We start from the raw sequence: 143130 nt of genomic DNA, 5'->3' as shown, positions 1-143130 counted from the left end.
GAAGCAGTTTTATACTTCTAGGCAGGATTAGCTCAACAGCTCTAGACATGTGAACAAGTTGGCATTATCCACAAATCTCTATATTGTCCGGACTATTCATGCCAGATATTACTGCATAATAAATAGGTCAGAGATAATGGCATATTTCAGTTTACAGTAGATTTTTAGAAATTTTGCAATTGTTTTTGTAGTTTTTTAATTATTTAACTTTCTTTTCAGTAGGTCCCAAGTTTGGAAATTCAGCAGCTCTCTGGTATCTAGGGTTTTCCGTATTCTTGTTCTTTTCCAGAGAATGATATATATGTTCCATGTACACAGAAACAGTTTCATTTAAATAGTATAACATTTATATTAATTACTTCATATTTGAGAATAAATTTTATTTACAATGCAATGAAATTGCATTTTAAGGGTACTGGGAAAGTCATCATAGTCCTCTATAATGCATTTCATATTCTTATAATTTGGAAGGGCATTTGACGGGTTGTACAATTAGAGTTAACTTTTAACATGATGTAGAGAGTAATATTTTGACACAATTTGCAATTGGTCTTCATTTTTTACCATTTGTAGTTTTCCAGTTTGGAGCTTCAGCAGCTATCTGGTTGCTAGGGTCCAAATTACCGTAGCAACCAGGGAGTGGTTTGAATGAAATATGGTGTGGTTTGAATGGTATATGAATAGGAGAGGACCTGAACAGAAAATTAAGTTATAAAAAGTGACAATAACCAGAAAATTGTAGCCTCACAGAGCAATAGTTTTTGGGGTCAGTGACCCCCATTTTAAATTTGGAAAGAGTCAGAAGAAGAAAAAAAATATTTTTCAATAAATAAATAATAAAGACCAATTGAAAAGGTAAACCACCCATTTAATTGAATTTCTTAACTTTATCAATTCCATTAACATTGGAATAATATTCACTTCTAATATTAGTCAAAATGAAATAGAATTTATATATCTAAAATTGAAAGGCACCAAAAAGGCAATACTCACTTGCACTTTTTTTCATTTGAAAAAGTTTTTTATTTTTTATTTTTTACAAAAGAAAATAAGCACATTCAATATACATTCTGTACAACCAGATCAGCAGGTTAACAATAGTCCTTGTTATGACGTCTGTACATATCAGGTGTTTGGTCGGTAGGTATCCATTCATTGCAGGGCAATTTGTGGTTTAGGGGGCAGAGCCAGGCCGTGACATGCATTCATTTCCTGGAAGGCCATCTCCCAAACCATCTTTGCTTGTGGGCATTTCACTTGCACTTTTTAAAGCCAGATCATGACTGCATGAAGTGCAAGTGAGTATTCCCTGAGAGACTTGAAGTTTTGTAAACAACTTTTTTCTTGCCATGTTTTTTTTTTTATCCTTTCTTGTTGAATCTTCAGTAACTTGAATTTTTCTTGATCACTTTTTTTTTGTATATCGTCAGCTGGTTTGTGCTCATTATTTTCATGTCGCAGGGGGGACATAAGACTTCAGCCCAACAAAGGACCGAATATCATTATCCTCCTCCTCTGAGCTTTCTTGAGAAGCATAAGGTTTGTTTAACACTTCTTCTTTATTTTGTTCAGTAATAGATTTATTTATAGCTGTAGGCTTTGCCATTTCATAAGCTTGTAGTTTTGAAAGTACAAGTTTGTTCATTTTTGGTATTGCTCTTGATCCCTTTTGTTTTTGTTTATTGGCAACTGCTTTGTGCTGATTATTTTCCTGTCTCAATTTGGAAACATCAGCCTTCGGGCCAACAAAGGACCGAATATCATCATCCTCTTCCTCTGAGCTTTCTTGAGAAGCATAAGGTTTTTTTAACACTTCTTCTTTATTTTGCTCTTTAACAGGTTTCTTCCCTGTTGTAGGCTGTGCCATTTCATAAGCTTGTGCTTTTGAAAGTACAAGTTCCTTCTTCTTTGGGATTGCTCTTGATCCCTTTTGTTTTTGTTTATTGGCAACTGGTTTGTGCTGATTATTATTTTCCGCTTTGGAAATATCAGCCTTCGGCCCAGCAAAGGACCGAATATCATCATCCTCCTCCTCTGAGCTTTCTTGTGAAGCATAAGGTATTTTCAGTACTTCCTCTTCATTTTGTTCTTTAACAGGTTTCTTTCTTGTTGTTGGGTGTGCCTCTAAGTAAGCTTGCAGTTTTGAAAGTAAAGGTTTCTCCTTTGGCTTTGCCAGGTGAGGAGCATTTACCTTTACAGATTCATCAGATTTGTACATAGCCTTCATAGGCTTTTGTTCTGCGCTATGTAATTTCCTTTCTTCTTTCTCTGAAGAACCATTCTCTGTGATTTTAGGTGTCTCGGTCGGAAGTGACGAGGTAACAGATATAACTTCTGCAGAGAGAGACACAACAATACATAATAGATTATAATGGTTTATTGCACCCCCTTGTCCTGGCAGGCTACACACAGACATCTACAAAGACTATTCAAATTCTTTTGCATACTGATGCAATAAGTTCTAATTTGTTTCTTATGACTAAGTATTGTTGTGAAACAGTTAGGGTGATTATATAAGACAGCCATATACAGCAGCCCCAAGCACTGAAACTTCCACCTCTCTATTTGCCTATTACGCTTCTCAGACTACCCTTTGTATTTGGGGACTTCACCTGTCAGTTATTGCCTCACCTAAGCAGTAGCAATGTGCATAGCAGAAGGATTAGTCTCTCTCTGCCTGTGCTAGGCTAACAACACAGAAAGAGAGCACAGAAGATAAAAGACTAGAAATTATTTTGTAGGGATGCGCCAAATTCATTATTCTTGGGTTCATCCGAATTACTAACTGAATCTGAATCCTAGTTTGCATATGGAAATTAGGCTACAGAAGGGATAAATAGAAGAGGGCGTGTTCATGTAACCAAAAGTCACGTGATTTAAAGGATTTGGTTCGGGCAGGCACTAGGATACGGCCCAATCTGAATCCTGCTGAAAAAGGCCAAATCTACTGCGAATACCAAACGGAATCCTGGATTCGGATCCTCCCTAGTATATTGCTTCATTTCTGAGGCAAGCCAGGTTTCCTAATTGAATTTTTCATTCAGTTCCTATTTTTTATATTTCCTTTGCCTGTTAAATATCAAGAAAATTATTTAAAAAAAGTATTTACCTTGCTTAGGCGTAGCATCTGATGCCTGGGTAGTTGTCACTTTATCATCTTCACATGGAATTCTCTGTAGGAGAAATTGAAAAAACAAATTGAAAAAAAAATCAAGGGGCAATGAATTGATTTAGAAAAGAACAATGGTGCACCTAGTGATCAAATGGGATTTATAACTTTGGGAAAGGCCTTTCCTTTGAACATTCAACATGCTTAAAGCGGATTTTTTATTTTATCTTAAAAAAGACTTGATTCTTCCAAAGTAGCAGGCTGGCACAGAACCAGACCAGACAGAAGTGAGGGAGTTAAAAAGTAGTTTATTTAGAAGAAAACATCTAAAAAAAAGACAGACCTTTGAGGAGCACTTAATTATAGGCCTCTGCTTATGTGTCTGTTACCTCCCCTGAACTGAAGGTCTGGGGCTGTATTGCCAATTTCTCTTAAAATAATCAAAGCAGTGATGGCAGTGCATGGCATACATGTGTTGAATGAGAAGTGTAGTTTAGTACTAATATGCCTTATTTCTCTAATTACCAGCATTCTTTGCTATTTTTTTCTATTGCTCCCAATATAATCGTCTCATACTTCACTCTCCTTCATTCTTTACCAAAGTATTTCCCATCATTCCCATACTGTACCATGTACTAGAATTCTTTGTGCCCTTCCATTCCCTAACTCATATAATTTGGATTGTAACCAGTTTTCTTACCTTTGCAAAGAAGAGTCTGTGAGCGCAGCGAAATTTAGCAAAGTCACAGAAAGAGTCAAAGTGACTGAAGCTTTCCAAATTAGTGCAAATAGGACCTGAAAATAAAAGATCAATAGTAAATAGTTTGTCTTCTCTCATATGTCTGTGTTAGTTTCCTTCCCTCTATTATCTGTCCCCACTCATTTTCTTACACTTTTCCTCATGCCCTATCTATTTTCTCTTTTCTAATATTCAAACAAATAAAATTATTATAATAAAATAGTAGAGTATTGTAGAGTATAGTGGAGTAGTAACAGGCTTACTGTATTGACAACTAGGCCACCCACTTTAAATCTAAAAAAAAAAAAAGCTTCAGCTTTTCTATTGTTAAATCTTCAGTAAAACTGTACTGTGTAAAATGTTTATTACACAGTGAAGTGTGGTAATATGTGCCGAATATTTGTTGCTGTATTTTAACACAGCATAATAAATAGGCCCCATAATGTACATAAAGGTACATATACTGTCCAGTAACTAACAGTGTGAATCCCCATAATAACCATCAGCTCTGTATATATTTCCACACTCACCAGCTGGTGTAACGCCGTGGTTTTCATAAGCATCGAATCGCCGGATTGTACGATCACCACATCCATGAAGATATCTCAGCGTACAAAGAGTTTCTGCGCTGGATTCTGATATCAGCAGGCTGAAGAATTTCTCATATTCCTGTTCATTTAGTGGAGAACCAGGCAGTGGTGTAGAAAATGCACATGTCGTGATTGATAATAATAAAATAATAAAAAGCATGAAGATAGCTGTAAAAGGCAAAAAGAAAATATGTTAGAGGAAGATCCAAATGTAGCAATACTGAATTAAACATGCTCAGGGTTACAGAAATCATCTTTATAGAGAAGGAAAATAGTTAAAAAGGCATACTTATTTTATTAGTTCAAAAGTATAGGGTAATTAAAGATAAAAAGGACCCCTAAAGGAGAACTAAAGCCTAACTGAAGAAGCTAGAAATGTTGTGCATTAAGGGGCAGATTTACTAAAACTAAAACATTTCTCATTAAAAAAAAAAAAAAAAAATTAATAAACTTATTACCACAAATGTCTGGTATTAACTAAAAAACTTTTTTCGCAGACAAGTCTCAAAAATTCAAAATTTTTTGACTTGTCTTATGAAAACTGTCACATTTTCGAATTGTCTCAAAATATATTGACCAGAAGTGAAAAAATAAAATCTAAGTGTTAAGCCAATAATACCAAAACACAGGTCAAATAATAATAGCGAAAATTGAATGGTTTTTGGAATGTAGTTTATAAAAGAAAGCTGCATTGCTAATGATGCGGCTCTTTTAAAATCTTTAAAAAAAAGAAATAAACAAATGTCATAAACACAGTTACATAGTCCATCAAGTTCAACCCATCCAAGTAAACCCAGCACACACAGCCTATACTTACCAATCTATGCACTCACATACATAAACTATATATACAACCACTAGTACTAACTGTAGATATTAGTATCACAAATACCTCAAAGGTATTTCCATTAGCCATCTTAATACACAAGTTTGACCAAGAGGGTTACATGCAAAGAAAAATTCTTATATCCGGCACCTTAAAATTATTAATAAAAGCAAAAATTCCATTACCTTGCAGAAAACACCGAAAGGTGTTTCCACGAGCCATTCCAACACTTGTCTGAGCTTTAAACACTCTGCATTTGACAGAGCAGTGAAAGCATTATGACATCACAATGCTGAGCTTCACTCTCTGCACTTAAATAGGATGACATCACTCAGCAGTGAAAGCATTATGACATCACAGTGCTGAGACTCAAACACTCTGTGCAAAAAGGCTGCTGTTACATAGACTTAATAAACTTAATACTGATGGTTAAAGTAGAACTGTAAATGGTACATCCTACCTCTATATTTCTTTCTGTCCCAGCATTGTATAACATCCACATAAAGCCCCACATATGAATGGTGACCACAAGTCAAAGAAGAAAAGATAAAATCGTACAAAAATTTACGATTGTTACGGTTGTGAAACAATAAAAATTTGTCAGCAGATAGGATGATTAGATAATCATCGTTAAATAGATGTTCGCTGTGTATGTCTTCATTTTGAAGGGTTGCATTAAATTTAAAAGTAAACAAAGGAACAGATAGCATTGGTTAATATATGTGTGATATTGCAGCCAGCATGACAGATACAACAAGTCTTACATGTGGTTAACCATTGATGGTTGAATAATCAGTTAGAAGATCAGTTAGCCAATAAGATCGTTTGCAGGGTGGTGACAAAATCTGTCTGTCTATTGCCAGCTTTACCTAGCACCACACAGCCATCTTTTTAGTATTTCCAAAGGCTTTCTAGACCGGTGCAGTATGGTAAAATTGGAGAATTTTACTATTGTCTGAATAAGCCACAAAGGAGCCCTGGGAAATACAGGGATGGGACTCAAAACCCATTATCCAGAAAGTTCCGAATTACAGGAAGAACATCTCCCATAGACTCCATTATAAGCAAATCACTCTGATTTTTAAAAATAATTTCCTTTATCTCTGTAATAATAAAACAGTACCTGTACTTGATCCCAACTAAGATATAATTACCCCTTATTGGGGGCAGAACAGCCCTATTGGGTTTATTTAATGGTTAAATGATTCCCTTTTCTCTGTAATAATAAAACAGTACCTGTACTTGATCCCAACTAAGATATAATTACCCCTTATTGGGGGCAAAACAGTCCTATTTGGTTATGTTTAAATGATTTTTTTGTAGGCTTACCAATTCCGTTATTAAAAAAAAGACCCCCTAATCCAGAAAACCCCAGGTCCCAAGCATTCTGGATAACAAGTTTCATACCTGCATAGGAAAGCACTATAAAATAAAGATAACATTAGCTATTTAATACACTGAGGGTTCCCCTCAATTGTGAAAAATACCATTTGTGACTATCTAGTAGAATTAAGTCTAAAACAACTGGACTTTTCTGAGTTTTTCTTGAAAACGTTTCACCAGTCTGTGCAACCCATTAAATCCCCCAGTGAGGTTGATAGCCTTTTTACGATCAAAATCCAGTGAAACTTCAATTATACATAAGTTTTCCCTAATTATGTTGGGCTGAAAACCCCACAGACTGTTCTTCCACTTTGGCTTATTCTTCCGCTTATTCTTAGCGCCCCCCATTTTCTAAACACTACTCCTCCTACAGTTTTAGGGGTACAACACCCAAACTCCCCACACTTCTTCGCCCTATAGCGGAGCAGGCTGCTTGTGCTTTTCTAAGCGATTGCGCTCCCCGTCTTTTTGTGGCGCCGCTCCGAAACCCCCAATTTTCCCATTGACTTTGACAGGGAAGATTTTCAAACTGCTGCCACACTTACAGCTTTGTGGCTACACCCCCCAAACTTGAATAACATTATAATGGGTTCACCCCGAATGAAACAGCGACATTTGTTGGATGACCCAAAGTGGGAGGGGCCAACAACAGCCAATCAAATTTCACCTGTTGACTTTAATGGGGAAATTGAAACTGCTGCCAAACTTACAGCTTTGAGGCTACACTCCCCAAACTTGAATCACACAGTCATGGGGTCAGCCTGAATGAAAATATGATGATTGTTGGATGCCCAAAAGTAGGCGGAGCTGTGAACAGCCAATCAGATTTTACCTATTGACTTGGTGGAAATCCAAGCTGCTGCCATTCTCACAGTAATAACATCAGGGTCCCCAAACTTTGCAGGGTTAGGCACCAGGTAACTGTGGTTCAAGGTAACAAAAAGTGGGCGGAGCTGTGAACAGCCAATCAGAGTTTACCTATTGACTTTCAATGGGGAAATTCAACCTGCTGCCATTCTCACAGAATTAACACCAGGGTCCCCAAACTTTTCACAGTTGGTCACTAGGGGACTGAAGTTTTAGTTTTGAAAAGTGGGTGGAGCCACCAACAACCAATCAGATTTCACCTATTGATTTTTATTGGTTTGTTGCCAGGGTTCCCAAACTTTGCATAGTCAGTCACTGGGTGACTACGCATTTAAGGTTTTTTGTATTTTTGTAAGTGGGTGGAGCCACCAACAGCCAATCAGATTTTACCTATTGACTTTTAATGGGGAAATTCAACCTGCTGCCATTCTGACAGTATTAACACCAGGGTCCCCAAACTTTTCACAGTTGGTCACTAGAGGACTGGAGTTTTAGTTTTGAAAAAGTGGGCGGGGCCACCAACAGCCAATCAGATTTCACCTATAGAATTTTATTGGTTTGATGCCAGTGTTCGCAAACTTTGCACAGTCAGTCACTGCGTGACTTTGTACTCAAGGTTAGAAAAAGTGGGTGGGGCCTCCAAAAGCCAATCACATTTCTTTCATTGTTTTCAGTAGGGAAATTTTAACTGCTGCCATTCTCACATGTTTAATGTCAGGGTCCCCAAACTTTGCACAGTTTGTCACTGGGTGACTATGTTCCAAGTTGAGAAAAGTGGGCGGGGCCAACAACAACCAGACAATCAGATTTCACCTATAGACTTCATATGTTTAAATTTAAACTGCTGCCATTCTTTAAATATTAATACTAAGGTCTCCAAACTTTGCAGAGCTAGTCACCTGGTAACTGCGGTTCAGAGGTAGAAAAAGTGGGTGGAGCCACCAACAGCCAATCAGATGTTAACTATTGATTTTCAATGGGGAAATTCAACCTGCTGCCATTCTCACAGTATTAACACCAGGGTCACTAGGGGACTGCATTTTTAGGTTTTAAAAAGTGGGTGGAGCCACCAACAGCCAAATTTTTTTTGTTTAAATTGAAAATTCTGCTTTTCTCACACTATTTATGTCAGGGTTCCCAAACAGCCAATAACATTTCACCTATTTACTATGGTAATGGTACAATGGGGAAGTGTAAAATGCTGTCAGTCTCACAATTTTTATGCCTGGCTTGATAAAGGGCTGGATTGAACCCGAAACATTGCCTTTGGCACTTGAGTAAAAATTCACATTTTTCAAAACAACCAGAGTGCTGCTGTTTTCTTCCTGCCCAGGCAGTGGGTACAGCATGCACCTGGGGCTGCAAGAAGCTATTTTCACTGTGTAAGCACATGTTAACTGATTCTAACAATTTTTATGCCTGAGTCCCCAAAATTTGCAAAGTTGGTCACTGGGGTACTGCAGTTCAAAAATAGGAAAAGTGGGTTGGGCCACTAACAGCCAATCAGATTTCATCCATTGAATTTTATTGGTTTAAATTTAAAATGCTGCCATTCTCACACTAATTATGCCAGAGTGCCCACTGTTTGTCACTGGGCGACTTCAACTCAAGGTTAGAAAAAGTGGGCTCACCCACCAATCACAATTCACCTATTGACTGTTATTGATTTAAGTTTAAACTGCTGCCGTTCTTTAACTATTAATCCTAGGGTCCCTAAACTTTGCAGAGTTAGTCACTGGGTAACTGCAGTTCCAGGTTAGAAAAAGGGGGTGGAGCCACCAACCGCCAATCACTGTTGTCACTTGTTGACTTTCGGTGGGGAAATTTAAGTTGCTGCCATTCAGACACTATTAAAACCAGGGTCCCTAAACTTTGCACAGAGGTTTTTACTATATAACTGTGGTCCAAGGTCAGAGAAAGTGGGCGGAGCCCATTCAGTGACTTCATGTTTTTCAACCCAACATGAAGTTTGTTCTCAAACTTCCCTTTCTAGTTTTACACTGTATTTTTGTGGTCCCACAAATATATAATGCATTTCCTTGATTTTTCATTATCCCAGATTTTACACCATTTTTTTTCTGGTCCCCTGAAAAATGAAAAATAGGGGTCTACTGTATAATCTTTGAATGGAGATCTGTTGTTTTTAAAAATATGTAACTTGTGGGGGTATCTGCCACTTTTTTTTTTTTTCAGTTTTAACTTTTTTATTGAAGGTAACACAGTACATGACATATTCAATGACATTTCCAGTTATGTATAATTGTGTCAATAAAGAGTACAATTGTTGATCGAAATTGGTTTTTATGTGACGTTCCTTAAGGGGGGGGAAAAAGGGGGTGGGAAGGGGGATTGGGTAGGTGGGGAGGGATGTAGTATCTGCCACTTTTAATAGTTAATTATTCCACTTTAATTATACAATTCTTTTTTTGGTGTGAAATCCTATAAAATGTTTTATTTTGTGGGTGTCTCCTCAGCAGCAGAATCATGTCTTTTATAAATGGTCACATTTTTGTTAGTAAACTTATTCTTGGAAAGTGAATCAGAACAGCCCCCTTTAAAGTTAAATGGACTTCCAATCCACAGAACTGGCATGGAAAATATAGAACATGTGTATTGCAGTGTGTGCATAATCTATGTGGTGGCCTTAGTATGACTGTGCCCAAAACCTTTAGGTAAATGATGTTATTCTCACACTTCTGGGTTTCCTGCCTCTACAAATTGTTGGCATTGGTTTCTTCCTGTGACCGTGAATTTTATCATCTAATGTGTGTACCTGGGCTGTGAGATTAATGTATTTACGCAGCTGAATAATTATGGGTTTTTTTTGTATGGATATATTTTGGCCAGAGGGGAATCATAAAAAGTACCAACAAAGCAAAACTCTCGAATGCATGACCCTCAGTACTGGCTCATTGTGTGCGCTGTGGGGATCAGTTGAAAATTTACAGTAAGCTAAGTGCCTTCCACCACCAAGTGCACTGGATGGGTTGCCTAACCAATTTGTGCCAGTAGGGATCTGGAAGCCATTTATTCTTTAGAATTCTCAACAAAATGCATAGTGCAAAGTTGTAAATCAGCTAAGAAATTCTGCACACAGTAGGGGAAAATACAGTTCAAGTTCACTGTACATTTATTGGGCAAAGCCAAAGCATTAATTTGAAGAGGATCTAAACCCCCAAGCCCAAATAAATTGATTTAAACTCAAGGTGGCCATACACGGTAAGATCTGCTCGCTTGGCGAGGTTACCAAGCCAGTGGATCTTCTCCCGTTCTCCCCACCTACGCGTGGGTAATATCAGGCTAATATGGCTGTTTATTTTGGCTGTTTATTGTCAAATTGGAATGGCTGGTATAGGCGCCGTCGGTTCATGGACTGCATCAACAAGCCGATGTGGGCCCCGATCCAACGGAAAAATCAAACCTGCCCAATTGAGATCTGCATGATTTCAGGCTGCTCTTTTCGAATGCCCAGAGGGTCAGTGACTGTCTGTGCACTTCCTGCATTCAAGTAATCCTTTAATTGTTGATCAGTTGAGCCCAAAGTCTAAACTGCAAATTACTACATAAAATGTAAAATTAATAAATTGCAAAAGTAATCAGAGACACACCCTAAATAAGCTACTATCAATTTATTTTTTGTGTTTAGATCTACTTTTTCCCCAGGCTGGCAGTTCTTCGTGTAATAAAAAATCCACTGGCTTCCACCTACGGGCCAAGTCAATATAATAAACTAAGCTATAATAGATGTTATACAAAGTTTTATAAATATTTGTTTTTCTTTCTGTTTACGTAGTTATCTGCAACCAAGACACATGCTGTCAGTCGCCGAGAGATATCTCCAGGTTTGACTTAGGGATTAGGGCATAAGGCAGCAAGTTGCAACTGGTAAATACATTAGGCTGAGTAAACACACTAATCAACCAGTTATAGCTCAGAAACCCTAAGGTAACAGCTATAAAATGTATTATTATGCCCTGTTAAAGGGGTTGTTTACCTTTGAGTTAACTTTCAGTACGATGTGGAGAGTTGGTCTTCATTTTTTTTATTTGTGTTTTTTTTAATTATTTAACTTTTTGTTCAACTCTCCAGCAGTTATCTGGTCGCTAGGGGTTGAAATACCTTAACAACCAGAGAGTGGTTTGAATATAAATAGGAGGGGGCCAAAACTGAAAAATAAGTAAATAAAAAGCAACAATAAAATTGGAGCCTCACAGAGCAATAGTTTTTGGGCTGCTGGGGTCAGTGACCCCCATTTAAAAGCTGGAAAGAGTCAGAACAAGAAGGCACATAATTCAAAAAGAAAACAAAATGATGAAGGCCAGTTGAAAAGTTGCTTAGAATTAGCTATTTTACAACATGCTAAAAGTTACCATAAAGCTGAACCACCCTTTTAACCTTATGAGACAAGACCATGGCAAAATTGTGATGCAACCAGAGGACTGTGTTTATATTCTGCAGCTCCCGGTTCAAATAATAATCTGGCACTTAAAGCAAATGTTGCCCCATTCCCGTTGATAAAAGAACAGGTGCTGAATTCCCTCCTACTAATTTACCTTTATTAATGTGTTTACAGTGAGAAATGTCATCTGGGAAGATCACAGAAGGATGGGGAAGGGCTACCAACACACACACATATATATATACTTTTCTTTACCAATCTTTAAGGCTTATACTTTTTCAATCATGCCTCCACTGGGGTGGCTGACCATCTTTTTTGTTCTTGTACCTTCCCTGGCACAAGAAAAGGTTTTACCAATTGAAGGTAGGCATTCAGTAGCTGTGTTTAAGGCAAGATATTTAGAAAAAAGGCATGGGATACATATGGGTTTATTGCTATATAATCAATTGACACTATTTTATTCTGTATACTATATCATATATCGATACAGCAACCAGACACTGTCATCCTGCACCCCTCCAATGCTGATAAACTTTAGGGATGCTTGTAGCTTAAGTTCAAGAGGATATGGGGGACTGCCCACCACAACCTTTTTAATTGTTATTTAAGTTGCTGTCTGGTTTTTTTTGTTATTGGCTCAGTCAACCATGCAAGGATTTCAGAGTGGAAAAGAAATAGGAGACAAAAATACTGGCAGATAGATACTGGCAGAATACACAGTAACATATAATTGGTTGAGACAAAGATCTATCAGGTTTAACCACTGCTTAAATTCTGTTTTATCCAGAGGAAGGCAGAAGTAGTAAAATAATCTCCATGTTGCCCCAGGAGGGTAAAATACTAAATGATGTGTTAATACTAATAACCATGTCTTTTTAATTAGTTGCTAGAGTGGCATCCACGATATTCCATCATTCTTTTGAATACATTTAAAAAGTCATAAAAGAATGATCACAACCATAGGATGTAATGTATCCATAGTAATAAGACTAACTAGGTTTTTCCAACACAGAACAATGCGGAGCTGTACTTACAGACCCCTTCAAACCTCTGCAGATAGGACTGGCAGCAGATAAAGATTGTACGTGGAACATTGAAAGGCCAGCCAATGAAACCACACGGCTAGTTTTCTCAGTCCTCAAGTAAGTGTGTGTTTGTGCAGTTTATCCTATTGATTACTGTTACTGGTAAAGCAGTCCACAAATGGAACAGTATTGGAGTGCATTTCTATTGTTTACGGTTGAAGTGCATTAGGTGGAACCAAAAATCTGGGTGCCCACTCACATCTCACATCTTGTCCATCTTGGCAATGCTGGCTGTAACAGGGCTCACCGTTTTCTCTGTGGCACACTACATCTACTAGATATAGTTCTGTTGTCTCTGCCTTGAAAAACAAATGAATTTGTAGTCAGCTCCAAGTAGTTCAACTTCAAAATATTAATGGGTGCATAGTTATTAAAGAAGTCAAGTATATACTTTGGGGGGCCCGGACTGGCAATCTTTAGGTTCTGGCAAGTGCCAGAGGGGCTGCTGTAAGATGCTATATACAGTCAGGGGTGTGTTTATTAACACTGGAGACAAATATCACCGGTGATGTTGCCCAAAGCAACCAATGAGCAACTAGATTTGAACGGTCACCTAAATGTTAAAAAACAAAAGCAAAAATCTGATTGGTTGCTATGGGCAACATCACCAGTGATGTTTGTCTCCAATGCTAATAAATATGCCCCTATTTATTGGGCTGGTGGGTGGCTATTTGGGCCCCTGTGTATACCATGGCTTATTTTGAACCTCGGTCCAAACCTGTACATAGCATAGCCCCACAACTTGCCTGCATAAAGCTGAAGGAGAATAAGACAAGTTCAGACAGGGCAGACAGGTTTTATCCACAGACTGGCTTAGGCTATGGCCCTGTGGTGTTGCTATATGTCTAGTGAACCATTTTCAGTAATTGCAGCATAACACTGTATAAAGAGTTCCAAGACTTGGGAGTCCAGACCAAATTCCCTATCCGTAGTCCCTCGAAGACTTCAGGGGCCATTTACTAATCCTGTAGCTGCAAGCACTGGAGCCCAATGGACCCATTTACAAAACTTGGAGATTTCAGGTGCAAGCTGCTCTCTGCATCAGAGCTGTTGGGTCCAAGTCTGCCCTGTACTTTATGCCTGCCAGAGGCCAATACTTACTTGTGTTGAGCAGATTGCATGGTAATGCCATTATTTATGTTCTACATTTGCCTGATCTGCAGCCAGGCCATTGATTCTGTTGATCAGGCCAACAGTGTATCAACCCTTCATATGTCTGATGAATTTTATAATTACTAATGGTCATGCATCTGTCAAAAGAAGAGAATAGTTAAAGCCCCCTTATGGGAGATGTCCCTAAAATAGTCTCAGTATGAAGAACCAAGTATTTATGTATAGCAGCTTGGGGACACATAGCAAGCGTCAGCTAAAAGTTGCTTTAATGTCACTGTGTCTCTTTTCCAGTTTGAACCCCAATGCAGATTGTTCCCAGGAGAATGTAACAGTCACTGATGAGAATTTGCAAGTACTTGGTGTACTCTGCCCAAATTCCCCCAATATCTCTGTCTTTGAGACAGTTGGTGGCCTATCCGTACGTGTTTTCACTGACTCCAGTACCAGTGACCGGTATCTCTATATGTTTTATAATTCGTTTCCTACAGGAAGTGGTAAGTCAAGAATGCACTATAAATACCTTTAAATCCTTGAGTAGTAAGGATGCCATCTTGGTGTCATTATGTTGGCCCATGTCAGACAGATGTGTAATTTATTTGTCATAAGGCTGCTCCATGTGGCAACAGATTTAAGGTCAAAACAAGTCTAATTTATTTGGGGGTGACAATGTGTAAGGCTCCCCTCAGTGATTATAATTGCTTGCTGTAGACTCAAGGCTTTTCCCAAAAAAGTACACTGGCCTAGGGTAGTATCCAGGCTTCCACCTCTGCCAGTGTTTCAGCGATCCTCTGTGCTGTCCTAAAGTTTAACCTATGTTTAACCTAGTGATAGAGATACTGTGTTGTTTTATTAATAACTCTGTGTCCATGAAATCTCTAAGAACCTGTGTCCTGTGGAGGAGATATGCGTGGTATATCTGGAACCATCTCCAGCCCCAATTATCCTGGGAGACACCCGGACTTTGCTTTTTGTGTCTGGCACCTGGATGCACCAAAGAATACCAAGATCCAGTTGTCATTTAGTGAAATCTTGTAAGTCATACCTATATTTTATCTGCATGCATTAATTATGTACTTAACTGCTATTGGCTGCTCAGAGAGTGACAAAAATAACAAATAGAATTTTGGATTATTTGATTAAAATGGAGTCTATGTGAGATGACCTTCTTGTAATGCAGAGCTTTCTAAATAATGGGTTTCCTGATAACGGATCTCATACCTGTACCAACACATTGTTTTTATGGTGGATTGGTTTCAATTATTGTCAGGAGCATCTAGCAGCTACTTCAAAAACCGTTTGTGAAGATTCTCATTTATCCAGGTCATCCATTTCTACAGATATACTTCAAAAACCCTCATTTTGACCACAGCGCTGTTATAGCTTCATGGTTTGTCTCTTTATCTTTGCAGTATAGAAATAGACCCGTTGTGCCGGTTTGACTTCATTGCAGTGTATGACGGCCCTTCCACTAGTGCTCCCCTACTGGATCTTCTATGTGGCCGCACCACAGCAGAGCTTGAAACATCTTCCAATTCTGTGACGTTGATGCTGAGCACAGATTACGCAAATTCCTACTTTGGATTCTCTGCTAATTATAAAGCTTTACCAAAATCCAACACAAGTACGTGGGATAGATATAACCAGGCACCCAGAGCCATTTTTGCTGTGTAAAAATCTTAATTGCCTTAATAACACTGTACAGCTGCGTTACAGTCTGCAGTATCATCCAATTGTTGGCCTGGGAACCAAAAGGTCAGACTATTTTGATCCAGTTCATGGGTGACCATATTGGGCAAAGATCTGCTCATTTGGCAACCTCACCAGACAAGCACCTTTTGGCCTCCTTTAGTGGTTAAATAAACTCAGAATCAGAAACAAAATAGCCAGAGTTTGATTACTGTACCAGCCATTTGTGACTTAACCAGACTATTTAATTTGCTTTTGCTTCAAGGACCTAAAAATAAAAATAAAGTAATAGTAAAAATAAGGCCCACTCTCCCTATGGGAGAAACAATACTTCTACTTGAAAGATGCATGCATGCACCCCAGCATAGCCACCAGCACTGGGACCAGGCACCTGGTGTGGACAACCTGGTGTGACAGATCTTTAAAGTGGAACCCTCTGGGATCACAGAATCCTCCACAAAAGATTCACCTGAACACAAATCCAAACCGTAGTTTTCAGGTTTTATCAAAATCCAAATAATTGCATGATCTAAAAAAAAGTTGCCTTGAACACTGAGGATGCACTGCATTTGGGAGTCCCATAATGAATCCTCACCACATTAGTACCTATACACTGATTTAGCTGTCATTTTTTTAAGGCGCAAACAGGTAGTGATTTGTTTATCTCTTTGTAGGCTCCTTGTCCTGCTCAGGAAATGAAATGACAGTGATCATTAATCCTTCATACCTTGAAAACCTGGGATATACGGCAGATGAACTAACCCTCACCGATGCATCTTGCGGACCTTCGTCCAGCAACCCCATTGCATTTGTTGTTCCATACCAGGCTTGTGGGACAGTCAGAAAGGTGAGAAACTGATATGCACAGCAGATATTCAGGGGCTTTCACTGGCCAAGCACAGCTCTTGATTTTATACACAGTGCTGTGTAAAGGTGGCCTTACACTGTAAGATTTGCTCATTGGTGACGTCACCAAACGATCAAATCTTTCCCCCGATATGCCCACCTGGGGTGGGTGAAATCATCGCATTGCAATGAAGGGGATAGGAAAAGTTGGAATGAGGGCCGCATCAGTGAGTTGATGTGGTCCCCAATCCGATAAAAAATCAAGCCTGTCCGATCAACATCTGCCCAATTTGTGCAGGGTGACCATAGGAATTTCATTCGCTTTTTACTTCCCCCTTTCTTTTATTTTTAACTAGTTTTTCCTCCTGTTTCGCAGGTGGAGGATCATACTATTTCATACACAAACACTATTTCGGCATCTTTAGCCAAAGGACTGATTACAAGACGGAAGCAGATTCAGATCATTGTGACCTGTGAATTGGATGGCAATACCACTCTGGAGATAATGTATACGACAGAGGATGATATCATTCAGGAGCAGCGTGACACTGACAGATTTGATGTTGGCCTGTCATTCTTTACTTCTGAGACCTTTGTCACACCAGTGGTGCAATCTCCCTACTATGTTGACCTGAACCAGACACTCTTCCTACAAGCCACACTGCATCTTCCAGACTCACAGCTTACTGTCTTCACTGACTCCTGCTTTGCCTCTTCTGACCCTAAATTTCAAGCTTCAACATATGATCTCATCAGACAAGGGTAGGCAGTAGTGATGTGCAGGATTGCCCTTAGGGCAAGTGGGTTAGGGTTGAAATTTGCGCCACTATTGTGGGTTGGCGACTGTTGGATGCTGCTTAAAAAACAATTTTTATTGAGTCCATTAAAAACATCACCTGACGCGTTTTGTGCACCACGCACAAATTGGACTAATTGCTCCGATATGCCTTTCCATAGCCAACAAAAGCAATTGCTGGTTAAAAGGCCTACATATTGCTTTGGTTTTACGAAGTCTCGCAAAGGAATAGAAGGAGTGAGCAACACATTTTAATAGATGTCTGTTTTCAAAATAACAAACATCTCCCCTGGTTGCATTTTCCTTCACACAACTTGCAACATCACAGGGTCAGGGAGGCTGTTTACAAACATGCATTGCTGAGTAGCCGTACACCAATCAGAATGTGATTAGACCATGTCAAATCACATGGTCTAACAGATGTGGTTTTACCTGTCTGCTATTTGATTTTATATAGGGTTTGAGGATACCATCTCCTGAGACAATGTGATTTTAGGTAAAGTGTAAACACGGGGACCATATAAATATGGGAGTCTGGAGTAATGTTAGCTTATCACTGCTATAGTCATTCTAACATACATTAGCCTAATTTAGGATGTGCCTTTATAATTAATCCCTTGCTTATTCCATCTTGCAGTTGTGCAAAGGACAATACCTATCACACCTTTCCGTCTGGGATTGGCTTTGCTCGTTTCAGTTTTAATGCATTTAAGTTCCTCCGTACGCACAATTCGGTTTATCTCAAGTGCCGTGTAGTCATCTGTGATTCCGATGATGAGGCGTCACGCTGCAACCAGGGCTGTATTAGCCGACATCGTAGGGACCTGGGCTCAAGCAAGTGGAAATCGAATGCTGTAGTGGGGCCAATCCGCCTGAGCCATCACACTCAGGGTGAAATTTCAGGTAAGATTTATAGTCTATATAAATTATATAGATGCACTTAAAGCTATTTTTAGGCTTCTGTGAGTGGAGGGGCCTCTTTTTATAGGAAGCAGACCTGGGGCCCCCCTCTATAGTTAAAGCACTGGCTTCTGTTATGTAGGGATGTTGACTTAGGGCTAAACTCCACAGGAAATTTTGTAGGATTGTGTCGGACAGACAAAACACATTCTACAAGTCAGATGTAGATAAAAGCTGATGGCGCCTGACTGACTTTTTTTCTTCTTCGGATGGAGATGCAGGGACAAAACCCACCATCAGACTTTATCTGATCCAACTTTACATTACAGCCTGTGGAGATGACATTTTGTAGGATCCTACAAAAACTTGTGCCATTTTGTGGTGTTGCGTGCTGTTACACGAAGGATCAGATTAAATCCGACCCACAGAATCTGATGAAAATCTCCATTGAGTTTAGCCCTTAGAGATGACAAGGTACTCACAGGCACATGGCTAATAGAGATACTCTATTAATGCTTCATCTAAAAAAACACACACACATGGCACATAAAGTGATTTTGTGGGTTTTCCCTACTGATAAGGCTAAAATGCACTATACATTGTAACTATAGCTTGTACTGCCTTGTCATGTGATTCCCATTGCAATTAATGGTGAGTGATTACATTTGTTCCACTGCACCATCCATCCATCCATGGAAATTTATACAGCAGCCTAAATACCCCATATCACTAAGGGGTATATTTATAATGCTGTGTAAAAAGTGGAGTGAAGCATTACCGGTGATGTTGCCCAGGGCAACCAATCAGCAATTACATTTCAACAGTTAGAAAACCAAATCAAAGCATCTGATTGGCTGCTATGAGCAACATCACCGGTAATGTTTTACTCCACTTCTTACACAGCGTGATAAATATACCCCTAAGTGTTCCAGGGGCCTAAAGCTGGCCATACACGCACCGATAATATTGTACGAAACCTCGTTTCGTACAATATTCGGTGCGTGTATGGCAAGTCGGTGAGTCGACCGGTATTGCAGGAGGCTGCTGATAACGGTCAACTCGCCGATCGGCCAGGTCAGAAAATTTTGATTGGGCGCCATAGAAGGCGCCTGAGCAAAATCTGCCGTCAGGGCTGAATCAGCAGAAGGAGGTAGAAATCCTATTGTTTCTACCTCCTTATCTGCTGTTTCAGCCCTGATGGTGTGTGGCGGATCTGACGATGTTTCGTGCGAAAACAACGCCAGATCGCCACGTGTGTGGCCACCTTAAGCATTCAATATGTACTTTGTGCAGTGTGCTGGTCAGCAGTGAATGGGTTAACTGCACTACTCTGCGCACTTAACTAATCACTGGATGAAAAATTCAGCACTAGTTGAAAAGCACAGCATCAGGGCATGCAGCTAGCCCTGGCCCCGATGTGGGTCTGGGCCAACCCACCAATCAATGTTTGCTTAACAGAAGTGGATAGAGGGCTCTGTAGGCAAAATGAGTGACTAGTAACTTATTCACAGGAAGGAAAGAGGATGCAGATCTGCTGAGCTCCCTTAATAAATAGGATTCCATTTAAAGGCACAATCTACACTTGACATTTTTAATTTATGATCAGCTTCCTTGTAAGGTATTTTTGCTGTATGTGTATACGGTTCCACTCGTGTTCAGCTGCACTGTACTCATTTTGTTCTCTCTGCAGAATCTATCAGCGAGAAGGATGGATCTATCGCAGGACACAGCAGTCTCTATTTATTTGGAGTCCTTGTTTTGGCGGCCAATGTGCTCCTACTGTCATTGGTAGCACTGCGCTATTCTAGGAAACAACCCGCGGCTTACAGATACCATCCTGTGCCTACTCAGTAAGAGCAACTCTGAGCCCTTGGAAACCCAAGTGAATATAAAATCCTCTCTAAAGACACACGGCCTTCATCTCAGGTGGAATATAATAAATGACATTTTACTACATAAATAATAAATATGCAAATAACTTAAGCTGGCAAAGTCAAAGGTTACTTTATTATTTCCTTTTTTAAATGTTATATTTGAAATTAAAATTTACTGAAATAACTTTCATGGATTTATTGTTCCATTTTCCACAAAAACACAGAAATGACTTGAAATGGTAACTTGGTACTTCAAAGAGCGTGAATTAAATAATCCAATTGATTGTAGCAATGTCAGGAGCTTAAAGGGGTTGTTCACCTTTAAAGGTAAGTAATAAAAATGAACAGTAACTATAAAATAGTAGCCTCACAGGGGAATAGTTCCATGACTGCTGGGGTCAGTGACCCCCATCTATATAGCAGGAAAGAGGCAGAAGGCAGCAAATAATGCAAAGTCTATCAAAAATAAAGAGCAATTACAAAGTAGTTTTGAATTGGTGCATCCCTGCTTTAAAGTCAGGATTCAGGCTTTTTCGTCTGGGTTTGGATTCAGTCGTATCCACGCTCCTGGCAGAACCGAATCCTAATTAGGATTTGGAAGGGTTCAATGTCTGTGTAAACACAGAAGTGAAAAAATGTCCCCTTTTGGTTTGGTATTCGACCAAATCCCTTGGGATGAATTCGGGGGTTTGACCAGCAGGTGGCGCTGTTGTGACAAAATGCATTCATATTAACAGTACTTTTAATCATTAATATAATGGAGTTAAAAAATATAAATAATTAATGTAAATTGCAAAAGTGCTTAGAACTCTCACTCTCATTGATTTTACATCAATTTGTTTTAAAGGTTTACTTATCCTTTAAATGCACAGTAAAACCAAATTTTTCTGCATGTAATTTAAAGGAACACTGTCAGGGGAAAACATGTTTTTCCAAAACCCATCAGTTAATAGAGCTTCTCCAGCAGAATCCTGCATTGTAATCCAAACAGGTTTTTCTATATTTAATTTTGAAATATCACATGAGGCTAGCCATATTCTTCATTTCCCAGGGTGCCACAGCCATGTGACCTGTGCTCTGATAAACTTCCGTCACACTTTACTGCTGCGCTGCAAGTTGATGGGATATCCCCCCCTCCCAGCAGCCGATCAGGAGAACAATGGGAAGGGAGAAAGATGGCAGCTAGAAATAAGAGTATACCATAAAAATCATTACAGAATCCCTTTAACTCCATTCAAATACTAAGGGCTAATGTTTTTTGGTATTTATCACTGAACAATAACAATGGCTACCTCTAAGTATAAACGAAAATGATAGATTCCTGTAACATGCTCTTTTCCACACTAAGACTGGTTCAAGCACATTAAACTTGTCCACATCATTAAACCACCTAGTAATTTGCAATGGAAATAAAAGTCTCAAATGGGTGTTGGACCTTAGCGCTGCTTCGGAGCAGCCCAGCCTGATGGTCAGTTAAGGTGACATTTAGGGCAAAAATCAATTTAGTTCACAGGTTTTGACTCCCTGCCCTAATGCAGCTTACAGTCTAAGGCCCTATCACATTCACACAACACACAAGTGGCAGTTACATTTGGAGTCAATACAGCTGCCTGTATATTTTTAGAATGTGGGTGGAAACCAGCGCTGGGAAGAAAAAATACACATAAACTTCTTGCAGAGCCTAGCGCAAAACTGAAACAATGAGCACAACCCTGCAGAACAGCATTTATTGCCCCTGGGCTATTGTGGCTTAAGCTGGGCTCACCACATGAGCAGATCTTTGCCTGATATGGCCACCATAACACCGGGTCAGTTTGGGATGATCCAGTTGTTTGACCATGGGAGGCCTGTTGGGACAACATCAGTCAGACAGGCCTTTAGAAGGACCCCCCCCCCCCACCTAGTGGTGGGCAAGTTTTCAGTTTTATCAGCCTGTGTAAACCACCTTCAATGGCATTAAGTGTCAGTCTACATTGCTTCAGCTCTTTGTACTAACAGATAATCTTGGTGACCTACTGTATAGGAGAATTAGCTGCTCTATACTATACACAGGCACTTCATTTCCTTTTATAGGTTTCTGAACCTGAATATCCTTTTATCCATTTGCTACACACAGCTTTCATGTTAGTGACTTTGCTGCCCTAGACCTCTAACAAATTAGGCCTTGGCTACAGTTTGGGAGTATTTTAACCATGGGGGGAAAAAATTATGTAGCAGCATTGCAGATATTTTTTGACAAGGAAACTATGTATTTGCACCAGTCATTTGTCAGGCATTATCTAATGGGCTCCCTTTACACCTAGTTGCTTACAAAGGGGTGTGTGATAGATCACTGATACCAAGCCCTGTGACACAGTTTGCAGGTCTAACTGACCCATGGGCTGTTGATGGATTTGTAATCTCAGCATATATGTCTTAAAAGGAGACATATATATATAACTGAACATCCTCCATTTTGTAGGCAATAAGGAATGATATATGGTGAGCTAAAAAAAATATCATTAACTTAAAAAATGGCTATGGTCCCTGTCCGTGTTTTACATGAGGGGTGTGTGTGTTCTAGCAGTCCCTGCCAGAGCACAGTAGGAGGAGGAGGATAGCCAATCACAGCCCTGCAGTCACAAGCAAATACAGGCTTCAGTTCCCTACCAGCTCAGCCTAGCTGCTTTCTGTTCTTATCCTACAGTCCTGTGTGTTGCACAGCCGAGGAAAAGAGGCAGCAGATAACACATGAGCCTGACTAGTAGTGTCTGAAAACAACTTCTTTAACATATTACTTTTATATTTAAAAGAATATAATGCACCGGTGCATTCTCATTTCTTACACAGTATATCCCCTTTAATGAACTGCTCATTGCAAATGAGTTTCAGTATGCATATTTTACACAGACATCAGAATAATGTCTTTGTGTTAATCCAGACAAAATTACAGTTTCGTATTACCATACAAGAAACCATCTTTCAGAAAACCAAGTACACAGTACATTAGAATTAGGTCTGTTCTTTTCACTCCCTGCATTTGTAGTAGCAGAGTCGTGTAGGCTACCTTGTATTTAATACTTTAAGCATGTCAGGCTCGTGCCCTACACACACACAGTGCCATGTTCATGGAGTGGCTAAATAAGATCATATTGTCACTGCATGTCTTTTCATAATTAACAGTGAAGACTTTTGTTAGAAACATGCCACTAACTATATAACGTGTATGATCCTTTCTGAACATTATACCCATCACTTGTGTTGCCTTCTAGGTGAAGCCCTCAGTTACATGGGCTACTTATGCACAGGTGGCCCCCTCACATTGAGCAAAGAGATGGCAAGAGAAAGCCCAGATTTATTCCTATGAAACACCAGAAATGTCAGATATGTGATCACAGATACCATTGCAGGTACAATTCCCTTTTCCATTGTATTCTGGTTGGCCATTGGGAAGCGTATCTCCCAAGCTTCCAAGGTATGAAACAGAGGGGATACATTTACTCTGTACAACGTTCATTAAAAGATCAAGTCTAGCATCCAAATGATCCTGCAGGCTTTTCATTTTTTTATCAATATGGTCCAAAAGAGTCCTCTCCATTTGCTCCATGCGTACAGAAACCATTTTCTCTATGTTGCTCTCGCTCTTCTCACCCCTGTAAGATAATAAAATATCAAACATAAGATGATCCATACAAAATTCATTTGCATTAGTAAAATGAAATCAGTGAAAGCAAAACATACCAACCAGTGCTTTAATGGGAACATATAGCCAGAATATAGATGAGTTAGATTTACTGTGTTACCAGAAAAATCTGGCAGGGGCTTAGGTGCACAGAACACACTTTTCTCTGCAATTATTATTGTGAAATGAAGAAGCCATGGGTGCAAACATCATCCACTGATTTCAATAAATTCCATCTGACGGGCAAATTAACTTGTGAAATTAAATGGGACATATACGCCCAATCATATTTGCAACAACTAATAATACAGCTAATGAGATATGTTATCTGGAAACCCGCTATCCAGAAAGCTACGAATTAAGGGAAAGCCGTAGACTCGATTTTAATAAAATAATGTACATTTTTAAAAAGGATTTCCTTTTCCTCTAATAATAAAGTAGTACCTTGTAATCCTTATTGGAGGCAAAACAATCTGATTGGATTTAATTATTGTTTAAATTATTTTAATAGCAGAATTCATGTATGGATCAAAATTATGAAAAGATCCCATATCCAGCAAACCCCAGATCCTGGGCATTCTGGAAAACAGGTTCCATACCTGTATATGGTGCCTAATTTACATTTGGGCTAAAATGTATTCCTTTTAAATATTACACATTTGTTGGAGCACCCATATTTCCTATCTGGTCTGTGTAAGGGATGGGTACATTTTAGCTGCTCTTTCACCAAAATCCCAATAGATGCAGTAGCCAAGTTCTGCCTCAACAAAGGTGACTGTAGTTCAATTTCAGAACAAACTTCTTGGCATTTACCGACTGCTATAAGTCTCATACTACCCAGTCCACTGTGTTAAAGTCCATGTGCCCTCAAATCTGATTTTAGGCCACAAATTTAGCCCTTTGGCAGGTAGCAGCCAATCTATGCACAGGATAGTTCCCGCCTAATTCCTTTTCAGTGTGCTTCCCTGACACCAGTTCCTCTAGGCTTGTGTGGCCACCCTGAGAAGAGCAGGTTGGGTGTGGGTATATAAATTAGTTTGGGGTGAAATAGGGTGGGTTTGGTTTGGTGCGGGTCAGTGAAATGTTGACCTACACAACAATGCAAGAAATAACAATATTTCTTTAAAACAAAAGGCAAAAAGTATCTTCAGCACATGCCCTATTCACTGAAAAGGGTATACTGTCCCACATTTTAAATTCTATACCCTGTGTCTAAGATATATTACATTACCCTCATTTAATTACCTCCACGTCATCTCATAGAAACTCCCTATTGTCTGTAAGTTTAATTGAGGTTTTGGGAATCTAATGAACTGTCAAATTGCCAGGTATTGTATCTGAGAAAAAGTCTACAACATTCTCTCCACCTACAATCCAAAACCAGAACTGACGAGTGCTTATTTATTTCAAACACATGGGGGGAATTCACAAAATTGTTGGTAAGTACACAGTTCTTAAAGTGTTAGTCGCCAAATTGTAAAAATGTAAGCACAACATATTCACAGAAGGTATCATCTAGTTTTATGGATGGCATAATGCCACCAAATTTGCCACACGTGTTGTATACATGGTAAACAATGGTCTTTATTGCACTGTGAAACTGTTGCGCTCCAAAAACTTTATACAGACTTAAGCCAAATTAACATGTTTGTTATGGGGCAGACATTTTGGTGTAAAAAAATGTCTGTAAAAATGTTGTCTGTACAACTGATTCTCAAAAAGGTCTCAATTGGAAAACTGATCTGTAAATAAATCGGCGCACAAACATTTTATACAACATTTTTCTTTACAGACATTTTTGTGAATAGTTTTAAGGGCTCTGGCACACGGGGAGATTAGTCGCCCGCGGCAAAACTGCCTGTTCACGGGCGACTAATCTCCCCGAGTTGCCTACCCCTGCCATCCCACCGGCGAACATGTAAGTCGCCGGCGGGATGGCAGACGCGGCGGGGCGATTTCAGGAAATCGCCGAAAAAGACTCCCATGTTCGCCGGTGGGATGGCAGGGGTAGGCAACTCGGGGAGATTAGTCGTCCGCGAACAGGGAGTTCTGCCGTGGGCGACTAATCTCCCCGTGTGCCAGAGCCCTAAATTGTGCACAGCAGACTGGTTTAATTCAGTTAAGGGCTCTGGCACATGAGGAGATTTGTCGCCTGCGTTTTTTCCCCTCGACAAGTCGCCACGACAATACACACGAAGAGATTTCATGCGAGTTGAGCTCCAGGCGATCTGCTACCCATGGTACACTCAACAGTTACCCCTCCCACATGTTTACTCAAGTCGCTCAGAAAAGGGTCTGTGTGCGATTTGAAACAGCAGGCGACTTGAAGTAGCCTCGTATGTTTTGACGCTGGCGATTTCCATTGGTTTAGCATTGGCGTCTTGTCGCCAAATCGCTCTTTTAAAAATCGCCGGCGACAAATCTCCTCGTGTGCCAGAGCCCTTACACAGTGCTGCAGTCTCAGTAGAACAGTAGGCTTTGTGAAGTGTTAAACAATCTTTTCACTGCCCTTAGACATCACCTGTGAGCCGACTTCTAACTTACATGTATCTGCTTGGCCCCTTCTCTACCCCAGCAAATGCCTGTTACTCACCTAGCTGGCACACAGGGCTCCTCTTTGTCTTCACGTTGCTTAGATGTATGAAGGTTTTTGTCTAAACACAAGCTGTGCAAAAGTGGCATCAAAGACTCATGGCTTGTCCCACCTAAGCCGCTCAATGGATTCTGCAGGAGTGAGGACACTGCTGATGTAACATCGCAGGCTGGGAGCCCCAACTTTTTTGGGGCTCTGTGTTCTTGAAGCACTGGAAGTTCTGGGATTTGAGTATGCGTGATTTCCGTACTAGTACTGGGCAACTGACTATGTACCAAGTTGGAAAGCTTGGGCTCGGCACCCTTTGTATTTCTCCCCGCACCTTGTTCATAGCCGCTCAACATCTGCAGAAAGTGTGCGCCAAATGGACTCTGGTGCTTAAAGAAAAAAAACATCAATTATTAAGGTTTATTAAGGTGATAAACTTAACAGTAAGGGATTTATTTGCTACTCCTCTCACAATACCTTGGCATTAACTGTTGGGGATTTGGCAAAATCACTCTGGCAAAAGGATCCAGCTCTGGGGTATAGAGAGCAATCCAATACATATACATGTGTGTTTATATATCTAGATATAGATATGTATTACATTTCTTTGCACAAAACATAAAAGACTGCACAATAAACAAAAATGAGATTCTGAGCAACTTTCCAAAGTTAATTAAACATTATCTAGGGTTTTGAAGTCATTTATAAATGTAATTGCTATTACAAGCATAATTTGTTGTAACTCTTAAACAACATAGCTAGTTAATTCTCCACTAGGAAAGAACCTTAATTGTGAGATCTAAAAATAAATGGCCCAACACATAGGGGCACATTTACAAAAGCACGAACGCTCGGAGCGTACATTCAAACGCTCCGAGTGTATTTTTGGCGAATTTTTTGGGCGTCCGCACGACTTTTTCGTACACAGCACAACTTTTTTGAACGCCGCACGACTTTTTCGTACACTTGCGCGAAAAAATTGGAAAGGTTTTACTGCTGTTTACAATGGTTCGGTACAAAAATTTTGTGACTTTCGTATCGCCAATACGATATTATCGTGACTAATACGATTTTTTCGTAAGCATTTTCGGGATATTTGCTATCTTCAGAAATTTTCGTTTCCAATCCGAATTTTTCCCATTCGAATTCGTGGATTAGTAAATCTGCCCCATACTGTGTTGAACCTGTGGGCCAGTAATGATAGAAGTACCATAAATATGTATGGTTCTGTTCACTAAGACTAGCTGCCAAATGATCAGAGCAAGTGAAGAAGTGCTGTCAGATAATCCTTGATCTATCAAGATCTTAAAAAAACAAACACTGTCTAAATGGCCCCCTGACTGGCTATCAATGTCCCAGTGGTTGGGAAATATGAGCATAACTGGCCAAAATGACCAAGCAAATCATTCATGGCCTGTTTACTCTCTGGTTATCAGATTATCTTTGCCAATTTCATCAAGTTACATTGCTTAAGAAATAAATCAAAAGATGCAAATTGCACACTCACCTTCTGCTGAGCACGCACCATACCCATCAGCTGCTCTGCGCCAGGGGAAAGCTTCCCACCCATGCTGTCCATCATACTCTGTACTCGGTCCAAGTCAATAGCAGGACCCAAAAAAGAAGCTGCCTGGGAGCAACTTTCAGGGACTGATGAAATCTGTACTGAAATCCTGCAGAGGAGCACACATTGCCTTCCAGACAGGGAGAGCAGCTGGGGAGAGCAGAGTAACATGCTGGTTGAAGATTTATATGTGAGAACATTGTAGCTTCAGAAACTGAATAAGGTATAAAATATGAATAGGTTATTTAGATTTTATAGAATGGCCCATTCTGAGCAACTTTTCAATTGGTCTTCATTATTTATTTTTGATCATTTTTGAAATGTTTGCCTTCTTTTTCCAACTCTCTGCAGCTTTCAAATGGGGGTCACTGACCCCAGCATCTGAAAAACTATTGCTCTATGAGGCTACAGTTTTATTGTTATTGTTAATTTTTATTACTAATTTTTCTATTTGTGTCCTCTCCTATCCCATATATCAGTCTCTCATTCAAATGACTCCCTGGTTGCTAAGATAATTTGTTCCCCAGCAACCAAATAGCTGCTGAACAAAAAGTAAAATAATTAAAAAACTATAAAAAACAAAGTTCAATTGAATGATGCAAAGCAAAGCACACTTGTACCATTGGCCTATGTGCAGATCCATTTGGATCGGACTGTTGATAGCGGTTTTCCCTTTATTTGCATTGAAAAATGCTGGTTATAAATATACAACAATGGCAGTGATAACCTAAATAAGCAATTTATAGAAATATTGATGTAAAGTATCTGGATGTTGATACCTTGACTTTGCAAGAAGGTACAGGGAAATCCAACTGTAGATGAGTCTCATATAAAGTTATAGCACCATCCTCTCCAGAACCTGCAACCGTGTATGTTTTACTTGCTCTGTGTGTCCCTAAATATTCCCCATCTTGCCCTTCCTGCGATACGCTGTAAACTTCTATGGTGCGCGCTTGGCTGCAGATGGTAAGACTCCGAATTCGCTCTGTCCCTTGAGCCGAGCAGCACAAAACCAGCTCACAGGGGCCGCCTGTTTCTGATGCCGGTGCTTCTAGAAGCACACACTCCTCCCTGAAAGCAGCAAGCAATTATCAGAATCATAACTTAAAGCAGATAAAGCACTATATTTATAGGACTAATTGATATTTCTTTTTTATCATAACATAAAACCCCACCCTCTGCTCAGTAAAAAGGAATAAACAGTAACCTCCCTTACAGACCCCTTAACAAGACTGAGATTGACTGCACCCTCTGTACTCACCTTGTGGGATTCTCATCTTCCCCAAAAGGAATGTCCGACAACGAAACACGCAAAATGGCGCCCAGTTCTTCATTACACAGCCAAGAGCTGGAACAGCTGACCGGGGTCTGCCGACCTCTGCCTAAATCTAAGGCCATGGGCCCAGACATTGGTATTCAGAGACACACTTTAGGGTGAGCTACAGAAACATTACCTATATCTGCCTGGGTGGGGAGGGAGGAGTAAATCATTTGTTTTCTGGCATTTTCTGATATTGTACAGTCAATGGGCTGAATATTTTCTAGCAGCAAATGCAAGATTGTGAAAGCCAGTTCTTTTGGGGAGTCATAAGGAACAAGGGGAGAGGGTACAGCAGGTAATGAGAGAATGTTTAATGATAAAGGGATGGCATGTACAACTAAGGATGAGAGATGGGAATCATGGGATACAGTAATCCCAAAGCTAAGGAAATTCTATATACAGGAAGGAATGAAGGTCAGGGTAGGAGGCAGTTAGTGATCATATAGAGTACAGTAAGTTATGGAGGAGAGACAAATGATGAATGGTGGGACTGGCTACAGAGAGAAGGAGTTACAGTCAATGATGAGAATGAGGGGGCAGCAGGGAAGGGTACAATCATGAGGGGTAAAAAAAAGGCAAATTCTAGGAATTGATTCAGAACAGGGGGAAGAGAGTGCAGCTAGGGATGAGGGGAAGGGATAGGCGTTTAGTGTAAGGGGGCAGTGATGGGGAGGGTACAGTCAGTAATGGGGGGGGGGAATGGGCAGTCAGGCGGGCAAGGAGGGGGTGGGCAGAGGTATGAGGAAGAAGAGAAGGAGGGTACAGTCAGAGATCGGAGAGAGAGTTTGGGTACAGGGAAGAGACTAGGGCAGGCACAGTAAAGAGAGCAGGTAGAATTACTGCCCAGGTATTAAACTGCTCTTGGCAAAGGCAGAGAGTTTAGGCAGAGAGTCTAGGCAGCGGTCCCGGCTGCCATTAAGAGAAACTATACAAGCGATCCAGCGCTGGTAGAACAAGCTGACGCAGTTGCGCTGCTAGCGCCAGTTAGTATAGTTACTCTCAATTCTCCGTACGCAGCGACTGCAATCAGCAGCCATTCAACACTTCCAAGCCGGCATCCATCCCGGAAAGGGAAGCGCTTCCCCTCACAGGGTACTTCCGGCGAGCCGGTCAAATGTCACGTGATCCTTGCTGCGCGTTACTTTGGTGACGGGCATGGAGGTCATGTGACCCCTTTAGGTTATTATGAATGGTACGGGCCGAGTGCAGTGTTGGTCATTCTCCTTTATGCAACGTGGGAATCAGGTGAACAAGTGCCACTAAGTGTTACACAGGTCCGGGGCTGGATATTCCGTGTGGAAGAGAAACCCATCATTAGGCCATTTTACTATTTGTCCCTTTAAGGACAAGCAAACAAATGTAACTGCAAAGTTTATTTAACTTACACACTATACACAGTGCTGCCATCTTACTGCCTTTCCCCGTAATTTATGGCAAAGACTTTGACTTGCTGTGAGAGAAATGTCCCCTGAGTGGTAAAAAAACCCAGCTTGGTTGGTTGGGCCCACAACTAGTAATGACTCTAGTCAGGTTCAGGGAAAGTTATAGATAAGGGATAGTTGTGCAACTAGGGGTGGGCAGAGGGGGCACTGAGGGGAGCAATTGGCGAGGAAATGGGCAAAGTGACTGCAGGTCTATATTTTGCCACATATATATAAGCTCAATGTTTTTAAAACCAGCAATTGTTATAAGAAAAAACATGGGTCCAATTTGGAAAAAGAAGACTGAATATTGTAAACACCAACTGATAGAGCTGTTCTATTATGGGGGTAACATGCATTTCATGCAGGGATCCCCAAGTTTTTTTTTTTTTTTACTGGTGAGCCATATTCATGCAACACAAGCAACACAAGCAAGGAAAAGTTCCTGGGGCTGGAACTAGCGGTGGGCAGAAGAGGCACTAGGGGGCAACAGTGAGGGGGTGCTAGGTGGGTACCTCTCTTGCCTACTCCTAGGGGCTGATTTACTAAGACACGAATTCGAATCAGAATTGGAAAACGAACATTTTGCAACTTTTTCGTATTTTTTGCGATTTTTTCGGTGCCTTTGCGACTTTTCGGAAATTGTCGCGACTTTTTTGTTACCGATACAATTTTCGCGAAAAAACGTGAGTTTTTCGTAGCCATTACAATTCGCTCATATCTTGTCGTGACTTTTTCGTATTGAGCGTTCGTAAGCGGCGGCCGAAACTTTCAGACTTAGCATGATTTTGGAAGCCTCCCATAGGACTCAATGGCACCCTGCAGCTCCAAGCTGGCCCAAGAAAAGTCACCATACTGAAGCTTGAATGAATCCGAACGCTACGAAAAAATCGCAACATTTTGCGCAACTTTCGGAATGGCTACGAAAAAGGCGCGACTTTTCGCGCAAGTTTTAACGCTACAAAAAAATCGCCAGATTTTGCGTAACATTCGGATGGCAACGAAAAAGTCGCGATAATTTTCCGAAAAAATCGCCAAATACCGATCATTACGAAAAACCGCAATCGGACGCATTCGCCTGGTTCGTGAGTAAGTAAATGGGCTCCCTAGTCTGGTATCTCCCCCATGCTCCTGCACGCTCAAGGGGGGAATGTTGGGGGTGAGGTGGCTGCCTGGGGGTGCCAAAAAGGCCTGTGATAGGCTATTTGGTAGTCCCTATGTGGACTGGCAGCCTATAGGAGGTTCTGTTTGGCAACATTTCAAAAATAAGGTCCTACTTTGAGGCCACTGGGAGCAACATCCACGGAGCTGGTGTGCAAAATGTTGCTAATAAGCCACTGGTTATGAATGACGTTCAGATTTTTCGCACCAAAAAAAAAGTTGAAAAAAAAAGTTTTGAGACTTTTTCGAGATTTACTACGCGTCAAAATAGCTAAAAATCAATTTGCCAGGTAAAACCTGATTGTGTAGAAGCCAATGGCAGATGTCCCTTCCTTGTAAGTTTTTTCTTTTTGCTTAAAACTTCTAGAGGTTTTCAAAATTTTTAAGTTAGTTTCTGTGCAGCAATCCGAAAAAGTTATGGTTATTGTGCAACAAGTCAAAAAAGTTGCGACTTTTTCCCACATGTGTAGGGCCTTACACGTGCGTTTTTCCTACATGTGACATTCGTAGAAATGAGTTTATTTATGGTTTCAAAAAAAATTGAAATGAGATTTCGAGTTTTAGTAAATCTGCCGCTTGGTGTGAGAAATTCTGTATTGTTGTTGCAGTTATTAAAATACAGAAGTATACAATTTGTGCTTTTCACCAGGTGCAGCAAACTTAGAATGGATCCTTTAGAAAACATTTCAGAAAATGGAAATTGGTTTGAAGATGGTAATGTATAATCAATTTATTCATACTCTCAAAATGGCAAACTTTGTACAAATCACTATTGTGAACAAAGAATATTCAACTATAGATTTTATAGACCAATCCTTCTTATGGTCTGTCACACATTATATAGCCAAAGCTATGTGTACCCCTGCCTGAACAACATCTCATTCCAAGACCAAGGCTGTTAGTATGTAGTTGCTCCCCCCCTTTCCTGCACTGTAAGGTGTGAACAGGGAGCTCCAAGATTGGTCTCCAGAGCTTAGTTACTGTCACAACCAGGCAGGAGTCAGAATAGAAAATAAATAGGAGAAGGCTTGCATAAAAGGTGGACAATATAAAATAACAACAACAATAAAACAGATCTCAAAAGTCAATTTGTCTTTATCTGAAGAGATAAGTTGTGTTCAACAACTCATCAGTAGGGGTCTGCCTACTCTACATTGGGGACACATATCTTCTCTCCTTCATGAGGAAGCCACAGCAAAAGATAAATACCGTCTGTGTCAAATGCTTTGCATGGGTCACATGATCCAGCTTGTCACATGGGATCCGTAAACACCCAGAGGTTTTTCATCCCCTCTAAGGCAGATGCCACACTTAGAGGCACATTCATCAAAGTACGATTGAGTCTGAATACAAAAAAATGAGTATTTTTTCCAAGTTTTAGAACTGTACATATTTTTTGTGATTTTTTTCGTTAATTTGCGCAACTTTTTTGTACTTTGCGACAACTTGTGCGACAAAATCATATTTGTTGCAACGAGTACAAAAGTTTTGGATTCATTCAAGCTTCGGTATGGTGACTTTCCTTGGGCCGGGTTGGAGCTGCAGAGTGCCATTGAGCCCTATGGGAGACTTTCCTTGGGCCGGGTTGGAGCTGCAGAGTGCCACTGAGCCCTATGGGAGACTTTCCTTGGGCCAGGTTGGAGCTGCAGAGTGCCATTGAGCCCTATGGGAGACTTTCCTTGGGCCGGGTTGGAGCTGCAGAGTGCCATTGAGCCCTATGGGAGACTTTCCTTGGGCCGGGTTGGAGCTGCAGAGTGCCATTGAGCCCTATGGGAGACTTTCCTTGGGCCGGGTTGGAGCTGCAGAGTGCCATTAAGCCCTATGGGAGACTTTCCTTGGGCCGGGTTGGAGCTGCAGAGTGCCATTGAGCCCTATGGGAGACTTTCCTTGGGCCGGGTTGGAGCTGCAGAGTGCCGTTGAGCCCTATGGGAGACTTTCCTTGGGCCGGGTTGGAGCTGCAGAGTGCCATTGAGCCCTATGGGAGACTTTCCTTGGGCCGGGTTGGAGCTGCAGAGTGCCATTGAGCCCTATGGGAGACTTTCCTTGGGCCGGGTTGGAGCTGCAGAGTGCCATTGAGCCCTATGGGAGACTTTCCTTGGGCCAGGTTGGAGCTGCAGAGTGCCATTGAGCCCTATGGGAGACTTTTCTTTTTCGGATCATATGTATGAAATTTTCGTATTCAAACAGAAATAATTTTTGTGACATTTGCAACTTATTGTACAGTGCTGCAGAATATGTTGGCACTTTATAAATAAATGTTAATAATAATAATAATAATCATCAGAAATGATCGGATTTTGGGATTCGGATTCATACCTTTAGGAATTTGGCCCATAGTGTATGGCGTATATTTTCGGCAAGCTGAAAACATCGCCATACGATCCAACCTGTGCCTGCACCCGAATAAATGGAATGCGCTAGGGTGCAGGCACATGTAGCCGATATCCGCCAAAAAAAAGCAAGACTTCATATCTTTGGCGGATATCGGCTACATGTGCCTGCACCCGAGCGTATTCCATTCATTCGGTTGCAGGCACAGCGTTTTTCTGCTTGCCGCAAATATACACCATACGCTATGTGTGGCATCAGCCTAAACTGTCCAAACTGAAGTCCTTGATCAGTATCTGGTCAGGGCTCATACTGATATTTATCCCGTTGGCTGGAAACTTCTGTCATGTGAGGGCTGCATAAATGTGTATCCATATTAATGTCTCAGCACAGTCCCTCCATGGTGGCTGATCTATTTTAATAAGCATTACATATAGTTTTCAAAAACATATGTCTATTTTTATGATAGTGTACCTTTAAGTAACAGCCAGAGAGCCCAAAGTCCCCATTTGATTTATGCTGTGCTGATTTCCTCACAAATGGGACTAGATTCACAAATCTGGTATAATAATATTTTGGATGTAGCATGTGTATTTTAGTATCATGCATATTACTTCTCCCTTCTCATTGTTTCTCATTCCGACTCTAGTGTTTATGTCTTCTCTCTGTTTTAGATGAAGAAGAAAAATATGAAATATATGTGGGGAATCTCCCCAACACCCTGAGAGAGGTAACCCTGTGTGCACCATGTTGCACACCATGTATTTGCATTATGTAGCTTGCCAGCAGTTATTACACTACAACTTCTAACAGTCTAACAGTTGGAGTGAGGGTTGTAGTTCAGAACCATCTGTAGTGCAAACGGGTATAGGCCACTTTTTGTAGACCTTTTATAATGCTTCTTTATATATGGTCAATAACACCAAGTAATCAAAATGCAATTAAATCATTATACTTAGGGGCATATTTATGAAACTGTTTAAGGGCGACTTCACGGGGCTTACTTCACTTAAATAGGATTTTCAGGGCATATTTATCAAATGGTATATCAAGTGTTTACTGATTGAACAATATTTCTTGCAATGTTCATTTAAAAGCAGCCCCAAGGAGCATTTCTCATGTTTTGCTGGGCACTTATTTTCCACATTTATTATTCCCTCGGTTCCTTGAATGTTTCAGTCTGTTTGACTGCAGAGATATGGGATCTCTTTCTAGAAACCCATTATCCAAAAGTATTTGATTTATGGGAAACCCATCTCCTATAGACTCCATATGAAGCAAATAATTTATAAAAATGCTTTTCTTTTTTTCCTGTAATAATAAGCCAGTACCTTGTACTTCATCCCAAGTAAGTGGCATTAATTTGTATTGGCTGTTTAAATTTCATTAAGATTCCTTATCCCTTTATTCCTTACACGAGGTCCCAAGCATTCTGGATGACAGATCCTGTACCTTTATTTGCACTTTTTAGGAGCAGCTCAGAAACCTGTTTGAAGAATACCAGCCAAAAGGATTTAGAGTGTTCCGACAAGAATACAAATGGTGAGAATATTGTGGGTATCGGTTGGTTCTTATATTGTTAATAATTGAATTGCGAAAATTGATTGTACAGGCTGGCATTAAGTCTGCAATTGGGAGCCGCACACACATTGCATGAAAAAGTTCTTACCCGTTTATTTATCATAGTACAGCACTAGATACATAAGTAGCGCTATATTAATAAAAATGTACATACATACATACAGAGTGTCAGAGCAAGATGACGTTTCGGGTAGATAAACCTCCCTTCATCAGGAGTTAGGTTTGCCCATTGTAACACAGGTCATATAAGGACATTCAGAACACAAGTTGACATTGACGTGATTCACAAAGATCCAAAGATAGCACCAATGAACTTCTGATAAGGTACCAGAAATGAATTAAAAGTGGATATTCTAATTTTGGCATTTAGATAATGAATTATTTTACTCCAAAATCCAGAGTCTGTTGTCTTCAATAGCCTGAAAAATGCATGAAGGGCATTCAGTGAAAATTTCCATGGTAAATTAATTTGTTTCTTAAATAAGGTCAGATTTAGTAGGAAATGTGAAATTGGTATAGACTAGGGATGCCCCTAAATCCAGAAATTGGTTTGCGATTCAGACAAATCCTAGCACGTTTTGCAGTAATCAGATTTGGATTTGGCCTTAAGGTCCCCATACACGGGCCGATAGTAGCTGCCGATATCGGTCCCTTGGACCAATTCGGCAGCTAATCGGCCCGTGTATGGGCAGAACCGAGGGGCCTGGCCGTCCGATATCTGGCCTGAAATTGGGCAGATCTCGATCGGCCAGGTTAGAAAATCCAGTCGGATCGGGGACCGCATTGGCTCGTTGATGCGGTCCCCGAACCGACTGCCCCATGGCCGCAAATGTAATTCGATCGTTTGGCCCCAGGGCCAAACGATCGGATTATTTTTTTTTTTAGCTACTTGCCACCCAATATCACCCACCCGTAGGTGTAGTGTATGGGGACCTTTAGTGTCTAGCCAAACTGAAGGAAAATGAACATGAATTTAAGGCTAAGGGCATACAGGGTGTACAGTCCACTTCTCTCCCCTTGTGTAGGAGAAATGGATTTACTCCTATACTCCTATGTGTTGCTCCACTGACAGGCGCAGTGTCGGGCTGAGTGCATTTACACAGATCAGTGTGCTTTTGTGTTTTTGGGCCGATATTCTCTCCGTATTAATGCATTCAGGCCAATGCTGTGCCTATCAGTGGAGGTACACATAGGAAATGATCAACATAGGAGCATACAAAATGCAAGCAGAGAGAAGCAGACTGCACACCCTGTGTGCCTTTAGCTCTGGACAACTGAATGCATTTGTATTGGTATATGTAAATTAGGGTTTAGATTTGGTTCAATATTTGGCCCAACCTCTTGTGGAGGATTTGGTATACAGCTAAATCCAGTTCTTCCCTTGTATAGAGATCAGTGCAGTAGAGACAAATCATTTTTATATATTATAAATAAACAAGACAATGCCATTTTTTTATAATTGTGTCCCTATATTTCAGTAAAAATATGTAGTCCTTTTTTATCCATAATGAAGTAAACTTAGCTTGTGAGTTAAACTCTACTGTATTTAGTGCCTTTATTGTATGGAGCACCAAACATTCTTATAATATACACTAATAATACAGGCATATAAGTACATATGTGAAACATGGAGATGCAAAGCCTGCCAGCTTTTGTTCTTGGTAAGTGTGCCAAAGCAGTTTGATGCCTGTCACACATGTACAGTAGGAAAGTTTGGGTGAGGCAGAATAAATAAAACCACTGAACTTTAAAAACATTGTAGGAAATCCAAACTCTGCAACACCGGGCAAATTTCAAGTGGAATTCTTATAAAAGGGGCTACAGAAGCTAGTCTCCCACCTTGTTGATTAATAAGCTGCATTGTAACTCTCTTGTAGCTTTGCCTTCATATCATTTGAGGACGCTGTTACAATGCATCATGCTCTGCGGCAGCTGAATAACTGCTCATTGGAGGGCCGCTGCTTAGTTGTCCAGAAAGCGCATAAAACATCCGGATCAAGCTGTTCTTCGCTGCAGGATTTTGAGGTGGGCTGGAATTTGTTAAAGGAGTCCTCCACCTAAAACACTTTTTTTAAAAAAACACAAGAAAAGAAAATGTAACTCTAAGCAACTTTCTGACATGCATTCATAAACGGCTTAAATGGTTTTATAGTTATTTGTAAATGTAATTGCAGTTGAAAGCAGTGTTTGTTTATCTAAAAGTCAGTTCTTCCCGCATGTCTGTGAATCAGCTGGCTTCAGTTATACTGTTTCAGGAGTCAGAGCCAGCAGTGCAGAGAGTATAAGCAACAAGGCAGATACTGCTTTCAGCAATTACAGTTACAATTAACTTTAAAGCCATATAAAATGTTTAATATGTATTGGAATGCTGCTTGGGATGACATTTTCTTTCATTAAGCAAAAAACAGCTTGTGGGTGGAGTTTTTCTTTACATGAAGGTTTGTTTAACATTTCATATATTTCATATATTTCATATATTTAAGATGCAATATTTTTTAAATAATTTAGCAATATCTTGAATTGACAGGAGGTTTTCTGTTAATTTTGTATTTCACAGATACTAAGGGGCTGATTTACTAACCCACGAATCCGACCCGAATTGGAAAAGTTCCGACTTGAAAACGAACATTTTGCGACTTTTTCGTATGTTTTGCGATTTTTTCGGATTCTGTACGAATTTTTCGTTACCAATACGATTTTTGCGTAAAAACGCGAGTTTTTCGTAGCCATTACGAAAGTTGCGTAAAATCTGGCGATTTTTCGTAGCGTTAAAACTTGCGCAAAAAGTTGCGCTTTTTTCGTAGCGTTAAAACTTACGCGAAACTTTGCACCTTTTAAGTTTTAACGCTACGAAAAATGCGCAACTTTTCGCGTAAGTTTTAACGCTACGAAAAATGCGCAACTTTTTACGCAACTTTCGTAATGGATACGAAAAACTCGCGTTTTTACGCAAAAATCGTATTGGTAACGAAAAATTCGTAAAGAATCCGAAAAAATCGCAAAACATACGAAAAAATCGCAAAATACCGATCATTACGAAAAAAACGCAATCGGACTCATTTCGACCCGTTCGTGGGTAAGTAAATCAGCCCCTAAGGGTCAGAGCATTCCTATAAAATAGAATCTACCCCCGGTGGGGGCTTTCAGTAGTGTTCTGTGATTGGGTTTGATCTTATTTCAAGACTTTGTGCAACTTACTCACCAAAAAATGTACACTCCCACTCGTCCACCCCCCTTTTTCTACCAACAAAACCCTCCCCCATAGTCATCCCACTCACTCACCCCAAAACCTTGTCCCCCCCTTACCCCCCTGCTACTTCTACATACTCTGCTTCTGCAAAACACAAAGGTATGTGCTTAAGGCTGTGATGTCCTGATTCCACTTGTGTGTGACATAGGTATATGCCTGCCCCAATTTCAGCCCTGGTGTCAGTGTCTTTTCATCTTATGGTCACAGAACTTTTCATTGGGGTGCTTTATGCCTCTTATAACAACTAAAGCAACATAATTGACTTTTGCAGCTGCCTATTGGCACTGGGGAAGTAGAAGATCACCAAGGCCAAAATTGCAGAGAAGGAAAAGAAATTGTTGACAACAATTTAAATGAAGAAGAGGGATATTCTTATGAAGGGAGTACTTGCAATAAGGCACAGGAGATGCCAAAAGCCCATACAGAAGAATTCAAGGGTGCAACAGGAGAAGACAATAAAACAGACTTTACAGCAGCTTCTAAGGAGAATGTTAATCACATAGTGAGTATTGTGATAAAAGTCTTATTATAACTGGACCCAGTATAGTGTTTAGGAAGGCTGAACCCATCACATGGCCTAACCATGGCCTTATCAGAAAGAATTACAGGTTCCAGCACTGATGAGCAGCCTTGGCTGGGATTAGGAGTTTGGAGGTTTGATGGTCCATAAATAGTTTAAAGGGTGTAATGGTGGCCATACATGAACAGTTTTAAGCTGCCGATCGAGTTCTTCAGACCAATTTGGCATCTTGTCCGCCCATGTATGGGGCCCCCCAACGGCCTCTCTAATTGATATCTGACTGAAAATTGGCCAGGTGCTGATCATGCAGGTTTGATTTTCCCGTCAGAGCCAGGACCACATCAGATCATTTATATGGTCCTCAGTCCTATACCCGTTGTTGTAAGTAGATTGTTTGGTCCAATTTTGCCTACCTTATGTGGGCATATCGGGAGAAGATCTGCTTGTTTGGCGACCTCACCATACGAGCAGATCTTAACATGTATGGCCACCTTAAATTGCTCCTAATCCTTTGGCCTCTCTCTATTTTGTTTCAACTTTGAGCATCCCTTAACAGTTAGAGGATATGTGTGGTGGTTTAAAGCTCAACAGCCAGTTAATGGCCAAGGGTTGTACGTTTGTGAAATTAAAAGTTTCCTATCATAAAGCCCTTCAGCTGCTTCTAAAATATGTAAACCACTCAGTTACAACCTTGGCTTGGTTTGGTGCATGGTATGAAAGATTGCTCTTTTTTTTACTATTACTGCCTTACTGCAGGGGTTCCACTATGTTTTACTGCTACCTAGGAAACAATGTCAAGTACTGCCCAACTGTTCTGGGGGGTGTTTTGCCAAACCAGGCAATTGTAACTGAATTTGACTTTTGCTGAACTAGACCTCCTATGGCCCAACAGAGAAACTGTTTTCTGGGCCCACTATCATGACAGCTTGACATAAAACACGTGTAGGTGTGTTATATGGTGCACATAAGAAATAGAGAGATGGGAATTTTCCTACAGTGCTTGGGCCAACAGGCAGGTTCTATGGTACTATAGCAGGCCAGTCTGACCCTGAATGTGAGAAATGATATATCGGAACCAGTGAGTGCCATACACATATGGTCATTACAGGCCCATTCCTCTTACCCATCATTCTGTTTGTATGTGACAATACAGCTAAATCAGTGACTAATGCATACCTACTAATTCTAGTAACCAATGTATAATAAAGTTCTTTCCTAGCAAACATGATGGTATTTAAAGCGGCTGCAGCTGGTGGGTGATCAAACTGTGATCACGTGTTATTGCTGTACCCACCATGGGGACCTCCATCATTTCCGAACTACCCATTTTATTCTGCAGCAAAGTCAGGGTATTCATAGAACTCAAAAAGGTTCCATAAATGTCTAAGTAACCCCTTTTAACTATGGATTATAGATAGCAGACACTGAGAAGTAAATTCTGCTCAAGATATTTTTTAAATACTTCTGCGCAGTTGGTCAGATTTAAAGGCATTATGTCATGATATTTATTGTATAGGTTTTATTACTATCTTACACTGTCTACATTGCAAGTAATTCATTCTACAATGTATTTTTGAACCAACAAATGTATTTTTAGCTGTAATATTGGTGTGTAGGCGCCATCTCAGTGCATTGTGCCTGAGTCTGAGCTTTCAGAAGGAGCCAGCGCTACACATTAGAGCTGCTTTCAGCTAACCTATTGTTTCTCCTACTCCCATGTAACTAAAGGAGTCCCAAGCCGGACTTGTACTGTATTTTTTACTATTGAGTGCTATTCTAATATCTACCACTAGGTGAGATGTGCCTATTTTACCAGTAGCCTGGGGGCAGTGCAGGTATTGGATCTGTTATCTGGAAACCTATTATCCAGAATGCTCCCGAGGGTAGGGTAATCTCGCATAGAATCCATTTTAATCAAATCATTTAAAATTTTAAAACATATTGCCTTTTTCTTTGTAATAATAAAAAAAGTACCTTGTATTTGATCCTAACTAAGATTATGGAAAGCATTCTCAAGCATTCTGGATAACAGGTCCCAAATCTGTGCATTAAAAGAGATTTGTTGATTTATGTATTTTTTCATTGGCAGAATAAAGAGACGAGTGATAGGCAAGTTTTCCCAAGAAACTGCAACTGTGAGTATTTACCAAATCATTTTCATATGACCTCCTTATCTGTTTGCTTATTAAGCATGCATACAAGCTCCACCAATCAGAGTTCTGTATACCTGCTCCATAAAAACATTTCAGTACTTGAAAGGCCATCACGCTGAGGGACAAGGGAGCAGAATGCAGAATGAAGAAAGAAAATGAAGGAGAAGGGACTGTGGGTGTTTTATTAAATAATTTGCTAATTTATACAACATACATGACTTTTGGAAGCATTTCTGCTTGTGTGTGATGAATAGAATGCACATAGGGGTCATGCATATGGATGCCAATGGGCTACCAACATGCGCACCTGTTTGTGCAACTTTTTTACTGTATATGGGAGGCAGGGAGCATCCCTGTCTAGTCCAGTGTTTTTCAACCTTTTTTGGGCAAAGGCACACTTGTTTCATGAAAAAAATCACGAGGCACACCACCATTAGAAAATTTTAAAAAATTTAACTCTGTGCCCAGCAGCAGTGCCCCCCTAGTACATTGGTGCCAAGAGCAGTGCCCCCCTAGTACATTGGTGCCCAGCAGCAGTGCCCCCCTAGTACATTGGTGCCAAGAGCAGTGCCCCCCTAGTACACTGGTGCCCAGCAGCAGTGCCCCCCTAGTACATTGGTGCCAAGAGCAGTGCCCCCCTAGTACATTGGTGCCCAGCAGCAGTGCCCCCCTAGTACATTGGTGCCAAGAGCAGTGCCCCCCTAGTACATTGGTGCCCAGCAGCAGTGCCCCCATAAGTCAGTGTGCCCCGTGGCCCCCCCTAATACATTGGTGCCCCGCAGCATTTTACTCTTCGGCGGCTTCAGCAGCATCTTCCCCTCGCGCGCCGCCTCTGCACTTCTGCCTACACGCGACCGCACACAGGCCCTTTTATAACGTTGCGCCCCGTGCGTACTGACGTCACCCGTACACACGGGGCGCAACCAATGACAGGGCCCGGATTTTTTTTTTTTAAAGTAAAAATTGCGGCCCTGCCTACGGCACACCAGGCAACATCTCGCGGCACACTAGTGTGCCGCGGAACAGTGGTTGAAAAACGCTGGTCTAGTCCCATTGGATAATGGAGGGGTTCTGAGAGTAAGCACCCTCTTCTTACACAAAGTTTTAATACTGTCTATCTGTCTGTCATGAAATTAAGGATAACTGATCCACTTTTGTTATGTGGGACACTTGCAGTGATCATGATATATATAATACCTGCCATTAAGCAAGATAGAGCTTCTGTTGTTTGCCAGAAACAGGGATCCCCAACCAGTGGCTTGTGAGTAACACATTGTTCCCCACCCCCTTTGATGTTGCTCCCAGTGGCCACAAAGTTGCTGCCCATTTTTACATTTCTTGCTTGGAGCACAGAGACACAGTCTTATTTGGCATCCCCAAATGCATAGGCGGAGCGTGACTTTTTTGTTTGGGGAGGCTAAATGTGGGCCGTACACAGACTGACCTAAAGCTAATGTGAGACTTAGTGGATTTGCTGCTGGTCTAAAAAATTAACCTCCCAACTACCTCTTACGGTTCCCACTGACTCCCAGGGATACTGCGCAAAAGTGCGGGTGGGAGGGCTTTTTTAACCCTAAAATGCTTAGGATGTAAAAGTATTCATACAGGCACTTCTGTGAGGGGTTCTCCATACATTTGTGTTTGTGATCAGTTAGCTTAAAGGGCTAGTTCACCTTTAATTCACTTTTAATATGATGTAGACATTGATATTCTGAGACAATTTGCAATTGGTCTTCATTTTGTATTTTTTGCAGTGGCCCCCAGCAGCACATCTGAGTGGCACAGCTCTAGCGGGTTGTACTTTGCATGATTGGGTGAGAAGAATTGTGAAAAAGAAAGAATTTTATTGGTTGGGGGATAAAAACTTGTGCACAACTCCTGTTGGTGCCCTGCTGTGACTGCTACGCCAGCGGTGCGTGCCACGGTCAAACACGCAGGCTGACCTCAGTAGCTTGGTTCCCAGGCCGTCCCTGCCTCATCCAGCGCGTGGGATGACACTATCCATCACCCAGACTGGTTGTATTTGTTTGGCCATCGAGCTTGGCAGCACGACGACCCCTAACATGGGACACTGGGATTGTGTCCCATCTACCACATGACATTCCCATGTGACAGCATGGCACCAACTGCCTCCCAGGCCTGTCGGCACAAACCACCTGACCGATCCGAGCGGTATTTATACCCCTGAATTGCTGACTGTTTCACCTTGTAGAGACATTTCTATAAAGTTGCCAATTTCAGTGCACATTGTTGTGCTTGTCATCAATATTATCCCTGCGCGTTCCTCGGGTTTCTTAATCAAAGCACAAATGAGCCTATTTCTCTCTTTGTAACAGGAACTGGCACCCTAACTGATATGCAAATGAGCTGCCAGGGCCCCCAACGGCTGCTGGGTATCTCCTTGCCCAGTAGGAACAGCTCTACTGCTGCTGGGGGAGAGGGAATTGTTATGTGTGGGGGGGGCGCAGCATCGCTACTGGCTGCAGTTTAACTTTAATATTGATTGTTTTACATAGGATTCAGATACTATTCAGCTGATGAGCCCCAGTGCAGGTGCATTGCTCTATCTTTGACCATCAGGGACTCCCCATGACACAACCTGATTACACCCTACACGCCACTGAGTGTCCCAGTCATTTAGCCACTTGTCATCCTATTTATTGATGTGTTTTTAGCAAGCCTCTTTATTTCATTTTTGGCATAGAACGTCTTTGGCTTTGTGGCAGCTCCTGCAATCTGTTCTTTAGCAAAAGCTAGATGTCAGTGGTGTAACTATAGAGGGAACAGACCCTGGGGGTAAGGGGGGGGCTCTGGGATATATGTTTCTTTTTCTATACTACTTTTTCCCCAACTATCTCTTGCGGTTCCCACTGACTTCCAGGGATACTGCTCAAAAGTGCGGGTGGGAGTGTTTTTTATAACCCTAAAATGCTTAGGATGTAAAAGTATTCATACAGGCACTTCTGTTAGGGATTCTCCATCCATTTGTGTTTGTGATCAGTTAGCTTAAAGGGGTAGTTCACCTTTAATATTATGTAGACATTGAGACAATTTGCAATTGGTCCTCTTTTATTTTTAATGGTTTTTCAGTTATTTATCTTTTTTTCAGCTCTCCATTTTAGCTTTTTTTGTTCAGCTCTCTGATCAGCTCTCCATTTGGTATTTCAGCAGCTATCTGGTTGCTAGGGTCTTATTTACCCTAGCAACCAGGTAGTGGTTTAAACAAATATGAATAGTTAAGGGGCCTGCATGGAAAAATAAAACTGTAGCCTCGCAGAGCAATGCTTTTTGGCTGCAGTGACCCCCATTTGAAAGCTGGAAAGGGAAATTATTCAAAACTATAAAAAAAATTAATTAGGAAGACCAATTGCAAAGTTGCTAGGAATAGGCCATTCTATAAAGTAATTAAATTTAACTTAGAAGTGAACCTCCCCTTTAGATGTGTTTAAGTTTTATAGAGAGGCAGTGGGTACTGACATCCCAGGCACATTATATACAGTGAGACGCAGTTTGTATTTTTGAAACCAGCACATTATATACAGTGAGACGCAGTCTGTATTTACAAAACCAGCACATTAAATACAGTGAGACGCAGTCTGTATTTACAAAACCAGCACATTATATACAGTGAGACGCAGTCTGTATTTACAAAACCAGCACATTATATACAGTAAGATACAGTCTGTAGTTACAAAACTAGCACATTATATACAGTGAGACGCAGTGGGTACGGATGGCAGATATTCAGGCCCTGGAACTATAACATTGGCCCCACTGTAACTAGAAATAAACAAAACAATGACAAAAGTAAAAAAAAATAGTAAGTGCAAAAAACAACAAATATATAAAAGCACAATGAGCTTTTTTCAGGGGGAAAGAGTTAACTTACCATCCATCTGTTAGGGTAGGGGATAGGGATATTATAGATGTCAGGTGACAAAAAAGGAGTCAGCCTTTAGAACATATTATAGTACATGTGTATAGTACCTGTGGCATGAAGTCTGCAGCAAAAGTTCTTAGGTAAAGTTACAGCTGCAGATCCTTCTTTTCAGGCTTCATTTCTGCACTGCCTTCAGTTTGTAATATCTCCCCAGCCCTGTCTGCATCTGTGCCTTGATTGGTCAATTTTACTGTCTGTCAAGAAAGCTGTCAGAGCACAGCTGATTACAGCAGAACCGGAGCTTGCAGGAACAGGAGAAGATTTCCTGGACAGTGCAGAAACAGAGTGAGGTGTTTTGTTTTGTTTTTTTAAGGTGCCAAAGCAGGTTTGGGGAGGCTTAGCCTCCCCTAGCCTTATTGAAAATCCGCCTATGCCCAAATGCTTGTGTGACTCGCCAACCCTTTTTACATTTCAGTGTGGCTCCCTTGTAAAAAAAAAAAAAAAGAATGTTGGGGATCCCTATCAGTAGGGGTAATTTATAAAATCTCTAGACGCAAGTGCTTATGAGCAAGAGGTAAACACTATAGGGAGCTATAGCTTCCTCATTAGTAGATGTACTATGCTATTGGCCACAGGGCCCAGTCTGCACAGTACAAAAACATCAGTCTGGAACATTGGGCCAGCATTCATGTACCCAGCTTTACTTCCATAAAATCAACATTAGCTGTTTCTCTCCAAATTACAGGCTGCGGGTGGGAAGATGTGCCAGTGCAGTGCTGTTCTCCTGATGACCTGAATTGCTGGGACATGGCTCAAGACATCTCCTACGTAGATTTTAAGAAGATTCGATACTGCATTTTAAAGCTGGAGAAGAAAAAGTTGGAGTTAGAGATATTAAAGTTGCGCCTAGAAATCCAGAAGCTGAATAAATGTGGCTTTGTGAATGAAGAATGAGACACATCCTTCTCTACTTGGTTTGGTTTTACTCTTCCTTTGCGTACGTGTAGATTTTTATGTATATGTTAATGTTTCACTTGCAGCTTGTGCGTCTCCGCTACAGGAGCAATGCAGAAAGCAGATCTGCTGTTTTTTTAGTTGGGATCTAAGGGTGAGGCCACATGGCAAGACTTTATGTAGTGAGACGTCGCTGTAAGAAATTACTCCTTTCAACTAGACAGGGCACCCCTGTATGTTAACCCCAGCCTGTGGCAGGCACAGATTGGAACAGAGAACTAAGGGAAATATTTTCCAAGAGAAATGTTTAGTTAAAAATATTTTTTATCTCAAAACAGGGCAGGCAATTGTTGAGCTCTTCAGATGTTTCAGAACTACAACTTCCACCAACTCCTCCATAAGATCATCTATTGGGAGTTGTAGTTTATCAGTAGATAACAAGGAACAAGGTATCCATTGTGTCTGTTACAGAGCAGCATAGCTTTGCTTTTTATCTAGAGATAATACTATTGCCACTATGTAATACAATTAGTTCTGCTAAGATGTTTCTATTAATATTGTACACAAGAGTCAGACATATAATGAGAAGCCCTCAATAAAAATGGAATTATTTTTTCTTTTAAAAGTATTACTGGCTTTATGTAACTGAAATGATAGATATGTTTTCTATATTTACTGCAGGACTGCTGTGGAGGTGCCATTCCATTTAATACTGTTGTTATAGAGTATAAATCTAATTCTGTCTTAATTATAGGAGACTGGAGGCTGAAGGAGAAGCATGCTATGTGGGACACCTGCTTCCTCTTGGAGGTAAAAAGCATCTTCTGAAAGGATACTAGCATCCACATTCTCTCCATTTAAGATTATCCACTCATGAGTTGTTATGAGCGACCACTAGATGTCATGGTCGGCATTTTAATACGTCACCTGATCATGAAATCTCCAAGATGCCATCTTAGTGCTCCCCCCAAAAAATCTTTTATACAAAAATGTAAGTAAAAGTAAATGAATTAAACAGCACATCCATTGGGGAAACTTGTCAGTACTTATGGGTCAATTCATGATAATATGACTAAAGAAACAATAGCCTTGGTCTTTTCAATTATACATGTTGACAGGTATGTGCCGCATTAATACACTCAAATGATATGAGATGGCACTTTGGTTTATCCTGAAACATACGCCATATTGGTACACTCAGATCCTGTGATCTAAATGTAAAATCCTATTGACCTCTGCCAATATAAATATTCTCATATGGAGGCCCCCCCACCTTATATTTTTGAAGATGGCAGTTCAAATGGGCAAGTGCTCACATAATTTACATACAGAATAGCCCAATTGCCTTCTTGAATATTCCCTTAATACTGTGTTATCAGGGTTTAGTGTAATCTGCACAATATATATACAGGTATGGGATCCCTTATCCGGAAACCCGTTATCCAAAAAGCTCCGAATTACGGAAAGCCCATCCCCCATTGACTCAATTTTAATCAAATAATAAAGAATTTTAAAACTGATTTTCTTTTTCTCTGTAGTAATAAAACAGTACCTTGTAATTGATCCCAACTAAGATATAATTACCCCTTATTGGGGGCAGAACAGCCCTATTGGGTTTATTTAATGGTTAAATGATTCCCTTTTCTCTGTAATAATAAAACAGTACCTGTACTTGATCCCAACTAAGATATAATTACCCCTTATTGGGGCAGAACAGCCCTATTGGGTTTATTTAATGGTTAAATGATTCCCTTTTCTCTGTAATAATAAAACAGTACCTGTACTTGATCCCAACTAAGATATAATTACCCCTTATTGGGGCAGAACAGCCCTATTGGGTTTATTTAATGGTTAAATGATTCCCTTTTCTCTAATAATAAAACAGTACCTGTACTTGATCCCAACTAAGGTATAATTACCCCTTATTGGGAGCAGAACAGCCCTATTGGGTTTATTTAATGGTTAAATGATTCCTTTTTCTCTGTAATAATAAAACAGTACCTTGTAATTGATCCCAACTAAGATATAAATAATCATTATTGGGGGCAAAACAATCCTATTGGGTTTAATTAATGTTTTATTGATTTTTTAGTAGACTTATGGTATGGAGATCCAAATTACAGAAAGACCCCTTATCCGGAATACCCTTGGTCCCGAGCATTCTGGATAAGGGGTCCTATACCTGTATATATATATATATATATATATATATATACAGTCATGGCCAAAATTGTTGGTCCCCCAGCAATTTTTCCAGAAAATCAAGTATTTCTTACAGAAAAGTATTGCAGTAACACATGTTTTGCTATACACATGTTTATTAACTTTGTGTGTATTGGAACAGAATGAAAAAGGGAGGAAAAAAAGCAAATTGGACATAATGTCACACAAAATTCCAAAAATGGGCTGGACAAAATTATTGGCACCCTTAACTTAATATTTGGTTGCACACCCTTTGGAAAAGATAACTGAAATCAGTCTCTTCCTATAGCCATCAATAAGCTTCTTACACCTCTCACCAGGAATTTCGGACCACTCTTCCTTTGCAAACTGCTCCAGGTCTCTTTTATTGGAAGGGTGCCTTTTCCCAACAGCAATTTTAAGATCTCTCCACAGAAGTTCAATGGGATTTAGATCTGGACTCATTGCTGGCCACTTCAGAACTCTCCAGCGCTTTGTTGCCATCCATTTCTGGGTGCTTTTTGACGCATGTTTGGGGTCATTGTCCTGCTGGAAGACCCAAGATCTTGGACGCAAACCCAGCTTTCTGACACTGGGCTCTACAGTGCGACCCAAAATCCTTTGGTAATCCTCAGATTTCATGATGCCTTGCACACATTCAAGGCACCCAGTGCCAGAGGCAGCAAAACAACCCCAAAACATCATTGAACCTCCACCATATTTCACTGTAGATACTGTGTTCTTTTCTTTGTAGGCCTCATTCAGTTTTCTGTAAACAGTAGAATGATGTGCTTTACCAGAAAGCTCTATCTTGGTCGCTAGTTTTTTTATTATAGGCTTAACTAATTGGTTAATTATTCAGTGTTAAGCTGAATGATTTAAAAACAGTTCTGTCTGGACATCCTCCAATGAACACATACACAACGCTGGTATGAGGGAATCAGCCAATAACAACAGAGCAAATATGTATATTTCCCAGTCAGTAATCCATAGATGATGATCAATAAACCCCACCAGCTCAGAACATGGTTGGGGATTATGACTTGCACAAGCTATTCTTATATTTTCTGTGCTTTCATGTTACCTTGTAACCGGTACCCTTACTAACTCTCTATCAGTTCAGGCAGAATTATCCCATGCCCCATAGAGTTAAAACCTAATTTTTCCCCCCCCTGGCGCCTGTAGGATATACACCAGAGACCTGTACACATGGCTGCCACTGGAAACCATCTTGGCTCTCCTTTATGTACTAAACTGTATTAAATATCCAATATTACAGGATCCCTGTATCTGCTGAATGTCTCAGCGTAGTTACACACAGAAATACAAAACAATGCTGCCCAACCTGTTCCACCATGTGCAATGTAATACTATGGAAATGGCGGATGAAGGATCATTATACCAGATTACTGGATAACATGACTTTACGTTTAATACTAGGAAATCCTTGGTTTTTGGTATTTTTTCTTATGTAATACAAAAGCAAACAGGCTTTAAATGAACTCATGGGATATTATCCTTTCATCATTTCACCCATTTAATTCCTTTTCATAGGCTTATAGTATAGCACTTTGGAACAGCAGTGTGTGTTTCCCGCGGGAGTAGCTCATGTGCTTGGGAGGCATATGCTGTCTATGTAGGAGTGTAATATCTCACAATTATCTGCCCAATGCCACCATTAGCAGCAGTGAATGTCAGCTACTGGCTGTGGGCATAGGCCACTTCAGCCTCAGTGAATGCTTAAAAAAATATATTGGCATAGGTTGTGTCTTATTTAACTGAATATTTACATTAACTCATGTGAATGGGAGCATTTAAACATATCCAAAGGCTCAGTAGATAACCTTTGGGGGTGTCACAAAATTACAAAACTGTAAATTACATTCTTGGTTAACCAAAATTTTGGTTCATGTGTGTGGGTGCAAAAGCAAAAAAAAAAAAAAAGTTATTTCTAGTGCCAAGGCCAAGGCGGAATGAAAACCATGACATACAGTACAAAGAATGCCAGTGCGCACAAAATACAAGGAAAATGGATGAGAGTGCCCCAATGTGTCCAAACAAAGTATTTTCTTGGGGGCTTTTTGGTTGATTTGTAAAGAGCAGCAGAGCTAACCAGATTTTGTTACTGGGTGGGCACAGCAGAAAGCCCAAAAATTCTATATCTGGAGGAATTGCAGGTCCATAAAATCCTTCCATCCACCAGACCATCAAGGGGTGCTGCTACAATACTCTTGCTGTGCAGGGTTTCAGAGCAAGTGCTCAGGGGTAAAGAGGCACACTGGCAAATTTTTACAGTCTGACCAACCAAAGCAGCCCCTTTTTTCTCTGTATTTGAAGAAACTGGGGCATATGACCACGATGACAGCACTGGAAGGAAGAGGCCAGTTGGCAAACAAGTATTGACCCCAGAATATCTTCCTAATTGACCTTCTACATAGCCCAACTTTTCACTACTTGGCCCCGCAAAGTTACGAATTGACTCTGGTGCTGTTCCAATGGTGATTTTGTGGGAATGTTTTTCTTCCTCTCCTCCAGGTTCCCTACTTCTTGGTTCCTCTCTATCACTTTGTTATGCCTTTCTTTTTACTACTTTCCTTGTTAATGGGGAATTCAAACACAACTTAAGCTTTTTGAAAGTAAATATAATTTCAAGCAACTTTGCAATATAGATCAATTAAAAAATATGCCGCCTTTTCAGGGTTTTTAATAATAGTAATAATTTGGTTTGGAACAGTTCCCTAAGCCCTGGCCCTGTTCCCCTGCTGTTCTGGCTGACTACTTTGAGACTTAAAAAAAAAATATAAGTATCAGTAGTCAACTGTCCCCAGCCTGCTTTCAACCTGCATCTTCCCAATCCCACAATTCCCTGCACATGTGATGTAAATAAGGAAAGAAACATCACAGTGCAATGCATTGTGGGTTATGTAGTTCCTGCATGCTGCTGTAAGCTGTGGAAAAGTTGCTACAATTTGTAATATCAATGTTTTAGTCCCTCCTCCTCTGCCAGGATTTAAAATGATGCGGAAAGAGAAGAACTGTTTTGCAGCTGGATTTCAGCATATAAAATGGTATTTATTCATACTTTTTGAAGGAACAGATTACAGTGATAGGTATATTAGGGGTTTCTGTGTTGTGTGGGGCTTTTTAACAAATTTTGGTTTGGAAGCCGGAGTTCTCCTAATGGGTTTGACAGCAGTACAGTACAGCAGCTGACATAAAATCTCTCTAGGCCAGATCACTCGTGAGAGTCAGGCCATACAAAGGGATCACAATAACATTTTTTTCCTTTGATTTCTCCCTTTAGGGCATTATTACCATTCTTCTTATTCCAACAATAGACCAGACCCACTGTCCTGCTATTGTACTACAGTTAATGTAAATAGAGCTAAATAGTTTAGGAAGTAATTTCAGTCCACAAACGTGAGGGGTGGTCATTTCAGTCCAGCCTTTCTGTTCCTATGCTTAGTGACTGGAGGAACTGGTTTAGGCACAGTCTCTATGTAGGTGAGTAGAAAGTGCGAGAGAGCTCATTGCACCCATCAGAGTACAGGGGAGTGCTAGGATCCTGTTCTTCTGGATTTAGTGCAGTATAATGCGGCGAGTTGTGCAAGTGACAGACTGAGCTGAGGCAGTCTCCAGGCATGTGGGAGCCGACACTTCTACCCTGGCTGGGGCTCTTGTTGTGGGGTGAGTAACGGGGTAAGAAATTTTAGCATTATGGGGGGGTGGATTACAGGTGATTCTCACAGGGAGATTAGTTTTTGCTACCTGCACATAGCGATAAATACAGGTTTCTTTGGGTGGAATAATAGACTACAAGCTCCTTGGACTTCTAGCCAGTGACAGTTATCAGCCCCTATTCTCCCTGTGTCACATGTAACTGGTGTAGGGTACCCACATCACTTTGCCAACTGGAGGTGATAGATGGGACACTGGGTAATATGCCAGGAATAAGGGGGTTGGGGTGGTTTCCTCGGGTACAGATAAGATCAACGGAAAGTCTGTTATTACAATGAAATGGTAATGAGGCGTGAAACCTTTTGATTCCTTGATGGAAATGATTTATTGAACTCTCCTGGCTATCTGTACTAATTATATTATTTATTTGGGTGATTTTATAGGGAAACATTATATGGAGGCAGGTCTCACCCTGACTGTGTTTATGTGGAAATTTGAGTGTGTGTGTATTTATGTGTGTGTATATATATATATATATATATATATATATATATGTGTGTGTTGAATGCCATGGGGTAAGAGAAGGCCCGGACAGGCAATCTGGGGGTTCTGGCAAATGCCAGAGGGGCTGCTGTAAGATGCCATAGACAGTCACTATTTATTGGGCTGGTGGGGGAACTGTTTGGGCCTCTGTGTACTCGGAATGCCAGGGCCTATTTTGTATCCCAGTCTGGACCTGGGAAACAAAGTCTCTTAATGGGTTTGTTTCAGCATACTAAGTGCTGTCCGGATTGCTGTACATTGTGTTAATTTTGTGAAGTGCTCTAGAGAAAAACCCTTTATAAAGTCGCTATGCATTTTACATCATATACTGTAGCCAGTAATGTAACTATATATTACAGGGCCCCACTGCAATTTTTATTTAGGGCCCCAAAATTGCTAAGTTGACCAGATTCATCAAGATATATTAAAATTGCTCATTAATGAATTAGGACTATACTGGGCTCCCTACACACCTGCCGCCCTTGCCCCCTGCAGGGTCTTCTTCCTCTGTAGTTACTACCCTGACTGAAGCTGTTTATTTATTACCTGGGTATTTTTGCAATGTGAGCTGCTCTCAAGGGGTGCAATGTCCATTACCAAGGAAGTAGGAAAGCTGGAGCAGGTTAGAGGGGTGCTCGCTCCTATTGAATGCAGTCATGGCGTCCCAAATGCCATCCTGGAGTTTATCTTGCCACCCAGCCCTAGGTAGCCAACGACTGAGAGGGGCAGTTTAGCATTGCCCAATCAACATTGTCATTAGGGAATGTGTTACTGTCATTCAGTCCTGTGCCTGCAGCCATTCGCCATCCAGGTACATCATTCCGCCAGCTCCATCGCTGTTTCCCACCTCAGCTGTCTGTCCCTTGCCTTAGGCAGCCAGTATGTAATAGTTATTATCGTTGCATGCTGTAAGGAAATCTCTTGGCAGGCTTCTATATTAGTGACACCCATCCTGTGGCCTTACAGTTACTGTTTAACTACAGCTCCCAGCTCTTTATATCAACAACCAATCGATAAAATCATATCAAAAGCTCCCTGTTTGATTCTGTTCCTTCCTGCTGCTTAGCCATAGCCATAATCCATGAAAGTTTTACATACAAGAAAGCATGTCCCATGAGTTTAACTGTTGCATAACAATGCAGGAGCCTAAAATAAGAGCTGTGAATAGAGTTAATCCCTGTAAAAAGGCTGGGGTTTCACTTGTGTTATAACAGGGCTGCGCTCTATACACTATACATATTCAATATACATATTCATAGACAGCTAAAGATATGAAAGGGAAATTGAACATTTATTTATAGATGTATAATTACTATTAATGACTTTTACTGTAGGTAAGTCAGGCAGCTACAAAGCTGGATTGGGAAGGAAGAACCTTTGCACCTAATTACTGTACTGGGTAAATAATTAGTCAGCAAATAAATTATATGACGTGTGACTGCTCGGGGGGGGAGTTTTTCATATAGGAAATACTTTGCTTTTAAGGGAACTAAAAACTCAAGAAACAATTAGGATAGAAATGCTACCCCTTTTGAATTGGGTTTCTGTACCAGCCCAAGGCACCCACAGCCCTTTAGCAGGGAAGATCTGTTCCTACAAAGATGCCCCCAGTGCCACTGCTGGGATCAACTTTGTAGGCCTAGATTATTACAGTATACACACACACACATACAGTATACAGTATACACACACACAGTATGCATTTCTAGCTATAGATTTTACTGTATGGCACTAGTCTAGACTGGCTCGCATGTTGGAATCTCTGCACAACAAGTCTATCAATATAATATTTTACTAAAGACAGCATAAAAAGAAAACAAAATACTTTCTTCTTGGGTCACAGCTCTTTTGGGTTGGGGGCTTATATAGAAATACTTTATTTTCTGAAAAATTCCTCAGCCTGCCTCCGGACTTTGTAGCAAATATGCAGCTACAGGCTGAGAGCTTTAGACAGAGTTGGGGTGAATAGGGGTAACCCACTATGTTCTAATTGGTGCATACACAATAGCCCATGCACACACACCAATCACCCGGCAACCAAACAAAGCTAATTCTCCATCAGACTACAATTTTATTGTCATTTGATTTATTAGGTTTATTTTTATCTATTATTTTTAATTTATATGACTTATCTTTCTATTCAGGCCTTCTCCTACCAATAATAGATTCTCTCATCCTGGCATGGTTGTTAAGGTAACATTGACCCTAGCAACCAGATAGGTGCTGAAATTGCAAACTGCTGTAAAGCTAAATAATTAAAAATAAACCACAAAATAATAACTTCTCATTCTAAGAGTTAATATAAACTATTCCTTTTATAGTGACACAATCAATTCATCTGTTAAAGCTCTATTGCAGACTTTGTGTGTCCCTGAATTGTTCCACCTCAGTCGGGGCTCTTTTCTATTACATATTTACTGCTTCACTAGACAAAGACTTCCCCAGGCAACAGTACAGTAAATATAAATAAAGTGTTTATATAAAGAAGACTTTCATGCCCCCTGACTATTCAGGCTGGCAATAAAAGTGGCCTAGGGCACATGTTGTTTAGTGATGCTCGGGTCAGGAATTCCCCAAACCACTCCCATTGTTTCTTATTAAAGACCCAACCCAACTTAAGGTTGACACGCGACTTAAGAACCCATCCAACCTGCACTCTCCAAACACTTCAAAGAGGAACATGGTTTCCAGTAGTTATATCTCAGATAAGGCTGTTTATATAGGGGATGTCACAGTCGGGTGGGGCCTTGTGGGTTCAGTGTTGGACTGGGGGAGGCAGGACCCACTTGAAATCTAAGATAAGGATCCACCCCCAGCTAAAGGCACCCTCTGGCACAGAACCTGGCACCACCCCCTTCCAGCACCAACGATTTTCAATGGCGATTATTAATTGCTGCATTCTGCCACCCCCAATCTACCATTGTGCTACATGGCCTGCCCATATGCCCAGTCCATGGGGCCCAACAGGACAGGGGACCACTGGGTTTTCCTGGCAGGCCAGTCTGATGATGTGCCTGAGGGTAATAAGTTGTCCTAAACCGTATACTCATTGCAGCACTAAGATGCCACTTTATGGCCCAGCTCATTGCAGCTGGCAGAGACTCACCAGGGCACTTACAGGGTTAAGTCAATGAGGTCTCAAGTCAGGGAGAACTGACTCCTACAGACTAACTGCTCAGGTAGCTCCAGGTGTCATGGAGGCGCCCATGCATAATAAATATACATAAATACACACAGCATCTAAAACAGAAATCAGGTGAAAATATAATTATATATATACATTGACGTCGTTAGAAAGAAAAATATTTACAGGAAATGAGCGTGATATATTCCCTTAACCCTTGCGAAACTCTAAATACAATGTGTGAGGCAAAACTTGCCAATGTGTAAGGAACAGCCCTCCAACTCGTCACCCAAAAAGAATGCTGGGAGCTGTATTTTGTAAATTTCACAAGTCGCATTCCTGCTATAATAAAACCACATTATTGGTGACATTTCCTGCTGCACCTATTGAATTGCAGTAACTGAGTTGGCTGTGGAATGGGGTGTTGTCAGAACACTGGAGAGATATCGGTTTTAATCTAGAGTTTTATCCCCAACAGGGCATGGCATTTCGGGGCTCGCTGAATATGAGATTGTATTCCCCCAGCTCGTGGGGACTCGGGAGAGAAGGGACTTACACTATGAGGTATGGCAGCTCCCACTAACAGTATGAAATCAAGCACAGTCACTTTCATATAAAGTAACATGTGAAACATTCCCCAATCTGTTCATGCAGCTCATTAACAAACGTAGGAACAGAGGTCGGACACTCCAGCTTTATATAAGTAATTGGGCCCCTATATTTGTTTTGACTGAGGTTCCACAATCGCTAACAGATGGCCCTGCTCCCCAAGGGTTACAGGGTGCAAATAAATGTGCTCTTTGGTTTCAGATTTAGTGGTTTTCATGCATCATTGTTTTAGGGTTAGAACTTTCTGACACCATGCTTATTAGCACCCCAAGTTCCTAAGTCCTCAGCACAGTAATTAGAATTAAGAATAATTCTCTTTCCTCATGGCAGAATAACAGTGTGTGGGGCCTAGGGAACATTAGGGACTCCTTTTATTATAGCAACCCCTAGTGACTCCACTCCTTATAGCGACCCCTAGTGACTCCATTCGTTATAGCGACCCCTCGTGACTCCATTCTTTATAGCGACACCTCGTGACTCCATTCTTTATAGCAACCCCTAGTGACTCCACTCCTTATAGCGACCCCTAGTGACTCCATTCTTTATAGCGACCCCTAGTGACTCCATTCTTTATAGCGACCCCTAGTGACTTCATTCTTTATAGCGACCCCTAGTGACTCCATTCTTTATAGCGACCCCTAGTGACTTCATTCTTTATAGCGACCTCTAGTAACTCCACTCTTTATAGCGACCCCTAGTGACTCCACTCTTTATAGCGACCCCTAGTGACTCCACTCTTTATAGCGACCCCTAGTGACTCCACTCTTTATATTGACACCTAGTGACTCCACTCTATATAGGGACCACTTAAGGGCATCACCTTGGATCACGGGTCAGCACAACATGACTCTCCATAACTCTATGGGCGTGGTACCCCTTTCTATACAAGCTTACTAAGCCTGTTGTATGATGCAGGTCCCATGTTGGAATGGATTTGCATAGAACTAATATGTCTTTCTTTGTCATTGTATCTGCAGGAGCAATGGAGCGACAACCTGCTCTACTCTATCCAAACTCTCACACATAAACTTCTCCTGAAACTGCAGAGGAACAGGTACACTGATAAATAGTGATAAATAGGATACAAGCTGTGGCTTCATCTATGGCTGGGTGTCTACTGGGTGCTATTACTGCCCAAATTCCCTTTCTTGTTGTGCAGTGATATTATTGTTATTATTATTACTGATGTAACTGATGTAACTATAAAAAATGCAGCATTGCAGGTCAATCTGGGGAGAGAACTTTGCTATGCTGCATGCATTGTTGGTGATCAATTAAAAGGGAAAGTATTTATAGCTTCCATTACTTACAGTATTATTGTCTCTAAGAGGCCTTTAGAGTTACCCCTGCCAACTGCAATATGGATGCTCCCAAATATGCAGAGAGGAAATTGCGTCTTGCAGCCATAAGTGTACAGTGGGATATTATGGTATAGTGTGTGTACATGTATAACGTGTGTATGTGTATAATGTACAAAATGATAAATTGAATGTCGACAGTATATGCGCTTTCTGTGCCCAGTTTAATTATACACACATAAAATTAGCCAAGCCTGAGATTCTGATATAGAGGAGAATGGATGTGAGCCCCGTTTGCATGTTGGGATATCACACAGAGGGTTTACAATACAAATATAAAAGCCTGAATGTGCCAATGTTTGCCTTTAGGGACCTTGTGAGCAGTGGATTTGAAAGATTCACCTACAGTAAAGAGGCCGGATTTCAGGTCTTCAACAGCACTCAGCTGGTAGGTAGAGGGTTGTACTTTTTGTTCATAGATGTTAAATTCAGATTTCATACCCTCAGTCATACTCAGCAGGAAGGTACATACCATTGCTGTGCCATAGTGCAGTGCTTAAACACAAACATCATGCTGGGGGGGCACTCAGGTCCATAGTTGCCCCACTGGGCTATGATTCTGGGTTAGAGTTCAACAAACAACTGTACTTTACTGAGTTTTCTGGGAAACTCTTCATCACTCATGCAAGTGGCTTCTTTGAAATGAAGGAGCAACTTGGATGAGTGGTTAAACTTTTTCCAGAAAACTCAGAAAAGTCCAGTTGTTTTAGACTTACTGTCAGATAGGAGGTCTGTTCTTGCACCTCATGCTGTAATTGCATATTCTAGAAGGTAACTGGTGAGGAAATAAATGCCCAAATTGATTGGTCTACCAGGTGGAATGGCCACATACTGGCAGGCTAATTGGCATCTGATGTTAGACAATGCCCAGTGCTGGATTTCTACATGGGGCGCCCCGAGGCCGCCCCCATTTGGCGCCCCCCTACCAGCCCTCCTCCACCGTGCGAATGCGCCAACGTTTAAACTCCCATACGGAGCAAAATTATAAAATTTGCGTGCGGCGGGGCGGCATGCCGCCCCTATGTTTATGCCGCCCTAGGTCTGGGCCTTTGTGGCCTCGCCACAAATCCGTGCCTGGCAATGCCTAATAAAACCATAGGCTAGAAAGCTTCATATGTTTACTGTATGTCCTACTTCTAGTGCCATGGCTGGGCATAAACACAGAGTGCATTTCAGTAGCCCTGCCCCCTGCAGCAAAGAGCACACTGAGCATGAGCAGCGCCAGTGGCACAAAGGACCAGAAGTTCCCTGCCATAGGGCAATAGGCTCAGTTAAAGCCATACACTGATATGGATTAAGACTGAACTGGCCCTTGGGTGGTGCTATAAGTTTGGATTCTCCAGAAGATGCATTATTGCCTCTTGGAAAAGCCAGCGGTGAGACTTTATTATAATGTTTGTATATTCTTGGGAGACACCCCAAAATGATAGGACAAGGGGCATTTATCATTTTATAATCAGTCAACTTTACAATGAAATGTGTTTATATTGACTGATGATAAAATTCTTTCTATTTCAGAGTCACAACTGTTATTACTATGGGGAAGTGGAAGGAATGAACGACTCCCTACTGGCAATCAGCACATGTGATGGTCTAAGGTCGGTCTATTAGAAGGTCTAAATCTCATAGACAAGAAATCAGAATAATAACATATGTCCCACATTTCCATGCTCTGCCGATCTGCGGGTACATGTAATGAGAACCTTGTGTATTTTTTACCTTTTCATGTGACATTTCAATCATGTCGCTATAAATTGTAACCAGGCAGCCTTTTATATCACAATCTTCCAACAACTTTATCCCATCACGATTTTAACTGGCACTTTCTTTTTTTTTGCAGGGGTGTCATGTACATGGCAGAAATGCATTATGGGATAGAGCCTGTTGAAAATTCAACCAATGGAGAGCACCGTCTGTTCCAGATACAAGAGCCCAGTGGGCCATCTATCTGTGGTGTTGGGGACATTGATACAGAGAGCTCACACTCACCCCTGCCTGTAAACTTTAGGCTGCGAAGGGTACGTGTAAATACAAATGTATCGATTCCAGTTGTGTTATTTGTTGTTCTGCTGCCCTTTTGTATGAGGACATTAATGAGATTTATGCCTTGGACCCTAAGGCCAAGTGCCAGTTTGTGTGTTTTATAGCAGTGTTACCACAGCTTGCAGCTAATTGCACCTCTCTCTTTGCAGGCAAAGCGATCTGTCCTTACAACACCCAGTTATGTGGAGCTGGGGGTCGTGGTGGATAATCTCAGGGTAATAACACTTTAGCTTCCTTATTCTGATTTCTCTATTTATGTGTATTGATGAGTCAATGAGCTGTGTCGTTATATCAAATAAATCCTTCAGCAGTTGCCATCTGTGGATTTGAACCTTCTATGTCTTTTGTGGGTGATGTGAATCAGCTAATATAGGAAAACATATATATAGTTAGCCATTTACCCATACATACCCATACATACCTATACATACCCATACATACCCATACATACCCATACATATCCATACATACCCATACATACCCATACATACCCATAGATACCCATAGATACCCATACATACCCATACATACCCATACATACCCATACATACCCATACATACCCATACATATCCATACATACCCATACATACCCATACATACCCATACATATCCATACATACCCATACATACCCATACATACCCATACATACCCATACATACCCATACATACCCATACATACCCATACATATCCATTTTCCACCTTCCACCATACCTTACCATATGACTGTATCCTGGCAGGGTGGAGTGTTTCACTGTTTCACCCTGTACCCTGTGTGATTTTCTTCGCAACGATAGGTTCACCCTCTTTCTGTCAATTTATTTGACCGACGGCATTAGTGGGGTAGTCCTACCTTACATGTAGTTTTACATTTTCTATTTTGTATTAATTTTTTGATACTGCTAGTCAGGCACTTATTTTCACTTTTACAATGTGTTTATATAATAAAGGTTATGTTTTAATCCAAGTAAGAGATCTCAGGCACTAAGGAAGGGGTGGTGCAAATGTGATGGTCAACTTTTCTATTTTTTGTTTTTCTAATAACTAAGATATAATTCATCCTTATTGGAGGCAAAACAATCCTATTGGGTCTATTTAAATATTTTGTTAGTATCTAAATTATGGAAAGACCTGTTATCCAGAAAACCCCAGGTCCTGAGCATTCTGTTTAACAGGTCCCATACCTGTATATGGGTTCTGCTGCAGCTGCCCCGCTGCTCAAGCCTGCTTAGGTTCAATGTTCAAAATTACAGAAATAAGAAACATAGTTGTCACCTTCCTATGGCTCCATGGATAGCCAAAACAATAAATCGGCATTTATTCTCAAATATTACCCATCTGGCCCTCAGGCCGTCCTCCCACCAAGGGTGCAGGATGCAGCCACATTGTTTGGGGATCTGGTTGGAATACCAACCTATAGCTGTGCCCCCTTTGGATCATGGTTCCTTCTCACTGAGCTACGATTCTATCCAGTTATCACACTGTCAAAGTTCTGCAGGACTCACACATTTATGTTGCTCCTATCCCATCAGTATTGTTATATTTTTCCAGTCAATGGAATTATTTTCTATGATGTTTCCTAAGAGTTTATCCTGTCTTCTGACTTCTCCTCAGTAAAAACTGTTCTTTCTTTCTCTAGTACCAAGCGGACAACTCAAATATGACAGCAGTGGAAGTGGAAACAGTGCTCCTGATAAATATTGTGGATTCAGTAAATATATTTTAATCTTGTATAATGGGTGCAGCATTGGGAGGTCAGCACCACACCCCAAAACTCCGCAACTTAAAGAGGCAGCCAATCAGCCTGGGGGGGGTAGAATTTTTGGTATTGGTATCCACCATTGCTTTCAGGTTTCCTTGCCTTTTAAAATACATATACCTGTATTTCTATTTTTTTTTGGTTATTTAGCTTTTTTGTTTAGCAGCTCTCCGGTTTGTAATTTCAGCAGCTATCTGGTTGCTAGGGTCTTGTTTACATTATTAGCCAGGTAGTGGTTTGAATGAGAGACTAGAAAAATGAATAGGAGGGGGACTTTATAGGAAGATAAGGAATAAAAAGTGACAATAATAAAATTGTAAGAGCAAAGAGCAGTGTTTTTGTTGTTAGGGTCAGTGACCCCCATTTGCAAGCTAGAAAAGGATGGCAAAATTCAAAAACTATTAAAATTGCAAAGTTTCTAGAATCAGGACATTATGTAGAATGCTAAAAGTTTAATTAAAACTAAACTACCCCTTTAACTACCTTTCTTATGTTTTTCCTTTTGTTTTTGTTTAGTTCTGCTGTTTTCCCTTTGTCCTTATCCTCCTTGGGCACTTATGGGATGATTTTTGGGAAATATTCATTTTAGAAGATGGACATTAGTCTTTACCAGGGCAGCAAGAGCAATATAAAACATTTCCTGGGCAACATACAGGATCTTAATGGCTTGAAATATGAAAATAGCTAAATAAAACAGTATAGAGCCGCAGTGCTGTTTGAATGGCATTATGGGAGGAATAGTACAAGGTTCCCAATAACATACATCATCTTATTGACTAATATAGAATAATCTAGGGGGCGATCTATAATTATTCTTGTCTGATTCCCGCTCTCATATTTCCAACAGATGTTCCGTTACCTGAACATCAGAATCGTCCTGATCAGTTTAACCGTATTTGACCAAAACAATCCATTTGATGTGCAAAGTGGGACTGCGGGAGACGTGCTTGGAAGGTTTACTAACTGGAAAAATCAAAATACAGGGCTCAAAAGAACTGACATCTCTCACCTTCTGATGTAAGTGTCCCGAGACATCATCTTCCTCTGGCCTCTCCATTCTTCTCTTATAATACAATAGAGACTATATGGCCTACACCACAAGGAAAAGCCTAAAAATGACTCAGGGTCTCTTTTATCTCCATTTCTGCCATTCACCCCATACACAGAGGGAATAGACACACTTTGTAGTCCTGCAATGTGATTTATTAAATGTCTTAATAGGATCATTGAAACCAAATCAGATGTAAAAGATGTAGGTACAATCTATGTTTTTCTTCTCATTCAGAGGTCGGGGCTCATATGGTGCAGTTATTGGCATGGCTTTTGTTGGAACTGTGTGTTCACCCTCTGTTGATACTTCAATCAGTGCAGTAAGTAAAAAATAGCCGGGGAGAGTACCATTTATATACAGGAAGGCATTGGGACTGCAGCTCAGTAGAATCACACCAATTCTACCAGACACAGCTCTCTCAGTCTTTTAGTAAAGTTCATCATAATTATAAGGCATTGCCTACCCCAGTAGAGGACCCCATACTTTAGCTTTGTACCCAAAAACAGTGCTCCCCTAGGTGACAGTTCAGTAAAATTCTATAATTTCAGTAGAGCAAGTTTTGGTGTTAAGATATCTGTAAAGATACAGTGACGTTCTACAGAATCAGTGAAGTGCTCATGTCAATCAAAAATAACTCTATAGTATCAGTAGAACAGATTCCAAAGCATCAGAATATCGTAGCTCCCATCAGATATGGGACATAAGTGGTGCAAAAATGAACTTGCACATAATCAGGATGTGCCCTTTATATATTTTATTAAGAGAATAATTAGAATGTATGCCAAACTGATTGCTAAATAAGTCACATAGTGATAATTAAACTGTGCAATCTGGATTTTTTAAATTGTTTTTTATGGAACAAAAAAATTGTGCCACAAAATATACTGTATACAGTGTCAGAGTGAGGTGCCAGGGGCCCAACAGGAAACCTCAGATCACTGGCTCACTCTGCAGACTGTTCATTCCTCTATTCACCTTCTTTATTCTTGTAGTCTCTTCTCTTCTATATACTATTATCTATTCTTCCCTCTATTTCTCCTATTTGTTCTCCTACAGAAATGGGGAACGGCCATGGGAGAGGCATACAAGGCCAAATAGTCAGGTCAGTAGGGGGGGCCACTGACACTTGGGCCCGCTAGGACATTGTCCGGTACCCATTCTAACACTGACTATATTTATATTAGGGGTGCACCAAATCCAGGATGCAGTTTTGACCAAATGCCAGAGCTTTTTGCAGAATTTAGATTCAACTGAATCCTTACTGCTAAGCCAAACATGAACCCTAAGGGTAAAGACACACTGGGCTACTAGCATAATAGGGTATTATCTGGGGTTTAGAAGCTATGACAAGTAGCTGCTACTAAGTAGCTCTGTGTGTCTTTGCCCTTATAGTTGCCCTGCCCAGAAGGAATTCCATTAGGACTGAAAATCTTGGAAATCACTGATCACATGGGCCCCCTGTTTCACTTTCTGAATAATTTTATCAATCAGTTCAATCAATCAATCAAATTTGGCAGAGACCTAAGGTATCAGTGGCTTTCATTGTTTCCCTGTGCAAAAGACAGTGAAGTCAATCAGTTTGCCAGTTCCCAGATGATTAGAAGAGACTGACTGAATGCTGTTCTGTAAAGTTCTCCGCAGGCAAAACCCCCCAGGCACACGCGCCGGTAGTAGCGCACGAGCTGGGGCACAACCTCGGGATGAGCCATGATGACACCACGTGCCCAGGTGGCTATATAATGTACTCAGCCGACATGTAAGTACCTTAAATACCCTGTTTCATGGTTTTTATAGGAACAGAGACAGAAAAGTGTCCAGTGTTCTAATATATGATCTTTAAAGGAACACTGTCAGGTGAAAACATGTTTTTTTCAAAACCCATCAGTTAATAGAGCTTCTCTAGCAGAATCCTGCATTGTAATCTGTTTTTCAACAGAACAATAGGAAGGGAGAAATATAGCAACCAGGGCTGGATTTGATTTTTATGGGGTACTTTTTATTTCTAAATGACACTGTTTACATAGCAAATAATTCACTCTAACATTTAAAATGTTATTCTTAAACCAACAAATGTATTTGTAGCTGTAATATTGGTGTGTAGGCGCCATCTCAGTGCATTGTGCCTGAGTCTGAGCTTTCAGCCAGAGCTACACATTAGAACTGCTTTCAGCTAACCTATTGTTTCTCCTACTCCCATGTAACTGGAGGAGTCCCAAGCCGGACTTGGATTTCTTACTATTGAGCGCTATTCTGATACCTACTGGGAGCTGCTATCTTGCTCCCTTCCCATTGTTCTGCTGATCGGCTGCTGGGAGGGGGGGGGGGATATCACTCCAACTTGCAGCGCAGCAGTAAAGTGTGCCTGAGTCTGAGCTTTCAGAAGGAGCCAGCGCTACACATTAGAACTGCTTTCAGCTAACCTATTGTTTCTCCTACTCCCATGTAACTGGAGGAGTCCCAAGCCGGACTTGGATTTCTTACTATTGAGTGCTATTCTGATACCTACCGGGAGCTGCTATCTTGCTCCCTTCCCATTGTTCTGCTGATCGGCTGCTGGGAGGGGGGGGGGGGATATCACTCCAACTTGCAGCTCAGCAGTAAAGTGTGACTGAAGTTTATCAGAGCACAGGTCACATGGCTGTGGCACCCTGGGAAATGTGACATTTCAAAATATAAAAAAATCTGTTTTTGAAAAACAGATTACAATGCAGGATTCTGCTGGGGAAGCTCTATTAGCTGATGGGTTTGGAAAAAAACAGGTTTTAGTATGTTATAGAATGGCCAATTCTTAGCAACTTTTCAATTAGTCTTAATTTCTTGTTTTGTATAGTTTTTGAATTACTTGCCTTCTTCTTCTTCTGTTTCCAGCTTTCAAATAGGGCTCCCTACTATTCATATTCCAGTCTCTCATTTAAACCATTGCCTGGTTGCTAGGTTAAATTGATCCCTAACAACCAGATAGCTGCTGAAATTCCAAACTGCAGAGCTAATAAACAAAACTCTAAATAATAAAAAAAACAAAAAAAAAAATAAAAAATGAAGACCAATTGCAAATTGTCACAGAAAATCACTCTCTACATCATACTAAAAGTTATTTTAAGGTGAACAATCCTTTTGATGCCCTACGTACGCACTGCTGCCACCTATGAGAAATCAGCAGCATGTGATAAAGGGCAAGTTAAGTTGCATTTCCTCAGCCTGTAGAAATAAAGTGCTATTCACACCTTCAGTGCTATATAAAGGAGACTTGCATGTAAGTGGTATGGAATGTTCTTATTACTACAGTAACATTAAAAAAACACAGATAATTTGCGCACACAGAAACATCCCATTTGGTCAGTCAGCCACATACTTTCCTTCTCTTTCCCTAGCGGAGCGAAGAATTTCAGCAGCTGTAGTGCCACTGACTTTGAAAACCTCATCCTGAGAGGTGGTGGCGCCTGCCTGAAGAACCTGCCCAATCCCAGCCAAGTGCTGAGTATCCCTACGTGCGGGAACAACATTGTGGAGACTGGAGAGGAGTGTGACTGTGGGTCGCCACAGGTGAGAAGTTTCCTTACCAGCAGGGCCCTTGTACACTTATAGGAATTAATATAGTGACATGGGCAGCCAATGAGCAGTTAGCTGTTAATGGTTTAGTACAGATTAATTCATAAAAGGAACCATCGGAATGGTTCTGTGGGATTCAGGAAAATTCAGGCAGATTTTCCTATATTACTGATAATTCCAATGTTGTATTTAGCCAAGAGGAAGGAGATATTATGCCAAGCTACAGGGGATGCCCAACATTTAACCACACCCACTTTAACATGCCACACCCTCTTAAATGCCACAAATCCCAATATCATTTATCATTTGTCTAACCAGTTTCCTCTTCCCTCCTTCTCTTTTTACAATCCTGCCCCCCAGTAATGGTACATGACTTAAGGTCCCCATACACAGGACGATTATAGCTGCCGATATGGGTCCCTTGGACAGATTTGGCAGCTAATCGGCCCGTGTATGGGCAGAACAGAGTGGCCTGGCCGACCGATATCTGGCCTCAAATCGGACAGATCTTGATCGGGCAGTTGATGTGGTCCCCGGACCGACTTTTCCTATACCCGTCATTATAATTCGATCGTTTGGCCCCAGAGTTAACTGATCGAATTACCCTGGTTTCTCCCGATATCGCCCACCCGTAGGTGGGGGATATCGGGAGAAGATCCGCTCGCTTGGCGACATCGCCAAAGGAGCGGATCTTATGGTGTATGGGCACCTTTACTATCACATTGTATCATTTTCAGTTCTTTTCGTTATGTCAGGGATGTCTGACCTGTAACCCTCCAGGTGCTGAATTACAAATTCTAGCATCCCATCAGCCTCATCAGCAGTTATGGGGGGGTGACTGGCAGGACATCCCTAATGTACCCACTATTTAGGGGTTGCCATACCACTTGCTTTGGTCCAAGGCCCCTTTTCTCAAGCTCCAGCTAAATGTAAGACGGTTATAGGGGATTCTTTGTTACCAGTGTATGGTATATTTCATTTCAGTTCTATAAAACATTATTTATCCCAAATCTGTTACTGTACAAAATCCCATCAAACCATTTACGCTGACACATTTTCAATCTCACTTTATTTCAGGAATGCCAGAATCCTTGCTGCCAAGCTGCTACCTGCAAGCTCACTAGTGGCTCAAAATGTGGCCAGGGCTTGTGTTGTGAAAACTGCCAGGTGAGAGAGATGGAAATACACTACACTACACCGAAAGGGAGACATAGTACTCTTGGGAACTCATGGGAGTGCTCTAATGCTCTTTGGACCTTAGATGTGTGATTTTGTCTGAAAATCCTGTGCAATAAAATTGCCTTCCACCATATTGGATCACAGGACATAACAGACTCCATTTTCACTGTAGGACTGTACCACCCGTGGGCACGATCCCTGTAGAGAAGAATAGGGTTGGTGCAGTGGAACATACAAGAAAGCCACCGCATGTCTGTAGGAAAAAAACAGTGCCTTTATTAGGCCAATAGTATCCCCAACAAATATTAATAAATAGGTGGTGTTTAGCGAATCCCAAGGTAAATTTAACAGCCTGCTTCCGTGCCTCACTCACCTCCATCACTGACATGTACCTTCCATTTTCAGTTTAAAGTTGCAGGCACACCTTGCCGCTCTATAGCTGATACCTGTGACCTGCCGGAGTACTGCAATGGAACCTATGCCCTGTGCCCAGTAGATGAGTATATCATGAATGGCTTCCCTTGTAACAACTCCAGAAATTACTGCTACAGTGGAGTGTGCCAAAACTATGATGCCCAGTGCCGAAATCTGTTTGGCAAAGGTGAGTTTGTCTATAAAATGTTCACTGTTCAGTGTTGGGCTGTAGTACCTGGTGCCCTCAGAGAACCTTACCCCAGAATACCAGAATGGGACCCGTTATCCAGAATGCTCAGGACCAAGGGTATTCCGGATAAGGGGTCTTTCCGTAATTTGGATCTCCATACCTTAAGTCTACTAAAAAATCAATAAAACATTAATTAAACCCAATTGGATTGTTTTGCGATAAAACGAGTGCTATTTATAGCATGCGGTAAAAATTTTAGCGCTTCTTATTTTTTGCGACTTAACGCTCGATTCACTAAAAGGACAGGCGTCATAATTAAGACGTGATGTTCTTTGCGTTATTTAACTCGCGATGAATGTTTTTCTTGCGTTAATTCCCACCGCGTGCGTTATTTCCAGCTGAGCGTGATATATTTCACCGCGTGCTATATTAGCGCACAATATTACGCACGTAACCATTACTTTCGGCAAACTGGAGGCTGCATCACTCTAGGGCCAACACAGACGTGAAAAAATCCCACTGCAAAGTCCACGTTGTGTTGCCAAAAGCTCACAAACCGCAATTTTCTTTAAGTACCGCCTGCCCCAAGTAGGTGTTAATATTCGCACAGACTAATGCGATATTTAGTGTGTTTAACGCTTCATATGTGTTTGTGAATTATGCGTTAGTATTATTTCTATGCGAGAATTAACGCAATGCGATAGAAATAACTGCTTTTTGATGAATCGGGACTTAATTATCGCATGTTTTTTAATGCAAAAAAGCATGTGATAAGCGTTATCATCCTTTAGTGAATCAGCCCCCATATGTTTAATCACAACATGTGGGGCAGCAAAATCTGCACTACCGTGGGCAACAAATCTCCCAAAAATGACTTGCCATTGAATAACATCACGATTGCCACGTGATGTTATTCTTTCACAAGAAGTGAAACTTAGGACTCATGGTGAATTGGCTTAATTACAGGAAAATGCAAAGGGAGGAATTTTCCCATGATTAAGCAGGATCGCTGCGACTGATAAGTTTTACTTGTGGTGATAGTGATGCTGTTCAATGGTAAGTCATTTTCGGAAGATTTGTTGCCCACAGTAGCACAGATTTAAATGTGGGCAACAAATCTCCCCATGTGCCACCCCCCTCCCAGCAGCTGATCAGCAGAACAATGGGAAGGGAGCAAGATAGCAGCTCCCAGTAGGTATCAGAATAGCACTCAATAGTAAGAAATCCAAGTCCGGCTTGGGACTCCTCCAGTTACATGGGAGTAGGAGAAACAATAGGTTAACTGAAAGCAGTTCTAATGTGTAGCGCTGGCTGAAAGCTCAGACTCAGGCACAATGCACTGAGATGGCGCCTACACACCAATATTACAGCTACAAATACATTTGTTGGTTCAAGAATAACATTTTAAATGGCAGAGTGAATTAGAAATAAAAAGTACCCCATAAAAATCATGACAGTATCCTCTAAACTGAAAGAACAGACTGTAAAGTGCAAAAGTGCTTAGAAAAGTACCCTAAACAATTTTAGATTTTTTTTTTAAGGTTTACTTATCCTTTAAAGAAATCTCACAGTATCAATTTTGAATTTTAAAGACCTTATTCCATCTCACACATCTTTGCAGTGTTTGATTGTGAGCTCACTAATGACAAACCGATAATGATACCGTGTTTTGTTGTGCAGATACCAGAAAAGCAGTGGATCAGTGCTTCCAACAAGCAAACCTGCTAGGAGATCAGTATGGAAACTGTGGAATGGCTGGGAACGATTACAAGAAATGCGCAACAGTGTAAGTACAACAGTCCCAGAAACGGGATCAAGCAACACCAGTGCCGTTCCTTTGTATACTGACCATAAGGATAATAATGTCGGACTGGACACATACTTATTAAACTAAAGTGGAAGCTGCTGCCATTTATATCATTGCCTGCCTATATATAGGGGTAACTGCATACTAATAGTATAGCCATAAACAAACACACTATATGTTTTCAAAGAACAGCAATCACAGTTACATATAATTGTTCCCTGAGAAACATTGTTTCTGCCATAGTGAGTGAAGCGGTGAGTGCAAGGGTCACACTTGGGCAACTTGCCTTGTACTAAATGGGAAACAAAAGCATTGGTCCTGGTCATTATTTTTATGGCAAAAGACTCCTGAGCCAATTCAAATAAGGAGAAGGCCTCTAAGCAGTCCCCACTTACCTTATAGGTTCTTTTGGCATTTGGGGGTGTGGGTATTTGTGCATGATAACCATTACCCCAAAGCGCCAGTAATGCACCGCAGGAGCGCTGCGCCACTGACAGCTAAAGGCCCAGTTAAGCCCCTCAGAGAAGATTTGACCTATATGGCTTAGGGTTGCTGGCTGTGGGGAGTGACAGGGCAGCCTTGTGCCAATGCTTCACAGAACCTGTGTTTCCTATTGGCTTTATTTGCCCTTTAAAGTCCCCAAATATGCTCTACCTGGAACATACAAGTCTAAAATGTGGGTCTGCATCACTGGAACCCAGCGGAGAACTGGCCCAGGAAAGTGATGCTTTGTGCTACAGTGATATAAATGTAAAGAATGGAAATCCCGAGATATAATTGGCCGTGATTGGTTGTTACAGTGGGATTTTCTTCCTTCACAGTGACAGTCTGTGTGGCAAATTGCAGTGCACAGGAAACCCCCAACCCATTCTGAATGGAAAGGTCCAAAGTTTGTTTGCAAATCAGGACCCAAGTTTTCCATGTTTAAGTGTGGATTTTAACCAGGGCCCCGATGTTCCCGACCCCGGGTTAGTGCATCAGGGGACAAGCTGCGGCGATGGCCTGGTAAGTTACTGTGAATTTTTAAAGGAACAGCAGAACGGAAAACTGAATATTTAGAACATTGGACCTGAATATGTCATTAAAATGCCTGTTGCCAAAGCAGCACAGTTGTAGTCACTTATTAAATGTATCTAATTGTATGACTGTTACTGCCACACACAAGGCGGGTGGGATGGGAGGCAGATAAACCTTATAACCCATGTCCCACAGGCCTATTGAAGGGCTCCCCCACCTACACTCTTCCCAATATCAGCATTTTTTGTGGGTACCCAACCCACTGCAGGGCTTTATGCCAGTTACCCTCCCTGCCCTGTGTATTCGGATGTGACACTTAGTGAGTAGGGGCTTCATACGGGTGCTGCCATACTGGCCCGGCACAATAGCTGTATGAACTGGGCTAAACCAACAGGAATTTATAGGGGTTTGAATTGCTTGCCACTCTTTATTAGGCATATCAAGTGGGGCATCTATTAGCCTCCATAACAATCACTGGCCCTATTATTACATTCCTTTTTAAATATAAATGCCCTGTTCTGACTGCTCTTTATGCACAGGCCTGTGTCAACTACGCTTGTGTGAATGCCACCAACCTGGGGTACAACTGTGATGTGAAAACCAAGTGCAACGACCGTGGGGTAAGCTGTGTGTATAACCTGTCTGATGGCGACTTTGGATGTTCTGTCCTACAAGAAAGCTCAGTTTTGCAACATCCGAGTGACATCCAAGCACCAAAAAGTGACATCATAAGCAGCTATGCACTAAAACGAGTGACATCATACTAATATACTTACATACTTGACATAACAGAATGAGTGACATCATACTCACACATCCAAGTACCAAAAAGTGACATTGTAAGCATCCATGCACTAGTATACTAGAACACTACAGTGACATCATACTTATATACTTCCTTATTGACTTGGCATCATAAGCATCCAAGCAACAGACTGAGTGACATCACACTTACATACTCACACACCAGAATGAGTGACATCATACTTACACACTCTCCCACCAGAATGCATGACATCATACACATCCAAGCAACAGAATGAGTTACATCATACATATCCAACCAACAGAATGAGTGACATCATACTTGCACAGTGGAACTCTGACTTCCTGCTGACATTGCATAAACTAACTAATCCCAATGATCAGTAATATTGTGATATGTAACTATAAGGCTCTGCTCCAGATGAATGTTACTGAATAATGTCAGTGGGGTTCTGGGAGTTGTAATTAGCAGCCTTCCTGCCGTGCCCTCTGCTCCCATTTCTCTGTGTGTGCAGCTGATGCCATATTGTTCCAGGTGTGCAACAACAATGGGAATTGTCACTGCAACTACGGCTGGGCCCCCCCATACTGTGACCGAGTGGGCTATGGTGGCAGCATTGATAGTGGCCCTACTCACATTGGTATGTATTTATATATTATTTTTATTTATTTTATTTTATTTACACTGGCCTTCTGGCTCCAGTGGCAAGCCCCCTTTGGAAACCACTGGTCTAAAGAGACAATTACCAGGTTATGAGGCTTCTAAGCGCCATTATTAGTTCCTCATGTCCCAGATCCAGTATAGGGCTCTTGTCCTCAACTCTGTTTATTTCTGCAACTAGACACTTCTTTGCGGGATGGATTGCTCATTTTCTTCCTGCTGGTTCTACCAATCCTGATTCTAATAATTGTGGTTTTCATTAAACGTGATGCTCTCCAGAGAAGGTTCTGTAAAAGGTGGAACAGGCGAAGGTATGTGGTGATGGCATTAATATAATGATACGAGAGAGAAACAAACAAGGCCTGTATTGCACTGTATATACACTGTGTATGTTTCATATCAATGCTGTCTGGCCTCCATACTGACACCCCGCGATTGGACGCAAGTCCTTTGTTGCATTGCATGTTAATGAGCATGCTGCCACTTGCCCCCATAATTAGAAAATAAGCCCTTCTGGGTTATTCAGCCAATCAAGCTCAGGAATGTTCAGCTATGACTGCCAATGGCTTGAAGATCAACAACTGGAGGTTCTCAGGTCAGGGATATCTGAATTAGCCATACTTTTTGGGTTGACAAGCCATTAAAGCCTGCAGTTTACTATCTGAACAAGAGTTATAGGAGGAGACAATGAAGTCCCTATAGGTTACACCTCGGTGTCAGCTGCTAAATAATGTGCTTCCTTGCTACAACATAACAGAGCCCAAACAGTGGACTCCCCGATGTTTGTATTATCCAAGCTTTTTTTCTGGCATTCTGGTGAGATTTCACTCTTTATTTCCATAGAAGGGCAAATGAAAGACGGCAGCAGCAGCAGCAGCAGAACAATAACGCCACCCGCAGCGTTCCCCAGAGCACAGCAAGGGATAAGGTAGGGTTCCCTGCTCTTCCCCAGTCTGCTGATTCCCAAACTATTCATTGGCCTCATGACTGACTGATTTTCTTCTTACAGCCCGCGACCAACTTCTCCGACGTCTTCACTATATCACATAATCTGCCCCAAAGGTGTGTAACCTGCATATTTGTAACTATGGCTGCTTGGCTTTATTTTCTCTTAATATTCTCTAAAATCTACTGTGTGGCTTACTCTGCCAGGAGACCAGTGGTGTAACTAAAGAGGAGTCCCTGGTCACGGGGGGCCAGAGGCACAGGAACGCCTGGACTGTCTGGTCTGCTTCCTCTATAGGCATAGAAATCCCCCCTTCCCAGCTAGATTGTCATTAGCGGCGGGGGCAATGACGCATCACACCCCCCCCCCGAACTGCGCCAAAGCACGGGGGTATGTGGGGCGGCCGACCAGGTTGGGCACCGGGTCGGCTTGGCTGCCCCTGTCTGTCAGTGCAGAGCCCCTCTAAAGACCCAGAGTGATTGGCTGTAATTTCCTTTATCATTTTTATTTTTCAAACCGTATTGAACTGTTTTATTTCATCATTCAACCTTATTGTCACCCAACAGGCAGCCGCTGCCCAACATGGGACCAGTGCCACCCCCCCGGCCGAACCTTCCACCATCCCGCCCTCCTCTTCCTCCCCGACCACCCCCCATTCGGAATCCTGATGCCTGAAGATACTGGCACACTGAAGCTCATGCAATGCTTTTTGAAAAGAAATGAATACTTGAACAATACAATCCCCCTCAGGCCTCTGGGGTTCACTTGTCTCACCAACTAGAAGCCAAGGGTGCAGAATCCCAAGTGACCACTGAAGTTCAGCTGGAAGGCACCCAGGCCCTACGGAAGGCTGCCCCACAGTTTGCAGGGAGAGCGGATGGAAGCACTGTAGTGACATTTTTTATGCACTTTAATGACCTTGATATAAGAATTGTTATGTATAAAGGTCGACACATTTGAATAATGAATAAATGTTATATAGTTACATAGTTATGTTGGATTAAAAAAAGACCAAAGTCCATCAAGTTCAACCCATCCAAATGAACCAATATTTCTTCATTTATTCCTTGTATAGAGAGAAAGAGTAAAGAGAAGCAGCTGCCCTGGGCCCTACACTTGAGTAGGGGGACCCTGTGCTAATTGTAGAATTGCCTGCTTACTGACTCAGTAGTGGGCTCCTGGATAGATGCTTCGGCCCCTCAACCACTATGGGACTGCCCTGATACCTTTCCTGCACATTTTATTGTTTCATTTATAATTGTTTTCCCAATCATCTGCCATCAGAGGTCGTATTCCCACCATCAGAAAGCTCTGCAGGTGAGTTGCGGATTACAGTGGCCCTCAGCAGTGATGGGGGTGCCCAGACTGACAGTACAACACTGATCTTCTGTGTGGTACAGGGGCTTACATGTAGAAACAATACAGGGGATTACAGCCTGAATCTGAGGTGGAACCATGCAGGGGGCCAGTTAATCTCAGTACTGATACCATTTAAAGCTTACACAAAGGTATGAAGTCACAGCAGCCAGACAGGTGGGGGGCCACACAGAGAGGGGTTGTGGGCGGCCGTTAAACAGAACTGGTCTAGTCCATTGATTTGATTCAGCTGCCAGCAGTGATGGCCTACCCATTATTGTAATTCTATTTTATGGGGATGACTGTGATCCTAGATTTAACCAGAAGAACTAAAGGTATTTTCCATCAATTCTCTATGGCTCCTGGGAAACAGTATAAGCCTATTTGATGGAATAAGAGCTCCCTCTTGTGGCCAAAAATACTAACAATAGTAATCCATGTATATTTAGAACTTTATTGGCAAAGTGCAGTGCTGCAAAGCTTTAAAATATAGAAATGTACACACAGGGGGGCCAACATTATAAAGTAAGTATAAATATACAGCAATTAAGTGCCACATAATAAAAGACACAGAGTGGAGGATCTAGTAGGGGTATGCGATTGCACCCAAGCCCACAACCCCTCGGGAGGCTCACACACATGCCAATCTGGCACAAAAATTTCATCTGGAATGGGTGGGGAGCCCAGTTGCACAGCCTGCACCCAGGTCCCGCCAGCAGGTTTGGTCCGGGATTCAAAATAGACCCTGGCATTTCAGGTACACAGAGGCCCAAACAGCCCCCCACCAGCCCAATAAATTGTGAGTGTCTATGGCATCTTACAGCAGCCGCTCTGGCATTTGCCAGAATCCACAAATCAGCGGTCCGGGCCTGCCTACCAGCAATACTTATGGTACTGCTTGCCAGTTGCCAAACAAGTGGATCTTTCAGCGTATGGCCAGATTTCCATGTTTTGCTGAATGCAGGCAGCACCGCAAACATGGGGAGAACCAAGATCCGAGGAAATCGAGAGCCTGCAATAAACATGGAGGCAGTTGTTAAATGCACTTTGCACCCCGCCCTTAGTAAATGAACGCCATTTGGGCTGTCGGCGTTTGCTTAGGGGAGCGCAGCAGCCATACACAAAATAAAACACAGCTACATTCAGTTGTTGCTTTACTTGTCCTTTATTTATGCACTGATAAACACATTAAAGGTGCCCATACACTATAAGATCCGCTCGCTTGGCGATGTCGCCAATCGAGCGGATCTTCACCCGATATCCCCACCTACGGGTGGGCAATATCGGGTAGCAACTAAAGGTGTCAATATCGTGTAGCAAGGGACTTTAAAAAAAAATAATCCGATTGTTTGGCCCTGGGGCCAAATGATCGGATTACATTTGCAGCCATGGGGCACGAACCGATTCGGTCCCCGATCCGACTGGATTTTCTAACCTGGCCGATCGATATCTGCCCAATTTCAGGCCAGATATCGGTTGGCCAGGCCGCTCTGTTCTGCCCATACACGGGCCGATTAGCTGCCGAATTGGTCCAAGGGACAGATATCGGCAGCTATAGTCGGCCCGTGTACCTTAACTCTTTTGCTTTAGATCATTTATCCTGAATTCAGCTGGGCTGCAGCACAAACACAGAGAAAGGGCAAATTCTGAAAGGAAACAGTCAAAACATATGTTTTAGGCTAATTTCAATTATTGTATTAGGCCAAGTAATGGCTGCAGCCCCACATTGGGGCAACTCAGCTCCCATTACTGTATAATGAGACAGATATTAAGATATATCTTTATAAATGGGCAGAAGATATTTCTAATAAATGTCCTGTGTATCAGACCCACAGTGCCTGTATTACCAGTGGAGACATTGGAAATATCTTCTGCCCATAAAAATATACATTTCTATAAACAATACAACTAAAAACATTCCTTGGCACCCAATATTCTGCTTGGTATCCCTTTAAATATGAATGTGAATCCTTTCAGAACTGCCCCTCCCGGTAGACTCCGCCCTGCCAGAAGTCTGTGGGATCATGGTAGTTGTAGTTCTATTGCTCAATTGCCATTAGCAGTGAAGCAGCGATTGTTGCGCAGGCGCAGTTGAAGAAAAGGCATAGCGCTATGTGCGAGCAGTCGCCAAGAAGGAAGGTTGCCATTTGTTTGCTGTGCGGCCTCCCAGGTGCGGGCAAGTCTACGCTAGCTCGGTCACTCAGCACAAGAACATCGCAGCAGCGCTTCGCCACTATTAGTTATGACGAGATTATCACCGCGGAAGCCTTTCGGGCTGAACTCCATGATGAACTCTACGAACAATCTCGCGAGATTTCACGCAGTTCCGCGTTGCTTAAGAATCCGGAAGTAAGTCAATAAACCAATGAGGGCGTGAGTTTGATATCACATGACCCCGGAAATGAAAGTTTTTGTTTTTGGCAAAAAGTTATTAGCTTTAAAATTCCAAAACATTCTCTTGTAGTTGTTTCCTGAACTGAATGCAAACAGTGGCTATGTTTAAAGTTGTTTAATAAATAAATGGGCTGATCTGACAACATAAAGTTGTGTTGCATTCAAAGTAACATTATAGTTACTTATTAGTTACATTGAATGGGATAAAGCTATAAAATACTAATGTAAAGGTAAACTTCCCCTTAAGATCAAGAAAGATGATTGTGTGTAACCTCTACCTGCCCTTTTAGGACCATATTCTGTGTTTATGTGAAGTAAAGGGACATACAATATATAGACACCATTTTAGTAGTAGGTTTGCCATCTGGCTGGTAAAAATTATTAACACCAATGTTTTTAATAGGGCAGAAAAATAAGTATTGGAAAGGCGGGTATTTCCTTCTAGAAAAGCTGGCAGCGCTGTTTAGTAGTGTATATATATTTATAAAGTGCTACTTATGTACACAGCGCTGTACAGTAAAATACATTAATACAAACAGGGGGTTAAAGATAATAGATAAATAAAAAGTATAACAATAAATATAAATAAATACAAGAGTTGCAATAAGTTAAGAGTCAAAGAAACAAGAGGATAGAGGTCCCTGTCCTGTAGAGCTTACAATCTAAATGATCTAGTGAAACCATATTAAGTTGTGTTAATCATTATAATATAATAAACTATAACATTGTAGATTCTTGTTCTACTAGAAGATTCTTTCTCGCACTAATCAATAAAAGGTGCCCTATTGTAGTATCACCTAGCATAGACTTCTATGAATCAATCAATCGCCATTGTCTGAATGAGCATTTTTGTGCCGCAGTCTGCAAAGGATGTATATTAATGAGGCTAGTGCTAAGGTAGCGCCTTTGGTGAAAATATACAGGAACAAAATGTTCTGTGCACAAAAGATGGACTGCCTTTATTGGTTATTGACAAAACATCTAAATCTTGAGTGAAATCAGACTAGGAGTATAATTACACCCATTAGATCATGTAAATAATTTCCTTGACACCTCAAAAACACCTGTAACTGCCCAGTGTAATAAAGGTCCCCATACACGGGCCGACTATAGCTGCCGATATTGGTCCCTTGAACCGATTCGGCAGCTAATCGGCCCGTGTATGGGGAGAGCAGAGCGGCCTGGCCGACCGATATCTGGCCTGAAATTGGCCAGATCTTGATCGGCCAGGTTAGAAAATCCGGTCGGATCGGGGACCGCATCGGCTCGTTGATGCGGTCCCCGATCCGACTGCCCCATTGCCGCCCACATAATCCGATCGTTTGGCCCCAGGGCCAAACGATTGGATTATTTTTTTTTTTACCTAAATCGCCAAGCGAGCGGATCTGCTCGTGTATGGCCACCTTTAGGTTTCATACTCACAAGTGTTTGCTTCTGCACTTTCCTGAGTGAAAAATCCTTCTCCTTAATCATTGTTAACCTTTAACCACTGGGGTCAAATTATTCTGATCCCATGGGGGGGGGGGCATAGGGGGTTTCAGAGAATGGCTTCTGAGGTGCCATAGGTGAGCAGCAACCTGACATCTGTTCCATACTGATGCTGGAAGTGGCAGTATACCCTCAGCATATGTGCATTCTGTGTAGTTTAGTGACAGAGGCTGACAAACAAGTAGGATTTATAGAGAAAGCAGCACAACATATTTATGAGAGTGTGAAGATCTTTTCAGGTTCAGTTATGAAATAAAACAAATGTGTCGGAATTCAGTGCATGGACATTGATTTACCTGTCCTTTTATAGACATCACCATGGAAGCAGCATCGCCAGTATCTCTTGGAATACCTAGAGCATCTCATAGTGGCTCTGCTCAACTCCTCAGCATTAGCGCCTCCACATGGTACAAGTGATGGAACCTGGCACCGCTTTGTTGGCTGCCTGCAAGAACAAGGCTTAATATCTTCCTCTGGATCAAGTGTGGAGACAGGGACTCATTCTGTGAAAATCCTAGAAAATGATGAAGTCTGTCTTGTGCTGGATGATAATTTCTACTACCAGAGCATGCGGTATGAGGTGTATCAGCTGGCACGCAAGCGTAAGAGCATCTTTGGTTATATATTCAGTCTATTAAATACAGAAATATTTTAAAGAGGATCTAAACACAAAAAATAGATTTATATAAATTGGTCTGTTAAACACTTTTCAAATTTACATTAAAGGGATTCTGTCATGATTTTTATTATATACTTTTTATTTCTAAATGACACTGTTTCCATAGCAAATAATTCACTCTGCCATTTAAACTTATATACTTGAACCCACAAATGTATTTGTAGCTGTAATATTGGTGTGTAGGCGCCATCTCAGTGCATTGTGCCTGAGTCTGAGCTTTCAGAAGGAGCCAGCGCTACACATTAGAACTGCTTTCAGCTAACCTATTGTTTCTCCTACTCCCATGTAACTGGAGGAGTCCCAAGCCGGACTTGGATTTCTTACTATTGAGTGCTATTCTGATACCTAATGGGAGCTGCTATCTTGCTTTCTTTCCATTGTTCTCCTGATCGGCTGCTGGGAGGGGGGGGGATATCACTCCAACTTGTAGCGCAGCAGTAAAGTGTGACTGAAGTTTAGCAGAGCACAGGTCACATGGCTGTGGCACCCTGGGAAATAAAGAATATGGCTAGCCCCATGTGAAATTTCAAAATTAAAAAAAATCTGTTTGCGTTTTTAAAAAAACAGATTACAATGCAGGATTCTGCTGGGGAAGCTCTATTAACTGATGGGTTTGGAAAAAAACATGTTTTCCTGTGACATTATTCTTTTAGTTTTCTGTTTAGCAGTTTTTGAGACATCAGCAGTCACTGCATGTATATTAATGGGGAAATTGGTTAAAATAAATATATAGGTGTTATTGCCCTTTCTGTCTATACTTATTTTCTTTTACCCAGTATTGTAATTGGCTATATGCAGTTCTCTAGACAAACCCCTATGAGTTGTGCATATAGGATACTTCAGTTAGGATTCTGTATGCATTCGCCTTCACTCCATGGTGTAATCTGCTCTTTTTATAGCTCTGTTAGTGTTCAATGCTTCTCTGCTGTCACAGGACAAAGCAGCAATATCTCTTCTGTCTTCTTGTTTGCTTAGTAAGCATTTACTTTTGAATTAAGAAAGCCTTAAATCTCACTTATGACTTATTATTTGTGTTTCCTCCCCACCAACTGAAATAGGCATCACTGTTGACTATTTAAATACAGGCACGTCCCCCATTGCCCTAGAACTAACATTCCTTCTGTATCCTGCCTAGATTCCTTGGGTTTCTGCCAGATCTATTTGCACTGCCCGGTTGAGAGCTGCTTGCTGAGAAATAAAGGGAGGCCTGTTTCAATACCGGAGGGTACCATCTGGCTTATGGACAAAAAAATACAAAAGCCAAATCCTGAGAAAAACTCATGGGAGCAAAACAGCTTGGTCCTGCATAGCGCACAGCTGATTAAAGCAGATGAGTAAGTGATAAAGAAAAGTTTTGCTTAGGATCATAAAACATATAAGATAGGATGGGGTATATGAGAGGTTAAACCATTCTCAGGATATAAAGAATCACACCAATCATTGTAAGGGTAATATATATATACACACACACAGTAGGTCACTAAGCTCTGGTAACCGACAGCAGGATCAGCAGAGAAAAAGATGGGCAGCTACTGGGGGAACAGACCTTCCCTGCTAAAGGGCTGTGGTTGCCTTGGGCTGGTACAGAAGCACAAGTCATACCGTGCAGCATTACTAGTCCAATTCTTTATTAAGCTTTAGTTCTCATTTAACAATTGAGAATGTGTTTGAGTGTGCTAAGAGTTGTAGTACAGTAACATCTGGGTAAGCCATGGCTGGGAGACAGGGTTTACTTCCATGTAAGGGCTGTAGCTTTTGTCCTACGTTTTTTTTTTAATTTTCTTTATCCTTCCAGGCAATGGACCAGCCTAACCTTCATATGTTTTTATTGTATTTTTCTTTCAGTCCAAGAATAATTAAACTGGTAAATCAGGCCATGGCTAACCCCTTGAGACCACTGCAGGAAAATCTGGAGATTAAGGTTCGTTCACTTTATGATGTATCAGTGTTGTGCTTTAAATACACAGATTTCCAATGACTAACGCTAAGGTCATACTTAACAGTAATGGTGTGTACTGCTCCCTAACCTGAAGGTCACACCACTCAGGCATTTCTTTCTATCTACAGGGAGAGAAAATGGTTGTTTCATGGTATAGCTAAGCATGGCCATAAGTACATAGGGAAGGTAACCATGCTGGCATTTTGCCATTCAGAAAGCCCTCTGACATTAAGGTTGCCCACTGAGTTATCTCTCAGCAGCTACACTACTTTTAGCTTGTATCGTATTTCTTTCTACACGTATTATAAGTTTCACATGCAGTATTTCAGGTAGGCACACTGGACTAAAGATGAAGGGATTCTCTAATACACCCTGTGCCATGGGGCATCCAGGTTCTGTTATTACAAAGGCAACATGCTCCTTTCTTATTTTCACCCATTAAAAATATCCAATGATCAGACCATTTGGTCTCCCTTTAGTTCTAACTGTAGGTCTCTGTCTCTTTTCTATCTGAAGATATAATTGTCCATCTTTAAGAATATAATTAACTTTCATTTCGTATGATTCTGGACAGGATAAGGATCGTGCCATTACTGCAGCCAGTATTCTCCATCAAGCTGACCAAAGCATAAGGCGCTTTATCTCAGAGACCATGAGGAGAGTTAAAGGTACAGGACTATAAGCTTTTACTTGTGCCTTCCTATAAACACAGGATCCCATGCCATCCAGTAATCATTATATGCGTTTATTACAGTAGGTATACATAAAGGTAAGTGCTACTAAGGTAAAGTGCTAAATGTTCACAGGTATCAGGATCTGGTTAAGATGGTGCAGATAGCAATCCAATAACAGGGGCAAAATTTGTTCCAGGTCTGGTTTACCCCAGATGCATCTTCACACAGGCCGGTGAAAGGCCTCTGCATGCACACACTGGATTGGGACGAGGAGAGCGGTAGGGCTGTTTATCGGCCTGCTCTTATACCCAGACTGAGAAACAGCCCCCCTAGCCAGACCCTGGAAGGTGATAGAGAGCTTGTGGCCAGCCCAAAGTAAGACAATAGCTACTTAGGCAAGGCTAAATAAATAATACATCCCAAACATTTTACACTGATGTTACAAGGAAGCTTTTTAGCTGAAAAGTGGCAGTGAAAAAACAAGTCATAGTGTCCCTTTAAAACTCTAATCTGTTCTCATGAATAGAAAAAGGGTACATGCCATTATTGAGCATATGGGACATTGGAAGTATCATATATTTTACATAACGGTGAAGAGCCCAAACTTGCCCCTTCAACCTTGCATTCATTTAAACTGAATTGCCTGAGAGCACCAGGCTTTTTTCAGCCCAAAATGTTCTAGTGAAGTAAATTGGAGGTGGCAGTAACTGGGACAGTCACTGATTAAATCTAGCCATGGAAAACACCCGGTGTGCCATATGCTTACTGAGTTACTGAGTGAATCTAATAATATTTATACATTGATTTGTGATTTCAGCAGCTGACCCCCTTATCTTATTTGCAGGTGCAGTTTCAGCTCAGGAAATGAAAGTAGTTGCTCAGGAGCTTCAGTCGGCCAAATCAGAATTTTTGGAAGACTTGAAGAGAAGCTTGTCTGAAAAGGGGATCCAGCCTACAACTGAACGCAGCGCCGCTACTATAGTGTCCTTATTTAAAGAGCAGACTGACCACATTGTGCAGCCATTTCTCACAGCAGAGCAGAGCAGCTGCCCGGAGCCACAACTAGACTAATGATACAGCCCCTGGCATCTCCCGGTACCGGATTTCAGTGGACATTTTGACGCTATTGGAATGGTTATACAGTGTCATTGCTCACTTTGAGCAGAGCTTATTTCCACCACTTTATATGGGCTATAAAAAAGCAATGAGACTGCGGTACTTTGTCAAAGCTGAAATTACTGTTTAAAACTCTAATGGCCACAACCCTAAAACCAGGCTAAGAAACCAGAGCTGATTGCCAGTCTGAGAAGAACTACTTGATCAAGCAATGTTATTATAGCTTTATTACAGCTTTCTATTATATGTTAATATAATATATGTGCAGGAACCTCATAATGTGGGTGGTCTCTCAATACTGCAGTTAAAAGGACCAATGAGACCCACACAGAATTATTCATTGCACTGAGATGCCTGCCATTCCTATCCAGGACCTGTAAAATGAAGAGCACTGTGATCCATTTTGTTATATTTTTTTTCTAGACTTCATTCATACGAGTAATATCATATTATACGTAACAGCAGCATCCCCTGCGATTCTGTCCAGGTGGGGACCTGACAGAATGGCGCCTTCCAGTTTACAGTAACCCTCTTTAACACTGAATCGACCTATATATGAACGTTGTATTGGTGTCGATTTGGCGCCACGAGACTGAACATGAAATATGTGAACAGACGATACAGATTTATTAGACTCAGTGATGGTTTATGGAGCATTAAAATCTTTGGAGAAATATTTAAACACACAGTGATGAATCTTTTTTTTTCCAAATACCCAGTTGGGAGAAATAAGTAGACATACATTGTAGCGTGGTTTCGTAACCTTAAAAGTTAGACATCTGGTGAGTAAATTCTCGCGCTTGTCAGCCAATGATACACAGTTAAGTCAGCTCTTGGCCAAAAAGCCATGTACAAAATTTGATGCATGATCAAAATTAAAAAAAATAATAATAACGTCCGCAGCATGATGTTACCTATGTGGGTCTTCACGAACACATCCAGAAAGAAACACTCTTTCCCTTCAACAGTACAAATACAAAGACGGAAGAGACCAACGCAATATCGTTATTTCGCCACATGATCGTCAGTCCTCCTAAATGCACATCGTGATGCGTGTTGACAGCAGGCACCTGGGAAGACAGCTAAACATTAGACGCCTTATCCAACCCACAAGCTTCACACCCTAACTTGCTCTAAGGTACTTAATTACTGATAGATACCCATATATTCCCCTATTAAAGGCACACTAAACAGTATTATTTTGTTTGTATTTGGCTTAATGGATATTATTCTTTAGCTTCTATAAGGCTTATGGCACACAGGACATGGTGATTACTTTTGTAGCCAGACAAAAATGGTGGCCAAAACACCGCTGTCTGTGTTGCACTATTTTCCCATAGTGATCTAATAAAAAGTGCTCTGCAATGTATGCTCTGTGCAGGATGTTTACCATCAATCACTATGGAAAGCAGTGATAAGTGAGCAGGGGGATTTAGACTGATTACATAGGGAGTCAGGATGCCCAGTGTGGCATTAGCTTAATGTTACAATCTGATCTTTTAGATTTTACTTGTCCTAGTGCAGTAGGTGTCAGACTTTTTCAGTTCAAGCTTCCCCTGGAGGTCTAATCTTTGGCCAGGGCCCCCCTAAGCCACCCACAAGATTACAGATATAGGAAACATTTATGTATCAGTCAACATTTAAAGAATATCTAGGGTGGCAATTAGGTTTTCAGCCAAAATCGCCTCCTAATTGACTTTCTAGTGGGGCTTTCATGTGTATCTAAGGCAGCAATTAGGCATTTACCCACAATCTCACCCAAACTGACCCTCTGCCACTGCTTCAATTCTCCCTAAATTTGGGAAGCACTGCCCTAAAGAGCCACTGTTCCTGTATACTCCCAGAACCCTCAACTTATCCCAAGCACCCCATTATTCTTAGTCAAGTGTGAAAGTCCTATCACAATAAAGCAGTGAACTAGCAACTAAAGGTATAGTCAGCCAAAAGCACCCAAAAAGTAAAGGGGAGACAGATGCAGTGCCCTACATTGACTTATAGTGTGCACTTTGCTAAGTGCTAGTTACAGTTGAGCCTTTTAGTGTTTAGTGTTCCTTTAACACCCCACCCCCCTCTCCACACTCACACAAATACTGTTGGTATATTAGCAATCTCTCACACACTGTTATTACTTGAGAAATTCAGGCCATGTGATCAAACGAGGCACACAAAAATATATTTACAGGTTCTAAACAGTCCCATATGACAGGAAATGAATATACACGCATTGTCTGTTAAAGTGTAAAGTAAAAAATAATGAGTGAAGGTTCTCTAGAGTCAGTGCTGGGTATGCTGACCTCGAGCAAAATGGCAGGCAAAGTCATACTTGTTTTTGCACTTGCAACCACAAATGTTGCACTGAAAAGGATTTTCAAAGCCGTGGCAGCCCATGTGGATGGTGTATAATATGTTGTCTGCAAAGTACATGTCACAGTGCTGGCAGTGGTGCAGGAGCTGGGGGTCCTGGGCTGGAAGGGCAGGGGCAGGAGTGCTGGGTTGGCTGTTGCTAATGCTAGGGGTGCTTGTGCGCCCACTACGCTCACTGCTTGGCCCCGCCATAGGGCTACAGTTCCTGTGGTTGTGGGTTGGGCGCCCTTCGGGGCTGGCAGGTGAGGAACTCTGAGCTACACTAGTAGAGACAGCAGAGGCACAGGCTGGAGGAGGAGGCTGTTGGATCATGAAGGGTTTTTCATCAGGACAGGGCCCAGTGTCTGGGGAAGCAGGATTCTGAGTGTCCGGTGGAAGGCTAGAGAGTTGCCCTGCCAAAGTGGACAGCTGATTTAAGGGGTTGTCCACCATAAGCTCTTGGGGATCCCTAGAGAGCACCCCTGAATGTGAGGCCTTGGCCAAGCTTTCATAAGCCTCGCTCTGGATGCTGGGAATCTCATGGGCGAAGTCGCTGAGATAGTCTGGTTTGTGCACCACCATGGAAGGCGGACTGAGATTAATGAGAGTCCGGCGGGTGTAACCCAGGCTGCTAACTTTCTTCTGAAGGACGCCCCACATTTTCTTATTGCCAAGGGATGGCCGGGTTCCCTTGATTGGCAGCATCTTGTGTTTGCGCCTGCGGTGATGAGAAAGGTTGCTTCGATCGCTGCAGCGGAAGGAACACAGCTCGCACTTGTACGGCTTCTCTCCAGTGTGAGAGCGCATGTGAGCCTCTAGGTGGCGCTCATAGGCAGATGCAAAAGGGCATAAGTGGCAACGATGTGGCTTCTCACCTGAAAAGTAAGTATGACCGAGTTAAGTTCATGTTACAGCCAGCTTTATTCCATTGCCCAAACTTATGGGCCCAGGAGCAGTAAGCCATACCAACCAATCAGCAGGTAGTGGTACTGCTCACCTGTTTAAAAGCCAACACATTTTATTGGTTGCTATGGGTTATTACATACGGGGGTAATTCTCTGGCCAGGCAGCATGTAGTATAATAGTGCGGTAACTTCTCATGGGAGAACTAAGTACCTTCTAAATGTGTTTCTGTAGTGAAAAGATTATATACTGTTTATATTCCTTCTAAGCATGACTTTATAATGGAACAATACTGGTTGTCGCTGCTATAATAAGCTCTTCCTATGTTATCCTCCATAGAGAACACGGACTATTATGGATGCTATTTTCTTGCAGTATATTTATAACGTTTCCTCTTGCAGTACCAATGATAGTCTGTCTCTGACATTGATTACCCTCACTCTCGCCTTAGGCTGTCAGAGTTATTCAACCTCTTCTCACCTTGCTTCATGTTAAAATAATGGATTGTGGGGCTTTAAGTCCCAGTGCACCAATTCAATGGAAAGCAGAGGGACACTTCCCACAATCCATCGCTTTAGTATGGAACTAGGTGAGGGAGGGGTGGCACAGTGAGTCCTGGAGTCAGAGGCAGACTATCATGGTTTCCTCTCAATCTGAGGAATCAGGTAAATCTGTGTAAGCTAAAATAAAAATATATTATATTTGAAAGATCAAATAGTGTGTATGCACTATATTACATATGCCCATCTGAATGAGCCCATGTCTAAATGGGGGGTATTTCCCCCCCCTCCCAAGCATTTAGGAACATGAACATGAATAGGATCCTACCTGTGTGAATACGGATATGCTCTATCAGGCGGGCTGTGCCTTTGCTGGCGTAGTTGCAATAGCGACACTTTAGTTTGCCGTCAAAGGTTCGCTCAAAGCCATCCACCAACATCCCGGCGCTTTCATCCAGAGACACTTCCACGGAGGGATGGTCCAGCCCATTCTGGTCGCTGTCTGTCCCAGCTGCCGGTAGAGCAAGGCACGGAGAATTAGCAGATAGTGCATCGTGGTTCTGAGTCCCTGATTTGCAGAAAGTAAGTCAGTAAATAGCAGTTTGCTAGATGTTATAGAAGTTAATTGCCAGATACCAGTTACAGAGATGCAATGGTCTTGTGCCTGTTCTACAGACCCTGCGTTCTCCTCTTTCTCCTTGCTCTGGCATCTAAATCCTGATATTCATACAAGCCAACCAATCAGAATACACTATTGCCTAGTCTAGGGCTGACAGGCCTCAAACACTGTGATGAATACCCTACTTGATAATAGAGCAGGTTGTAATGATAGTAATACATGTGCTGCTTAGCAATGTGGCTTATTTCTCTATTCCCTTTTCTCTGCTTCAAAACATAGCAAGAAAGTCATATTGTGTCCCAAGCAGGGTTGGACTGTGCTGACCTGGAAAAAGCCTGGTAGGCCCTGGGCCTTGTTGCCCCAACCGACCCAGAACCAATCCCTGCCTGCTCTCCCCTGTTTCTCCGTAACTGCCCTCCCTCTATCGTGGCAAAAGTAGGTATAATTTTCACACGTGGGGGGGAAGGGACTGATGGTGGGTGAGTGGTGATAGCCCCTGAGGGGGGTGTGGGGGCCCCTGAGGTAGCAGGCCAGGTGGGTCTCGCACACCTCAGTTCGACCCTGGTCCCAAGTCAAAGTTTTAGGCTCAGATGAGAATGTGACCCAAAGTAGGGTGAATACCCCATTTTGGAGCAGCTATAAAAGGGAATAGGCTGGCAGTACAAGCTAGATTGCTGACCATAGCCGACAGCTGCACAGAGACTACCCTGTGTATGCTTCTCACACAGTCTCACTGAGCCTGGCACATCAGCGGGGATAGCCAAGGAGAGTTTATCTCCCATGTGACATGCCTTATAAGACAACAGTAGAAATAAGTCTCAAGCAACAGGACAATAGGCACCAGTGCAGTATCTGATATTGACCAAGCTGATATCTTTTATACAGGATGCACAGTAATAATAAAGAAAAATATGTATAATAAGCAGCAGTGGGTTATTGTGCCACAGGTAGCTAATGTGCCCGTCGGGCATATAAAGCAGGCTGCCCGTGGCCCACACACGCTCCATACCTCCTTGTAGAGTTTCAGCCTCTTTGTCACTGCTCACAGAGCCGGAGATCATGTTGACGTGATGGGTCTGCTGAGTGAGATATTCCTGGAAGTCTTTCACAAAATCCAGCGTTTCTGGCTTCTTTTCACCCATATTCAGTGCTGAAATCTGCCTGCAGCGCCCCCTTCCTGTGCAGAGATAAAAGGCAAGTCAAACACTAACCCTTTTTTAATTCTGTTTCCGTCAGAGGGTCACAGTCAGGAATCCTCCGTGATTACAGGTCTTAATGAAAGTCACAAAGGAATTGCCAGTAATAGGAATAAGTACAGAATACACAGCATTTCTCAGTGGCCCAAGGGCTCCTGTATGTGCTGATGATGATAATAAACTGGCTGGCATTTCACTGCTTACAGGCATGCTAAAAAAGACAGAATCCCGAAATGAATCCTGGATTCGGTTTATCCCTAGTCTATTTTGAATTTCAGTCCGGACTTGGCCACATTTTACTCACTTTAAGGCAAAACCAAAAAAGCAATTTGTGAGTTGCACCTTTCTCAATGCAAAATAACTTTCTACTTGGACCCAAAAGAAATATCTACTTAACACCCAAGTACCAGCTGCAAAGTGATTTATATGTTTTCTTTAAAGCAATGTGGATTTATGAGCTGCTTAGTATCTCCCTAATGGGTACTTGTCTATTGGACTTATTATTATCTGAAGATCTCCACCATGAGAGACAGTTGTTCTTGAGTAGCTATGGAAAGACCCAGGTTAATAACAACAACAAAAAAGCCGAACAATAGAATATACCTATAAGAAAAGGCAATTTAAAAAACAACCCACTGCACCTTTAAATAAAGGGAACTGTTACAGATGTTTATCTGTCATTTATTTCTCACCAACATAAGAAAGCTATGTAGGCTAAACGTGTTGCTTGCACATAACATTCCTTCTCCCTAAGTGAGAATTTCTATAGAGAAGCGGGAGCTGCCACATCACTTTCCTTGCCCGTGGCATCAGTATCTATGAACTACAGCAACAAGGGAAAGTTGTGCTCCTCACTAGATTTTATACCATTAGACAGGGGGGCAATGAGGCTGTGACCACAAAATTCATACAGACAGCAACAAGATCCTCTGCGCTTACCCATTATCAGCATACCGTATATACTCGAGTATAAGCCGATCTGAATATAAGCCGAGGTACTTAATTTTACCTAAGAAAACTGGAAAAACTTATTGACTCAAGTATAAGCCTAGGGTGGGTAATGCAGCAGCTACTGCTAAGTTTTAATAATGAAAATAAATACAGGTATAGGACCCATTATCCAGAATGCTCGGGACCAAGGGTATTCCGGATAAGGGGTCTTTCCGTAATTTGGATCTCAATACCTTAAGTCTACTAAAAAATCAATAAAACATTAATTAAACCCAATAGGATTGTTTTGCATCCAATAAGGATTAATTATATCTTAGTTGGGATCAATTACAAGGTTCTGTTTTATTTCTACATAGAAAAAGGAAATCAGTTTTAAAATTCTGAATTATTTGATTAAAATGGAGTCTATGGGAGACGGGCATTCCGTAATTCGGAGCTTTCTGGATAACGGGTTTCCGGATAAGGGGTTCGATACCTATACCAATAAAATGACATTAATTGAGGCATCAGTTGGGTATATGTTTTTCAATATTTATTTCAAAGAAAAACAGTAAACTAGCTCTGTAAGCGGAGAAGAGGGTCAACAAAAACAATAAGAGTACTACCCCACGCTCATTGCACATTGGCAAACTGGCAGCAGACCCAGTCCCAGAGGAGATGTAAGGGGAAATAAGTATTGCTAGTGGGAGCCTAGGCCAGGGCACTGGAGGGTCTGGTTGCAGGTGGCCTAATTTGCACACAAAGGAGAGAGGGTGCTAGCCTAGAGGGACCCATGGCACCCGACTCGAGTATAAGCCGAGGGTGACTTTTTCAGCACATTTTGGGTGCTGAAAAACTGGGCTTATACTCGAGTATATACAGTATATAGGACATACAGGTATGAAATCCGTTATCCAGAAAGTTCCAAATTACGGGAAGGCCATTTTCCATAGACTTCATTATAAGCAAATAATTCCATTTTAAAAAAATGGCTTCCTTTTTCTCTGTAATAATAAAACAGTACTTTGATCCCAACTAAGATATAATTACTATTGGAGGCAAAACAAGCCTATTGGGTATGGAGATCCAACTTACAGAAAGATCCCTTATCCGGAAAACCCCAGGTCCTGAGCATTCTGGATAACAGTTGTTATCCCTTTATATATATATATATATATATATATATATATATATATATACACACACAGACAGTGAGTCGCACACACAGGGACTTTACTGAAAAAATAACACATTTATTTAAGAAAAAAAGTCCTATATATGTTCCTATATATATATTTATATATATATATATATAGTATCATCTTATGTCCTATATATATTGATAATGGGTGAGTACAGAGAACCTCTAGTTGCTGTCTGTATCACTATTTATCCATTATGGGAGAGAGTGCTATTTGGTTCCATGGAGGAGATAAAGTTGTGAAAGAGAAAAAAAGACAAAAACCCCGATTTCCATCAAGCGCAAGAGTTAATATACAGTATAATGCTATATGCATTACCCTTTCTAGGGCCGGCATTTATCCGTACCATAAATGAAAAGCCTACCTGGAAACGTAGCATACACTGTGCCAGTGTGCCAGAGTGTTAATATTGGCACATAAAAAGTTAATATCAGTAATTCTATATTTTCTCAATTCTCGAATCGTTCCGCCTCTGAGATAGAATTACACAACTGCTCTCACTGTAAAACTCTGTTCTATGCCTGAAACTCGGGGTAAAGGTTTAACCCCACAGCAGGGGCCTGCACTGCAGGAATGGAAAGCACATTAACTGCATTTCCCAGCATCCTCGCTCAGTGGCGTCAGTGATATTCCCACATTGGGTGACTGCAGAACAGATACAGGACTAATCAGGACAACGTGCAGCTTTGCCCAGGTGGGAATACAAAGAGAATCGTCGCTGAGCGAGAGACTGAAAAGCCCCATTGAGCGGGGGCCTTGGAGAAGGAAGAGAGGACAGGAGAGTCAGTGAGAGGGGCTCCTTGGGGCAACTCCATCCTTTCTGCACTCACAGGCGCAGCAGTGTATGTGCCAGCAGCCCACCCACGGACACAGGGCCCACTGTACTCCCCACACCATCACAGCCTTGTGCCCTGTCTGTAATACAGGCCCTGTGTGTATGTACAGCCACGGCTCCCCATCCCTAATGTATCATACACTGTAACGCCACTCATACGGAATTGTGTTACAGGCACCGCCGCTCTCACCCCCTGCCCCAAACACATACAGCTATGGGACCTGTTATCCAGAATGCTGGGACCTGAGGGCTTCCGAATAAGGGATCATTCCGTAAATCTACAAATTAAAAAAAAATAAATGTATATACAGGTATGGGATCTGTTATCCAGAAATCTGAATTACAGAAATGTCATCTCCCACAGACTCCATTTTAAGCAAATAATTTACATTTTAAAAAAGGATTTCCTTTTTCTCTGTAATAATAAAACAGTACCTGTACTTGATCCCAACTAAGATATAATTACCCCTTATTGGGGCAGAACAATCCTACTGGGTTTATTTAATGGTTAAATGATTCCCTTTTCTCTGTAATAATAAAACAGTACCTTGTACTTGATCCCAACTAAGATATAATTACCCCTTATTGGGGGCAGAACAGCCCTATTGGGTTTATTTAATGGTTAAATGATTCCCTTTTCTTTGTAATAATAAAACAGTACCTGTACTTGATCCCAACTAAGATATAATTACCCCTTATTGGGGGCAGAACAGCCCTATTGGGTTTATTTAATGGTTAAATGATTCCCTTTTCTCTGTAATAATAAAACAGTACCTGTACTTGATCCCAACTAAGATATAATTACCCCTTATTGGGGGCAGAACAGCCCTATTGGGTTTATTTCATGGTTAAATGATTCCCTTTTCTCTGTAATAATAAAACAGTACCTGTACTTGATCCCAACTAAGATATAATTACCCCTTATTGGGGGCAGAACAGCCCTATTGGGTTTATTTAATGTTTAAATTATTTTTTAGTAGATTTGAGGCATGGTGATCCAAATTTCGGAAAGACCCCTTATCCGGAAAAAGGTCCCAAGCATTCTGGATTACAGGTCCCATACCTGTATGAACTACCCGCTACTGTATGGTAGTTCCGCTACTGATAACAGGGCGGTCCAACTGGAATGTGGCCCTTAAAGGGCATTCTATAGCCCCCATACCGGCTGTATAGACTTTGTATAGCACTTCAATACAATGAGGCCCTCAAACAAGTGAAACAACAAAAAAATCGACTCACTACATGTAAATAGCTGAACAACACTACATTAAGCGACCCATTAAAGAGCTAAGACACCCAATAGCCACTTAGCTAACACCTATTTCCTAGTGACACCATATGGGTTGGGTAAAGTTTGTCTAGGGCCAGTAACCCATAGCAACTAATTAGCAGTTACAATAATTCAACCAAAACCAAAGTGGGTTAACCACATTACAACATAGCCACTATTATCTTACATATAAAGCTATGAGCCCCCCGGGCTACCTACAGCAACAAACACTCCAGCCCAGTCTGGGCAAACAGGTGACAAAACTATGTGCATATTCACATACGTGCATTCAGTATATCTGAATGCAGCATTTCAAACTTTCTGTTTTGCACTGACAGTACAGACACAATGTATTTTATTCTGTGTCATTATTACAGCTTTATGTTTTACAGGCAGGAGAAACAAATGCAGCATGTTGTTTCCATAGAGCAGAAGCCACTTCAAATACATTAAATACATTATACATCTGCTAAAACACACATAGAGACAGTTATCAGTAAATGATCAGCACTGTCTATTTTAGTAGCCACAACAAGTAGCTGCTACTAGTAGCTCTGTGTGTTTTCACCCTAAACCCATAAGGATAGTACAGTCACAGACACCCAGTCACAATGGTTCCACTGAATGTATTCAGGTAGGTGTTGGCTGAAACTCACAGAGGTGTGAAAGTGTGATTCAGTCACAATGGTACCATGATACTAATTGAGGCAGGTGTTACTGTCAATGTACATGACTGGAAGCGTGAATTGTTGTAAACACCTTCAAGGGAATTGCCCCAAGTCATTGGTTCAGGTATGTGAATGATAACTTGGTCAAAATTAAGGGTAAAGAGCAACTAGTAGCAGCTATGGTACGGCTACGGCTACGACTAGACCCTGCTGATCATTTACTGATAACTGTCTCTATGTGTGTTTTAGTAGAGGCTATTCTCAGTATTGTCTATGGCAGGGTATTTTTTGGAGTTTAGTAGCCTTGAAAAAGTAGCTGCTACTAGTAGCCCAGTGTGTCTTCACCCTAAGGGCAGTGACACATGGGGAGATTAGTTGCGTTGTGACAAATCTCTGTTGTCGCAGGCGACTAATCTCCCTGCAATGCCATCCCACTGGCTAGAATGTAAATCGGCGGCGGGTTGGCATACGGGGCGCTGCGATTTGCCGAAGTTGCCTTGAGAGGAAACTTCGGGTGACTTCGGCAAATCATGGCGCCGCGTATGCCATCCCACCAGCGATTTACATTCTAGTCGGTGGGATGGCATCGCGGGGAGATTAGTCACCTGCAACAGTGATGATTTGTTGCGGCGCAACAGTGATGATTTGTTGCGGCGCAACTAATCTCCCTGTGTGTCACTGCCCTTAAGCACACAAGGTTCCAGCCTGAACTGAAAACATAAACTTGGTGCACTAGTACAACTCAAGGGAAGGGACACTCCTTTGAGGACAGCAATGTGCATATTTTAGACGGAGAAGACAGACAGCTTGAAAGAGGCCATTTATGCCAAAGTGGAACTACCACCCCTGAACAGAGAAGGGGGCCTGCGACACTGATTATCAGTAACATACAATGTGGCTTTCACATACGGCAGTTTCACAACAATTCACACTTCCAGTCATGTACATTGAAGGATTAACACCTGTCTCATGGTACCATTGTGACTCAATCACACACCTGTCAGTTTCAGCCAACACCTACCTGAATAAGTTCAACCACTGTGATTGGATGTCTGTGACTGTACTACCCTCAGGGGTTTAAATGCCGGGAAATTCCCTAGCACTCAGTTCAACTGGAGAAGCCACTGGGATGAGCGGTGAGAAGACTGAAAGCCCTGTCTGTCACTTATATCCCCTGCACTGCAGCGCCACACTCACTGCTTTCTATAGCAATGACTTTTACTAATAACCACTGAAACTGTTTCATGAATTCATATGGGAAACCGATTTAGAATAAGATTTCCTGTTATTGTGCAAAAAAAACAGATTTATGCAGGGGGCTCTTCTTTAAAAACCAAAACATATATACACGGCAGTAGGTTGACATTGTATAAATAAGACATGTATATAGCACTATTGTATACATAGCACTGTCCATCTGTCCAATGGACACACACACAATACACATATAACAGGGGGGGGCAGACCCATGCCCTGTGGAGCTGACAATCTAAGTGGGAAGTTCCAAGCACTGCCTATGGGAAGAATTCCCCTTGGGGCTAGATTCCAGCAGTTCTGCAGGCACACACACACAGAGCTGTTCATGTGTAGATTATAACACAGAAGGGGGGATAGGTACCCAGGTATATAAGTGGCCCTTATGCCAAAAGGGGAGGGTCCCTGGATGCCCATACCTGCCCTACATATTCCCCGAAGCCCACCCTGAAGGCCCATTTGAGCTATTAGTATATCAGTACATAAATGTATATACACACAAGCATCACACCACACAGGTAATTGTACTTGGGCGCCCATCTTTTGTTTTAAACTGAATGTTCCCCGCATTGTAGTCGTGACGTCACACCCACTTGCCCCGCCTCCGTCAGGCCCCTCCTTACCGTTACCGGGAGCTCCTCACAACGCGGAACCTCCACATGCCGCCACCAGGGTGCAGGAGGAACACTCACCGACACCTCCGGTGAACACCGAGCCCTACCACCGCTAGGGCCCTGGAAAATCCCCATACGCATGCGTTCTACAACGTCTACCCTGTGTGGATGCGCATCCGTCAATGGTTGATGCTGCGGAAGAAGTGCATGATGGGAATTGTAGTTTTGCGGTGGTGTCCCCATTAAACTATTGTTGTCGTGACAACGACGGCAAACTACAGCATCTCTTGTCGTTATTCAACTCTTTTCTTTCCCTGCTGCTTTTTGAAATAATAAAGACCCGTTTTAATTTGAGTAACCTGGAGTTTTTAAGCACTTCCGTTTCGGTTGGGTGTAGCAACATGGAACCGAGCACCGTTTCAAGCTATACGTGCAGCGTATTGGAGGAGGAGTAGCAATATGGCAGCTGACGCGGTATGCGCTATAGGCGCTGCGGAGAATTGGGTGTAGCAATATGGAACCACACACCGTAGCGTATGAGCCGTAGGCGAAGCGCAACAAAGCAGTACATTGTGTAAACTAGGGGGCGCAGACTCTTTAAAGGAACTTCCGGCCGCGGAGCTGTCATTCTTTAAGCTGCATCTGTTATGGCTGGTGTTCTGTGCCGGAGAGCCCAGGTGAGATGGGTCAATACCAAGTGATTCGTATACGTTGGACGGGTTAGAAAGTAGTGAAATCATTGGGTGCATTGATATATAAATATAAGAACAACTGGTTAAGTCTAGCTACAGGGCACACGGAGACTTTATTTACCTTGGGGCAAATGAATGTCACTGTATAGTATTTGGTGCCAGCTGCAGTCACATAGCACTTATTATATGGGACATAAGTCTGGCAGCAACTATGGGACTTGCACAGGGCAGGCTGGCAGACATCAGCTGCTACAGATCCTCTTGGCTGATAGCCTGAATAGCAATGTCACTTGTGACTTCCAGCTACTTTACTGTAGGGTAACTAACATGCACATACTGGCAGCTTTATTATAACCAAGCTGATGCTAGTCTGTACCAATTGGATAAGGACGATGGATTGCAAGCTCTGCTGGGCAAATGTCAGTGATAATCTCTGTAAAGCATTGCGGAATATGTAGGCACCATATAAATGAAGGATAATAATATGTGCAGGTTCTATGCCCATTTTGGATTACGGACATGGTTTGCAGAGTTCTGATAAAGCTAATGGTCAGGGAAAAGCAGATGAACAGAACAAAGGCAACATTTTTAGGTCTGATTATTGTTTATTGGTCATCACCTTAAAGAGATAAAGAAATTATATTGTTTTTTATTTGGTGCTCAGTAATACAGTGGAAAAATACAATATGTTGTTAATATATATATATTAATTAACTACCATTAATGTGTGAATATCACAGTACAGACTATACTATTGCTGTAGATAAGGGAATTCTGTGGTTACTTAATTTTCTCTTTACATTTTCATTTTTACCCAGATAACACTTCTGTAGTAAAGTGAAAATATATTTAAAGGTCGCTATTCTTTGTGCAAGGATATGGATATGTGAGCAGAGGTTAACACCATTATTCATGGCAAATTGGGTCTGAGATCCCAGATACTGTGTGCTGTATAGGATGGTTTTGCTAGCCTTTACATTATTGTTCTTTATATACAGTGGCTTGCAAAAGTATTCGCCCCCCTTGAACTTTTCCACATTTTGTCACATTACAGCCACAAACATGAATCAGTTTTATTGGAATTCCACGTCAAAGACCAATACAAAGTGGTGTACACGTGAGAAGTGGAACGAAAATCATACATGATTCCAAACATTTTTTACAAATAAATAACTGCAAAGTGGGGTGTGCGTAATTATTCAGCCCCCTGAGTCAATACTTTGTAGAACCACCTTTTGCTGCAATTACAGCTGCCAGGCTTTTAGGGTATGTCTCTACCAGCTTTGCACATCTACAGACTGAAATCCTTGCCCATTCTTCTTTGCAAAACAGCTCCAGCTCAGTCAGATTAGATGGTGAGCGTTTGGGAACAGCAGTTTTCAGATCTTGCCGCAGATTCTCGATTGGATTTAGATCTGGACTTTGACTGGGCCATTCTAACACATGGATATGTTTTGTTTTAAACCATTCCATTGTTGCCCTGGCTTTATGTTTAGGGTCGTTGTCCTGCTGGAAGGTGAACCTCCGCCCCAGTCTCAAGTCTTTTGCAGACTCCAAGAGGTTTTCTTCCAAGATTGCCCTGTATTTGGCTCCATCCATCTTCCCATCAACTCTGACCAGCTTCCCTGTCCCTGCTGAAGAGAAGCACCCCCAGAGCAAGATGCTTCCACCACCATATGTGACAGTGGGGATGGTGTGTTCAGAGTGATGTGCAGTGTTAGTTTTCCGCCACACATAGCGTTTTGCATTTTGGCCAAAAAGTTCCATTTTGGTCTCATCTGACCAGTGCACCTTCTTCCACATGTTTGCTGTGTCCCCCACATGGCTTGTGGCAAACTGCAAACGGGACTTCTTATGGTTTTCTGTTAATAATGGCTTTCTTCTTGCCACTCTTCCATAAAGGCCAACTTTGTGCAGTGCACGACTAATAGTTGTCCTATGGACAGATTCCCCCACCTGAGCTGTAGATCTCTGCAGCTCCCCCAGAGTCACCATGGGCCTCTTGGCTGCATTTCTGATCAGCGCTCTCCTTTTTCGGCCTGTGAGTTTAGGGGGACGGCCTTGTCTTGGTAGGTTTACAGTTGTGCCATACTCCTTCCATTTCTGAATGATCGCTTGAACAGTGCTCCGTGGGATGTTCAAGGCTTTGGAAATCTTTTTGTAGCCTAAGCCTGCTTTAAATTTCTCAATAACTTTATCCCTGACCTGTCTGGTGTGTTCTTTGGACTTCATGGTGTTGTTGCTCCCAATATTCTCTTAGACAACCTCTGAGGCAATCACAGAGCAGCTGTATTTGTACTGACATTAGATTACACACAGGTGCACTCTATTTAGTCATTAGCACTCATCAGGCAATGTCTATGGGCAACTGACTGCACTCAAACCAAAGGGGGCTGAATAATTACGCACACCCCACTTTGCAGTTATTTATTTGTAAAAAATGTTTGGAATCATGTATGATTTTCGTTCCACTTTTCACATGTACACCACTTTGTATTGGTCTTTCACGTGGAATTCCAATAAAATTGATTCATGTTTGTGGCTGTAATGTGACAAAATGTGGAAAAGTTCAAGGGGGCCGAATACTTTTGCAAGCCACTGTAGTTGCAACTTATTCTGAAGTGCTTTAGGGCTCTGGCACACGGGGGGAGATTAGTCGCCCGCGATAAAACTCCCTGTTCGCGGGCGACTAATCTCCCCCGTGTGCCAGAGCCCTTAGGGTGAAGACACACAGAGCTACTAATAGCAGCTACTTGTTGTGGCTACTAAAAAAGACAATGCTGATCATTTACTGATAATTGTCTCTATGTGTGTTTTAGCAGAGGCAATTCTCAGTATTGTCTATTGCAGGGGATTTTCTGGAGTTCAGTAGCCTACTAGTAGCCCAGTGTGTCTTCACCCTTACATAGCCTATACATCACTCCCATCAGTCCCTGCCCTGATAGAACTTACAATCTAAGGTCTCTATCACATTCACACACTAAGGGGCCGATTTACTAATCCACGAACGGATCAAAAGCGTCCGAATGCGTTTTTTCGTAATGATTGGTATTTTGCGATTTTTTCGTAACGGCTACGAAAAAGTTGCAACAATTCGCGCAAGTCGTAACGGCTACGAAAAAGTTGCGACAATTTGCGCAAGTCGTAACGGCTACGAAAAAGTTGCGACAATTCGGGCAAGTCGTAACGGCTATGAAAAAGTTGCGACAATTCACGAAAAAGTCGCGACGGCGACAAAAAAATCGTACAATAATACGAAAAAGTCGCAAAATGTTCGTTTCCAATCTGATTTTTTCCCATTCGGGATTTGGATTCATGGATTAGTAAATCAGCCCCTAAGGGGACGTTTTATAAGGAGGAAATTAACCTGCTTCTACTGTATGTTTTTTGAATGTGTAAGGAAACGAGTTCCTGGAAGAAACCTAAACATTGGAAGAACATACAGACTCCTCGCTAGCTCTGCAGGGAAGCTCTACTCCCCGTTGTGTCACTGTGCTACCCATGTATAATGGAAGTGACTGGCAGCCAGATAGTAATGTAAATGCCACAACTGTGGAATAAAGGCAAAATGCTAAATCTGTTCCCGCAGCCTACAGCTTGTGAGCCTCTTCTGAGCTTACCAATCACACCAGGGCAGCAGTGGGTTTTCTGTTTTCCCATAGTGTTCTTTGCTTCAAAATGTGCAAAGGCAAAAAAATGGTGACATTTTCAAGGTTTTTATCTGTTGTGCCCACCAAAAACTCCAATAACGAACCCAAAATTTTGTATTGGTTAATAAACTGTGTACAGATTCATGGAAAAAAACTAGCATATTGTGCAATAGGAGCACTGTATTTTTACAACAGGGATCACTTGCTCCTCTGCAGACTGTAAATGGTTCATATAAATGGGAGCTGGGCACAAGAACACTGAGGGGCAAGTGCTAAATGTATTGTGTCTGTTTATGTTTGTGCTTAAAGGAACACTGTCATGGGAAAACATGTTTTTTGTAAATAGAGCTTCTCCAGCATAATCCTGCATTATAATCTGTTTTTCAAAAACACAAACAGATTTTTTTATATTTAAATTTCACATGAGGCTAGCCATATTCTTTATTTCCCAGGGTGCCACAGCCATGTGTCTCTGTGCTCTGATAAACTTCAGTCACACTTTACTGCTGAGCTGCAAGTTGGAGTGATATCCCCCCCCCCTCCCAGCAGCCGATCAGCAGAATAATGGGCAGGGAGCAAGATAGCAGCTCCCAGTAGGTATCAGAATAGCACTCAATAGTAAGAAATCCAAGTCTGGCTTGGGACACCTCCAGTTACATGGGAGTAGGAGAAACAATAGGTTAGCTGAAAGCAGTTCTAATGTGTAGCGCCGGCTGAAAGCTCAGACTCGGGCACAATGCACTGAGATGGCGCCTACACACCAATATTACAGCTACAAATACATTTGTTGGTTCAAGAATAAAATATTATATGGTAAAGTGAATTATTTGCTGTGTAAAAAGTGTAATTTAGAAATAAAAAGTACCCCATAATAAAAAGTACCCCATAAAAATCATGACAGAATCCCTTTAATATTGTGCCTACTTTAATAAATGAACCCCTATTGTTTAATATGCAGTTCTGGCACACATTTCATTTTTATGTAAATAACACTTTCTTGTATGATGAAAAGGTAATGAAAGCACTCATACAGTTATATTATATTATTCTTTGTGCCAGTGCTACTGATATAACATACATGCAGGGGGATGCCCATTGTTAGTGGAAGAATGCTGAAAAGTCATATTGGTTGGCAAATGTTTACTAACCAGTAGGACTAATGTACTGTAAGAACTGAAATGAAAACTGAATGTTCAGAACAGCCAAGGTGAATGCAGTTTAGTAACAAGGTGCAAGGTGATATCTGGAGCTGCCAGAACATTGCGCTCATAACTGTATCAGACATTCAGCTTTCTGAGCTCTCTGTCCTACCGGCAAAATATTACACTAGCATTAAAGGACAAGTAACACCTAAAACTGACCTTTATGTAACTTTAACTAGAGTTAACTTTTAGTATGTTATAGAATGGCCAGTTCACAGTAACTTTTCAACTGACCATCTTTTTTTTATTTCGTTTTCAACCTGACCCCGGCAGCCAAAAAACTATTGCTCTTTGAGGCTACAATTTCATTGTTATTTTTACTTTTCATTATTTATCTTTTTATTCAGACACTCCTATTCATATTCCAGTTCCTCGTTCAAACCACTGCCTGGTTGATAGGGTAATTTGCACCCTAGCAACCAAGGAGTTGCTGAATAAAAAATAATAATTAAAAAAAAAAAGAATGAAGACCTATTGCAGATAGTTTCAGAATAGCACTCTTTTCAACTAAGTTAGTTTAAAGGTGACTAATAGTCTTAAAAAGTCTATTGTTTCTGCACCCACTGCACCACTAGTGGCTGAAGCAATTTCGGGGTAATAGGCACCCTTTAATAAAATAGAATATGTATACACTGCATAGTCAATTAAAACTGACACTTCTGGGACAAAAATCTGACTTTTTGGTTATGCCTGTTACACCCCACATGCCCTGTTATGCACTACGTCTCGGGGTATATATCTTGGGGTATATATAAGTGGGGTGAGAGGTCTGTGAAGGTTTATTGTATAATATGGGACCTGTATATATGTGTGTGCTTTATGACATGACTGTTTCTATGTTGGTTACGGTAGTAGCATTCTAGGAATGTGCTATGGAAGATATTCTAAAGCTGTAGATAGTGGGGCCAGATTTAGGGGGGGGGGACATTTGCTGCTCTTGATACAATCTGGAACTATAGAAGGGGGACTATTAGAATTATATTTTATATGTCTGTGACCTGATCTAATGGCAGTGACATATTTAGAATGTTGTACATGTGGCAAGAGTCTGCAGTGTGGCCAGTTGGAAGGTGAACGCTTACCCAATTAATTAAGGTGGCCAAGAATATGAAACAAACAGAAAGATATCAGATTGTTATGTGTTTGACATTTACTCTTAATACCCAGATCTGCCAAGGTGAGCTCGGTTCAGAACCTGGATTTCTGGATTCCAGGAATTGTCCAGATGTCATTGTCATAAACTGTATCAAAGGCAAAGCCTTCTCCCAGCTCCCAGGGCCACAAACTCGGCTCTTGTCTGGCAAAATATTAACCTCTTTGTGTCTAATAGGGCGGCAAATGTCAAACAGCCATGTCCCTGGAAGGGGTCTGCACTGCTAATATATATATATATAACTGCTCTAGCACTGCTGGCTTGCACTGAGTTTGCTATGTGGCACAGATAAATCCTTTCACTGCTAATAATAGTTTTTCTGTACGTGCCATTCCTTAAACCTGAACATGAGACTGTGCCCAGTTCCACATAGTGAGCAGAGTGGCAGTACATACATATTACCCGCTGCCAATCACTTCTCTGCACTGCACAAGTGGGAAAAGGGAAAATAGCCAGTGCCCTCGTCTTCCTTTACCCATCAGTGCCCTCTTAATACTTGAATTCTCTTTGTCAAGACAAGTCTTAAGGTAAATGGGTCCATGTGATTAATATTACAGAGATTGCCTATTATAATGATAAAAAAAACACTTTATATAAACATATATTAACGTTTTTTGTTTACCCATGGCTTTATCAGAAAGGTCTATGTAAATACAGCCATAAGCACTCACAGAAACGCTGCACCGAGTCCTCTATCAAAAGAAACACAGGTTTCTTGTGTCCTTTTTTGTAAACTTGTTCTTAGGGTATCAGACTTCCTATCTTTTAGGGCTCCTTCAGGTTTGGGGCACGAGTCTGCTCAGTTCTCTCCTCTTTCCCTCGCCCCCTCCCTTCTCCTGCTCCCCCCTCCCATAAGAATGCATGAGAGCTCACTCCCCCCACCCTTAGGAATGTGTGATCTGAGCTTCCAACAGCTATAACTGCAGCAGGAAGCTACTAAGACCAAGCTCCCTGCTATTGGAGGGAGCTTTTCGGGCTCTTTACTCAGGTATAGTACAGCCTTCTGCTGAATAAATATAACATTCTAGGTTGCACTAATGTGGCTAATCTTTTGGCAGTAACATGCCCAAATGACTTTCCTTCTCCTTTAATACAGTATTAACCATATTGTTTATAAGTTTCATTATTTAAACTGTCTGTTTTCTTGAGTTTAACTTATCTTGTCACTTTCCTTGGCAGTTGCTGGGCAGAAGCATCAGACAGTCTATCTGCGGGTCTCAGGCTGTATCCCACCGATGGCAGTCGTCAGTTGCAGATCCCTTGGATCAGGCATTGAGGGAAGGCGCAATATACGCCCCCCTGCAGACATTCACAGAAGAGGAGACCATGATAAAAGAAATGGGTAATGATAGCCTGTCCCCTTCTCTTCCCATTGGACACTTGTGTAGTGATTGGGTATTCACCCTTTTCAGTTTCCATAGTTACACAGTTATTTTGGGTTGAAAAAAGATAAAAGTGCACATATATACACATTCTACAGACCTATCTATACACTCACATATTTAAACTATATACAGGTATAGGATCTATTATCAGAAAAGCTTGGGACCTGGGGTTTTCCAGGGATTTTTAAGTAAATTGAATCTCCATACCTTAGGCTACTATGATTTAAACTTTAAATAAACTCAACAGGATTGTTTTGTCAACAATATGGATTCATGCAGTTTAGTTTCCATCAGGTACAGGTATAGGCTCCATTATCTGGAAATCTGTTATCTAGAAGGCTCCAAATTACCGGAAGATCTCCCGCATCTTTAGGTGCTGTGCCCATTGCTGGGTGTGAAGGGAACCTTGGAACTACTTCCAGGACAGGAGGTGGCAGTAGCTCCAGGGTTTCCCCGTGCCAGTAGGCATAGCAACGCCTGATTGTGAGCTGAAGGCAGGATGGACTGAGTGGCTTTAAGCACAGCTATACGTAAATGCAAAGAGCACATTCAAAAACCTTTAATGAAAGCAGTTGTATGGGCAACTCATTGGGGGGAATTCACAAAAGTGCTGATATTGAGACAAAATAAAAGTGGAGATAGATTTGTCAGATTTTCCACCTAATTCACAAACCTCTATCTCCACTTTTGTGAATTTGTCTTTTAAACAGACAGTTTTCAGATTTTGTCATTTTCCCGACATTATTTTTATGAATTTGCCTTTAGCTGTTAGTAAATCTGTCGGTGCCATCAAACCCAGTCCCACAGCTACAGGAGCCTTGGGGTAAGGATTTTACCAGCAGGATTTTGGATTTCATTTGCCATTTGTCATTTCACTTTAGGGGCATTTCCTGAATAATTTTAATTTTGGTAATTTTAGTTTGCCTGGGAGGTTTTACTTTTTGTATCATTTACCTGGGAGGCTTTGTATACAATATAGTCACTCAAAATGTTATTATAGCCTGATTCACAGCCCCTACCAGAGGAGTGGAGTGGAGACTGGGTGAAACCAAACAAATCAGAACAATTTAGAATTGGTCTGACAGTTACACTGAGCTTTACTCCATTTTGAAAATGTCGGGGAAAATGTCGTTAAAATATTGTACAAATTCACAAAAATGTCTGTAAACTGTCGTTCTTTCACCAAAAACGGAAAAGTAGCGGTTGAGTCGGAATTTAGACGGATTTCTGTTTATGAATCTGGAGAAAGTGTTTTCCACCAGTTTTTCCACCACTTTTACTCCAAAAAAGGGCTCTCTCCACTTTTGTGAATTTCCCCCTTTGTGTCTTTGGATGTAAATGAGCCCTATTGTGTTGTGCGAATACAGCGCCATAGATATCAGTCTTATTTGTATTGCGAATGGGAAATGGTCCAGAGCTAAACTTTAAAGGTGAAGGAAAGTCACTTTGGCATTTACTGCCAATAGATTTGCCACATTAGTGCCACCTAGAACACTATATTTATTCTGCAGAAACCATTACCATACCTTTTACCATTACCATACCTGAGTAAAGAGCCCTAGAAGCTTTCTCTGTTTGTTTAAGATAGCAACTGCCATTTTAACATGGTCTCAGTAGCTTCCTGCTTCAGCTTTAGCCATTGGTAGCATAGATCACACATTTTGAAAGGATGGTGAGTGAATTCTTCTGAATTCTTATGGGGGGGGGAGCAGAAGAAGGAAGAGAGGAATTAAGGATTTTTTTGAGAGAGGAAGTCTGATACCGAAGAACATGTTTACAAAAAAGGAGACAAGAAATCCTGTGTTTCTTTTGATAGAGGACTCAGTGCAGCGTTTCTGTAAGTGCTTATGACTGTATTTACATAGACCTTTCTGATAAAGCTTACTTAGTTTTTACCTTTCCTTCTCCTTTGAATACAAAAAGGAATGATGTCTCCTATACTCTGCCATTATTTGTTTCATCCAGAGTAGTTTGGGTGGGGGTCTAACAGATTATATGTATGCATTTGGCAGGCCTAGACCAGACCAATCATTTGACTTCTTTTCCCCACAGTGAAGAAATATGCCCAGGAGCGCATTGCCCCGCTGGTCAAAACTATGGACGCCAATTCCAAAATGGACAACTCTGTCATCGAGGGACTGTTTGAATTAGGGGTAAGTAGTAACATTTGTGCCTGTTTTGTGCTAGAGAGGAGTTGGTATTTTATTATTACTGTCTGTAAAATCCTCAGATTCTGATCAAAGATTTATAATTCATAAAATAACTCAGAACATTGGCCTCAAATATACAGGAAAAGAAGGAGATTCATTGCATAAAGATAAATATCAAAATAAGTCAAATGGTACAGCTGGTTAAATGGTAAAAATAAAGATGGGACATTTGCCCATGAAGTGACTCTCTAACCCATGGGTCCCCAAACTATTTAGCACCACGGGCAGGTAGGAGGCAAAAAAAAATTTCTACGGACCGGAGGCAGAGGGGAGGGGGGCAGGGCGCGGAATACATGCGACGCGCTGAGGGGGGGTGCGCTGAGGCCCACTGCCATGCCGTCCACAGCCCGGAACTGGTCCGCGGCCGGGCGGTTGGGGACCCCTGCTCTAACCCATCTAGTTTCAGGCCTTAGGCATAGAGGCGGGGCAGACAAGTACTTTAACTTCCAATTCAGCTCTTACTTTTCCCCTCCCTCCTGACCATCTAACTGTGTAGCCAGTGCATGGACCTGGGTATCAGGGCCCCCATTCTGGCACATACACAAGATTTTGGGGTGAAACAAAGCTTGCCTTAATAACAGTGCCCACAAAATGGCACCTGCCTATTTGCTGTGATTGTGTAATTCCAGGACTGAAGGAAACAAGATTTATGTTACATATATAGTGTAAGTGAAGGTTATTTTGCTTAACAAACACAATAGAAAAGAATTTCGAGTTATTTCTTAGGGTAACAGGTCCCCTTTACTGATGCAAAGGACAAAACACTTGGGGGGGCTATGAAATGAAAGCTGCAAATGTTTGCTGTATCCTGTTGAAGGTTGATGACTCCACTGACTTGTACCGAAACTGCCGTATCTCTTTTAGCTCATGGGTGTCGAGGTTGACCCAAAGTACGGTGGCACCGGGGCCTCTTTCTTCTCTTCCATACTTGTCATCGAGGAATTGGCCAGAGTAGATCCGTCAGTATCAGTCATGTGTGACATTCAGAACACTCTCATCAACACCCTGTTCCAGCGACTAGGCACAGAGCAGCAAAAAGAAACCTACCTGCCCCGGCTCTGCAGAGACACGGTGAGATGCTGACTGGATTATTGCTATTGCTGGAATGTGCTGAAAAATTAACCCTCTGCTTATACTCAAGTTCCTCCAGCTAGCACCCTAGTGACGTCAGATGCTCCCTGCATTAAAGATCTTACTGTCCCTTATATATTGATATGGGTGCGTGCAGAGGATTTGTAATTTTTGTCAATTTCCATCAGCCCCCGGCAACCTTGTGCATTTTGTGGGAATCGGGGAGGGGTGATCCAATAGCAACACAGGTATTAATGAGCATGATTCCTTCTCCAGATCATGTTGTTAAGCCTGTGGGAGGCAGGGGGCACCCTGCTAGAGAGGAGTAGGGGGGAGCCTGGCATCTCGCATACTCATTCCTTGCACTTATTTGTTCAGTAAGATTGATAGATCCTAATTTTATTGGAATTTATTTTGATTATTGAAACTTAGCAGTAGCTGCTGCATTTCCCACCCTAGGCTTATACTCGAGTCAATAGGTTTTTCCAGTTTTCTTAGGTAAAATTGGGTACCTCAGCTTATATTTGGATCAGCTTATACTTGAGTATATATGGTATTCTTTGTAGGCAAAGTTAAAAAAAATTGACTCGTTTATCCCTACATAGACCCTGAAGGAAGGAAAGAATTAGTCAGCTGATTTGTAAGAGGGAATTTATTTAATTTCTAATGCCAACAAGGCAAATCCTGTTTCTCCTTGCTTCACTCTTCAGGAACCCCTTCTGTAACTGGAAAACTGTAGAGCACCAAGTTAAACATCCCTTATAGAAGAGCATTGAATGTATCTATATTCTCCCATGTAATGGGAACTTTCATTGCAATAAATACAACACATTTTGAATGCTCAACTGGCAAATTTGGTTGCGGAAGAATTAACCATCAGTTGTTGTATGTGTGGTTTTAACATTACAACCTTAAGTTTCTTATTGTCTTTGAACCCCCATTGTATCTCTTTGTGCCTATTGCAGGTGGGTAGTTTCTGCCTCTCAGAGGCCGAGTCTGGCAGCGATGCCTTTTCCCTCAGAACCAGCGCCCAGAAGCACAAGGATTATTATATTATCAATGGTTCCAAGATGTGGATCAGTAACTCGGAGCAAGCCGGTGTCTTCCTTGTAATGGCCAATGCCAACCCCTCTGCGGTGAGTTGCGCTTCTTTTATTTGTATACTTAATGCCCAAACCAATGTTATTAAAGGAATTACATTCCTAGTTCATACGAGCTGCATAAAACAAATTGCCAGTTTGCTGAGAAACAGTGTTTGTTAGGCTTTGAGATCAGGGGATTGAGAATTTGTTTTGACTGTGCCTGTAAGAACAGGAATTGCCCTTTTTTAGTGAAATAACAAAAACCATACATATTTTTAATTATACAATGGTCGGTTAAACTCTGTTATCCGTGTTCATTACACTAATGTTGAAAAAAAAAAAAAAAAAAAAAAATATATATATATTATAACATTATTATTATATATTGAAATCTTAAGTTTAATTGACTTGGCTTTGTGTAACTGAGCTGTGCTTAGTACGGTGTGGCCACCCCCTGAAACACACAATGAAGTGGTGAGTAAGGACAAGTAAGTGAAGTTCCTATCATTGCTGTGAATGGATAGGCATGGTATCATTAGGAATTGCTGGCAATTATGGGATTGGTTTTGGATTAGAGAGCCCACCAACCCAGACCACATATAGCCTATTATATTGGTGTTTGGTGGCCCAGTCATTACAGTGGGCTTTGGGCTAGAGCTACATTTGTCCTAATTATCCACCATAATTAGGTGGACTTATTCCAGCAGGAAGAAGAAGGTAAGTCTAACCCTCTTGGCATAAGCTAGTAATATAGTTATTTATAAAAAAAAAAACCATTCTGGTCTGTCTCTCGGCCTGCCTAGCGTAGCGAATGGTAATTATACTTTGGTAAGTTCAGCCTTTTTTCTAATTTAAACTCTCTTTTTTGTCTTAGGCCCCATCACTACTAAAGCCAGGTCTGCCTTTACCAATCTGTTATGCCATGTTTATCTTTAAATGTTGGTAACCCACTCTGCCTTGTGTTTGTCAGGGGTACAAAGGTATTACATGTTTCATTGTCCCCAAAGACACTGAAGGGTTTCACATTGGAAAGAAGGAGGATAAGCTGGGACTGAGAGCATCTTCCACCTGCTCACTGACCTTTGATAATGTCAAGGTATGTCTGGGCGGTTATTTTTCTTTTAAAGAAATCAGAAAGAAAGGGAATGTATATTTTGTTTATATATTAGTGATGCATTAATAAGAATGCACCTGAAGACACAAGATTCTGGGACATGTGACAGCAGAGACTGCACTGAATGGCAGAATCCTCGCAAAGTGGTGCAAGGGGGTTCCCAGATTAAAGGAACAGTAACACCAAAAAAAGAAAGTGTATAAAAGTAACTAAAATATAATGTGCTGCTGCCCTGCACTGGTAAAAGTTGTGTTTTTACTTCAGAAAGTCTACTATAATTTATATAAATAAGCTGCTATGTAGCCATGGAGGCAGCCATTCAAAGGAGAAAAGGCACAGGCACATAGCAGATAACAGATAAGTTCTGTAGAATACAATAGTGTTTTATCTGTTATCTGCTATGTAACCTGTGCCTTTTCTCCTTTTTTTCCAGCTTGAATGGCTGCCCCCGTGGCTACACAGCAGTTTATTATATACATTATAGTGGTGTTACTGTAGCAAACACACCAGTTTTACCAGTTCAGGGCAACAGTGCATTATATTTTTATTACTTTAAAGCTCTTTCATTTTTTGGTGTTACTGTTCTTTTAAGCAGTCACGGTGGTGCAATTCGGGTAACTGCAGGATTTTGCTTACTTTCTTTAACAGGTCCCAGAGTCCAACATATTGGGGCAGCTTGGTCACGGTTATAAATATGCCATAGGAATGCTCAATGAAGGCCGAATTGGCATTTCAGCACAGGTGAGAGATTTACCCTGTACATTTGGTGCTTTATCCCTTTTAAGCCTCAGTCCACCTGACCAGTAGTGATATTGGCTTTATCTTGTTTTAGGGTATACAATCATTTTATATTCACAAACCAGTCTATTGACATACATGGGCAGAGTTTGCAGTATCCCACAGCCGTTGCATGTACCAAGTACAGACTGGGTGATACTGGCAATTTTTGCCAGTGTAAAATACATACTGTACTGTAGTAAATGTAAGGAAATAAGAACCTGCAGTGTGGTGGTGGGTATGGGTAGGAACAGGTTTGAGAGCTGCCTATAATGGAAGGCATAAGAATGGCTGTCTGTATTATGCCTGTAGGTCCCTATGAAGCATGAATTATCCAGACAAATACTCTTCTCATAGGGAATAATCAGTTGTATTTCATTTTAGTGAGCTGCTGATGTACCAATCGTTTTCTTTATTCCATTGCAGATGCTAGGCCTGGCACAGGGCTGCTTTGATCATACTATCCCATATACCAAGCAGAGGGTGCAGTTTGGGAAGAGAATATTCGATTTCCAGGTATTTCATGCCTGTTGTGTTTATGTTTATTATCTTCCTCATCACTCAAACACAATCGCTGCTACAGCACATTAGTTATTCAACTATTGTTTCATTTCTACAGTGTCACCAAAAAAAATATAATTTAATAAAATTTAGATAGTCAAAATCTGTGAAGCGCAATCTAGGACCTGTCACTATAGGTGAATTACAACTCTCTAAAGCCATCAGCAAAAGGTGTTGGATGCTGGGACTCATTCCAGCTGGAGGAAGGTTGGGCATCCCCAGTGTATAGCATAGAATATTAGGAATGCACAGAATCCAGACTTTGGTTTGAACCCCAAGCTTTCAGCTGAACCAAATTAAAACCGTTGAAGTCATTACTTACTAATGCTCTGGGCAGCCAAATGCAGCAAATTTTGTTAAAAATTTTTCTTTATTTTCCCCACCATACATTTAAATATACAGATTAGAGTTAGTTAGAATTATTTTGGTATTCCTCTGTATTTTTGTGGAGGATTTGGTATTTGCCCAAATTCAAACATTATGAATTTGGTGCCTTTACCTGGCTGCTGGCCAAATGGGTTTGGATTACATATTGACATTGCTGGTGTGGGTTTGGGGGGGGGGGGGGGGCGGATTTTGGTGTTGCCTGTCAATAATGATTGCTTATTTACCAAATGCTTGACGCCATCATTACTGCTGTATCACACAGGGCATGCAGCATCAGATCTCACACGTGGCAACACAGCTGGAGGCGACGCGGCTGCTGACCTATAATGCGGCCCGGCTGAAGGAAGCAGGAAGGGACTTTAAAAAGGAGGCATGCATGGCCAAGTACTTTTCCTCTGAGGTAAATGTGGACTTTGTATGACTGGTTTGTAATCTACTGCCATGGTTATATTAGCCAGTCATATGATGACATGGGACTTGAGCTCCTCCAATCTGTCAAAGTGACTTCTTTACTATCATAGACCCTAAATAGCCCAAGTTCAAAAACTTTTTGATCTAATGAATAAACCTGGTTATATTATATTAAAATTCCTTCTCTCAGGTGGCCTGCTTAACCACCAGCAAATGCATAGAATGGATGGGAGGAGTGGGATACACCAAAGACTATCCGATCGAAAAATATTATCGAGACGCCAAAATTGGTAAGCAGAGCCCACAATGGGTATGTTTCTAGCATGCAATAAACTGTGTTAGGGGAGCTTTTATCTAAATGTTGGCAAAGTATATTCCATAAGGGGCTATAAGAAACCCGCCATGCCAGAAGTGATGTCTACCTGTAAATACTATCACAGAGATATCACAGGTTTATCTATACAAGGGAATGTATAAAGCAGCCCACAACTGCATTGTACAAGTTCATTTTAAGCAAACTTATCCTTGAAAATAGGAACAGTGTGATAGTTTTCCCTCTCAATATTCTGAAGAATCCTGACATGAAGGCATTGGAGTTTATACAAATGCATATTCTCTGCCCAAATATTGCTGTGCTTGCCTGTTATTAATGGAATCCAGCTATCACCTAGCCACAATAGGTGGTTCCATTGCATCAGGTTTGGTTGCTTCTCCCCCCCCCAGCAGACCAAATGCCTGGTGTGGTATCAGCCTTTTAGACCATTTTGAGCATTTTTTTTCCCTTCCAGGTACAATCTATGAGGGAACGTCCAACATCCAGCTTAGTACTATCGCAAAGTTGATTGAGCCGGAGTACTGAGTGATTATTGTCTGGATATAAGATAAGGAGACAGCGTGGGAATGTACACTATACCTTGCCATACATGGGTATTTCCTCTGATCTGGGTGATATTGGATTGATCCAATCATTTGTCTCTTGGGCCAAACGATAGGATCAAACTGACAGGATACTTGCCGTTGGGATGAGGACTGCATCAATGTGCTGAAACATTTCTCATCTCCACAGGATTTTTAAACCTGCTCTGTTGATATTTGGCTGATTTTCGACCAGATATCGGCCAGACAGGCCCATCTGAGGGTCCCATAGACGGCCACAGTTGTACAAACAAAATGGTAGCCTATTGTAGCAACATAAGCAGCCATGTTGTATGTATGACGATCCAATGTCTGTACTATCCCTTTCTTACCAGTTTTCTTTCTCTTGTAGTATCTGAACACTATAAATATTTTTTTAAATAATTAATGCAGAGGTGAACAATGGGCTGGGTCAGGCTACATTATATGTCGGCAAGGGAATGTTTCCTGCAATCCCAACTTTAATTAGTTATTTTCTGGATTTGCAGAATGATTCGTGAAAACTTTAGATGTGAAGAGTTTCTGTGTAGGACAAGGTGAAAGTAGAACAGTGTGTATATGTACTTAGCACTTAATATGTGTATGTACTTAGCACTTTGGGGCATAGCTAAGGGTGAGCAGACCATTCGCCACAAGAGAACTTCAGAGTACCCCGGTGCAATTGCTTAGAGCCATGGTATTCTCTTCATGTAAAATTGCAGTGAATTTTCCACTCACCCTCAATCAAATAGGTCTTTTTGTGATTTCATGTTCCTGTGAGTGCATTCAAATAAAAAGAGACATGAATGGTTCTTAAGTCATTATTTTTGTGCAAATTAAAATTAATTACTTTTTGTGAATTACTACAGTGTGAGAGCTGAGTGAATTTTGGTTGGGCCCAGGGTAGCTTTGCAGTGGCCCCATTTTATCTAAAGGGCTGTCCAACATATGGTCATTTGGCTTTTAGTGGGTGCCATTGTAGTGCATGTTGCCAGTCAGGGAACTCCCAAGACCAGCAATCTATGGATGCCCATTTGCACACCCTCTACTTGCCCATAGTTCATGGCAGAAACCTGCAGGTACAAGTCATATTTGGAGCCCTGTACTTACCAACTGCTCCATGGAAAATAAACATCTAAAATACAATTTGTACTATAAAATACCCACCATCAGAAGTAAATATCTTATCCAGCTCCCCCACAACTGCAGTGAGCCCTTCTAAGCCTTAAAGACATGGCAAGGGTCACAGAGTTGGGCCAAACCACATGAGCACAGTGTTAGGGTAGCTAGGGGTGCCCAGGGTGTGTGTGTAGTCAGCTGGCTGTGCAGTGCCTGTGATCAGTATGGTAGGTATGTTGGTCATAATGTCTGAATAAAGATATGCTGCTTTTGATGTATTCGATAGCAGCACTCACACTGTAATAAATAGTAACATTTAAGATTCTCTCAGTCAAGGAAGCATGAATTACAACTAGCGTAGACAACAATGATGTAAAGTATAAGGGCAGGGGCACACTGAGCGTGTCATCTGCTTTCCTTAGCCTGCTTTTTATAGGCAGATCCACTGGCATTGGCTCTTCCCTGTAGCCCCATTGCCAGGCATGGTGTTGGCCTGTATGGAGCTACACTGGGCAGACTTTGGTGTGAAAATGCAAGCTTTTGTGTTTCTGAGCCTTTATCCACTCAGTGTAGCTTCATACAGGGCAATGCCATGCCTGGCAAAGGGCTACACTGAAGAGTGGATGCCAGCCAGGGTCGGACTGGGCTGGCGGGACACTGGGAAAAAACCTGGTGGGCCCCAACCCAGATCTGATCTCTGCCAGGAAGTATAAGCACTCCCCCAGTTGCGCCTAGATAAATATGAGCTGTGTGTGCTGGGGAGGGGGGATGGTGGTGGTCGGGCCCGGGGGGCCCCTTAGGTGGCAGCCACTGTGGGCCCTGCCGACCCTGATGCCAACGGATCCATTTTCCTCTGCCTGCATAAAAAAGTGAACTGAGAATAGCTCAGTGTGCCCCTTACAGCCGCCATCTTGCAGTGCTCAAGCTGCTGAATGGCATTCTTCCTACCTGCAGTCTCTGTTCTGCTCATATTTGGCCCCTTTTTCGTAAATACAGAGGTTAAGAGGCTTGCAATAGGCTTCTTTAAAGTGACCATTTTTAATCTCTCTGTAGTCCATTTTAGATATGCCTGGCCTTTATATTTTATGGGAGATAAGCCAATATACAAAGCAATGCTGTAAAGCAGTAAAAATACAATAAAACTGCCTGGCCATTAATAGGAAGCAGTAACTAATAAGAGAATACTCTGAGCCAGAGCCCTGTGCATTAACCACGCTCCCCTGTCATGTCTTCTCCACAGGCCCCAAGCCCAGATCATTCTTTCCCAAAGGTTAAGATGGCTTTATTGGTAAGCTGCAGATATTTATTTTCAAGTTATGTCTCAGCAGGAGCTGTGCAGCTCATGAAGAGTGGGATGAAAGGCGCTCGGTGGGATATGTGTGTATAGGGAGGGGGTCTTATTGTGCCGCTTTTTATAAACTCACCCTTTACTTAATTTCCTCACTGCCAGGCCTGTCCCAGTTAATAAATGTAATTGCTGCCTTTCATGAAAATACTATTATCCAGATCACACGTTACAGCAGCAAAGCGGTTCTCTCTTTAAACACAGCGCCTGTCGCCTCTAATTATTCCCCTATCAAGTGGATTTGGCACAATAGAGCAGTGTGTCGGGGGGAACCAGGAATGAGAGTGCAGGGAGGCTGGGGACAATGCGCAGATTACACATTCATTTCCTGCTCAAAACTCAAACAATTTGCTATCTTTAAAAGATGAACATGAAGGGGTGGGGGGGAGAAAAGGGGCCCCTGCAATTTCTAAGCTGTGATCAGTGGCTGCTGCCAGTTACATGTATAGTAACCATCTTGCTACCAATCACTCCATTCTTTATGGCCTGGATTTTATATTTCATTTATTTATTTGAACACTGGGGGCCTCATTTACGGATGCCTCACTTACTGAAGTTTTTGCCCCTTAGTGCTCTAGCAGTTGCTCGTAGGGACCCTCAGGACAACCAGCTACTCCATGGCCTGGCCTGCATTTCATAATAATAATAATAATAATCCCTTGGATCTCCCTGACACAGTCCTCAGACCTGGGTTCGGAAGTGGAATCTTAGGAACACTAGTTCCATTGGTCAGACATTTAATGGGATGGTTCACCTTTAAGTTAACTTTTAGTATGTTACAGAATATCCTATATCTAGCAACTTTGCAATTGGTCTTCATTCGCTTTCCAGCTTTCAAATTTGGGTCATTGACCATGGCAGCCATAGCTATTACTCTGTGAGGCTACAATTTTATTGTTATAGTTACTTTTATTTATATCTTCCTATTCAGTCCCTTGTCTATTCATATACCAGTCTCTCATTCAAACAACTGCCTGGTTGCTAAGGTAAATAAGACCCCAGCAACCAGATAGCTGCTTAAATATCAATCTGGAGAGCTGCTTGCTTCTTTTTATGTTACCCCCTCTTCCTATTCTGTGCAGGGGAGTAGAATATACTCTGCCCTTCAATGTTACATATGGGCACAGGGTGAAAACAGAGTTCACTACAGTTTGCCAGAGGCAAGCTTCTCAGGTCTTTACTCACCTGTATAGTATTTTAGTGGCATATTTATCATATTTATCCCTTGAGTGAACAGCGAGAGGTGTTTCGTTGCCCTCTGGTGAACTGCGGTAACTGATTCATCCCCATTGATAAATATACCCCTTAACTCCTATACAAGTGAATACAGAGCACTGAAGTTCCCCGCTGACAAACTCTTTTTCCATTTGATAAATATGCCCAAAACTCTATGGGGGCAATTTACAAAAGCGTCAGTAAGTACACAGTTGCCAAATTCTAAAAAATGGCATAAGCACGACAAATTCCCAAAAGGTATCTTGTAGTCTTATGGATTTGTCGAACTGCTACCAAATCTTTCAAAAGTGTTGTATACGTGGTAAACAATTGTCTTTATTGCACTGTGAAAATGTTTGTGCGCCAGAAAAGGAAAACTATACCCCCAGAATAAATACTTAACCAAGTAAGTAATTCTCAAAAAAAGTTGCGCATATGACAAAAAAATAGCCACAACTACTTTTAAAATTGTCAATAGAGGCGTAAAAGGTATGGCATCCCTTATCCGGAAATCCGTTATTCAGAAAGTTCTGTATTACGGAAAGGCCATCTCCCATAGACTCCATTATAAGCAAATAATTCTTATTTTTAAAAATAATTCCCTTTTCTCTGTAATAATAAAACAGTACCTGTACTTGATCCCAACTAAGATATAATTACCCCTTATTGGGGGCAGAACAGCCCTATTGGGTTTATTTCATGGTTAAATGATTCCCTTTTCTCTGTAATAATAAAACAGTACCTGTACTTGATCCCAACTAAGATATAATTACCCCTTATTGGGGGCAGAACAGCCCTATTGGGTTTATTTCATGGTTAAATGATTCCCTTTTCTCTGTAATAATAAAACAGTACCTGTACTTGATCCCAACTAAGATATAATTACCCCTTATTGGGGGCAGAACAGCCCTATTGGGTTTATTTCATGGTTAAATGATTCCCTTTTCTCTGTAATAATAAAACAGTACCTGTACTTGATCCCAACTAAGATATAATTACCCCTTATTGGTGGCAGAACAGCCCTATTGGGTTTATTTCATGGTTAAATGATTCCCTTTTCTCTGTAATAATAAAACAGTACCTGTACTTGATCCCAACTAAGATATAATTACCCCTTATTGGGGGCAGAACAGCCCTATTGGGTTTGTTCAATATATAAATGATTTTTATTCGACAAGTTATGGAGATCCAAATTACGGAAAGACCCCTTATCTGGGGAACCCCAGGTCCCGAGCATTCTGGATAACAGGTCCCATACCTGTATATAGAATTTGCCTTCCAGGCTCCCATGAAACTTTCTTGTAAAGACCCAATTTGGCGACCTTTCTCCTTGAATGGCTTTGGGATGGGGGGGGGAAGAAGCCTAAATGAAGGATGAGGGCGCGGATGTGTAAAGCATCCTGTTACTGTCTGATACACAGACTCTGCCGGCCGGCGGGATTTATGTGCAGGAGAATAGGAAAGACGTATTGGCGGGTTTAGCTGTATTTTCAGCGGGAATGGCACCTTGCAACCATTACGCCGGTATTTATTTGATTCCCGAGCAGCACAAAAGCCAGCTCCACAAATAAAGAAGATTGAGGAGCCGCCGGTGAGTGGTGAGCTCGCTTTAAACTGTGAATGAGGTGTCCGCCGCTGACTTACTGTGTCCAACTGCCATTTGTACAGCGTGAAAAGTGCGGGTATTTCTCTGGGCTGTCAGACTGGCAGTGCAGCCGGTGGGGCTGAGTGATGCTCTGCGGGGCGCTGCTCATGGGAACATCACTTCTGAGCCCACTCCATTCAATGTATCAATTCATGTGCAGGGGCCCCTTGTACCATGGATTCCCCTGGAGCAGCCTAAAGGCCACAACTTGCTTTGTCAGGGATAACTGGCATAGTGTGTATAGTAAGGCAAGATGCTATCAGGGAACTGCACTGCAGGGGTGAAGACACACAGAGCTACTAGTAGCAGCTACTTGTCACAGACAGTGCTTATCATTTACTGATAATTGTCTCTATGTGTGTTTTAGCAGAGGCAATTCTCAGTATTGTCTATGGCAGGGGATTTTCTGGCGTTTAGTAGCCATGAAAAAGTAGCTGCTACTAGTAGCTCCGTGTGTCTTCACCCATAGGGTTTCCTTGTCTTACTGACATGCAGTCCAGGAAGGCCAGTGGTGATGTAACAGGGGTGGGGTATGGGCAGATCAGAGTTGGGAGGGGAGGTGCTTACCAAGAGCAGTTCTGAGGGCAAATAAGTCAGTATCTTGGGGGAAAGTTTAAGAAGAGATTAGCCTGGGTTGAAATTTGACTGCAAATTACTGGCCAGGTGGCAACCGTAATCTCCATGTGTATGGACAGCACCTTAACACTGGCACTGTGGGTATTGTAAGGCAAGATGGTGGTACTGTGACTGGTGCTGTGTGTATAATAAGGCAAGACTGAGACAGGGAGAGAAGGTATCAGAAAAGGGAGCTGTACTGTAACCCTAGTGTGTATGGAGAGGCAAGATGGAAGCTGGAGAGTAGGCTGTAACTGGAGGGAAGAGAGTATAGTAAAACAAAGAGTGCCAGGAATGCTTTATATTGGGGCTGTACAACATTCAGGCTCCTGGTATAGAACTGGCGAGTCTGGTTTTCAGGGGATGCTGGGAGTCCTAATTCAATAACAACAAAGCTGTCAACAATGAGATAACAATCCAGTCCTGTTTTGTATTTAGGCCTAAAATTCTCTTCACACTAAATGATACCATGGAACAAAGTCTAAAAAATGCCTGGAGTGGATCTTTATCTCATTCATGACATGGGGTTGATTGGCAGCTCTGTAAAGAAAGATGTGGTTTGGGGCCCTTTACACAAGGACTTTGCACTGGGTGGGCCCTGACACTTGCAATGATAAAATGTATTGTCAGGAATGTATTTTTGTATAAGGGCTGATGCCAAACTACAACTCCCAGAATTCTCTGACAGCCAAAGAATGTACCAAGTAAACCCCCAGACCTTCTTTCCCATCTCTAAACTGATCATATTAAGTGTAATTGGACTACAACTCTCAACATCTCATGACAACCTTCAGCCATTCGGAGATGCTCAAAGGCAATAGCTGCACAACTGGGGAATGACTATATTTGTTTTTGCACTCCCTAAGGCTGCTGGGCAGAGTAACAGGGCCCTTAATTATCTATACAGTTAGGGATTTTCCTGCCAGTTGTTCTTTATTTACTTATTATTTGTAAAGATCGGTCTCAGCCAATCAGGGCCGGGCCGGTGCACATGAACGAGGCAGCCTTTGGGCCCTTGTGTAAGTAAGGAGGGGTCCCTGACAGTATGATAAATACAGGTTATTAATGGCTCATTTTTAGGGTGCAGCCCCGGTGAGCTCAGCACAAAGCCCCGGTGGCGCGGCACCTCTTTATGTGGGGATTGATAGAGAGGAACGGTGACTGGTCCCTGACCTCTATTGATTGGAGTCTCGGGACACAGCTGAGCTCTGCCGAGCGGTCAGCTGAGGAGAAATGGAAAGGCCCTGTCTCAGGCCCATCAATAACCTGTCGGAGGGTGACTGAGAGGCACAGGGAGAGGCCGCGCTGAGTCCTAGTCCTCCGGGCTCCCTCTGTCCTGAGCATGGGAAGGAAGCTGGATAATGTATGGGCACACATCCGCTGCTTCCCAGGCCAATGGGCAGTGTAAGCTCAATCGATAGAGCACTCTATGGAACCAAAGAGAAAGGCCATACCAACACAGGAGTGGGGCAAGGGTGGCACTGCCTCCGGGGCCTGGAGAGGTTTGGGAGCCCATGGGGTAATGGGGTAATGGGCCACGCATAAGCAACTTGTGGCCCCCAGAGAGAGAGAGAGAGAGAGAGTTGTACTTGCCATAGAGCAGTGCTGCCAACTTCTATAGTAGTGAGGGCAAGAATTTTTCTTGCCTGCCTACTGAGGGCTAATAATGGAAGCTGACTTTGACCACTCCCTTTTAAACCACACCCACTTCAGCCACACCCATTTTATTACAAGAACTCTTAAGACCATACTAATAATGGTGATAGCTCAGAAAGAAGCCAAATGGCTGGTGCTCACTGCTGGGGTATCACTGATCACTCACTTGTGAAAAACTTCTTCTTTTAAGAAATAGCCTTAAATCCAAATGGCTCCTTCTCCCCTCTGTGTAATACAGAAACCCCTAGCACATAATTACACACCTTAGGGACCCCCTAACAGCTATTTTCAAATGATAACAAACTCCCAAAGCAGAGGTTCACCTTCCACAGGCAGCATAGGGCAGGCAGAGTATGGTACACACAGGCAGCATAGGGCAGGCAGAGTATGGCACACACAGGCAGCATAGGGCAGGCAGAGTATGGCACACACAGGCAGCATAGGGCAGGCAGAGTATGGCACACACAGGCAGCATAGGGTAGAGTATGGCATACACAGGCAGCATATGGCAGGCAGAGAATGGCAGGCAGGCAAAGTATGGCACACACAGGCAGCATAGGGCAGGCAGAGTATAGCACACATAAGCAGCATAGGGCAGGCAGAGTATGGCACACAGAGATAGCATAGGGCAGGCAGAGTATGGCACACACAGGCAGCATAGGGCAGGCAGAGTATGGCACACACAGGCAGCATAGGGCAGGCAGAGTATGGCACACACAGGCAGCATAGGGCAGGCAGAGTATGGCACACACAGGCAGCATAGGGCAGGCAGAGTATGGCACACACAGGCAGCATAGGGTAGAGTGTGGCATACACAGGCAGCATAGGGCAGGCAGAGAATGGCAGGCAGGCAAAGTATGGCACACACAGGCAGCATAGGGCAGGCAGAGTATAGCACACATAAGCAGCATAGGGCAGGCAGAGTATGGCACACAGAGATAGCATAGGGCAGGCACAGTATGGCACATACAGGCAGCACAGGGCACGCAGAGTATGGCACACACAGGCAGCATAGGGCAGGCAGAGTATTGCACACACAGGCAGCATAGGGCAGGCAGAGTATGGCACACACAGGCACCATAGGGCAGGCAGAGTATAGCACACATAAGCAGCATAGGGCAGGCAGAGTATGGCACACAGAGATAGCATAGGGCAGGCAGAGTTTGGCACACACAGGCAGCATAGTTCAGGCAGAGTATGGCACACACAGGCACCATAGGGCAGGCAGAGTATTGCACACACAGGCAGCATAGGGCAGGCAGAGAATGGCATTTCGGTAAAGATTTTTGCGTTAGCATCTGGTAAAATGCATAAAAAATCCACCGCAGGTGAATGCATGAGTAAACGCCTGTGTGTAAGGGACCTTCATTACAAACTAAAGGGCATATAAAGGCTGTGTATGACTGCAGACCATTCTCCCAATGCTGAATTCTGTATCCTGCAGTCGTTTCACGTTATCGCTGCTGATGTAGTATTCCCAGGGAGAAAAAAAATCTCATAAACATGTTCATCAAAAATATAATCTGCCCCTGTCACACCTGCCCAGCGCTCCCATTTGTCTGCGCGCGCGTTAAATGCCTGCTACCATTTTGCCAAATATAATCTGAGGTGTCAATCTGTCTAATGTTTGAGTATGAAGGTGCTGTTCCAGCTGCAATGCCTTGCACGCGTGTGTGTTTATTTATGTTACGTTCTGTTTGGTGAGAATAAGGACCTTATATCTGTGCCGTGAAGTCACGTATACCTTTAGTGCCTGATATAAACGCACAGATACAGTCTCAAGATTGCTCTTCTGAAAAGGGAAGACTTCCACCAAAAAAAAGGGTATTGTAACTGATTTTCACCATGTTTTTCTCAGAATGCCAGGGCTTCTATCCAGTGGCATTAAAAAGGCCATGTTCTCTCCCAAAAAATCTTTAGGGGGACCAGGGGCGCACAGTTCTTCTTTACAACACCCACCACCTGCTTTGCGCCTGGTGGGTGACAAAGTTTAAGAGGCAGAGGCTGGGCAGAGGGACTACTATACAGCAGACCCGATGGCTGCCATTAGGCCCAGGACTCCCCTGTGCCACTAGGTTGGCTTTGCTCAGTTCATAGGACTCATTGGGCAGTCATGTAAACATGTATGCAGTCATTGCGGATATTATACAATACAGGCTGTGTCAATAAGAGCAGTAGACTTGTGACTAAATAATAACTCATGCATTGGAAATACAAATCTATTGACCAAAATCCATTTTGGGTAAAGATCATGGCAAATTGCAGCCAGAAGTAGTACTTTGCACACTGTGGCTGCATTTACAAATGAGCCCTTATATCTGTTACAGTAAGTTTAGTGGAACCACTAGTTTAGTAGAAGAAAAGATAGAATCACTAGGGGGAGCCCTTGGCACCCCCAGAGATCCTAGTTGCTTACTTCCTACCCAGGTCGTCCCAATAATTCCCTGCGCCTATTAAAACTGTATGTGCGGTACAGGAATCAGAAAGGAGTCGCATCTTCTAGGCCCCAGATAGGTATTTTGGCCTTAATGATGTTAATGATAATGATGTTATACAAGGTCCAGAAATTGCATAGCAAGATCTATGCTGCTGTACACACAGAGTATTCAAGGTGGGCACAGATATCCCTAGCTCAGCAGGACAATTACAGTAAATGTAGCACTGGGCAAGGTTGGGCTTGTAGCTGGACTCCCTGACTATTATTAACATGTTACACAATGAAATAATATGGAATTTCTAATTTCACCAATGGTTTTCTCTGTCCAAGGAAGGGCCCTGTGATATTTTGGACCCACAGTAAATGCCTTCAATGCTAGTAATGTGCACCCAACCCGCACCCGACCCCACGTGCTGAGCTGCATCCATTTACATACTGACGCCCACCCCTAACCCGCTCTCTGGCTACCTTCTTGGGACCTGAGGTTTCCCAGATATGGGGTCTTTCCATAATTTGGATCTCCATACCTTAAGTCTACTAAACCATTTAAACACTATTGTTGGTTTTGCCAGCAGTAAGGATTAATTATATATTAGTTGGGATCAAATACAAGGTGCTGTTTTATTACAGGACCTGTTATCCAGAATGCTCGAGACCTGGGGTTTTCCGGATAAGGAGTCTTTCCGTTATTTGGATTGCCATACCTAAAGTCTGCTAAAAATTATTTAAACATTAAATAAACCCAGTAGGATTGTTTTACATCCAATAAAGATTAATAATATGTTTGACAGGATCAATAACAAGGTACTGATCTATTATTACAAGGAAAAAGGAAATCTCTTTTTTAAAATTTGTAACTATTTTTTTCTAAATGAAGTCTACGGAATCCAATAATTCAGAGCTTTCTGGATAATGGAACCCATACCTGTATTACAGAGAAAAAGGAAATCATTTTTAAAAATGTGAATTATTTGCTTTAAATGGAGACTATGGGAGATGGCCTTCCCCTAATTTAGAGATCTTTGGATAACGAGTTTCCAGATAACAGATCCTATACTTGTATATGTTTTTTTACAATTCTTACCATTTATCTAAGCTTAGTCTTCCATATAAATAATAGCCCCCCCCCGAGATTGTTCATTCAATGGGCTCATCAACGCAGCAACCTTTAATGTATAATAAAAGTGCTACTAAGGGCCTGAGTGGGTAGCCTTCAGCATGGCTAATGTCAAGAGACACAGGAGGAAAGGAGCTTATTGCTTCACTTAAAAAAAATCAAAGAAACCCTAATTTATTGAGTAACTCCGGCACAGTGACATTTATACAGCCCGCTCAATACTTTGCACCCTCCGTAATAATCACAAAGGCCTCTCCTGAAGGTCTCCGTGCCCTTGAGTATAGGTGCAGGCACCCAGCCCTGGTAAGGCTCATAGGAGCAGGCATCCATCAGGCGCCACATTATGGTGATGGGGAGATCTCCTGCTCCTGAGTAATGTTTTTAAATCGGAAGAAAGTGGAGAGGTAACTGAGCATGCAAAAGCTTTCAGAACATAATGCTGAAATAAATTGGGGAAACCCACAGGGGATCCCTTTACCGGGAAATGCTTCAGGAGACTGAGGCCGATAAAAGGCAAAAGGATAATACTAAAATACATCCAGGCAAAGAAAAGAGCCTTTATATAAATCAAGGGAATGAGAGACCTGGAGAGAGAAGGAGGGGAGGTAACAGTAATTCTGCTCTCAAACGAGCCAATATCAGGGAAATCATTTTTAAAGTGCAGAGATCGACAAGGGGGGCTGGGGGAGTAGCTGAAGCCAGAAGGGTGTGGGGGGGGGGGGGTGAGCTATTACATTTTAATATCTATGATATAGATATATTTCGGATAAGTAAGGATTTTATAGATGATGTGGAGATCTCTGAGGATGCTAGGAATTATAGTTGTAAACAGAGAGCCCTGACACATAGTTCCCATGCCTGGGGGTCCTGACGAAGTGACAGGGGGGCCCAGCCTGAAGGCCACTTAGGGTGAAAATTGGGGATGATGCCAATGTGCTCCCTTAGATACTCCTGAAAGCTCTACTAGAAGATTAGTAAGGGGGAAATTTGGGGTAAAAACTTATTTACTGATACCCACCAAACATCCCCCATGCACCCCTAATGTGCCCTGTAGGTGCCCCCGCCGGCCACATCCCCTAACCCCCCCGCTGGGGCCCCCCTAACCCCCCGCAGGGCCCCCACCCAACGTCCTCCCCGAGTGCGGATAAATTTAACGCGTCGGGAGGAACAGTCGGGCAGGGGGAGCGCCGGCAAGGTTCGGACTGGGCCGCCGGGGCCCTTATGGCCTTTCCACCTTCATCACTGTCCCCCCATCATTTACACCTGGCACTATTTTTTCCCCTGTAAAAAAGGTGGCAACACAATATGTGGCATTGCATTGTTCACCTTTGAGTTAACTTTTAATATGATGTAGAGACAATTTGCAATTGGTCTTTATTTTTTATTACTTTTTTAAATATTTCTGTTTTTGTTCAGCAGCTATCTTGTTGCTAGGTTTCAAATTACCTTGGCAACCAGGGACTTTTTTCAGTGAGAAACTAAAATATAAATAGGAGAGGATCTGAATAGAAAAATAAGTTATAAAAATTAACATTAGCAATAAATCTGCAGCCTCACAGAGCAAGAAAAAACCTTGCTTGGACATAAAAGCTTGTCATTTATTTTGATGCGTAATTTGTTGGGTGTAGTTCACCTTTAAATTAAGTTTTAGTATAATGTAGATATTAATATTCTGTGACATTGGTCTTCATTTTTTATGGTTTTTCAGTTAGTTAGCTTTTTGTTCAGTCGCTCACCAGTCTCATACTTTAGCATCTGGTTGCTAGAGTCCTATTTACCTTAGAAACCAGGGAGTGGTTTAAACGAGAGATTAATAAAAGGTAACAAAATTGTAGCTTCACATAGCAATAGTTTTTTTGAATGCCGGTGTCAGTAATCCCCTTTAGAAAGCTGGAAGACAGAAGAGGAAAGCAAATAATTCAACAATGATAAAGGATAAAGACCAATTGAAAAGTTGCTGAGAACTGGCCATTCCATGGAAACTGTGTGCAGTAAACAATTAGGCTAGATACTGAGTATTGTTATTGTAATGATATGTTAAAGGCGGAATTGACCCTAAATGACAACATGTTTAGGGCCCCTGTTGATCTTAATGAACTCTCTCCTCTCTGTATCACTATAGACAGACAATAATCACCCCCAGAGAAGCAGATGCCCCGGCCTGGGGGGGGGGACTTGCCTAGGGTTAATAACAACCAGTCTGGATGGAACACACATGAAATACATCAGATGCAGGGGACTGTATTGATTTCCCCACAGCTCTGCTTTCTGCATTGTTCACAGGAGGGCATATTTATGAACGCAATCGTGACTGCAAAGCATGAAAATACAGGCAAAATTGCATCCATTTAAACACTATCCAGATAGCTTCTTAAATCAATACGCTCCTCTAGACGAGTCACAATGCAGGTTAATTGCTGAATACGGTGCAAAGTACATAGCACAGGGATGCAGGAGCCCTGGGATTAATACCTGCTTTGGGGGATGTTAGGGCTCATTTACAGACACCCCAGACAGAAGGGCAACAACACTAAGGGGCACATATACTAAGACACGAATCTGAACCCAACTGGAAAAATTCCGATTTGAAAACGAACATTTTGCGACTTTTTCGATTTTTTTGCGATTTTTTTCGGCGTCTTTACGACTTTTCGGAAATTGTTGCGACTTTTTCGTTACGAATACGTTTTGCGCGAAAAAACGCGAGTTTTTCGTAGCCATTCCGAAAGTTGCGCAAAATCTGGCGATTTTTTCGTAGCGTTAAAACTTGCGTGAAAAGTTGCGCCTTTTTCGTAGCGTTAAAACTTAAAAGGTGCGACATTTCGCGCAAGTTTTAATGCTACGAAAAAATTGCAACTTTTTGCGCAAGTTTTAACGCTACGAAAAATCGCCAGATTTTGCGCAACTTTCGGAATGGCTATGAAAAACTCGCGTTTTTTCACACAAATCGTATTAGTAACGAAAAAGTCGCGTCAATTTTCCGAAAAAATCGAAAAATACCGATCATTACGAAAAAAACGCAATCGGACGCATTCGGCCCGTTCGTGGGTTAGTAAATGTGCCCCTAAGTTAGTGCTCATTCACTGCACTTTGTGTCAGATAAGAAATCCAGTATGAATTGCAGAGTGCAGCGTTGGCAGGGTGGGATTGGGCCACTGGGGCAGTTGCGGCACAGACCCGATCCCTGCAGGGTGCTTCCCTGAGCCGCCAGTCTCCTTTCACCAACATACTGAAGGTAAGTTGAATTTACGCACGCTTAGGGAGGGGCCCCTGAGGCAGTAGCCCAAGTGGGTCCTGCACCCCCCAGTCCGACCCTGAGCATTGGCATAGGGCAGTCGATAAGTTGCAGCCTTTGCCCATTGGTGCCCATTACGTCCACGTCAATTAGATGAAAGGGGCGATGCCTAAGTGCCTAGGGCAGGGTGCAAAGTGCAAAATATGCAGTGAATTGCAACCATTTTTTGCCCTGAACATAGTAAATGATGCGTGTTATGCCATTGCATATTGTGCCAACACAACTGACTCGATAACACCGTTTCTGGTGCTGCGAGCAACTACACTCTGGAAATGACGCCATTATCAAACACATTTTTGCCTGAAACAAGTAAACCAACTAGTGATGTGCAGGTCTGACTCTAACCTGCCCTCTCCAAACCCAACCCTGCAATCCACCTCTATATATGGACCTGCATGACTTGCCCCATCTCTGATGTCACAAAGGGGGCGGGGCAGGCATAACTGTAAATAGAGACCGCAGGAGCTGAAAGCAAGGGGTAGTAGGGCAACTCTCTCACAACCTGCAAATCTTGTGCAAATCTCGGCCACATGTGTTTCAGGCCGGCGGGTTATGAAAAAACATGGCATTGTGGGTTTAAAATAAAAGAGCACCTTTTGGGCTTTGTGCATTGCACTTGCAATTGGAAATGAACCCTCTAGTGTTGGATATAATATGAGACTTCTGTCTTTCACCCCATGCAAGTTGCCCCCTGATCTTCCTTTCTGGGGGAGGGCTATAAGGGGGAAGCAAGGCTGGAGGGACAGTGAACTGAGGAAAGAGGAGTGTGCGTCTTTAATTCCTCCCCCGGGAGCACATTAGTCTATCAATCTAATAAATTGGAAAGCTATTAGCAGGTCTGGTTTATGCGTTTCAAGCTGTTAACTAGAGTTTGATGAATGGTTTTTCCTTTGATGGGATATGGAGGCCTGATCTGACTGGGTTGGACGCTGCTATAAATTACAGCCTTGCTTCTCCGAGAGATTCTCCCTACAGGCACTGGCTGCTCCCAGCACACTGCTCACTCTCTTCTTTATGGGCCTATTTAGCTCGAAAGCTCCTCAACAATCCTGGCCTCCAAAAAATCGAAGCATAATCAAGGTGTATGTTTGGAAAATTTATTGTTATAATTTTCCCTGCGTAATCTCCTCCATTTTCCCGGCAGCTCCAACTCATAGATCATCATCTAAAAGGGAAAATGAATAGCAGTTTAAAATTTATCGGTCTTTGATTCTCAATTATACGTGTTTATGGCTTCATCTGTCTTCAGTGGCTTCAACCTTTTCCATTCCGGTGGAATATTATTTGTACGAGATCCATTAAATTCACAATCCAGCCCTAATGGTCGGCGCCAGCATTTGCAGAAGGAAATTTTTTGAAAGGTGGTTTGCAAAAAGCACAGATGTTATGACATTGGAAATTGCCTTATTGATGGCTCCTCTCTCTGCTGCTCTCGGTGCAATTTGTAACCTGGCCCATATCTATATCTTAGCCTGACAGCTCAAGAATAGCCCTCCCACACCCCTTCCCACATATCATCCCGCTTGGTGACACAAGGTGTTTAGACAGATGGACAATGCCCTGTCACTCCTGCTCAGCCCCCCCCCGACATACAGGGTAAAAAGGATTGTCAGGCAGGAAAAAGTTAAATATCAGTCTACCTGTTCTATCTATCTATCTATCTATATATATTTTAATATACCAATCTCTTCAAACCACTCCCTGGTTGCTGAGGTAACTACTGAAATTCCAAACTAAAGAGTGAAATAACTAAAAAACTACAAATAATAAAAAATTAAGTGTCTGTTTGTGTCTGTAAGTTACCCTCCCATCTAGATTGTAAACTCTATGGGGCAGGGACCTCCATCCTCTTGTGTCTACGACTCTTATCTTATTGCAACTATATCTTGTACAGGTATAGGACCTGTTATCCAGAATGCTCGGGAACAAGGGTATTCCGGATAAGGGGTCTTTCTGTAACTTGGATCTTCATACCATATCAAAATCAATAAAACATTAATTAAACTCAATAAGATTATTTTGTATCCAGTAAGGATTAATTATATCTTAGTTGGGATCAATTACAGGTACTGTTTTATTATTACAGAGAAAAGGGAATCATTTAACCATTAAATAAACCCAATAGGGCTGTTCTGCTCCCAATAAGGGGTAATTATATCTTAGTTGGGATCAAGTACAGGTACTGTTTTATTATTACAGAGAAAAGGGAATCATTTAACCATTAAATAAACCCAATAGGATTGTTCTGCCCCCAATAAGGGGTAATTATATCTTAGTTGGGATCAATTACAAAGTACTGTTTTATTATTACAGAGAAAAAGGAAATCAATTTTTAAAATCTGAATTATTTGATTAAAATGGAGTCTATGGGATCCCATACCTGTATTTGTGTTTATTGTTATACTTTGTATTTATCTATTATTATCTTAATAACCCCCTGTTTGTATTAATGTATTCTACTGTACAGTGCTGCGTACATACCGTATATACTCGAGTATAAGCCAATCGGAATATAAGCCGAGGTACCTAATTTTACCTAAGAAAACTGGAAAAACGTATTGACTCGAGTATAAGCCAATCGGAATATAAGCCGAGGTACCTAATTTTACCTAAGAAAACTGGAAAAACGTATTGACTCGAGTATAAGCCAATCGGAATATAAGCCGAGGTACCTAATTTTACCTAAGAAAACTGGAAAAACGTATTGACTCGAGTATAAGCCTAGGGTGGGAAATGCAGCCGCTACTGCTAAGTTTCAATAATCAAAATAAATACCAATACAATTACATTAAATTAGGCATCAGTGGGGTATATGTTTTTCAATATTTATTTCAAAGAAAAACCATGGACTAGCTCTGTAAGTGAAGAAGAGGGTCAACAAAAACAATATTGTATCAACAATGATACCTTAAGATTACTACCCCCTTAGCTCAATCAGCAACCAAGCTAAAACACAAAGAGTTAAAATCCTTCAAAACTATATATAGTTTATATAGAATATAAAGTGCAATGTCTAGTGCAGAATGGGGCAGGTGAGGATGGTAGATGAAGATGAATTTTGGAGCGGGCTAGGGCACAGGAGGGTCTGGTTGCGGGTGGCCTAATTTGCACACAAAGGACAGAGGGTGCTAGTATGGAGGGACCCATGGCAAGCCGAGGGTGACTTTTTCAGCACATTTTGGGTGCTGAAAAACTAGGCTTATACTCAAGTATATACAGTAAGTAGCACTTTATAAATAAAGATATACATACATACATACATACATACATACAAGTGACTGTAAACTGAAAAGATTTTCATTAAGAGTTTCATCTGCCCCATTTGCAGCTGATACTACAAAACATATACAGTGGTATCTGTGCTTGTGAATTGGGCAGGGTTGGACTGGGCCCGGGCTCTGGTGGGCCCCAGCGGCCCAGACCCGATCCCCATAGGACACTCCATCGATCTTCCGGTCTCTCTTTCCCGACACGCTGCAGGTAAGTTTAATTTACGTGGGTTTGGATGGGTGGGGGGCCCTGTGGGAAAGACCCGGTGGGCCCTGCACCCCCCAGTCCAACCCAGGAATTGGGTGCAAGTTGCTGCGGATGTTTTTAGAATGGGGACTGAGTCACTTCCAGCTTGTGGTGGGATTGGTTTGGTGGAATAGGCAGGGGGAACCTAGAATTGGTCCCACAGGGTGCTGGTAGCTTTAGGGTTCCCCAAGCAGAATGGACAAATGTCCCTTAGTGCAACTCTACTGAAGCCCAAGGAGTGTGTATCCTTACATGGGCCAATAAACACAAAAACTTGAAGATCACAAGAACCTTGACTGACAAATCCATGTTCCAACACTTTGGATCATCATGACGGGTTTTTGTATGTTATCGACTGGCTGAGATAATGAATTCTGAGTTTAAAGGGGTGGGTCACTTTAAGTAAACTACTAATATGTTATAGAAAGGCCAATTCTAAGCAACTTTTCAATTAGTCTTCATTATTTGTTTTTCCTCATTTTTGAATTATTTGCCTTCTTCTTCAATTATTTACATGGGGGTCACTGACCCCAGAGCCAAAAAACTATTGTTCTGTGAAGCTACAGTTTAATTGTTATTATTGCTTATTTTTCTATTCAGTTCCTCCCCCATTCATATATCAGTCTTTCATTCAAACCACACCCTGGTTGCTAAGGTAATTTGGATCCTAGCAACCAGATAGCTGTTGAAACTCAATGCTGGAGAGCTGCTGAACAAAAACTGAAATAATTAAAAAAATACAGATAATAAAAAATGAAGACCAATTGCAAATTGACTCAGAATATCACTCTCTACATCACACTAAAAGTTAACTCAAAGCTGGAGGAGGTAGTGTTATCATTGGGGTTGTTTTTCTCGCTTTAAGCTGGGGACCTTCTTAGGGCATGAGCACCTGGATCCTAGACTACAGTTGGTAAGAATTCTACTTTGTTCACTTAGTACTATGAATTTTTTATCTTTATTCCTTTGTCCACCCTCACACTGTGAGCAAACACAGCATCAGAGGCTATCATTCTTGTGGGTCCAGCTTTGTATGCCAAAACAGTCACAACAAAGGGTGAAAGGAGGGGATGTTTATACAGAGCTCATTATCTTTACCTAAATTAACTAAGCAAATTGATTGTAAGATAGTGTAAAAGCAAAATAATTCTCTTTTAAAAAAATAAAATAATTAACACATATGCATTATCTGTAAGTAAAGAAACCAGCAGCATGTATGTAAAGCATAATTTCTATTTATTTTGCTCATGTTGATGAAAAGTGTATATAGAAGTATACTTCCCCTTTAAGTTACCAGTGCATATAATGATTTTTAGCTGAAGTTCTTTATTTTCGAATCTCTCAGGTGAGTTGCTGTGAAAGTGTATCAAGGAGGTGATAGGTCTGACAGGTCCATAACTGAGGACAATAGCACCTCATGGGTTACATAGGGATTATGATCTTTATGTGTGTTTGGAGCTGCAAATAGTGTAAGTTATTCCTCTGTTTTAGAGGTGGCTGTTACTTAGCAAACAAGTATATAAACTACAATTGCTACCTGTCCGATTTGGCACTAGACAGGGCATTGCTTACTGCCTCTTCTCCAATTAAAATCAATAAAGAGAAGGAGAGCTCAGCAAAAGAAAAGGGTGGGGCTTTATGCTAGACTAGGAAGTAGCTCAGAGAGCTGCAGTTGAGCTGCTTGTGATACAGAATCTACATGAGACTGAGTTCAGGGAGAAACGTATGTTATTCTGGGGGCTGTATAGAAAAGAGTTACTTATTCTTTTAATAAACATTTATTGTATGGAGAAGGAAAGGCCCTTCTCTCTTTAAAATCCTGGGGCTGATGCAGGGTGAAAAAGATGTTTTTATTTTGTAAAAGTTCTGTTTTTCTATTGTGCATGTGTATCTGGCGCAAAGAAAGAAGAAGCAGGAAGAGGATGGCTCTGTGGGGCTCAGGCTGGGGCAGTTTCCTGCTAACAGGAGCACTGGCCTGGAATATAAGGTGATATTACGATCACTGGCGCGGGGGGGGGGGGGGGGCTGGGTTCATTTGTTTGCCCACCCAGTGAATAAACCTTTCCTTCTCCTTTAACAACCACCAATTCCCTTATTTGTAGTTGAACTACACCACAAATGAGAAGTAAAACTGGGTGAAGTTTGATATTTATTTTTTAAAAAAATGCACAGGCAAGGTTTGGGCTTGCTCTTACCCTCAAGAGGCTTGATGTTCATCTAAACCCTTGGGGGGTTCCTGGACTGCGTAACACCCGACTGGAAAGTTTCCTACAAGGTGGTAGAAGCAGGCACTATTTGAGCAGTTAAACTACACCATCCTAGCTGAGAGAAAGGGTCACAAATGTAACAGTGTTTAGCCCGGCATTTAGACTAGCGTTGCCCCCGTCTGGTTTTGACCCCAACAGACGGTTTTCTGAAGGGCTGTCCAGGTCCAAACCTCCTGGCTGGTTTTCCAAATTAGGAAAGTCACTGAGATTGACGCGGCGATCACCATGTCATAGCCCCGTCCAGTAATGGCATGGCCCCGCCGCTTCCCCCACCTGTGATGTTGTGGCCCTGCCTTTTCTCCGCCCCTGTGACATTACCCTCTGCCCCCTGCCTGGCGTCAAATGCCGGCAGAGGTGGTAACCCTAATTTGGACATTTATGGTGGGCCTCAAAGGGTTAAGCTGTGCTTGCATTCTAATGTGTAAGTGTGTATATATAGTGTGTGTTCATATAAATATTTGTATATGTATAAATTGCATTACAATTTTAAGTGTAAAGTGCCAGATATCCTTATACAGGTATGGGACCAGTTATCCAGAATGCTCGGGACCTGGGTTTTTCCGGATAAGGGGTCTTTCTGTAATTCGGATCTCCTACCTTTAGTCTACTGAAAAAATTATTTAAACAGTATTTAAACCCAATAGGATTGTTCTGCCCCCAATAAGGATTATTTATATCTTAGTTGGGATCAAGTACAGGTACTGTTTTATTATTACAGAGAAAAAGGAATCATTTAACCATGAAATAAACCCAATAGGACTGTTCTGCCCCAATAAGGGGTAATTATATCTTAGTTGGGATCAAGTACAGGTACTGTTTTATTATTACAGAGAAAAGGGAATCATTTAACCATGAAATAAACCCAATAGGGCTGTTCTGCCCCAATAAGGGGTAATTATATCTTAGTTGGGATCAAGTACAGGTACTGTTTTATTATTACAGAGAAAAGGGAATCCTTTAACCATTAAATAAACCCAATAGGACTGTTCTGCCCCCAATAAGGGGTAATTATATCTTAGTAGGGATCAAGTACAGGTACTGTTTTATTATTACAGAGAAAAGGGAATCATTTAACCATGAAATAAACCCAATAGGGCTGTTCTGCCCCAATAAGGGGTAATTATATCTTAGTTGGGATCAAGTACAGGTACTGTTTTATTATTACAGAGAAAAGGGAATCCTTTAACCATTAAATAAACCCAATAGGGCTGTTCTGCCCCCAATAAGGGGTAATTATATCTTAGTTGGGATCAAGTACAGGTACTGTTTTATTATTACAGAGAAAAGGGAATCATTTAACCATGAAATAAACCCAATAGGGCTGTTCTGCCCCCAATAAGGGGTAATTATATCTTAGTTGGGATCAAGTACAGGTACTGTTTTATTATTACAGAGAAAAGGGAATCATTTAACCATGAAATAAACCCAATAGGGCTGTTCTGCCCCCAATAAGGGGTAATTATATCTTAGTTGGGATCAAGTACAGGTACTGTCTGTTTAATTTCTACAGAGAAAAAGGAAATCAGTTTTAAAACTCTGAATTATTTGATTAAAATGGCGTCTATGGGAGATGGGCTTTTCGTAATTCGAAGCTTTCTTGATAATGGGTTTCCGGATAAAGGAACCCATACCTGTATTTGATTTGTTGGACAGTAAAGAGTTTTTACACATTTAGAATACCGTTACAGTATTTAAGGGCAGCATTTACAGCATATTCTCTTCTCATTTGTACCTAAAATAACCCCCTTTCTGCCCCCGAGTGCAGCCGACAGATTAGAGAGAGCCTCGCTGCCAAGGAAAGAAAATCAGAGTCGCTCTCTCTCTCTCTCCTTTTTATTCTGTGGATTGCAAATAAAAGTCGAGAAGAAAGAATTGTTGGTGGGGTGAGATTTTTCTTCATTTACTCGTTAGATGGTGATGGATGCCGGGCTATAAAAAATACCTAAACTGAAATCTTTAGCTATCCTGCAGCCTACAATTCTCATCATCGTTTTAATAGGAATCAGTGACTGGTGCGCGCCATTTGTCATTTTCACACAGGAGGAATCAATATCTGGGCTATGAAATTAATAATTTAACACTGCCCCCATACATTATTTTCCCCCTTCACTTTCTGTTAAGTAGAAGTTAGGACAAAGGGAGGTGGGGAGCGGGGGCTTGTGATCATGAAAAATATCTCCCCCCCCACACACATAAATGCAGAGCAGAATAATCAGTTATAGCATGGCTAAACCTTCTGCAGTGGGCCTGAGGCATGAACGCCATTGGCTGATTCCTCTCTGACTTCATAATGATGTCATGGTTTGGGTTAAATGGATTAGTGCTATTAAGCAATACTGTTACAATAAGGATATACCTTTAAATACCCTTCACAGAAAAAGTTATATATGCGGAGAAAGAATAAAATTCAGCAAGTTTCAACACTGGAAAATGAATATGTATTTTATTATTATTATTATTATTATTATTATTAACATTTATTTATTATAAAGCGCCAACGTATTCTGCAGCGCTGTACAATAAGTATTTTTGGAGGGTTTGTGTGGGCTAAAAATGGTGAAATTAAAAATAATTTAGGAGTGGTTTGACCCCTTATTGCTCTGCTTGATTTAGGTCAGTGATAGGTGCAGAATAGGGCACGGGTGGGCAGGGGGGTGTCAAAACTGCCTACCTGGTTTTCCAAATAAGGAATACCAGACAGGACGCTCCAAGATTGACGTGTCGATTGGCCAATTGCCAACTGCCACATCATCGTCCCATGATGTCGTGCCCCCCCCTTTCTATGGTTATGGACGGGCAAAGGTGGCAGCTCTACCCACCATCACTCCCTGAGCTGTTAGTGGATGGGAAGGGAGACACCTACATGCAGGCCAGTGACCCAGGCAGCGCTATTTTCAAGGGGTGGACACAGGTCTCTAACCCCAGATACTGAAGGACTCCTCCCCGCTATGATTTATTTGGTGCTATCGGTCCTACTCTCATTGTATCAGATGAGCCCCTTGTCTTCTCAGGTGCCCATATAGGGCTCAATGCATGCATGAAAGTTGTAGTTCTGCGACATCTGGAGACCCAAGGATAAGAAATGCTGGAAGGGCTACTGCATGAATGGCTTTCATTTGCTTTCCTGAAACAGGGATTGACAGCACTTAACAAGTGGCTTAACAAGGGGCAGAGAAAAGGGGACACCGTTGGAAGGGTTACTGCCTGCTCTTTTACTTCATTTACAGTTATAGAGGTTGGTAGCGCTGGGTAAGTGCCTAATATATAGGGACAGTGCTCGGCTTTGGTACCTAATCATGTGCATAGGTAGAGAGACAAGGTTGGATGTTTGGTACCCAATAAACACTATAAACTTTATTTTTTTCTATTCAGCTACAGGAGAGGGCACATTTTGGGAGTCTGACAAACCAGAATATAGGGCTGTAGGGGAGAGAGATAACTACATTACTGTTGGGGGTTGGCACTTGCAGGGTCAGGGCAGTGGCCCATGGGGCAATTTCAGGTTTTTAATTGCCTGAGTGTTTTCCAGCTTGGCTAGTGGGCAATCACCCTCTATTTACTCTTATGGGAATAACCTGCACTCAGGGGCGCACTCGCAGGTAAGGTGATAATAGCTTGAAAATATATTAGCCGTGGGTGTAAATGATTCCAATATTCCCACAGGGAACCTGTCACCCAAAACCCACTTTCACAGCAATAAGATATAGATAATGCCAAATACTATAGATTATATAGGCCCATGGTCAGGCCTGGACTGGGGCTCAAAATAGTCCCTGGTATTTCGAGTACATAGAAGCCCAAACAGCCCCCCACAAGCCCAATAAATAGTGAGTGTCTATGGCATCTTACAGCAGCCCCTCTGGCATTTGCCTGAATCCACAGATTGCCAGACCAGGAGTGCCCATGGTGAAAATAAGGGCAGAGGGGAATTTTCCTATACTAGGGCACACTAGGGCAACTTTATTTTGATATCACTGTTTACCATTTGAACAAGGATACATTGCAACTTACCTGGAGAGCTGGGGGCCCACTAGGGCTCCAACCCCTGCCCGCCGCAATAGAGGTCACGCTGTATATGTTTTACCTCACTTGTGTCTGTGATCAGGCAAGGTTGTGGGGGGTTTGCATCTACACTGCCATAGGGCAGCAAGCCTGAGCCAGTGGGGCCCTTGGAGGGATTTTCCCGGTGTCCCACTGGCCCAGTTTACCCCTGGGAATGCTGGGATAAAGAATAAAGGGTGCCAGTGGTTTCAAACTATAATGGACTCATCCAAAAGATGTACTCAAGCAACCATCCAGGTTGAAGCAGGGGTTGAGTTAAGTCCCACCAGCTTCAGACTGGGATTCAAAGTAGGCCCAGATCAATAAATAGTGACTGTCTATGGCATCTTACAGCAGCCCCTCTGGTATTTGCCAGAAACCACAGTTTGCCAGTCTGGCCCACCTCAGTGGACCTCAGTGTAATGGATTCTCTCCAGTGGAAGCCTCTCAGAGATAAATATAGCCTGAGTCCCCTTTCCTGACTGGGGTCCCTACACTGGTCAGGTGTTGCCTTGGAGCTCTAACTCCACTATATCGTTTTGGTGGAGCACAGGACTGCTCCTGCTACCCGGCCTGACTAACTTACACTCTTGGGGTGCACTTAGATGGGGACCTGGGCTGTCATTATCTGATCTTCATTTGCGAGGTCCCATTTTTTGGCTAGTCTGACCCTGCCCATAGGAATTATTGGAGGGTGGCTATATTGTGGCTATAATGTTGGCCTGGCCACCTACCAAGCTGGAAAATGTTTGGGTGGCAAAACATTCAGAATTGCCCCATATGCCATTGCCCTTGAGTAACCTTAAACACTCCTTAATTAGATATTCAAATATTTATACACTATATATATATATATATATAAATATACATATTACAGGGATCTGTGATTTGGTATAACTGATGACTAGATATAAAACTAAGCCAAGTGGATATACAAACCAATGAGACACTGGGGGTGAAGGAATGAATTGCTAGAATGTACAGTCCATTGCCCTGCACCTATTTCAAAGTAAGGTGGGGGGGGGTGGGGGGGACAGCCTTCTCCAGCAATAGATCACTGCATCAAATTTTTATTGATGTAAGGAATGTGCTAAGAGTGAATTATGACCTGACCCCCCAACTCAGATTAAGTCAGAAGAAAGTGACCTAAGAAGCAAGAAACAATTTACAGCAGGTCATGAAATCACTCCTAATATAAAGGATTTATAGCACAGCTGTCCGTATGTGTCACTGGTGATACACAAATAATACCTTTGCTCCAACACCCCCTGCTTTTATCATTATTGTTTGTACTTCTGTAGGTCCAGTGGCGCAGAAAAGACAATTTGTTTACACTAAAATATACATTATATACATCCATTATAATAGGCCGCTGCAATGCATTTGAGTTCCCCAAGTTAAAATGGAAAAATGTGGTTTTATTAAAAGTTTTGGGGAAAGCCCCTACACACATGTTGCCTGTATAAAGATAATATTATTTTGGGGGGTAATTTCTTGCCCAACCTGCAATACACCAAAAAGTTCAGAGAATGTGTAAATAATCTCTTTTCGCATTAAGCCGCTGCAGTTCATCAATTCACCGGCAGAGTGCGCCCAAACACCGACATTGCATGCCTCTTACACTCCAATAAAAATGCACAAATTCATGGCTGTTATTTTTGATTTTTATGACTTATTTATGTACTGCTCATATTTAACATTACTGCGAGCATTTGAAAATTCGTTTTAAAAACACATTTCGGTACATAGCATCCATAAATGTATAAAATACACCTTGCAGGGAGGAGGGGTGTTGGTGGGGGGGGGTGCAGGGGATATTTGTGGAGCTTTTGTCGTAATGTGATTGGTTAGCGCTGCAGCCCAAGATCGACTAGCGCCTGTCTCCCAGTGCGGACCGTGGTGGGGCCCGTCCGTCTCCTCTCAGGGACTCAAACCAAATAATAATCACATTCAGCAAAAGGGAAATATTCATCTGTCAGCCATGGAATGAAGCCGCTCCTGTTCCCATTCAATCGCTTTGTCCTCTCGGATTTGTAGCAATAAATAATCTTGTCTCCCAAGCCGCACAATGTCTTTACTCCTCAATTGGCTGCGACTAAAGCGCAATATTTTATCTTAGGGCATTTTCTGCAGATTTCAAACAACTCCCATCCCCTGTGTAAATGTATGAGATAGGGATACTGAATAAATAATAATACTATATATGTATGTATATATATATATATGTGTGTGTGTGTGTGTGTATATATATATATATATATATAAATATATACACACACACACACATATTATTATTGCAAATATATGTAGATACTATATATATAGCTACATATGATTATATAAATTGATTTATATAAATAGATAGATTCTATAAATGCGTATAAGTAGTCTATAAATAAAATACAGACACGTATAAATACACAAAAACATAGTATAAATCCGTATATATAATATACGCTGTGTAGAAGCATCAGCAGACCTGTGAAAAATGGAAAAATCTGCGACGGTCGTTGTAATTCTGCCATATCCAACTATAACTCACAACTGATTATATCATTTTCAACATATACATGTATATATATGTGTATATATAGAATAAAAAGGCTTATACACACATACATACAGGGCAAAATATACACATAAATATGCATTAACACATTATTACCTAAATATATATATTCATACAGAGGCACACACAGGCATATATACGTATACAAAACCCACACTCATATAAATACATTTAGAAACACAAATTAAATTACACACCCACCTGAATACACACAAACACGGACGAATATATTGCTGCACACACGCTAAAGCAACACTCCCATAACACTACATATAAATGTGCACACATATATGGCTCACACATTTATATATATATACTCTATATATTTCCACATACACATATATAAATACAACATGGGCTTGAACAGCTACTGTCACCCAAACAGTATTATAGAGACCCATGGGCAAGCACTCCCATATGGTACCAACTACTAGCGCCAAATCTGCGCTGTGTAAAATAATAAATAATATAATTATCATCCATCATCTATCTATTTATCTATCCACCATTTATCTATCTATCTATCTATCTATCTATCTATCTATCTATCATCTATCTACGTATCTATCTATCTATCTATCTATCTATCTATGTATCTATATATCTATCATCTATCTATCTATCTATCTATCATCTATTTATTATCTATCTATCTATCTATCATCTATCTATCTATCTATCTATCTATCTATCTATCTATCTATCATCTATCTATCTATCTATCTATCTATCTATCTATCTATCATCATCTGTTTATCTATCATCTATATATCCAGCTATCTATCATCTATTTGTTTATCAATCTCATCTATCAAACTTTCTATTTAATGAAAACTGTTGCTCTACCTTCTCGGTTTATCTACCATGTACCATGAGTTTTGTGTACTTCATTCACTGATTGGGAAGCAAAGACTTCAGTGTAATTCTCTCTGTGTAATTCAGTAGCTATATGCAGGTATGCTGGTAGTTGTAGTTCTGTCACAGCCAGAGTCATACAGGAGGGTGTGGGGAAGAGCTGTAGCGACTTGAAAACGAAATTCATTGCTCAGTTTCCATCAGTGAGGATTTGTCTTTCTCTGGTTACTCACAGATAGGGGGCTCTGGCTGCCCCCCCCCCCCCCCCCATCCTTCTGTATATGGGATAGGAAATAATAAGGGGAAGGAATTTCCCCAGACCTTTACATTAAGCCTGTCTGATAAATGCGATTTGGCGCAGAGACATTTTTCTCTGAAGTCTTGACAACAGGTTTGTCATCAAAAGGTCAGTAATGTGCGCAGTGTCTGCCTCTCCTGCGTTATCGACTGGGAGTCGCTAGTCGCACCTACAAGGGCCCCCAAACACACACTATTAATTGCCCCCAGCCCAGCGTACAATGCCCACACCCAGGAACTTGATGCAATTTTAATTCTACTATTCAAGAAAATACAATTAAACATGATATTAAATACAAGGTTTAAATATTTGAAGAATTTATTAGTAAAAAATAAAGCAACCCGAGTCATTTAGCAGCACGGACAGTCACTTCCTCACAGGGTTTCATCCCATTAAAGCCAATTGATAGGGGATTATTCCTTGGCTGAATGTAATTATGTGGCGCTAATATATAATCGTTACGGAAATTTGTATTTATTTGGAAACAGGCAAATATGACAGGGAATAGAATGGGAATGGGGGATATATTGGGTATATTTTAGGGGCCATTTCCGTAATGGTTGGGAATGGAGATCTGCAATGGGGCCTGGACCCTTATATTGGGGACTAGTGAGATTGAGGATAAGCCCCACAGAGAGTTTTAGGGTGTAAAGGGGAACCCTATTTTTTAATTTGTACCGAAAACCAGTTCATAAATACAAAATGCAAAAATCGAAACGGTTTATTTCAGGGTCGAACAAATTCTCCCCCAATTAATCATTCCTACATCCCTCAGTGTGTAATGCTTTAATGCAACCATTATTCTATAGCGTAACATTGCCTTATAAATTGTTTAGTTACTAACATTTGTCTATGTAGAAACAATAAACATTTGCCTTTTTTGTAGAGTTTGTGTGTGTGACAGAATTGCTTTTTGTGATTGTATCGGTTAATGTGAGGTTGATTTTGTGCATTTTGTAACAGGATTTGCGTTTTGCAGGAAAGTTGCATTTCGTGAGAAATCGATGCAAAGCTGGGGTGGGATGTGGGGCACAGGAGGGGTTATTTGGGGTTACTTTTTGGGTTCTGTGTAGTTTCTGGGTGTTGGTGGATTGTAAGGGACGGGGGTAACTTTAGGCCAATGTGCTGGGGGATTCTGGGAGTAATATATGTGGGTCCAGATAGTACATTCTATGGACTGATATTAACTTCATGCCACTTTTATCATTTCTGTACCTCCCCACAATCCCGTCTGACTAGGCGCAAACAAACCCAGTAGCCCCAGAGGCCCCAGTAAATACTCAGCGCCGCAGCATTTGGCGCTAATAGCCCGGCCTGTGCCAATTGCCCGCCGCACTTGTAGCTGCGCTTTAGCAGAGCCGACATTCTTTTGTGCCAACAGCCCAGTCCCCATTTGCTGCCTAATTGCGCTAAATAAAGCCAATAGTGGGCGAGTTCCTGTATCCTAAAGCCAAAGCCCTGAGTGTGGGAGTTGGGCTGGAAGCTCAAATCTTCCTCCTCCCTTCCCTCCTCCTCCTGGTCCTTTCCCCTCTCCCCCTCCCTCCTCCTCTCTTTGGCTCTTCCTCCTCTCTCCTCTCCCCAGTTGCCATCAGCCTCCCAGTCTGCAGGTAGTGGCTGCTGTTCCCTGGGTGGCTCTTTAGCTTGGCTACTTGGCCCTGCTCTTCTCTGGCCCCACAAATGTTGGCTTAGGAGTCGTAGGAGCACTTCCCTGGCTTTCCTCTGCGCTCTCTCTCCCTCCACCCCAGGATTCTTGGGGGGATCCCCTGCAAGGGTCTGACACCTTCCATCTGGTTGATGCTAACATCTGCCCAGAGCCATCATGCCTGAGACAGGACAGGAGAGCAGCAACCCTCCGGCCAAGGAGTCCCCCTTCTCTATCAAGAGCCTTCTCACCTGTGAGCCCAGCAGGGCGGTGCGACCCCACAAAGCTCTCTTCACCCCCATTAAAGGGGCCCTGGACGGGGCAGCGTTTGCCCTCTCCCCATTGACAGACTTGACTTTTCCTCGGCTGGAGATCCCGGCGCAAAGGTTCGCCCTCCCGGCTCATTACTTGGAGAGATCCCCGGCCTGGTGGTACTCCTACACCCTGGCACACGGAGGGCACACGCCGAGGACTGAAGGTAATAACTACTTTTTGTTCTGTGTGTGCAACGCATAATGGGGGGGGGCGAGTTGTACTAAGTGTAAGTAAGTAAGAGTAACTGTGGGCGCACAACTCCTGGCACCACAATAGAGTTTGGGTCATACGCTTCCCAGCTGGCAAATGGGGCTGCTAACTGCATTGATCAGAGGCATAAAGAGGGGAGAGTCCAATTAATGAGAGTTGAGGGGGGAGTAGAAAGCGACAGGTGTATTAATTAACTGAGCGCTAAGCGCTGCGCTCTGTGCGCACCTAGATGGTATTTTCCCCATCTCTCTCTCCTGTCTGTCTGGCTGTCTCTCTCTCCTGTCTGTCTGTCTGTCTGTCTTTACTGTCTTGCTCGCACTTTTTCTCTCTAATCGCTGCTGCTGCTAAATGAAGAGTGTGATGGATTAAAAGGAGATAAATAAATGACACCAGAGATGGAAATGGAAAGAGAGACTAAAATGGCCTTTTTCTTTTGGATCACATCTTAGTAACCTTAATGGGAGGAAAGAGGTGGAAATATAAAAACAGAGCAAAGTCTTTATTAGAGATGTAGGGGAAGACAGAGAAGGAGATATAGAAAAATATGGAATTGAAAATGTAGGGATAAAAGGATAAATGATTAGGGGAATTTAATTTAAATGGAGGAATATATTAACTATACTGGGTCTTTTTATTTTTTTTCTGTCGGTGCAACTGCCCTACTTAGACTGGAGTTCCTAGGAAGGCCTTGCCCTGTGTTGCTCTAGCTAATATGTAAAGTTTAATGTGTGGGTGGGCTGTATTCAGGGGGCTAGTGGCTCAGGTGCAGAGTTGTTGGTGGCCTTGTGCTGTTGGAGGATGATGATGATGATGATGATTTGGTGTCAGTGACTGATGAGATCTCTTTGTATCCCCTTAGTGCCAGACAAGAGCCTTCTGCTGGGCCCCACATCCCCTGTGTCTGGGGGCGAGAGGGACTCCCCAGAGCCGATCCATCCCCTC

The 143130-nt window shown here is 41.8% G+C and overlaps 9 protein-coding genes across 19 annotated transcripts in view; 6 read left to right on the top strand and 3 right to left on the bottom strand.

Moving 5' to 3' along the window:
- Window positions 1-1360: 1360 nt before the first annotated feature.
- On the bottom strand, window positions 1361-5176 carry acrbp.1 (acrosin-binding protein, gene 1). Its single transcript, XM_031906158.1, has 4 exons — window positions 4379-5176; window positions 3810-3904; window positions 3110-3173; window positions 1361-2334 (listed from the first exon to the last, which is right to left on the bottom strand). Exons 1-4 carry the CDS (start codon window positions 4596-4598, stop codon window positions 1451-1453), a joined length of 1263 nt encoding a protein of 420 aa, XP_031762018.1. The 5' UTR covers window positions 4599-5176; the 3' UTR covers window positions 1361-1450.
- A 6658-nt stretch (window positions 5177-11834) lies between these two features.
- Window positions 11835-20397, top strand: cuzd1 (CUB and zona pellucida-like domains 1). Its single transcript, XM_002937794.5, has 9 exons — window positions 11835-12276; window positions 12926-13055; window positions 14403-14605; window positions 14992-15142; window positions 15521-15732; window positions 16472-16644; window positions 17020-17405; window positions 18077-18342; window positions 20030-20397. Exons 1-9 carry the CDS (start codon window positions 12120-12122, stop codon window positions 20191-20193), a joined length of 1842 nt encoding a protein of 613 aa, XP_002937840.4. The 5' UTR covers window positions 11835-12119; the 3' UTR covers window positions 20194-20397.
- Window positions 20398-23030: 2633 nt separating this feature from the next.
- c7h10orf88 (chromosome 7 C10orf88 homolog) lies at window positions 23031-30410 on the bottom strand. 2 transcript variants are annotated; one of them, XM_012967717.3, is made up of 5 exons: window positions 29281-30410; window positions 28799-29090; window positions 27963-28169; window positions 26468-26838; window positions 23031-23845 (listed from the first exon to the last, which is right to left on the bottom strand). In XM_012967717.3, the coding sequence occupies exons 1-5, from the start codon at window positions 29427-29429 to the stop codon at window positions 23554-23556; spliced, it is 1311 nt and encodes a 436-aa protein (XP_012823171.2). In that variant the 5' UTR covers window positions 29430-30410; the 3' UTR covers window positions 23031-23553. The 2 variants fall into 2 exon arrangements, with proteins under 2 accessions (XP_012823171.2, XP_012823170.2); XM_012967716.3 differs by having other exon boundaries at window positions 26468-26844; window positions 29281-30408.
- Window positions 30411-30441: 31 nt separating this feature from the next.
- Window positions 30442-47623, top strand: LOC100485635. Of its 4 annotated transcripts, none has more exons than XM_004915828.4 (9): window positions 30442-30585; window positions 32572-32636; window positions 34925-34980; window positions 35722-35792; window positions 37709-37856; window positions 39353-39583; window positions 41691-41736; window positions 46380-46631; window positions 47343-47623. In XM_004915828.4, the coding sequence occupies exons 1-8, from the start codon at window positions 30530-30532 to the stop codon at window positions 46586-46588; spliced, it is 882 nt and encodes a 293-aa protein (XP_004915885.2). In that variant the 5' UTR covers window positions 30442-30529; the 3' UTR covers window positions 46589-46631; window positions 47343-47623. The 4 variants fall into 4 exon arrangements, with proteins under 4 accessions (XP_004915885.2, XP_012823176.2, XP_002937842.3 ...); XM_012967722.3 differs by lacking the exon at window positions 47343-47623 and adding an exon at window positions 43509-43568 and having other exon boundaries at window positions 46380-46466; XM_002937796.5 differs by lacking the exon at window positions 47343-47623 and having other exon boundaries at window positions 46380-47216.
- Window positions 47624-52258: 4635 nt separating this feature from the next.
- On the top strand, window positions 52259-74497 carry LOC100486640 (disintegrin and metalloproteinase domain-containing protein 9-like). Of its 2 annotated transcripts, XM_004915829.4 has the most exons (22): window positions 52260-52456; window positions 56593-56678; window positions 57701-57777; window positions 58391-58469; window positions 59600-59679; window positions 59922-60099; window positions 60274-60339; window positions 61764-61835; window positions 62731-62900; window positions 63169-63253; window positions 64566-64690; window positions 66306-66477; window positions 67561-67650; window positions 68068-68263; window positions 69947-70052; window positions 70895-71078; window positions 71630-71710; window positions 72391-72496; window positions 72698-72827; window positions 73360-73444; window positions 73526-73578; window positions 74029-74497. In XM_004915829.4, exons 1-22 carry the CDS (start codon window positions 52411-52413, stop codon window positions 74135-74137), a joined length of 2376 nt encoding a protein of 791 aa, XP_004915886.2. In that variant the 5' UTR covers window positions 52260-52410; the 3' UTR covers window positions 74138-74497. The 2 variants fall into 2 exon arrangements, with proteins under 2 accessions (XP_002937848.3, XP_004915886.2); XM_002937802.5 differs by lacking the exon at window positions 72698-72827 and having other exon boundaries at window positions 52259-52456.
- A 2413-nt stretch (window positions 74498-76910) lies between these two features.
- Window positions 76911-84304, top strand: pstk (phosphoseryl-tRNA kinase). Its single transcript, NM_001127998.1, is given in 6 exon segments — window positions 76911-77167; window positions 79011-79302; window positions 80515-80713; window positions 81225-81300; window positions 81893-81986; window positions 82837-84304. Coding segments are annotated over 6 exon segments (1125 nt in total). The 5' UTR covers window positions 76911-76930; the 3' UTR covers window positions 83064-84304.
- Window positions 83713-95657, bottom strand: ikzf5 (IKAROS family zinc finger 5). 5 transcript variants are annotated; one of them, XM_012966663.3, is made up of 5 exons: window positions 95452-95657; window positions 88483-88650; window positions 87183-87422; window positions 85403-86326; window positions 83713-84178 (listed from the first exon to the last, which is right to left on the bottom strand). In XM_012966663.3, the coding sequence occupies exons 2-5, from the start codon at window positions 88613-88615 to the stop codon at window positions 84114-84116; spliced, it is 1362 nt and encodes a 453-aa protein (XP_012822117.1). In that variant the 5' UTR covers window positions 88616-88650; window positions 95452-95657; the 3' UTR covers window positions 83713-84113.
- A 244-nt stretch (window positions 95658-95901) lies between these two features.
- acadsb (acyl-CoA dehydrogenase short/branched chain) lies at window positions 95902-112873 on the top strand. 2 transcript variants are annotated; one of them, NM_001005724.1, is given in 12 exon segments: window positions 95946-96119; window positions 103319-103481; window positions 105577-105637; window positions 105640-105677; window positions 106599-106805; window positions 107771-107941; window positions 108858-108983; window positions 109650-109742; window positions 110205-110294; window positions 110989-111126; window positions 111328-111427; window positions 111926-112873. In NM_001005724.1, coding segments are annotated over 10 exon segments (1086 nt in total). In that variant the 5' UTR covers window positions 95946-96119; window positions 103319-103481; window positions 105577-105585; the 3' UTR covers window positions 111997-112873.
- A 28745-nt stretch (window positions 112874-141618) lies between these two features.
- hmx3 (H6 family homeobox 3) overlaps window positions 141619-143130 on the top strand; it is a 3080-nt gene continuing 1568 nt past the window's right edge. The window contains 2 exon segments of the mRNA NM_001079361.1: window positions 141619-142141; window positions 143048-143130. The exon segment at window positions 143048-143130 is cut by the window's right edge and continues 1568 nt beyond it. Coding sequence (NP_001072829.1) covers window positions 141841-142141; window positions 143048-143130 — 384 coding nt within the window. The 5' untranslated portion in view covers window positions 141619-141840.

This window comes from Xenopus tropicalis, chromosome 7 (genome assembly GCF_000004195.4).
Source record: "Xenopus tropicalis strain Nigerian chromosome 7, UCB_Xtro_10.0, whole genome shotgun sequence".
Taxonomy (NCBI): Eukaryota; Metazoa; Chordata; class Amphibia; order Anura; family Pipidae; genus Xenopus; species Xenopus tropicalis.
The sequence above is the reverse complement of the archived record's forward strand: the minus strand, read 5'-3'. Positions and strand labels throughout refer to the sequence as shown.

Excerpts from the sequence above, each read along its gene's own strand:
- acrbp.1 (XM_031906158.1), bottom strand. The coding sequence starts at position 4,598 with ATGCTTTTTATTATTTTATTATTATCAATCACGACATGTGCATTTTCT. Across the intron at positions 3,174-3,809 it reads ACAGACTCTTCTTTGCAAAG|AGAATTCCATGTGAAGATGA; the intron begins GTAAGAAAACTG and ends TTTCTCCTACAG. Across the intron at positions 2,335-3,109 it reads AGATGCTACGCCTAAGCAAG|AAGTTATATCTGTTACCTCG; the intron begins GTAAATACTTTT and ends CTCTCTCTGCAG.
- LOC100485635 (XM_004915828.4), top strand. The coding sequence starts at position 30,530 with ATGGTACGGGCCGAGTGCAGTGTTGGTCATTCTCCTTTATGCAACGTG. Across the intron at positions 32,637-34,924 it reads TGGAAATTGGTTTGAAGATG|ATGAAGAAGAAAAATATGAA; the intron begins GTAATGTATAAT and ends TCTCTGTTTTAG. Across the intron at positions 35,793-37,708 it reads TTCCGACAAGAATACAAATG|CTTTGCCTTCATATCATTTG; the intron begins GTGAGAATATTG and ends ACTCTCTTGTAG.
- acadsb (XM_031904986.1), top strand. The coding sequence starts at position 96,090 with ATGGCTGGTGTTCTGTGCCGGAGAGCCCAG. Across the intron at positions 105,678-106,598 it reads AGGGACTGTTTGAATTAGGG|CTCATGGGTGTCGAGGTTGA; the intron begins GTAAGTAGTAAC and ends TATCTCTTTTAG. Across the intron at positions 111,428-111,925 it reads TTATCGAGACGCCAAAATTG|GTACAATCTATGAGGGAACG; the intron begins GTAAGCAGAGCC and ends TTTCCCTTCCAG.
- c7h10orf88 (XM_012967716.3), bottom strand. The coding sequence starts at position 29,429 with ATGTCTGGGCCCATGGCCTTAGATTTAGGCAGAGGTCGGCAGACCCCG. Across the intron at positions 29,091-29,280 it reads GAAGATGAGAATCCCACAAG|GGAGGAGTGTGTGCTTCTAG; the intron begins GTGAGTACAGAG and ends TGCTGCTTTCAG. Across the intron at positions 23,846-26,467 it reads GAGCCCTGTGTGCCAGCTAG|GGGTGAGAAGAGCGAGAGCA; the intron begins GTGAGTAACAGG and ends ATTATCTTACAG.
- ikzf5 (XM_012966663.3), bottom strand. The coding sequence starts at position 88,615 with ATGGGTGAAAAGAAGCCAGAAACGCTGGATTTTGTGAAAGACTTCCAG. Across the intron at positions 86,327-87,182 it reads GCATATCCGTATTCACACAG|GTGAGAAGCCACATCGTTGC; the intron begins GTAGGATCCTAT and ends CTTACTTTTCAG. Across the intron at positions 84,179-85,402 it reads TGCCTGCCATTTTGCTCGAG|GTGCCTGCTGTCAACACGCA; the intron begins GTCAGCATACCC and ends CTGTCTTCCCAG.
- cuzd1 (XM_002937794.5), top strand. The coding sequence starts at position 12,120 with ATGGGGAAGGGCTACCAACACACACACATATATATATACTTTTCTTTA. Across the intron at positions 12,277-12,925 it reads AAAGGTTTTACCAATTGAAG|AACAATGCGGAGCTGTACTT; the intron begins GTAGGCATTCAG and ends TTTCCAACACAG. Across the intron at positions 13,056-14,402 it reads CTAGTTTTCTCAGTCCTCAA|TTTGAACCCCAATGCAGATT; the intron begins GTAAGTGTGTGT and ends TCTCTTTTCCAG.
- LOC100486640 (XM_004915829.4), top strand. The coding sequence starts at position 52,411 with ATGTGGGAGCCGACACTTCTACCCTGGCTGGGGCTCTTGTTGTGGG. Across the intron at positions 60,340-61,763 it reads TCGTGGTGGATAATCTCAGG|TACCAAGCGGACAACTCAAA; the intron begins GTAATAACACTT and ends TTCTTTCTCTAG. Across the intron at positions 73,445-73,525 it reads AGAGCACAGCAAGGGATAAG|CCCGCGACCAACTTCTCCGA; the intron begins GTAGGGTTCCCT and ends TTCTTCTTACAG.